This window comes from Hyaena hyaena, unplaced genomic scaffold (assembly GCF_003009895.1).
Source record: "Hyaena hyaena isolate Hyena2069 unplaced genomic scaffold, ASM300989v1 scaffold_157, whole genome shotgun sequence".
NCBI classification, from domain to species: Eukaryota; Metazoa; Chordata; class Mammalia; order Carnivora; family Hyaenidae; genus Hyaena; species Hyaena hyaena.
In genome coordinates, this window is record NW_024080789.1 from 11,078 (window position 1) to 145,114 (window position 134,037).

Genomic DNA, 134,037 nt, shown 5'->3' on the forward strand with positions numbered 1-134,037 from the left:
TGAGAGCATTATCACTCTCTCATGAAGTTCATAAGAGCACTGTCTGGGATTTAGGTCAGTGTTCATGTATAGAAGGATCAAATCCAGTATTCCTGAATGTCAGAGTGCAAAGAAACCTCAGCCATCACTCAGTCCAGTGCTTTTCAAACTGGATCTACAACGTCTAGAGCTGTGTGTGGATGTTGGCAGGCAAGAGTCTGAAAGTCTAATGAGAGAATCAGTTGCTTAGACTGAGTGAACTAACCTGTTTCCACCATTTAACTCATAGTAATATTGAGAGTACAAAAACAGTTCAGTGCTTTAAAAAAAAAAAATCACAAATCCAACCAACTCCCTTATTTTAAACATGGGCAAGTTAGACACGGGGAGAAGAAGTGCTCAGGGTCACTGACAGAGCTGGGTTAGGACTTGGTCTCCTAAAGTCCAGGTCAATACGTGCTGTAAACTTCTCTCTGCTCTTCTATATGCCTTTGAGTCTCCAATCTTCAAAGTTTCTTGAGGCCCCACTGCGATGACTCTACAAGGTCTGCGGACCTCAAACATCAAAGTCATCTGTAGCTTATTAAACATGCTAACTCCTGGGCTCTACCTCAGACCTACCAAAACCTACTGTCAGGTGTGAGATCCCAGGATGTGGTTTTTAACAAGCCAGCTCTAAGGTTTAGGCAGCACCACTCTAGACTCTCTCCAGAAATTGATCCCCTTGCTATTCTTATCTGGAAATCCTTAGAATCCCTACCAGCTCCCTGCCTGGATAACCCCTGCCCTCCTGGGGAGTAGTAATTGAATGTCACATGTTGAGCATAATCCTAGAAAGTCCTCTGTCATCATGCTCAAGTCCCAGTAGCTCGGAGTAATTAGATCTAGACTGCGAAGAGGCACAAAGGAATCATATATTAATGTAGTTTGAAGCTTCCAAGGTTCATGCAGTGAGGGAGACCAGGATCAGCAAAGGAAAACACAACCACACATTTCAAGAGAGTGGCAGCATGGGAGAGCCACAATACCTTTGGAACTTTCCCAATTCATGTTAGCTTCTCTTGCCCTTTCTGTTCACAATCTGGTATCCCATCAAATAAGGGCAAGCATACATGGTGGCAAACTTCATCCTTTGTAATGTTAAGTGGTGATGAATTTAAAGCTCCCCTTCCCTGGACTGTCTGCACTTTAACAACTTGGTTTAAAAACTAAGAACACTTCCTTACCTTTCTCCAGACCTTTTGAGTCAGAAACTACAATAGTGGAATGATGGCATCTGTATTTTTATAAATCCCCATTGATTTTTACATAGCCAGCCCAACTCCAACCTATGAACTAAATTTGGGAACCCCACCCCCATCCATGTCCACATTTGAAGGTTGCTAGATGCTCTTGCAAAGATTAGAGTAGGGAAAGGTTACAAAAGAGGGCCTAATAGGAATGAAAGAATTAGAAAGTCACCATTGGCAACCACTAATGAAAAGATGAAGCTAGACAAGATGATCAGTGGATGCTAAACCCACTAGGTGAAAAGTTGGTGGGAAAGGTCGTCATGGCGGGACCAGGCTGACATCATGGTAACCAGTACAGCCTGACATGACACACCCAAGATGTGGATGAAAAGGAAGAACGCTGTCACCATGTCTACAAGATCATCTAGCCTAAAAAACTGAGCTGAGTATAATTATATTATAGACTTAATATCATTTTACAGGAAATACTGGGGGTGAAAGAACAACTTGAACAACACCAAGAAGTAATCAACTGAATCCATAATGTGGGATAATCAACTAAACACCCAATTTCTCTAGTTAGTGATATTAAAAGTCAAGAAGAGAACCCTATTAGAAAAGAAAAGAAACATAAGAGATGTAATCACCAAATACAAAGTGTGAGCCTTATTTAAATCCTGATTTCAATGAATCAACTATTAAAGTTTTGAGACAATCTGGGAAATTTAAAAATGATTTGCTATAGGTAATATTAAGGGGCTATTATAAATGTTGCTAGGCACAATAACTAAGTCCTTATCAGTAAAAGCTAAATATGAAGTAATTTACAGCTAAAAAGACATGATTCTGGTGTTTACTTTAAAATATTCCAGGCTGAAAAAAAATGGAAGGATAGTTAAAACAAGATTAGCAAAATATCACTAACTTCAGAACTGGGTGAGGAGTTTATTATATAATTTTACTTTTTTCTACTTTTAAACATCTCCATTACAAAAAAAAAATTTTTTTAAATTCCTGGAATGTACTATTTGTCCCTGGTAGGAAAGGAGTCCATGTTGGGTCAGTGGGTGGGTAAGAGCAAAAAAGTGAACAAGCAAATAAAAATATAACCGATTAAAGCATAGAAGGCTAATGGCTAACTGAGCTCCTGCTGAGATTCCCCAATATAAATACAAAACCATCTCTTTAGACCTTCATTCATTTTTGCATCATACTGTATTTCAGGCCTGGTATTAGGTTCTGTGAGGTGAAAAGTTCCTTGAAGAGGTGAGAGTCTAGTAAGACAATCAAAATTAAAGCAAAATAGAAGGCACAGAATAAGAAGAAAAGCTAGCTTGTTTGAGCTCTTATTCTAGAAACTGTTCACTTAATATTACTTCACTGAATCCTCATAACCTTTAAAGGTAGCTGCTATTCTCCTCATTTATAAAGAAACTGAGTCTCCGTAAAGTCATTCAGATAGCCACTCGGGGGGCCATGCAGCCCAAGAGCCATCATGGGACACAGGGAGAATGTGCTTGGGAAGACGGAACCATATCTTGCCTGTTCCTCTACAGGAATAAGTTTAATGATGGAGAAGTTAATTCTCTTGCTTTGAACAAATGGGCAGCCTGGAAAGCCCAGGGGTCATGAGAAGATTATGTTGGTACCAGTTTGTTATCTTTGGAATAGGAAGGAAGCTTGAAACATTTAGGAAAGTACAAACCTCTGAAGATGCTTAACACATGAGAATCCTTCCTCGCTGGCCCTGCCTAGTCTTCAATTTTCAGAAAAGGCAAGCCTTTAAGGATTGAGGACTTCAAGTCAAGTAAATGTGGTGTTCAGTGTTAGCCCTGCCACTTACAAGGAGTGACCTGTGGGAAAGACCTGTGGGGGTTCTTAGACTCTCTTTGCCTTTGATCCACCTGTAAAATGGGATGATAGTTTTCCACACAGCGTGTTTAACACCATGCAGGTGATGAATTAATATTAGTTGCTATTAGATAATGAGACTTTGTACCCTGCTGAGATTTTTCCTTCTTCCAGATACCTTGAGCTCATTGACCAATGAATTTCAACCATAATATGCCAACACATGGCATATAGTAGGCAATCAATAAACATTTGCACTATGGATTAATATGCTACTTGGTGATGTGTCTCCCACAGGCTTATAACATTAACTTTTATACGTGCCTCTCAACCAGAATGTAAAGGAATGTTAGAAGTTGTCTTTCAATTCTGTATTCCCCATTTCATGCAGTATGAGATTACAGCCTCAACAATGCTTGCTGCAATAGCTAAATGAACAGCAAAGCGTTGGCTGTGTGTATGGGACAGACTGTCCAGGGCCCCAGGCATGTTCATAACGCAGCCTCCAGTTGAGTTCGTTCCTACAAGAAACGATGCAAAACTGGAGTCCTGTGGGGGTCATTCAAGCCCCAAGTGACCCAAAGCAATTTCTCCCGACTCTGAAGCACCCACCTCTTCTCTCTGCTCTGCCGGGCCAGAGAGTGGACACGTCCCTCTTGGTGATTTGCGACGCCTCCGTTGGGACAGAGGGAATGCGGCAGCAGTGACATTGTCTGCGCGGGGACACTTGCAGCAGGCTGGCCTGCTGGAGAGAGGCAGGCTGGCCACAGAGCCGAGGGCTGGCTCCCCTGGGCACAGCGCACTGCGTGGCTGACCACGGCAATTCATCATGTTTAAAAACCTGCCCAAGGGAGGGGCCCTGGAAGGAGGCAGGGGAGCCGAAGCCGCAGGTTCTCAGGGAAATTTGGGGCTTGTGATCATTTTTTTTTCTTTTTTCACCAAGCCTAAAAGGCTGGTGAGAAACCTCCAATCCGCAGGAATCTACAAGCATGATCCACAAGGAACACCCACTCTAGTCTGAACATCAAAATAATCTAGGGAAAATTGGCCTTACCTCCAAGACAACCTCCTCTTTTTCCTACAAACCATCTCCTACTACCAAGAGCTTTAGACACCATTCTCTGTGCAATGAGTGGAGCTCAGATTTAAGACCTGAGTGACCTTGGGCAAGTCCCTTCTGCCCTCTCAACATCAGTTTCCTCATCTCGAAAAAGAAAACTATGAGTAGATCAGGGTGCATGCATTGAAATAATTTGGCACAGGGGAGACAGTTTACACACACACACATACACACACACACACACAGGCTCCAAGAGCAAAAATACACTCAACAACTTAGCGTTTCAGAACTAATTTCCCTCGAGGCACCTGGGTGGCTTAGTCGGTTAAGCGTCCAACTTTCGCTTAGGTCATGATCTCGTGGTTCGTGGGTTCGAGCCCCGCGTCGGGCTCTGCGCTGACTGCCAGCTCAGAGCCTGGAGCCTGTTTCAGTCTGTGACTCCCTCTCTCTCTGACCCTCCCCTGCTCACGCTGTCTCTCTCTCTCCTAGAAATAAATAAAAAAAACATTAAAAAAAAAAAAGAACTAGATTTCCCTCTAGGGCTTTGTCCCCTCCCCCCCAATCAACATCTCCATTTTTTGGCATTTGGCTTCACCCTTGTCTTTGCCCAGAATCATCCTCTAGCCAGGCTCCAAGAACCAGTTACAGCCTCCCTTCTCCAGTCAGTCTTGCTAATTCATCCCTCTCTGCCCCCACTTGAAGTCCCCTCTGTACATAGTCTGTACCCCCCACTAACAATAGAACTATGAATACAGCCTCAGTAATAATGGGTTTTATGGAATTCTCACTCTATGCCAGGCTCAGTTCTTAATGTTTCACTGACGTGAAATATCATCCTTACAACAGCCCTGTGAGTCCCAGAAGCACCTCCCTACAACAGCAAGGTCAGGCAACTCTTCCTAGGTCACACGCTCAAGACACAGGGACAGGATCCAAACTCAGGGAGTCAGTGCCAGTCAGTGCTCCATCCCTCACGTCCCACTGCCCCACCTTATGCTTCTATGCTGCTTTACAAATGGCCTCCTCACTTTCCAGTTCATGTTCATACTCAGAACATGTAAAGAGGGAGAAATCTTAAAAGAGAGCAACAAAACTGTCAGGGGACTCATCAAAGCAATACACTCAAACTGTGATCACCGCAGGACGCATCTGATGTTGAGGTGTCTGGGTGGCCCAGTTGGCTAAGCATCTGACTTTGGCTCAGGTCATGATCTCATGGTTTGAGTTCGAGGCCCACATTGGGCTGTCTGCTGTCAGTGTGGAGCCTGCTTCAGATCCTCTGTCCCCCTTTCTCTCTGCCCCTCCCCTGCATGCTCTCTCTCTCTCAAAAATAAACAAACATTTTTGGGGCACCTGGGTGACTCAGTCAGTTGAGCATCCAACTTTGGCTCAGGTCATGATCTCGTGGTTCATGAGTTCAAGCCTTACATCAGGCTCACTGCTATTAGCTCAGAGCCCATTTCAGATCCTCTGTCCCCCTCTCTCTGCCCCTCCACTGCTTGCACTCTCTCTCTAAAATAAAAATAAACATGTTAAACAAACAAAAAAAATTAAAAAAAAAAGAAAGAAAGAAAGGACTTCAGTTTGACACCCCCCCCCCTAAAATCCGGGCTTGTAAGAGAGCCTTACAACCAATACCAGGACGTATCCCAGAGGTATGACTAGTACAAAGAACTATAGGACCATCACCAAGGGACCAGGCAGGAGACCAGAGTGTGCCCAGGAAACTGAAGCCCAAAGTCAGGATCCAGGGAAGGGCAGGTGGCCGGTTCCAGGACATGCCTGTTCACCCCAGAGGGAGGTATGAGGCTACTGTGCTTAGCTCAGAGCTGTACCTTCACAGTGTCCAATGAAAGACTCAGACTTAGTATGTGTGTTTCTCTTCTTCAGGGATGCTATGGTCCCAAAGAACCAGTACAGTCATCCCATCCTTACAGAAAATAAAATGAAGGTCCAGAAAATGGAAGGTGTTGACCAAGATAACAGGGTGAATTAGCACAAAAACAAACAAATAAACAAACAAATCCTGAGATCCTCCCTTTCTTCAGCAGAACCATCCTTTATAGCAGCCAGCAGCCCTGGACAGGGGACCATTGCTCACTGGACAGACAGCCTGGGGAATCCCAGCCATCTGGCCCCTGCCCTGGCTTGTCCCCAGCCTCTGCAGACAAACACACCATGTACCACCATCTGCATGGAGCCTTGATGAGAGTACTGTGATTTCCTGGTGTCTTGGCCAAGCTGTTTGCCCATCCCAGCAAGTGAGTACCTCTGGCCTAACCTAACATAGGTCTTTAGCCCCGGCATGGCCTAAATAAATCACCTTGGACTCCTCTCATCTGCTCTGTAATAAATAGCTTCCTTGGTCAGGGAAATACTTTTTAAAAATCCTGACAGCAAGAATGAAAGAAATTCTGAAAGGTTTATAGGTTTGAAAGGAAAACACTCATAGCTTGGTCTGTCTGTATACAAAATAAGATTCTAAAGTCCCCGGTCTCCTGGGAAACCTTTGCTATGAAAGTTATGGATGGTAACCCCACTCTCAAGGTCTCTGAGGAGATATCCATGAAGAATAAGGTGTTTGGGGAAAGTAGAGAAGGGAGGGGCTTCTGACTTCAGGGAAAGCCCACTAATAACTAATGTCCTTAGTCAGTAGAATGGTTTGACTCTACAGGTCAAGGAGACAAGGGGAGGCTGAATCTATAGGGGACCCTGTAGCAGATCTTATGTGAGTAGAACATTAAATAGAGGCCTTCAAATCCCTACCAAGTCGCAGGTTCCTTTCCCATGATTCTTGAAGAGCAGCAGTATAAACAGCATAGATTTTAGAATCAGGACAATGCAATTCAGTCCTGGCTTTTCTATTTAGAGGCGGGATGACCTTTGGTAAAGCGTTCCTGATTGGTCAAACATGGTTGACCTTTCCTCTACCTCTTTGGGTTATCACTGTGTGCCCCCGCCAGGCACATAGGCACTCAAGGAACATTAGTTCTCTCCCTTTCTCCCTCTTAGGGAATACGCAGAATTCCAAGATCCCAACATTTCTAAAATCATTAAAAGTATGTGATTCCAACAGAAATAGGGCAAACAAAACATGGATGTGCAAACCTCCTCTTCTGCCTTTCCAGAACTCGAGACGATCCTCTCTCCAACCTTTGAGAGAATGCCCACGTTGATGTTTATTTTCAAACTTGCAATTTGGCAACCTACTCTAGCCTTTTCCCACCTTTTTCTTCAAGTGACTTAGGCTGAGCTGTTGCTTGAGCCAAAAAGAAAAAAAAAAAGGGAAAAATTAAAAAACACCAAGCTGAAGTCTGCACCCTTCCCTCCAGAAGATAAATTATGTTGGTTTTTGCAGTGAGTGAATTGGGGCAGGAGAGAGATTTCACATTTACAAAATGTTTTTGGCTGAAGAGGTGACTTGAAGCAGATCTGCTTTATTTGCAGAGGCTCCCAGACCCCTCAATTTGCAGACTCCAGCCTTGGACTGTGACTGTCCCCCAGGCCCTCCCGTGTGGCCTGGGGTGATCTTCCAAAGACCTGGAGCATAGGTGGCCCTGGATGGAAGGGCCCTGAACACTGGCAGTCTTCCCTCTACCCTTTTCCCTGACTTTGTCAGAGCTGTGTGTGGAGCCAGGAAGAAATAAGCCATCCTGATTCTTTTCAGGAGGAAGAGCACTTTTAGCAGAATCATCTAAGATATCACACACGAGAAGAGAGAAGGCCTGCTTCTACTGACTCAGCATTTCCCAATCAGTGTAACACTGACTTTACACAGTGCAGGAGATGATTTTAGGTAAGATGCGGACACAACATTAAATCACACTGACTCATTTAGTACGCAGGTTATTTCCTTCCCAACTCTCTTTCAATTCTTCTTGTTATGAAGAAGAAAATCTCAGTGAGGCACCAGCATGTCTTCAACCCTTTTCTCTCTTAATCATCCTTTTCAACAAAAAGCAGGCCCTGGTTTGGGTCCTTTGGCCAGAAACAGTACCTGCTAGCACATCACTGCTTCTATTTCAGTTGTGTTTTATTTTCACATCACCCGCTTTTTAAAGCAAATGGTAATAGCTTCCCATTTATTGGAATATTATTTAAAACTCCCTTTTAAAATAAATGTATGTATGATTTCTAAAGAGGGTTGATGTGTTTAAATATTAAGTAAATAATATTATGGCTGGTACATAGGTATGGCAAAAATCACAAAGATGGCATAAAAAGATTAAAATTGGGGACCCTGGGTGTCTCAGTCAGTTGGGTGGCTGACTTCGGCTCAGGTCATAATCTCTCGGGATTTGTGGGTTTGAGCCCCATGTTGGGCTCTGTGCTGACAGCTCAGAGACTGGAGAATGCTTTGGATTCTGTCTCCATCTCTCTCTGCCTCTCCCCTGCTCTGTCACTCTCTCAAAAGATGGGGGTGGAGGAAAGGGGAAGGCAGGCAATGGGCATGGGGAAGGGCACTTGTTGGGATGAGCACTGGGTGTTATATGTAAACCAACTTGACAATAAGCTATTTAAGAAAAATAAGTAAATAAGTTTTTAGGGGCGCCTGGGTGGCTCAATCGGTTGGGTGTCTAGCTTCAGCTCAGGTCATGACCTTGCAGTTCGTGGGTGCGAGCCCTGCATCTAGCTATGTGCTGACAGCTAGCTCGGAGCCTGGAGCCTGCTTCGGATTCTGTGTCTCCCTCTCTCTCTGACCCTTCCCTGCTCATGCTCTCTCTCTCTCTCTCAGAAATAAATAAAACATTAAAAAAAGTTTTTAGGGGTGCCTAGGTGGCTAAGTTGGTTAAACGTCCGACTTTGGCTCAGGTCATGATCTCATGGTTTGTGGGTTCGAGCCCCATGTCGGGCTCTGTGCTGACAGCTAGCTCAGAGCCTGGAGCTTGCTTCAGATTCTGTATCTCCCTCTCTCTCTGACCCTCCCCTGCTCACGCTGTCTCTCTCTTTCTCTCTCTCTCAGAAATAAATGAAAAACATTAAACAAAATTTTTTTTAAAGTTTTTAAAAAAGATTAAAATTTAAAAACCTCTGGATTAACTGGAAAGAAATACATGACATGAAGATTTTTTTCTTCCTTTCTCAAATTAAATAATTAAATAATACATCTTGTTGCCTCATTTTTCCAGCTAAATGAGAACTTGGGCTCTCTCACTTCTTTTTTCCTTTTTTTTCCCCAAGGCTTCCTTAACAACTGCAGAATTTGTAGCTGGTGAGCCCTATGAGTATATCATTTTCCTTACCCTTCAGTTCCAAGTGAATGCTTCGAGCTATAGAAATGCTCCTTATACTCATGTATTCATTCATCCATTTAGTAACCATTTTGGGGCTCCCGCTCCATACCAGCCCTAGGCCGGTGCCATGATATAGGAACCAACAGGTCTTCTGCCTTCCTCAGGCTCACAGGCTAGATGGGCAGACAGTGCACCCCACAGTGACTGCAATGTAGTGTCACAAGGACTGGAGCTGAGGACCACGTGACCCTGGGAGCACCAACAGGGGCTCAGGGAGAGCTTGCCTGGCGTGGGCAGCAGCCCCAGTGTAGTTAGACATGGAGCACCCCAGCACCATTTCTTTCCTGCCGGGAGACTTGGGCAAATGACTTCAACCCTCAGCCTATCTTTCCCAGTCTTTTAAGTAGGGATAATAACTTTATCTCCCACTTCATATTATTGAAAGGATTGAGTGACACAATGTGTGTAAAATGCTTCACCACAGTGCGCAGCACATAGTAAATGTTCAATAAATGCCAAATAATTTCTTTTAGTATCTTTCATCCAAGTCCTATTTCATACACACACACACACACACACACACACACACACACACACTTGAAATTTCATTTAAATATCCCTACCTGACCAGAGAAAATTCTATTTGAAAAGTCAAAGAGAAGTCAGCATGCCCTTAGAGCATACAGCAGATCTAGGACAATACTGAATAGAAAACTATGTTCTTGCCTCTGATCTGATGGTATTTCCTTAAGTACAGTTTGTTCTGGAGGAAGAATCTGGGATTGGAGTAGAATCAATTATAGTCGTCAAGATGGGGAAGTTCAAAAGGAAAGGTGGGGAAGAAGGGGTGCCTGGGTGGCTCAGCAGGTTGAGCATCTGACTCTTGATTTTGGCTTAGGTCACGATCTTGCAGTTCATGAGCTAGAGCCCCACATCAGACTCTGCACTATAGCACAGAGCCCACCTGGAATTCTGTCTCCCTCTCTCTCTGTCCTTCCACTGCTCACGCTCTTTCACTCTCAAAATAAATAAATAAGGAAAGAAAGAAGGAAGGAAAGAAAGAAGGAAGGAAGGAAGGAAGGAAGGAAGGAAGGAAGGAAGGAAGGAAGAAAGAAAGAAAGAAAGAAAGAAAGAAAGAAAGAAAGAAAGAAAGAAAGAAAGAAAGAAAGAAAGAAAGAAAGAAAGAAAAAAGAAAAAAGAAAGATGGGGATGGAATGTTTCTTAGTAACCAGTGCGGGAGGGGTGGAGGGAAATGTGGAAAATAGCAAGATGATGAATGTCTGTTAGAAGCAGGAGAGAAAGGAGAGAATAGAAGCGGGGCAACTGGGTGGCTCAGTCAGTTGAGTATCTGACTCTTAATTTCTGCTCAGGTCATGAATCTCACAGTTTGGAAGTTTGAGCCCCACGTCAGGCTCTGTGCTAACAGTGCACAGCCTGCTTGAGATTCCCTCTCTCTGTCTCTCCTCCACTGCTCATGCTTGCATGCTCTCTCTCTTTCTCAAAATAAATAAATAAACTAAAAAAAAATAGAAGAGACCTTCAGATTCCATTAGAAAATATGAGGAACAGGGCTGGCATTTATGAGCACAGTTTCTCACAAAACAAAGGTTAGAACTATTAAGGAAAATAAAAATATCTTGGTTTTCTAATGCTTGCACTTTTATAAAGTAGATTCACACTCATCCAGTCCTCACATCAGCCCTATGAGGTAGGTACTATTATTAGCTCCATTTTATAAATGGAGACCTGAAGCTTGGAGAGAGAATTTGATTTGTCCAAGGTCACCCCATGACAGTCGAAAGTGCCAAGGGTCAAGCTCAGGCCTCCTGAGTCCAGGCCCAATGACCCTTCAGAACAGAGGTCAGCAAGATTTTTCTGCAAAGGGATAACAGTAGACACTTTACCTTTGTCTGTTTCTGTCACGACTGGCCCACTCCACCATTGTGATGTGAAAGCAGCCACAGATGGTATGTAAACAAATGGGCATGGTGGTGTTTACAGTAGAACTTTTTTGACAATGAAATTTGAATTTCATGTTCATGAAATATTATTCTTTTCATTTTTTCCCAACCCTTTAAAAATATAAGACCCAGGAGCGCCTGGGTGGCTCAGTCGGTTAAGTGTCCGACTTCGGTTCAGGTCATGATCTCATGCTTTGTGGCTTCGAGCCCCGCATCGAGCTCTGTGCTGACACCTAGCTCAGAGCCTGGAGCCTGCTTCAGATTCTGTGTCTCCTTCTCTCTCTGACCCTCCCCTGCTCACGCTCTCTCTCTCTCAGAAATAAATTTTTAAAAATTAAAAAAAATATATAAGACCCATTCCTGGGGCAGGGGGTGGCACATGGAAACAGGCAGCGGGCCAGATTTGGCTGTGGATGGGACTTTGCCAACTCCAGTTCTAGAACATCTCAAAGGGGAAGGCAGTGCAGCCCCTCCCCTCACATACCTGAGGGAAAGAGGCATATTCCTGGAGAATTCATTTCAGCTCAATTTCCATCACTACAGTACAACTTCAACAATATTGGCCATGTCTGTGGGGAAACTTCTATGATTTAATCCTTTTTTCCAACACCAACTCACTTTTTGACACAAATAATTTTCTTTTTTAATGTTAAAAACTTTTATTAACATAGGGCGCCTGGGTGGCTCAGTCAGTTAAGTATCTGGCTCTTGATTTCGGCTCAGGTCATGAGTTTGCTATTCATGAGTTCAAGCCGCACGTCCGGCTCTGTGTTGACAACACAGGATGGAGCCTGCTTGGTATTCTCTCTCTACCTCTCTATCTCTCTCTCTCTCTCCCTCTCTCTCTGCCCCTCCCCTGCTTGTGCTCTCTTTCTCTCTCTCTGTCTCTAAAAATTAAAACAAACATTAAAAAATACTTTTATTTATGGAAAACCCCTATTACTTACCAAAAATAGGAAGTTAACATAAATAAAAACAATATAATTAAATAAGCGCTATTAATTCTAGCTATCTACAACCACTGTCAAAGACTGCTGGCCTGAGGACTGCTTTGCCCTCTGCCTTTATTTGAAAAAAGAAACTGGAAAGGGGCAAGAAGGTGTGAAAGACATAGCGTCAGCAACATGAGATCCTCTTCTTGATGTAGTCAGAAATACCAAAGAGGGAATAACTTCTGTACCATGTGTTTCAACCTCAGGTCTCTGTCTGTGTGAGACATCCTTCTGGCCACTGGCTTCTGAAGCCCACATTCTGGGAACTGCTGTAACACAAGCAAAGTGCTACAGGTTTGTACAAGCAGGAGATAAACATGCAGATGGAACATGAGAAAAAATGTAGAGAGGACATGGCCTTTCAGCAGGACTTTGAATAATGCCTGGGACTTTATCAGATTCAAATGCAGGAAAAGCAGTCCAGACTCACTGAATGGAGTGAATGAATGGAAGAAGCATGTAGACAAAATGTGGCTGCTAAATTGTGAGTGATCAGGAGCTTTAAACCTCATGCTATGGGCTTTAGACACAACCTGCCTTGTTTCTTCAAGTGTTCCCCAAGTCAATGGTTGTATTTTTAGGCTCTTCTATGTGAGGGAGATAAAGAGGTATCAACCAAGCCCATGAGCATAGAGGGAATAAATTGGTACTGGTGGCTTTTGATTTTTGTACTATGGGGGTCCTGTTTCACATTCACCCTTATACATTCCTGGCTTCAAAATACTTCGATCTCTTAAACAGCATGATTTAAGTTCTCATTGTTCCTCTGTGTCCTTTACCAATTCTCCCTAGTTGTTATGAGACTTGTATTGACCACACTGAATTGCTCTAATTCCAGCCAAAGTTAAGGAGGTCCTCTGACAGCAGAATTAACTAGGATGTTCTCCCTTGGGTGATTGCAGTGAGGAATCTGGCTGGTTCCAAACCAAGTGCTTTCAACACTGAACATTACTGCCGTGCTCTGATGCTACATACAGAATATGAATTCAGGGCCACCAATTGTACTATATCACACAGAACTGGTATGGGAATGGGAATGATTGATGGCTATTTTTTAAAAGAAAGAATGCTAAGTATACATTGATAGACAAGAAGATAAAGATGTTTTATAAACACATACATAATAGAATATTACTCAGCCATAAAAAAGAGTGAATCTTGCCATTCACAACATGGATGGATCTAGAGGGTATCATGCTAAGTGAAATAAGTCAGAGAAAGACAAATACCATATGATTTCACTTATATGTGGAATCTAAAAAAACAAACGAACACACACACACACACAGAGTTTCGTAAATATATGATGGTCAGAGGGATGCAGGAATTGATGAAGTAGATGAAGGAAATTAAGAAGTACAACCTTCCAGTTATAAAATAAATACGTCATGGGGATGAAAAGTACAATAATGGGAATGCAGGCAATAATATTGTAATAACTTTGTATGGTGACAGAATGCCCATTGTGGTAAGCACTGTTTAATGTATAGAATTGTCAAATCACTAATTTATACACCTAAAACTAACATAACATCATTGTCAACCATACTTAAATTTTTAAAATATTTAATAAGTAGAAAGAGACAAAGAAATAAAATAGTGGATCATATGTTCAACTGCTTGCTTTTAGGTTCTTCTGGAAACCCATACATATATATGGGAACTGTCCTTCTTTACAGACTGCGGTGTAGTCACGAGGAAGCAAATGTAGTTTGTGGGAGCTGTCTCCCACCTGCAGTGCTCCCAGAGTGTTCGATAACTCGATAACCTCATGATTGGCCTGTGGAATAGCAGCATAAGGCAATGGGGATGCATTGCAGCTGCAGAAAATGCCCAGCAGGACTTCTCCAAGGAGCTCTGCGGAGGCAGCAGGACTGGCCCCTGGCAGAATCGGCAGAGAAGCAAGGCTGTCCTCACGCCTCCTTAGGGATTGTCCACCCCTCCCCCGTGAACTCAGGGCTTTGGGACTAGCAAAAAGCTCACCTTATTTCATTCCATGCTCACAATTTCCTGAAGGAGAAGTGGGCCAGCTGAGTCCCATTGCCTTATGTGAGATAATCCCCAAACTCCCATTGCCTACAATGATCTTTCTTCCCCGGTCCACCTATGACTTTAGGCATAGCTTTCAACTCTAGCGTGGAAGATCCATCTCATAAAAAACAAAAGTGCTACAAATTTATCATAGCCTTCCCATGTTCCGGCAAATGCTTTCTGAGTATGCAAGCTCCCATAGACCCAGGTCTGTGTTAATCTCTCTTTCTTTTTAAGTTTACTTACTTATTTTGAGAGAGACAGAGACAGCATGATCAAGGGAGGAGCAGAGAGAGAAAGAATCTCAAGCAGGCTTTGCAGGGTCCACAGAGACTGACATGGGGCTCAAATTCACAAAATTATGAGATCATGACATGACCCAAAATCAAGAGGCAAATGCTTAATTGACTATGCCATCCAGGTGCCCCAAGTCTGTGCTAATCTCTAACACAACTTTGCCTACCTTATCTTCACCATCTTTAAACTGTTCTTCAGTGCTTTCAATTTGGACTTCATGTTTCTCGTTAAGTTTTATTCCCCACTGGTCTCCTCCATCCCCTTGGCTGCACCCACAGACCACCTGCCAAGAGAGTTCCTCTCCCACCCTTGGTTCCCAATAAGCTTACTCTCTAGAATACTCTCTTCTCATTGATCTACCATTGGCCCATTCCCCAAGTTTGAAGTCCACCTCCTTAAGGAGGCAACAAGTCCGTCTGGAGTGCACCCACAACCCCTGCATGAATGCTCTCCCCATGACTTTGTCCTCCCCTCCCCATGTTAGAAGGTCTGTTTCCCAGATGACGAATTCCTTATGGGCAGGAACTATGCCATCCTCTCCACTGCATTCCCAGCACTAGATCCGGGACACCCCCCAGTGGAGATACTCAAAGAATGCTGCCTGAATGAATAAATCACTCATCAAATAAGCAAGTAAACACACGCTTGAGAGTCCAATACAACCGACCTCAAACTCTGACTCTACTAGTCTTTAGAATAACCCACATGACAGTGGGTGAGGCACTTAAACTCTCCAAGTCTCAACTTCATCATCTGTAACACCTGTAAGAGAGCTGGAATACCCTCCCCAGGGGTTGTTGGAAAGATTAAATGACATAATGCATGCTACATTCAGCACATGACTAGAGCAAGAAAAACATTCAATAGACAGCATCCACAGCTGTAGACCTAGAACCTCGACTTTATGTCAAGCCCTGAAATAGGCGCGCAGCTTCTGCCGTTGAAATACACTCCCTGCTTTGTATTTTAATTCTTTTATTTATATAAGTTTTATCTACCCATTTATTCAGCACTTACTATAATAATAAAAGATCACATGCTTTGTGCTAAATGGTTTATATTAATTATCTCCAGTGATCTTCACAATAACCTTATAAATTAGGCTAATTTAACAGATTAGGAAACAAGGCTGAAAAGAGTTAATTAACTTGCCTAAAGTCACATGGCTAATGAGGGACCAAACAGATGCTTGAACACACATTTTCAGACTGATCTCTCAATACCAAGCTCTCTTCTTATCTCTAAGTATTTCATTGACCTTTTCCTACCCTCACACTGACTCTGTTACACACAAGCCACACTCAAGATTACATAAACATCTATGAAACACAATTTGTTCATGAAGTCTGAGGTCCCTGGGGGTAAGGATAGGTACCAGTAAATGGGGTTGGGGAAGCAAGTGGTGACACAGGATGACTGGTTTTCAGGTAAACTCTCCCCTTGGCAACTACCAGATGTACAATGAGTGGACTGAATGCATGACTGGGAAGAGGAGACTCAAAGAAACACCATCTGGAGACCCTGAGTGGTCAAGAGAAACTTCACGACTCAAGGAATTGGGAAGGCAGGCAAGACCAAACAGGAAATGAAGGAAAACCAAAGCAGAGCTTGCTGTAAGTGTGAACAGTTCAAACCCATCTTGCTCCCTGGAGTCCTTGTTTGACATTAGGCAAACCTCCTGACCTCAAGCCCACCATCACTGAAACAGGGTACCTAAAGCCTACCTTCCCAAGCTTGCTAAATCACTGAGGGACTCCAAAAATATTCCTTAATATGCTTTGAAAAAAATGAAAGAAGGCATATTTTGAGCATGATTTTTTAAATGTATTCCTTGTAGGGTGACAACCGTGATATGATGAAAGATGCATCCCCCAGTTGCTCAAACCCTGTAACTTCCTGGCACCTGTTTTTCCTATCTATAAATCAAGAATAGGAACATCTAATTCTTGGGTTTGGTCTGACTGCTTAATGTGAAGAAGTACGCAGTGGCTCGTTGTACATGTTTGTTACCTTGTCTGAAAGTTCTACACTGTTTTGTTATTTTGTTAAATTTGTTATATAAATAATGAACCCATGCCTGTGGTCCTCCTAACCAAAGGCAGCACAAGTCACCATAAATGACCCAAACTTGGGGTCAAATAGATCTGCCTTGGTGTCTCAATTCTATCCCTTATTAGCTAGGTGGGAGGGAGTTAGCATGCTTCTGTTTATCTTTAAAGCAGAAGTGAAAACACTACCTCATTTCTCTTCCTTAAAATGGAGATGGTATTAAGTAGATGAAACATATTCAAGTACCTGCCATGTGTAATAATTTCTTATCAAGGAGCTTATATAAAAGAAGAATTTATGTAAGAGCCTTTGAATGCATTTTGTTCCACTTTTATTAAATCTCAAAACTCACAGGACAGAGAATTACTCTGGGAACAATTTTGCTCTCAAGCAAGGGGTGGGCTGAGGACTCAAGATCTCCTTTTGCCATTCTCTAACTGACCAAAGGACAAGAACAGATTTTCCATTCCCAGGACACATGTTTTGTTGATGCACTAATAACCCAGGCACTGGAAATTCAGGTCAGGGATTTGGGGGAAAACTAAAGAAACCGTCATCAATCATTTGGGAACCCAGTGTTAGACTCTAAGCTTTTAAAACAAAAAAGGACCCCTTGCTTCTGAAATTCAGGAGAAAACTGCCTTTAATGAGAGCCAGCAGCCAGGATCCCAGAAGAGTTTGGAGAGATGATACTGTGTTTTTAACTCGCATTGTTGGCTTTGGAAAGTGGCCGGAGGCCTCAAAGGCTCAGCTCTCCAGTCTCACAATCAACTGTCAACAGACTGCTCTGGGGCACAAGTTCTGGGATCTCTGGAGGAACTGCTCAGCCCTTTTCTGCCAGAGACCTGAGATAGCACCAGGAGGGAAGGACTGAGACAACCCCCAGCAAGTGCAAGTCACAGACCCAGAATGGGGATCACCATGGGAGACGGAAGTGGTGTTAAGTCACAACCAGGGGAAATGGGCACTTTGTGTGCGCCAAGCTAAATGTTCTTGATGCATTACTTCACAGCATCCCACTGAGGTAGGTCTATGCCATTACCACCATTTTATAAGTAAGGAAACTGAGGTTCAGAGATGTTAAGTAGCTTTTCCAAGGTCACACGGTAGTAAGTAGGGGAGCCAGCATTTGAATCCTGGAGCCTACACTCTTAGTCATTTCACTACTGCCTCTGTGTATAAAATAACTGAAGATCTATCTCTTGAGTATAAGCTGTGTTCCCAAGAGCATTCCATAGCCAACCACACTGAAGATCTCTTGAATACTACTGAGTGAATAGGAAGGGAGCCTAGAAGTCCAATCCCTCCTAAGATGCTTGCATCCACTCTGCACTACCCTTGCCAAGTGATCACCCAACACCTGCTTTCCTACCCTCAATGACACAGACTTTAACTTACAGAGTAGCCCCTTCACCTTTGAAGAGCATTGGCTACAGGAAACCCTACATTGAGCTGAAATACATCTCACTGAAATGCTGACCCAACTGGTCTTATTTCTGCCCGTTGAGATGTTGCAGAAAAAATTCAACCCTTTACCCCCCTAACAAGCCCTCTGGATACTTTGAAAACAATTCTGGTTCCTTCAGATATACCACCCTCATCAATTCATACCATGCAGAAAAAAAAAACTAAGGTATTTATTTACTTGTTCACATTCAATAAATACTGTCTGAATATTGACCACAGATCAAACACTCTTCTATTTATGTGCCAATGTAACTATGGAGCTTAAGTTCTAGGAGAGAAGATAAAAATACACACAAATGATTATATTACAAGGTAGAAAATTATGAAACTAAGAATACCTGAAGGATTCACAGATTCAGAAGGGAGATATTCTCCCACTGAGCATATGAAGATGGCACAAAGAAGCTGCTGCTTGAGTCTGGTCTTGAGGAATGAGAAGTGTCACTGACCATCTGCTGCTGCAAAGAACTGGGTGGTCTGAGGGTCCTGGGCTGGTGTGAGAATGAAAGCGTCAGGCTGGGAACAGATCTGCTACACGGTGTCTGTCTCTCTGCCTCTGCTCCTCATTCCAGCAAGAATCTATAAAATGGGAATAATAGCACCTGCCCTGACTATCCCCAAGTGGCCATGAGTATCAGGTGCAAGAGTTTTGAAACAAGACAATAATGAGAGGAAAGTGCCCTGAGTAGGCAAGGAATTAGTAAATCCTATTTTCTTATTTGAAGATTATTCTGACACTTTCACAGTTTGGTGAGAGCTGGAAGAATCAGAAGACACACACTTTGGTGAGAGCCCCATTGAGGGGCTTCGATTCCAGCACAAGCAGAAGGAGAAGAAAGAAAACTGAAATCCAGAGAGAAGCAACGCAGCCCAAGTGTGAGGCAAGGCAACCAAATAACAGCCTTGCCTCCTTGGCGCCATCTCATTACAGAATAATCCTATAAGGCGTGATCAAAGAAAGGATCAACAGCTCAAACATATTATCAGCCACCTAAGCCTTAAGAGGAGAAGGCCCACTGAGAGATTAAGACACTTAGGACATGTCTGAGAGGTTTTCCTGCAGTTAGAGCTTCACTAATTGATATCCAAGCCCCGGCACCACTCTGCCTGGCTTGTTGTTACCACCACCTGAGAAAGGAGAGCCTGCCCTCACAAAGAGTCAAAGGCCCAAAGCAGAGAGAGGTGCATGGTGAGATTTTCTGCAAGGACCCATTAGACACCATTTGCCTCTAATCAGGCTACACAGATACGCATTTGGGTTGGGTACAAGTTGCAAGTGTTGCAAGTGCACGTAGTCAATCAAACATCAAGAGGCATCTATTGAGCACTAAATAAATCAGGGATCTTTCGGGTGCAAAGGAAAAAGAAACCCAACTGTAACTAGATTAAGCACAAAATCAAGTAATTGGTCCATTTAACTAAAAAAGCCAGAGGAGATCACAATTTGAGGCTGGCTGGACGCAGGCGATCAAACAATATCACTGGGAAACTGGCTCTCTCCAACTCTTGATTCTGATTTCCTCGGTAATGGCTTCATCCTTCTTGTTTTGTTTTGGTGGGAGGAAGAGAGCATGGGCTCTCCTATTTACATCCTCAAAGCACTAAGTCTAAGTAGCTGTGATTGGATAGATTTGGGTCATATGTTTATCCCTGAGCAAGTCCACGCTCAGGGGCTGGAGCAAATTGATAAAACAGTCCTGCCAGGCCCTCCCACCCCTGATCTCTGGTGAACCCCAAATCACCTGGACTGACAGTGGGTGAGGTAAGGGGTATTGGTATTCCTCAAGGAAAATGTAGGTGCTGTTACCAGAACAATGACAAACAGATGCCAGTTGGGCAGAAGCAAAAGATGTCTATTCACAAAACTCTTCTGGTGGAAATTCAAAAAAGAAAATCCACAAAAAATGTCATATTTTTTCATCAAGGAAACCATTCTTCAGTTGAGAGAAAGTTGTCACATGTAAAATTCATAGAAAAGCCTAACTGATTATAACAAATAACCTAGAGGCGCCTGGGTGGCTTAGTTGGTTAAGCGTCTGACTTTCGCTTAGGTCATGATCTCGCGGTTCGTGGGTTTGAGCCCCGCGTCGGGCTCTGTGCTGACTGCCAGCTCAGAGACTGGACCCTGTATCAGTCTGTGACTCCCTCTCTCTCTGACCCTCCCCTGCTCATGCTCTCTCTCTCTCCTAGAAATAAATAAAAATATTAAAAAAAAACAAATAACCTAAAGTGTACACTATAGATCACAAGTCTGAAAAATGACATTAGCTGCTATACTGAGCAAGACACTTGATCTCTCTGTGCCTTAAACATCATTCTCTGTAAAATGGGGACAATAATAGACTCTACTTCATAGTTATTGTGATAATTTAATAAGAGAGTTCTTAGGAGCACGAAGCACAATGCATGTCACATAGTAAATAAATCTTGTAGAATTTGATTCATTCGTTAAATTTTACTATGTGCCAAGAGCTACAATAGGTACTGGCAATACAGTGAAGAAGAAAGTTCCTATGATTGTGCTGCTTTAAAATGATAAAGTAAATGTATAAATGAACAAAAAATTTTAGATAAAGATAATTGCTATGAAGAAAAAGAAAACAAAATGAATGAATCGTGGTGGGAAAGGGGTACCTCAGGGAGAATGGTCAGACAAGGCTTTGTTGAGGAGCAGCATGTGAACTGAAATGTGAATGACAAAAAAGATCTGGGCTCAAAAACAAGTGAAAAAAATTGGTAGCTTGGTGAGATAAGAAGGGTGTGGCACAAGGTATGGTCACAGAAGAGAGGTCAGGGCTGATCAAGTCTGTGGCAAGGAACCATATTGCCTTCTAAATACAAAGGGAATTCAATGCAAAGGTTTAATATTTATGTGTTTTTTATTTTTAATGGGTGGGGGAGATGAGCGGGGGAGATGATGGGGACAGAGAGAGGAAGACAGGATCTGAACAGGGCTCTGTGCTGACAGCAGAAAACTCAATGTGGGGCTTGAACTCACAAACTGTGAGATCATGATCTGAGCTGAAGTTGGACACCCAGCCAACTGAGCCACACAGGTGCCCCCAAAGGTTTAATATTTTAAAGATTACTCTGGCTACTATGTTAAGAATGGACTATGGGTTGGGTGTAAAAGTAGAAATGAGAGCTAGAGAAGAAAAAAATGCTTGATGGAAGAATAGAAATAAAAAAAGAACAACCGATCCTGGAGGAAAGAATAAGGTAAGACAGAGATAAAGAAGGTCCATAAGTGAGCCAGTTGAGGGAACCATGAGGGTGGTGCAGAGCAGTGGTGGGAACCCTTCAGTCATTCTCTACTATCTCCCTACTCCCTCCTTTACTTACCATGAAGAAGTACTTTGTGTCTGACAAAGTATCCTACTGAGAAAAACGATAAAAACTGGGTCAAAACTAAAATGGAGTGTTTGAAAGTTAAGTGGGAACAACCAAGGCAGCCATGACTTGAAGGGCAGAATCAGTGCTTTCTCCACTCAGGGCATTTTTTGATTTTCACTGCAGAACAAAAAGGCAAAACAAAAAACAGTGGCCTAGCAGTTTCAGTGGGGTACAAGGCCAAAAAAAAAAAAAAAAAGTTATAGGCAGCCAGAAATTGAAGAGCCCGAGAGACAAAGGAACCACAGAGAAGTGAGACCAACATCCCACATGCAATTTCTCATCAGTGCATTTGCCAAATTCTCAAAGGCAGGTATAGGTGGTGAGAGTGTAAGAAGCCAAGCAAACATAGCTGATAATCTCCTCCAAGAGGTGTAGCTAATTTCCCTCTCCTTCAGTAAAAGCAGGACTTAAAGACACATGGAAAGAACGGAGGGTGGGAATGGAAAAATAGTAACTCTGCGGAGGAGAAACCAGCCAGATGCCACCTGAACTAAATGATCCAGGTCAACATTAACAGTGGTAAGTCAGGGAATATCATGTACCCACTGACACCATGTGATAAGGAGGGTACCTCCCCACCATGATACTCTTTCAAAGACTCATAACCTCGATCCAATCATGAGAAAAAATCAGAAACACTAACATGGACTGGCATTCTATAAAATACCTGACCAGCATTCCTCAGACTGTTAAGGTCATGAAAAATAAGGAAAGGCTGAGGATCTGTCACAGTGCAGAGGAGACTAAGGAGACGTGATGACTAAATGTCATGTAGTGTTCTGGATTGGAGTCCAGAACAGTAAAAGGACAAAAAAGGAAAAACATAGAGAAATTCAAATAAAATTTACAGCTTAGCTCATAGTAATATGCTAATGTTTCTTCTTTACTTTTGGCAAATATATCATTTTATGTAAAATGTTAACATTAGGGGAAACTAGGTAAAGGGTATACGGGAACTTTTCTGTTAATTCTAAAATAGGACAAAATTAATGAGAGTGATGAGGGTGGTACTTTAGGGAGAGTGGTCAGGGAGGGCTTTGCTATAAAACAGAATTTTTAAAAACGGTTTTTGAAAAATAGCTGCTAAGAGGTGAAATTACTAAGTAAGGATTTTGGCAGCCCCCTAGAGTTGTGAAAACAGAAACTGGGGTTCAGGACCCACCATAGAGAATGTACTGGCCTTTCAGTTGAGACCTGATGGGCCAAGCCCAAGGAACAAGGCAAATCAGAAATATACACCCCTCCTGTGGTGACAAATAGTAACTAGCCCTTTGGTGGTGATTGCTTTGTAGTGTATTCTGATGTCAATTACAATGCTGTACACTGAAGTTTATACAATGTTACATACCAATTTTATGCCCCCCAAAAAAGTTACACCAAAAAAAAAGAAAAGGGAGGAAATAGAAACTCCTTACAAAGCCTGAAACAAAGCTTGAAATCATCTCAATGCATGGTTGAATCAAGGTGATCTGTTCACACTCTGCCAGCCAGAAGGAAATTTAATCCTTTCTAGAAGATAACATGATTCAGATCCAGTGTAACTTTTCATATACAATTTAACGTATTTACTGCAAAAGTACCAGGCATGATGGCAAACAGATACAAATAATCAAAATCCAATTTTAAAATATCAGGCAATAGAAAGATACCTATAGATAGCCCAGATTCTAGAATTATCAGAGAGGAATTTGTTCCAGAAAATAGACGAAAAGATTGATAATTTCTCCAGAGAATGACAATCTATATTTTTGAAGAAAAAAGGAGTGAAAATGCTAGCCTGGAAATTAAAACAATCGAAATTAATTCAGTATAGAAGTGTAAAATCAGATTAAACACAGCAGAAGAGATGATTACTGAAAAGAGTAGAAAAGATCCAGATGGATGTCGAGAAAGGGGGAAAAAGAATAGAAAATGCAGAAACAGGCAAAAGTGACATACAAACATCATGAAAAGGTGTTAGCATACAGGTAATTGAGATTCTAGGTGGAGAAGAGAAAATGAAGGAGCAATAATGGAAAAAATACTGACAACTGATGAAATACATCAAATAACAAATTTGAAGGAGAGAGGTACGGAGGACAGGAAGAGCTCTGAGAGTCTGAGCAGGATATTCACAAAGAAAACTGAACCTCACCAGCCACAATGGACTGCTGGGGTGGAGGCCACAGCAGGCAGGAGGCGCAATTCACAGTCCAGATGCTGCCAGGACCAGGCAGAGGGTGGCACAGGATGGGCCTTGAAGAGAACCTGGCAGTATGTCTGCTTCCATCCAAGTGTGTACTCTGGGAGGGAAAATCCCATCAGTAGTGTTCGAAGGAAGGACACTGTAAGCTTTGAAATATTCATTCTTTGGACGTAAAATATCAATGTTGAATGCCAGATCAAGATTCAGAGGAAGAAAAGGATATTGATACCATTGTGTTTAACCAAGTTGAAAACGACAGAGGATTTTCTCTGGTCATTAAAACAAAACCACAACGGAAAAGTTATTTCCTACTATCTCTCTTTAGTTGAACCAGTTTCTCCCTCCATGGAACACTGGAGAAAATGGATGAGTTCTGTTTTTTAATACATATAAAGTAAATGATTCTCTTACTCCAAGTTATTTTTAGAAGAAACACTTAATTGAACAGTTATGGGATGGGAGTGTAATAAATGTGTTTTGAGAATTGTTCTAAAAGCAAAAAGAATGGAAAGATTGTTATTCTCAAACTTGACTCTTCAACTGAATGACACAATTTGTACATCTTTTGTGAATGGTATGAAGGTGGCTAGTGGGACTGGTATATAATCCCTAACACAGAGCCCAGTGAGAAAATGTCTATCAGGAAAGTCCAGCATACAACTTTACTCAATCTTTCCTATTTAGTTCTAAAATAGTGTTGGACTGGGATGAAAGGCACAGCATAGGGAATATAGTCTGGCATTGTGACAGTGTTACAATGGTGACAGATGGTAGCTGCATTTGTGAGCACAGCATAACACATAGACTTGTTGAATCACTTGAAACTAATGTAACATTGTGTGTCAACTATACTTCAATAGAAACTGTATATACACACATACATGCAAAAAATAATTAATTAATTAACTAATTAATTAACTAAATTGTGTTTGACTCCTTGGGGAAGAAAGTAAGCAAACAAACATAGGCACATGATATAAAATTGATAAAACCAAAGTCAGTAAAATATTAAACACTACCAGGAAAAAAGATGCATTGCCTTTAAGGATAAAAAATAAGGCCTACAGCTGACTTTTCAAAGATATTATAGTAGGCAGAAAAGAATGGAATGATATAATTAATAGTAAACTCCCAAATACCTCTAAGGAAGTATTTGCTCTAAAGCAAGGAGGATATGAGAAAATATTTTGAACTGAATAATAATGAAAATATAAATTGTGGTATGCATCTCAAGCAAAGCTCAGGAGAAAACACAAAGGCTTAAATACATGTTTTAAAAAAGAAAGATTAAAAGTCAATGAAGCATCCATTTCAAGATGCCAGAAAAAAAATTAAGCAAACAAAAAATGTGTAAGTTTAAAACAAAAAGAAAAGAAGAGAAAAGAAAGAATAGAAAACAAATATATAATATAGAAGAGATTTTAAAGCTGGTTATTTGAAGTGACCAATAAATGGCTGATCGCCTAGAAAGAATAATAAAGAAAAAAGCACAAATTATCATATAACAAACAGAAAAGAAGACATCACTACAGATTCTAGAGACTAACAAAGTAAGAGGATTATGGCAATGTTATGTAAATAAATGTGAAAATTTATATTAAATGGACAAGTGCCTAGAAAAATTACAACTTACTAAAACCACTCCAAGAAGTATCAATCTTAACAGTCCTATATCTATTAAATAAATTGAATCTATAAATAAAAACATTCCACTAACAAACCTCCAGTCCCAAATGGCTTCACCAATGAACATTTCCAAACATTTAAAAAAGAAATACCAAATCTTATATAGATGTCTCTAAGGAATAGAAAAGAGAAAACATTTGCAACTTGTGAAGAAGCTACCACAGTCTTTATACCAAAACCTGAAAAAGACATTTTTAAAAAAGGAAAGTTATAGGTTAATGCCCTCTCATGAATGAAGATTACTTCATTTAGCCGAAAGCAAGCAAAATAAAAGTAATAGAAATTAGAATAGCAGATACCTTTGGCATATAATGACTAGGAGAGAATGGGAGGCAAGCTTCGAGGGTGCTGGTAATATTCTGTATCATTAAATGGATAGCATCCAGTTTATGAGTAACTTAACAAAACTTATGCACTAATATATGTGTGTTTCCATTTTAAATAGTTTTTAAATATGTAATACAAGAATTGCCTTCAACCAACACTGATTATGACCCATTTGCCATAATTCCTAGCACAGAGAAGGTAATAAATATTTGTTAAAAACCAAATGAACAACTCTTGTAATAGAGATGTGAAACCTCAGCACAGTGTCACACACACAGCTGGTGTTCAAAATATGTGTCCTTTTTAAACGAATGAACCACTGAGTAAAAGAAAGCTCAGGAAAGAAGCATATCCTCTGCCAAACCTTCTTCTTGCCAAAACTCCTTGTGGAGGCAGTGAGAGACCCAATGAGAGGAACTAACTGGATAAACATGAACTAGGAGTTAAGGACGGAAAGAGCAGAAGGTAGGAAAAGGAGACAGAGAATGGTTTGAGGGGAAAATAGGAAAGCAGCACAAGGAGATGCTGAAGTCTCACGTGGAAGTCAAGCTGCTGGAGCCCAGAGCACATGTGTCTACTTGGCTACAAAAATAAATTGGAGAGTCTCTGGGCAGAAAGCCAGGGGCTGATCAGTCTTGATAAGAGGCATTTCTTCATCACTGATCCTACCTCCTCTTCTTTTATGTTAGGTCTCCAAATGAAGGTGTTAGGAACCAGGACTTGAGACACAGGAGTCCTGAGTTCTAGATTCTGCTTTGTGGTGACACCTGAAGCCAGTCATTCCAATTTCCTGGCTTCTGTGTGACTAATCAGAAAAATGGAAAGAAAAATCTCAATATTTTATGCATCCACCCCTCATGACTAAAAATTCTCCTAGTGCCACTGAGATCTCCCAAGTAGTTCTGAGGTCTCTTCTTTAAAGTACAATTGCTTTGCAATTGAAAAAAAAAAAAAAAAAAGATAGCAAGTTCATTTGCTAGGTTGGGTTAGGAAAGGCTGGCAGTAAGCCTCCAGCTCCTTGGAGGAAAGGCTTTTCCATAGTACCATTTGAAGACACATATTCATCATAATACTTCAGCACAAATAGGCAAGCTGCTTAGTTGCTCCAAATATCCGTCTCTCTTTACAAAGTATCATTGAGGCCTGTCAAAGAAGTCTTGAGATGTCCAGCACTCTCTTTTGTGAATGTCATCATGATCAGAGGCTTGGCATTGTGTTAATTACATTAGCTGGTTCAGGCCTGCATAATCTCACCTGATTAACACTATTTCTTCCTCTTTCTCTCTTCAGGCCCTCTGCCTAAATCTTTTTGTTGTTCTTTCGTTTATTCACTCATTCATCCTTGCAAGAAATATCTACTGAGCTTCTCCTATGTGCCAGGCACTGCGCAGGTGCTAGACATGTATCAGCAATAAGCCAGGTAAAGTCCCTTCCTTTGTAGATTTCCTTTACCTTCTCTCCCCATGCCCTTCATCTTAGTTGGAGCAAAAAATGGTGGAAAGACCCTTCAGCTATAATTAGGTACCTGTATTCTTGTCCCAACTCTGCTACTAGTCTAGGGGGTGAGTCATTTAACTTCTCTGGATATAATTTTCCTCTTCTGTAAATAAAAGTGTTGAACAAGAACAGTCTCTAAGAATCTCTCATGTGGACTTTTTTTCAGTAGCTTCTAATTAGTATCCTTGTTTTCATTTTGCCCCCTCCTTCCCCACACATTTTATTCTAAACACAGTAGCCAGACTAATATTGTTAAAATGTTAAGTCAGATCTTGTTACTCCTCTGCTTGAAACTCTCCAGTGGGTCTCATTCAAAATGGAACCCAAAGTCCTTACTATGCCCTGGAGGTAGTGTATGCCCCAGTCCTCCAGACTTCTCTCACCTGTCCCTCTCACCTTCACTTACTCCACCCAGGCACACTGGCCTCCTTGCTGTTTTTGCACACTCTAAGCATATTTCCCTCTCAGACTCTTTACATTTGCTTTCGCACTGCCTGGAAAGCTGCCCTTCCCCTCCCCCCTCCCCAAAATTCACGTGTCTTCTTCCCTCACTTCTTTCAGTCACTGGTTCAAATGTCTTTCTTTTTTTCAGAAAGCACTCCCTGGGTTTGACCACCCTATATAAAATAGTATCTCTATATCACTCTCTGCCCTGAGACCACTTTCTTCTCTTTAATCCTTAGGATTGCCTAATACATCATAAATTGCCTTTTTTATCTTCTGCCCCTCTCCACTGGGAGATACACTCCATTAGAATGGGGATCTTTATCTGTTTTGTTCTCTGCTATATCCCCAGTCCCTAGAATAGTGACTAACACATAGTAAATTCTCAATAAATATTTGTGGAATTAATGAAAGAATGAATTGACTTGAGTAATAAAATAAGTCTCAGTGTAGGTCAACATGTACTCATACTTAGAAGGGTTCGAATCTGGCTACCTATAAGGGGCCACTCAAATATTGGAATTAGGCTACACAGAATACTTATTATTAGAAATGGACCATCTGCTGAAACAAATTCATCCCATTCCACTGAGATTTCTGTTTCATAGCATGGTAGTCATAGTAAGATTAGACCTGAATGCCATTTCTTCTATGTAGCTTCTTGTGGTGAGATGAAGGGATCTTACTCTCCCTGTTTGACTTAGGCCCAAAGAGATTTGGTCATTTATCCAATACCATCAACCCTTTTGAGGCAGAGATTAAAAAAAGAACATAAATCTCTGACCTCCAAGCCTGCAGGCAGTTTCAATATTAACCTACCTGAGACAAAAAGATCAAAGTATACCGCTTGTAGGCATAAGAAATATATGAGATATGGGGTAAAAAGTGTAGATTCACAACCATGAGGAGCTTTTTCCACTGAACCTCCAAAGTGATTCCATGTTCAGAAGTTCAAAGTACTGTTTCTCTTACATATTATCATATCCCCAATGCTTAGTACACTCTTACTTCATGTATGCTGATTAAATAAAAGTAAGAGGCTCTTAGTAAACAGAAGCCTACTAGAAAACAGGTGCCCCCAGGTAATAAGTACTCTCATCTCCTGTACAGCTCAAAGTCTTGGAGCCAGTTACACTCACAACAGCAGCAGCAGCAACAACAACAACAGCAACACACACACACACACACACACACACACACACACACACACAGCATCCCTTGAAGGAAAAGGAAAGGTAACTTCTACATGCTGCATCTACCTGCCCACACAAGGACAAAGTTGTGACATCACAGTTTGTTTCAGTATCTTCAGGGGTACAAAAATGACACAAATAGGTGCATACATATATGCCTTTGTGGAAAGGGACGATTTACAAACACAAATGTATAAATACACACATGTCCCACACATTTGCTTCAGAATTAGTGTGACTACAGATCACAAATCAATTTATATACAGAAATACACATGTTTGTCTTGCCCAAGCTACTTGCTAATGTACACATACATGTACACAAATGCATTCACAAAGATAATATTTACCTCAAGGTATTACTGTGAGAAATAAATGAGATTATGGGAAGGGTACCCTAGTACTGATACATAAAAAGTATGCTAATAAGGGTTAGCGTTAGATATGGATAGATAGATAGATAGATAGATAATATAAATTTTTATCAAACTCACATGAATAGCTACCTTTAAAGCAAAGTTTCCATTTCAGTCACTATTCAGACACTCATAGAAATTCTAAGCAGCCCATCACTGTTCCGGTGTATGGAAGCCAATAAAAGAGAGTAATGTGGGGTATGTAACAGTGGTGGTGGGGGGGGGGGTAGGGCTGGGGGAATCCCTGCTTTTCTGTAAATAAAAGTGTTGAACAAGAACACTCTTTAGAAGGCTAGAGAACAAAGCTTTCTAGGCTTCTTTGGGGAGAAATCCTGGGCTGGCGAGAACTGAACTGTTAAGAACTATTCTAGGGGAAATCAGCCTTCAAAAACTCAAAAGAAGGAGTTCCTAACACTTCTGAGAAAGAGGAAAGGGTTGTGTCCACTGGGTAGGCTAGGAGGGAGAGACCCCAGAGTCCCAGCCAGTTCAAATCAGCCAGAAAATCCTGCAAGGCTATTAATCCACTAAATTCTGGGAGCTTGGAGAAAATCTTATTAACTCCACCTCCCCAGCTGGGCTCTAGAGTGAAATGTAAAGCTAGCTGGTTTCTGAGACTCAAATAAGATGGGAAAGAGGGAAGCAGGAGGAAGAGAAAAAAAGGAAGCAGGAGTGGTTAAGCACTAGATACCTGTGTATATAGCTTGGCTCAATCATTATTTTGGAACAAGACACAACTCTCTTAGGCTCAGTTGCCCTAGCTTGTGAAATGTAAATAAAACTGTCTCCTGTCCAATTGGAAGAGAGCATATCTTCCTTATCTCCCCAAAGGAAGCCAGCAGTGAGGCCAAGACTGCTGCCTCTGGAGCTTGAAAGTGCTCAAGGAATTTCTCTTGTATTTTCCTATTGCAGTGGCCCAGGGAAAGAGATGGGGTCTTTTATGCACTAGATATCTTTTTGAAACTTCTCCTTTACTTCTATACCAAATATTAAAACTTCAGAGCTCTAAGGAAACTCAGGGATCTGGTTCAGTTCTTCCCTTTTAAGATGGTATGCTGAGCCCAGAGGCAGGTCCGGACTGGGACCTGAGGTGTTTGTTTTACTCACATACAACTACGTTCTTTAAATATCAGGCAATATTTTAAGAGACCTCGAGAGATTAACTCCATTATCTCCCCCACCCCACCGCCCGCTTGCAAAGGAAAGGGGAGTCGAGGATCTCGTCCAGCACTTTAAGCGTTAAACTCAACCCAGCGTCTAATACGCGATTGGTCAAACACTGAGAAAAGATCTGGTTTTCGCAGCCGCGGGCCAATGAGCACCTCGAGTGGGAGGGTTTGAAGATACTAAGGAGTTTTTCCCCCCTTTTTTCCTCCCCCCCCCCATCGGCCTTCACCCGCCCCCTCCTCCCAGCTCCCATGCCGCCAGTTTGTTAAATTAATGCAGTAAGAAAGTCTGAAGATCTGAGGGAGTCCTGGCCAAAGGAAGATGGGCGAGCTCAGAAAATCGAGATGCATCTGAAGCCTTGGGCTCCTGAGCCCTGCGGGGTCGCCATGGACCCTGGCAGCCCCTGAAACTTGCCCTGAGCTCTCTCATGCCTGCAGCCCTGAGCAATGGGACACCTTTCCTGCAGCGATCATAACTTATTCGGCGGGGACCAGAGAACAGGGATCGCAAGGCGACAACAGACTCGCACGCAGGCAGGGAAACGAGATTCCGGGAGTCGGTCGCGATGCGCCAGCCTGGCACATTCTCCGGGATTTAACTGAAGGCAGCACCGTCAATCGCTTCCCTTCGCCCCTAGCCCCCTCAGGCCAGCCCGGGGGCATAAAGCCCTTCTCTCTCTACCCAGGATGCTCGCCCAATCTAACGGTCGGAGGCCAGCGCTCTGATCGCCACAGAAGATTTTTTCCCCCTTGCATGGAGCTGGCCGTTTAAACAGAAAAACAGGAGTAAAAAAGAAAATATACCCACCCCCAAACGTGCCTCCCCAGCGCCGCAGGGAGCCAACAGACAAGCTGGAGTTTAACAAACAGCAATACTCTTCGCGCTCCTGAAAAGCAGGGGTGGGCGCTCTCCGTGGTGCTGAAACGTTTCACGGCTGCCTCTGTCCGTGGTACCTACAGCCCCCTCGTTCCAATTTCCCGTGGGGCTCTCCCTCCGCGCCCCTGTTCTCCACCTCCCCTTAGCATCTGGATTATTTTTTCAATAGCGCTCGCCGGTTTTGTAAGTGCCAATTTGAAACATTTTTACCCTCATAACTCGTGGACTACAAAGCACAAGGACCTGAAAAATGTACAGCTTCAATACTCTTCGACTCTACCTTTGGGAGACCATTGTATTCTTCAGGTATGCAATTTTCTACTGACCACATCGCTGTAATGGAAATAGGGGAAAAGAGCACTGAGGCTGACTCTGTCCGTTATCCCTTCATTTAGGGGGTGGGGGGAAGGGGCTGTTGTATACCGCTGCAATCAGGTCCTTCCATCCCCCGCTCCCCCACCCCACCCCGCCCGCAGGGTGTCTGGCTTGTGCGTGGAGGTCTGAGACAGTCGCTGCTCTGGCAGCTGTTTGCCTGTTTTTTGTGATTTGTATGTCCTTCTATCTGCTATACCCCAGCCTCATCACTGGCCCCCAGCCCCTCTGCATATTGGCTCTCACTGAGCTGAGGACTTTAAGAGGAAGCTTTAGGAGTTACTCAGTTTAATTAGGACTGCATTCTCTCTAACCGCAGTGCCGAAAACCTCAGCTCTCCCGTCTGGGAGCCAAGTGACAACTAGCGGTGACGGGGAAGGTTGCACTCGAACTCGCTGGACACAGAACATTTCATTTTCTCTCCTTTTATGTTGTTGTTGTTTTCTTTTTTGCGGCGGGGGTGTGTGTGCTGAGGCTTAGTGCTTGGAAACAATAATGTTATGACCTCAGGTTGTAAAGCCCTGAACTCCGGTGCAGAGTGGATCTACTTAGGAAAAAATTCTGGGAAGCATTTCCCTTTTAAAACTTTGAGTCCCTCCTCTCACCCATTCACCTTTTCCAAACTCTTACTTTGTTAGCTGCAGATCCTGAACTGATGGATAATTTTTGTTTGTTTTGTTTAATTTTTGTCTGTCCCTGAATCTGTAGCTGAGTTCTCTCACCCGTTATCTCTTCAGGTTAAAATTTTCTGCCTATAGGCTTAGCATTCTGTGTTAGTACAAGTGAAAAGTGAAAAATCACCCTCTTCAGGAAGGATTGAAATAGATAGTTCTTTTGTAAGTGGGTGAATCAGCCATCGTCAGAGATGGTTATGATAAATTCCATTTATATGAATTGAAAAAAATTATTCTTCTTCCATGACCCGCAGGGATCATTAATCTTCCTCATTTTAGATACCTGCCTCTCATGTTTTATCATGGCACTGTATTAACAGACATTTGAAAAGCCCACTCTCGGTTATTTTTAAAAATAAGTAACCACCAAATATTATTCTCTCCCATCATAAACCAGCAACTAATTCTCGTATTTCCTTTTATTATTGTGGAGAATTCTGCATATGAATTGTTGGTTTGACTAACCTGTCAGTTGGTTTATTAATTGAATGACACCTCCCCCAACCCCATATTATAAGGGTCTATATGTGAACCTCTCTTCATGTCTTTCTCTTGAAATGGAGAAAAGACCCCCTCATTCCTTGAGATACCCAAAGCTAAAGCTTTTAATCTCCAGTTCAAATAATTCTTTGATAGGCCATAGTCCTGCCCACAGCTTGGAATGCAAATAGTCAGGGAGTCAGATAGAATGAAAAAGTCCAACAATCCAGGGCCTTGTGAAATGTAGTGAAATGTAGCTACTTTATGGAAGGAGGGGCAGGAAGTATATCCTCTTAACAATATCAAATCCTTTCTCCTCTACATACATATAGAACTGTAAAATGCTGTGGAGGTGGGGTACTTGGTAACATTTGTATGCAAATTGATTCTCTGTTTGGCTTACTGAGACAGAACTGAACCAGAAAGATTAAAGAACAAATTAATAGGACCAAGCACACCCCCCCCCACGACTCCTTTTTTCCTGATGAACAATACGTTTGATTTTCTTCTCCCTGACATTGTCTTTCACAAAAGGGAGACACGGTTGAAAAGGTTTGCATTGTAATCATTTTGATAAGGTTATGAATCCACTGTGTTAATTCTTTAAGTAAACTGGTGGTGGCCATCAGGAAACATCACTCTACATCTCCTCCCCTACATGTGTCAAGGCATATCTGAGCTACAATGTGTATGGGATTCTGTGTTTATAAGGGAAGAAGAGTCATGACTCTGGAGAGCTTGGAAGGGATTGGTACCATTGCACTTTCAAAAGAGAGGAATGACTACATCATCTGAGGAGTAAATGTTGTTTCAGAAATGTTCTGAAACATAAAATAATGAAACTAGGAATTGAACTAGGGAAATAACCTCGGCAATTTTTTTTTCAGAGAAATTGGAAAAAAAGGTCAAAAGGAGGGAAAGTATTGTCTTTGTGTCATTGGCACTTTCATTTCTAACTCTCTCACTTTTTAAAATTTTAGGTGAAAATACAGAAGCATTAAAATCTGGGGACTCAATAGAATTGTATGTGAGGGTAAATGGAGACTGGCAGCTCCCTAGCAGGTTCCATGTGAATAACCCTTTCTCCCCCAAGGGACAGGAACCATGTTGGAATGAGCCAGTCCAATCATCTCAGGCACCCAGGTACTACTTAGATTAAATGATGCCAGCTGCTCACCTTGTTGGGGAAATCTTGGGGCTAGAAAATGAAAGGCCATTAATAACAGAGGTGTTGCTGCATTAGTACATCACCAGCAAAATGGCCATAATGACAGTAAACAGTAAAACAAAACAGCAATTGAAGTGAGGCAGAAATCTCATATGGTGGCAACACAGAGAACACATCGAGGCCTTCTAAAGAGCTGAAGGGGAGAGAGACATAGGGGACTAGGAGACAAACAGCATTGCAGTGCTCATCAACTGTGACCCCAGAAGTAAAATGAGGTGATTTGGCTGAACTTCCTGCTCTGGTAATTTAAAAGCCTATGGTTCTAAAAACCATGAGTGACATTCAAGAGTTCAATAACCTACATTTTGTCTCTTTAGTTTCAGTTGGAGATGGGGCTTTATATCCAGACCGGTCAAAAATAATAGGCAAAGATATGTTTTTTAATGGTAGAAGCATGTTCCTTTCAAACCTCCTTTGCAAGCCAAAGGGAACTTGCTTTGATTTCCAGAACCCTTACCTTCTAGCTTATGGCTGGAAGGGCTCAGGAATACCCCAACATTTTTTATCCTCTGAGTAATTCAAATAGACTCATAGCATATAACTGTGTTTATCAGTCTCGGCACCGTTGACATTTTGAACTGGGTAATCTTTATTAGGAGGGCTGTCCTGTGCATTGTAAGATGTTTGTAGTAATACTGTGGCCCCCATGACACCCCCTCCCCCAGTCATGACTATCAACAATGTCTCCAGAACCTGCTAAAAATCCCAGGATGGGGAGTGCAAAAATTGTCTGCAGTTGAGAACCACTGGTATAGAATGACCAACTATTTAATCTGCTGTTCTGATGTACTAATTATAATGAGGAGAAAAGTCTAGTTTCCTTAAGAAAATGCCCGCCATGAATCCCACAAATCACCCCAATGAAACAAAAAGGGACCTAGGTCATGTTTGCAAAGGGAAAAAAGGTAGAGGAGATAAACCAAATCTAATCCATTGGGTGGTTTTCCCAAAAGATTATCAGCTTTTCTTTATGTGCCACTTTTATCTGCCATCCCAGTAGATGCTTCCTTGCACAGGGCTTTGTGCTGAATATGGCACTCATTTGTTAAGAAAGGTCACTAAAACCTTGAAGGAAAGATGCTTCTATTCACACTAGGGTCAAGAGGAACATGACAAATAGATTGTTTCATATCTTGGTCTTGGAAAACCACCCAGTTGAAAGGTAAATGACTTTTCTTTTGAGGTGCCTACTCTGGCTTCCAGTCTTCAAGCTGGCCAGGAGGGACAGATGACCACATGGATCTTTTCCTCCCGGTACCATAGCTGTATTTTCCCTCAAATCTTACCCACTGTGTTCTGGGCACTGCAGAAAGCATTTAAGAGCTTCTGAAATGGGCCAAGGACTTCTTTCCTTTGGAAAGAAGTTCCTTGGGCAAGCTTGCACCAGGGCCAATTGAACTGTCAGTCTACCCTCTTCCGGGGGCTTAGGAACCTTGAGTAAGAGAAAACATTACATCTTATATTCCTGAAGGATAGCTTAGATAAGGCCCCTAGGCTGGTAAACAGAGTTATAAATTGGCACATAACTTCTGCGAATTTGCAAAACTGGTAATGACCTATCAGGGGATATCTAGGGAATTTGTTCTTGAGACCAACTTACTATGAAAGAGGTTGCAAACATAGTGCAGTGGAGAAAGTAGTGAGGCTAGGATTTGAAAACCCCCCGTTTTAAAGTGAGCTCTGCTGCCATCCTGCAGCATAGCTTTGACAAGACTCTTTGCATCATGGGGACTACGTTTGCTTACCAATCAACCCAAATGACTGATCCCCAAACCCCTATGTTGTCTCCAGCCTGGGATAAGGTCTTTATGAAAGACAGAGGCCCAAACCCACAAAGGCTCAGAATGAATTTGCTTCAGCACTGACACTGCCTTCATTTCTTCGCTAAGCATTTATTTATCATGTATTTATGTGTTTTTTCTGAAACTCTGCACTCTATGGGGGACACAGAGGTAACAGATGCCATGGTCCCTGTCCTTGCAGAAAAGGGAGACACTGCTCTCTTTAAAGCTACATTAAAAACCTCTTTCCTTCAGAGGGCCCGGAGAGCTCCTCTACCGACAGCCTGTGTATGCGTCCTGAGACAGCATCCCATTTATGTGGGCGTCATTAACTTTATTTCCTTCATCAGCTGGCAGAAGCCAGAATGATTTTTAAGATGGATGGCACTGTCTCCCACCTGGCCATCTTGATGCTATTCTGCAGGTTTTCTGCTGCTTTAGGCAAAGCGGCCTTGGCCCAAAGGGCAGGAGGCTTGGGATCCAGAATTTAGCTAGTGGCCTGACCTTGACAGGGTTCCATGACCTTACTGTCCCTCAGTTTCCCCAGCTGTAAGATGAAGGGAATCAACAAATCACTGTCTCTAAAATCATTTTTAACTGTGCCAGTTAAGGATTGTCTTCCTCCAATCTCCATGATAGAATGGTCTTGGTTAAAAACATTGCCTCATATTTCAATGGTTATAAGAAGTAGCAACATTGCATTATATGCAGACAAAAAAAGTCTGAAAGAATTGAGGACCCCATTAAGCAACTTTACTCTGGAGGATTATCCCATTCTAGATACAGTTATTAACAATCGCATAAATATGTCTGTCTCCCTCAGGAAGCACTTTGGAAGATGAGAAAGCATGGTGCTTGATTTCTGTCCCCATAGATCTGAAGAGGGGCATGAAAAAAAGACCAAAAGTTTCTATACTTTTATCAGGGATTCTATTTGGGTTTTTTCCTCACCCATAAAGTCTGTGTTTTTAAAAATTTGTAACCAAATCCTATTCACCATTAACTTATTTTCCCCATCTTTATTAATCAAAGGCATACATAACTGCCTTTGATAATGTTTAGAACTATTGAACATTATGGGATAGGCAATGTCACCACACTGAGTTGACCTGAGAAAAAACAGAAGTAAAGACACATGATGCTTTTTAGTTAGTCCACAGAGCTTTGTCAGAAGTAAATATGCAATTTGTTAGAGTCTTTGAAATGTTTAAAATGGATTCTGAATCCTCATTACTATTTCATGAACCCCATAGGTATCCAGGGACCCCATTTGGGAAATATGAAATTTGATTTATTCTATATAGCTCCAAGAGAAGAACTGGAGCAAACTGATGGGTAATTATTTTAATGTACACACACAAATTCTAGTTCAATGTAATATGGAACTTTCTGGCAGATACGTCAAATGGTGCAATGGGCTGCCTCAGTAGTAGTAAGGGGTCCCTGTCACTGGAGGTATGAAAGGAGAGAAATCCACCCCCAGGATGTAGAAGACATTCAAACTGCTTTTGAGGATTGAGATTTGTAATTTACTACAAAAAAGTAAGTGAATGCAGGTCAGAGGCAAATCTTCACGATACTTATATTCCCTCCTTTCCTGATCCCCAAATTACCATCTGATCTTTGTAAGCTCTCTGGATCATGCCATAAACACACATTCACTCATACCTTTTCCTTTTTTAAAATGGATTGGTGATGAATAAATTGAGCAATGAATACACACACACGATGCAACAAAGGATTATTGAAAGAGATCACCTGGTTACATAAGAGGCTGGTTTTAAGAAATGAGAAGGACCTCAGAATAAGAAAATGTCAGAGCCAAAAAAGACCACTAGAAAATGCACTGGTCCACAGACAAGTCAAGAGGCATGGATCGTTTTCACAGGACCGAGGGCTTGTATGGCTGGAGGCCTCTCAGCCCTGAACTCTAGCTGTCCCTCCTGAACCAATCTTCTGTTAAGCCCAACACACAACTGACCCCCATAGGGTCAGCAAGCAAATGCATTCAGAAAGCACGTTAGAAGGGGACAATGCTCTGTGATGCTGAGGAGAAAGGCCTTATCCACACAGTGCCTCTGCTTTGTAATGCAAGCCCTTACGAGGGGTGCTGAGGCCCAAAGCTTTTGAAACTCCTTATAAAGGATCCCTTTGTGGTTTTCTGAAGTTGATATTGTCTGAGTCTCCTGAGGCTAATTCAATGCAATTAGATTACCACTCTCTGCCTTTGGATTCGGCTGTTTTGCAGTGTCCGTTGCTAAATGAGTTTACCATCTTAACACAGAGCTGCTGACAGTCATTAATCCCAGCCGTGAAATGGGCAGTGTTTTCTCGTGCTTTGTATACTGGGCAACACATGGGCACCTAGCGTATAAGCCTCTACTCCCTTCCTGGCAAGGTCCATCCTCAAGTTCCCTCCCATTCACCCCCAGAAAAATCACCCTTTCCCTTCAGAGTGTCTTAGGTACCAACAGAATCTTGGAGACTTAAGGCAATTCTATAACTCAACAGCTCTCCAATCTAGCTGTGAGGGGCTTGTCAAACATAGAGTTTCCCAACATCACACTGGACTCCTGAAACAGGATCTCTTGGGAGGGGGACCCAGAAACCTGTGATGTTAGCAAGAGTCTTGACAACAGTGCTTTTCAAATTTTAGCGTGTGTAAATCACCTGAGAATCTCAGATGCTGATTCAGGCTCAGACGGTGTGGGCTGGGGCCTGAGAGCCTGCATTTCTAAGAGCCCCCAGGTGATGCTGTTGTTTCCCTGAACCTTCAGTTTGAATAGTAAGGTTCTAAATGATCCTGGCTAGGGACCCCTGACATAAATCAGCCCTTTTATTTTGCAGATGAAGAGAGGATAAATGACTTCCTTAAGGTTGTGGAGTGAATGGCAGAACTCCCAAGGTCCTACATAATTATATTTGTTCCCCAAACTTACTCTCCTGTGTGTCATCTTTCAGCACTCTGTGCCCTCAACTCTGCCACTGCACTTACCTTCCTTTGGCACTCTCACACGCTGTCCTCCCTCATCAACACAAACCTCAGAGAGCTATCCCTGGTCCCAAACTGGTGGCCTGGGCCCTGAAGTCCTAGCGCACCAAAGGCCCTCATTTACACAGCTGGGAACTCCAACCAGGTGATGCTGGATAAAGAGAAGGGGCACCTGAGTGATGGACTTTAAATCTGGGCACTGGGGGTGGGGGTCAGGCGGCCTAGGACATAGCCCTGAGAGTCTCTCGGACTGATGGAGGAAGTAGATCAAGGTGATCAGGAGGAGGAAATCTGTGGTTTCTTTCTCCAATGATGACCCGTCTCCCAACATATCCAGAGTATTGTTTAGGACTTCCAGATGTTCAGAGACTGTTGCTCCATTCTACCTTCTGTCTGACCTCAGGACCACGTCCTTCCTTCTTCTCCACCCTTCTTCTCTACTCCCTTTGACCTCTTATCCTTTCCACAGAGCACATTGTGATCTTATACATCAAATAAAGTAACTGCTACGATCTTTGGCCTTTGAGAGCTGCGTGTTTATTGCTGTGTGCTGTTCTGCAACACTGCCCAGCTCCCGAGGAATGCGGCAGGTCCGCTGCAGCCCTGGCTGCCGGGCGGACATGCAGTCCTCTCTTACAGGAGCACTTTGCAGCTTATTGAGTGTTTCACATTCAGGATCCCATGGGAGCTTCCTGATCACCTTAACAAACAGATACAAGACAGTGGTTACTATCCCCATTTTAGAGTTAAGGAAACTGAGGTTGGAGAAGTGACTTGCCAGAGACCATGCTGTTAATCTCAGGGTAAATCCAGGATTCAAATATAGATCTCCTTTCTCCTAGCTCACCTCACCATCATATATATATATATATATATATATATATATATATATATATATATACATATGCAATATATATATATATTTTTCCCCCCTAAGCCACAGCCCTGGGGAGCCGGTGTCGTTATCAGGCTAACAGGCCTCACCCTCCACCAGTGGGCAGCAGTGGGATTGTGGCCGGAAGCCCACGACAGGAGAGCAGGGAATTTCCCATCAGGCCTTTAATTTGATAGTCCTATTCCTCTGATTCTGAGCCAGACAGGGGTTTCTTTCTATATATTCTTTTAAAAAAAAAATCTAATACTAGACTTAAGCCTAAAAATCCCCTTTGATACGATCTCCAGGTCCCTCCCAGCTTTATGTTTCTCTAAGGGTATTGTACTTGATCATTTTTATTCATATATGTATGTGCATGCATATATATATACAGACATGCGTATATATAACTATTGAAATATATGTATATATGTATAAACTATCATTTCATGGAATTATATTGCCCATATAATTCTGCAACTCATTTTGTTCACTTATCAACACGTCTTGGGACACTTTAAATCCGGACACTTTCCCAAGTAGTCAAGTGGTGAGGCCTACAGCTCACCTCATTCTTTTAACTACTGCTAACCACTTCATGTTATGTATAACCCATTGTTTTCCAGCCATCCCCCTACTGATGGGCATCCGTACTTTTTTCTAAGTTTTCCACTACCATCAGTGCTGCAATACTCACGGTGTACCTACATCTTTGTGAACACATGTTGCATTTTCCAGGCAGATAACAAGAACAAGAAATGGAATTGCTGGGGCACAGAACACGTGCATCTTTTATGCTAATAGATCCTGCAGGCTGCCATTCCTTTCTTCCCGAGTCTTCTCTTTGGCCCTCTCTTGTGCTGCTCCCTCTCAGCCTGGGCTGTAACAACGCACTAATAATAGTTGTTACTGTTTATTGAACATTTATTGAATGCCAGGTACTGTGCTAGCAACATCATGTGCCTCGTCTCATAACCCCACAAAAACCCTTAGACACAAGTGCTAGTATATTCCCATTTATAGTGACAAAACTGAGGCATAAAAAAGTTATGTAATTTGCCCAAGGTAAGACAACTAGTAAGAGGCAAAATCAAAATTCAAAACCAGGCTGACTCCCGAAAACACTCTTTTAACCCCTGTACTGACACTGTTACTCCAGAATGAACCACGGAGTGGGGGGAGAGGGGACTGCACTGGATGAGAGAGACAAAGGTAGAAAAGAGATTAATTTCCCTCTCTAGATGATCAGGGGCTAATCTCTTTCAGAGGCTTCTAGATAATAATAAAGTTAACATACATCTATAAATACATGAGTTTTCAATCTCCACTCTTCACATGGGAGGGGATGGCACTAACTCCCAACCGTGGCGTCCCAGAGGGACATGGTTGGGGCCTTAAGGACAGACAGGTTGCTGCAGCCCCTTTCTCCTTTATGTACCTGCACCTGCCTCATGACAAAAAGTGCTCAGATGAAAAAGTTGTCAAGGGTTCTGCGAGAGAATTTCTGACCAGGTGGGGAGGAAAGGGAAAACGCAGCACTAATCTTGGCCCTTTTTGTTTAAAATTGTTAATTGCTGGCCCTTGGTACTCAGAGTGAAGCCTCACATTCTAACCCCCACACACCAAGAATATCAAGTTTGGGAAGCCCAAAGACTGCTGCCTCTTACACCAGTTTCCAACAGCTCTCTGAGGGACACCAGAGACTTCTCCAAATGTATCCCTAGCAGGCCTGCTGATAACAGAAGAAAAAATACAATAAAAACAAAGTCTCCAAATATCAACCTTGAAATAAACTTGCTGGTTTGTTTACATTATAAGCATTACATGTTTACTATAAAATATTTAAACCACATAAGGAGATATGTTTAAAACTAAAATACACAGAAATCTTACCCCCGAGGGTAAATTACTTAACAGTTTGATATTCATCCTTCCAGATGATTTTAATAACATAATGACAAATCCGTTAGTGCTGACTCTATGCCTGACATCTTTCTAAAAGCTGAATATGTGTTAACCGATGGAAACTTTAGAACAATCCTGTAAAGCATTTTTCATCCGATCGTATGATAAGGTTACAGAGGAGGAAACAGAGAGGTTAAATAATTTTCCTAGGGTTTCCCAGCTTGGAAATAGCAGTGCAAGATTGAAATCCAAGCAGTCTGGCTTCAGAGAGGTTTTAACTGCCGTGTTCCCCTGAGTGTTTCTATTTTCCAAAAATGGGATTATACTAAACACCATGTTCTGCAACTTCCTTTTTTTCACTCAGCAATGAGTTGTCAGTGTGCATACAGATGTGTCTCATTCCGTTTTGCATTTGTGCTGCCCTTTGCTGAGATTATGCCAGGTTTGGGCATGGCTCTCAGCTTCCCACAACACAGCCCCCACTTCCATTTCCAGCTCCTTGCCTTTCCACAGACCAAATTCCAGCCCAAACTGAACATCTCATCGGTCTTTGTAACATGCCCACTCTTCTTATCCCTGTACTATTCTCACACTCTTCCCTATCCCTCCATAGATCTAGAAAAAGACTCTCCCCACATTTCAGCCCTGAAAGACACACCAACTAGCTCCAGATTCAAGCTAATTTGATTTTGAATCCTGCCTCTGTCACTTCCTTGCTGTATGATCTTGGCAGTTGACTCAATCTTTCTCATATTAAAACTGTTCCTCATCTTAAAAACTGAAGAGGGGTGCCTAGGTGGCTCAGTCAGTTGATATCTCACTCTTGGTTTCAGCTCAGGTCCACGATTACATGGTTTGTGGGTTTGAGCCCCGCATCAGGTTCTGTGCTGACAGTACAGAGCCTGCTTGGGATTCTCTCTCTCTCTCTCTCTTTCTGTCCTTCCCCTGCTCATGCTCTCTCTCTCTCTATCTCTCTCTCAGCCTCTCTCAAAATAAATAAATAAACTAAAAAAACCTGAAGAGAACAATTTCACCAATAAATAAATGAAGTTACCTTTCAAGCACTTTTTCCATGCAGAGCATAAGTCCTTAACAAAGGGCAATTCCTTCTCCACTTCCCTGAGATCCTGTCCATGCCTCAGGATCCACCTCTAGCCTCACTTCCTCTGTGAGACAGCCCCTGGACTGCCACCAGCCTCCCAATGGGCACCCTCCTTCCTAAATCCTCTTGGAGAAGCAGGCATTACCCTTGGCACTCAGTTTACTCAAAGTGCCCTTACATACATTTGGGTGCCCTTCTAACTTCCTTACTGGACAGTGAGCCCTTCAAAGGCTAGGAACTGAATGAATTTTGTGGTACATGTGGAAAGGGCAACAAGAAGAAAAAGAACACATCCCCTGGTGCTTCCCAGAAGTTTCACCTTGATCTCCCTCTTCCTCATAGAGAGCACCATCCCAGCAGTTCATATATATTAGGTGTTCAGTGCTTGTTGAGTTGAATTACTTTGTCCCCACATGCCTGTTCCCATCATCTTCCTATTGGCTCCACAGAAGCCCAGGACCAGAAGGCTTCCAACCAGCCAACCCCGAATCACTGCTATGTCTCACCATGACCCCTTTTTCCTCCAAGAAATGAGTCACAGTGAGAGGGAGCTACCAGCCCAGCCTTGGCTCAGAAGCCATTGCACTGAGTTGCTCCACTTCATCCACACTGTCTAGGTGAGCATGTTCAGGCTCCAGGACCTGCAAAACATCTTAGCCATCACAGCTGATGCTACTTTCCCCCATGACCAAGGTCTACAGAGAGTCCCCTTCCACAGGAAAAGGCAAACTCTCTAAAACAATTTTTAGTTGTGCAGAAAGCATGAACGTCAGTAGAGATGGTTTTCTTGATGTGACCTAAAACACTTAGTAGAAAAGAACAACTCTTGACAGGAGCCAAGAAAAGACTGCGTGGTATCCAGAAAGAAGGGGCTTGGAGGAATTCGTTGAATAGGCCTTGGAAAAGAAAAGGCTACACTTCCTGAAGAGGAGGGTGACAAGTTTCAATAAAAGGGGCAACCCCGTGCTGCCTCAAAATTGAACATCCTAGAGATGAGAACAAGATTTTCCTACCCTTGGCATCCTTGCTCTGACCTTGCAATGGAGTCTCAGATTTTCCAACCCTATAAGGCTGGACTAGGTAAAGACTATGGGTCTTTCCAGCTGTCACTGCATAATTCTTTTTTCTTATTATAGTTTATTGTCAAGTTTGTTTCTATAAAACACCAGGGCTCATCACAAGTGCCCTCCTCCATGCCCATCACCCATTATCCCCTCTCCCCCACCTCTCATCAACCCTCAGATTGCTCTCAGTTTTTAAGAGTCTTTTATGGTTTGCCTTCCTCCCTCTCATTAACTATTTTTTCCCCTTTCCCTCCCCTATGGTCCTCTGTTAAGTTTCTCCTGTTCCACATATGAGTGAAAACATATATGGTATCTGTCTTTCTCTGCCTGACTTATTTCACTCAGCATAATACCCTTGAGTTCCACCCATGTTGCTACAAATGGTCAGATTTCATTCTTTCTCACTGCCATGTAGTATTCCATTATATATATAAACCACATCTTCTTGATCCATTTGTCAGTTGATGGACATTTAGGCTCTTTCCATGATTTGGCTATGGTTGAAAGTGCTGCTATGAACATTGGGGTACATGCACCCCTATGCATCAGCACTCCTTTATCTCTTGGGTAAATTCCTAGCATGTCACTGCATAATTCTTAAACTAAGTTGGTTCATAGAAGACCCAGCACTTAAAAACTCTTGGGAATCAGTCAGATATATTCTGGAGTCCTAGTTATACTACTTGATACCTGTATGCCCTGGAAAAAGATTTTTTTAGGACTTCTAAGCCTCAGTTTTCATCATCTGTAAAATGGCAATGATTAGTATCCACTCCCACACTGAAAAACCACCCTACAGATTAAATGGGAGAAAGCATGGAGAGTGTTGGCATGTGACACATGGAAATCGTGCAAAGCAGGAGACTATGATTACTATATTACAAGGGGATAGGTGCAAAGCATTGTGGGAACATAAAGAAGAGTCTGACTAACTCTGCCTGGAGGTGGGGAGAGGGCACAAAGTTGAAGGAGCCAGGACACTTAAACTGGGCCACAAAGAATGACTAATTCACCAGGTGGCAATGAGTGCCAAGAGAGAATGTTGGAGGCAGAGAGGAGAGGCTTGCAGAACAGACAGGCTGGAAGATGTGGAGATCAATGGCACTGGATGGACTGGCTGTCTACTGTTACCCAGGCTCAGTCCAGTCCTGCTCTACCCTGTTCTCTCCCAATGGGCCTTCTATTAACTGGAAGCCCAGCTAAGAGTGGATAATTTGTTCACTATCTAAAAAATGTTTCTTGACTTCCTACTATAAGTCAGTGATTGCTCTAAGTACTGGGCATAGACACAGTGATGAACAGAACAGACATAGTCCCTGCTCTCATGCAGCTTAACTTCTAGAGTGTTTTACAAACAGACAGCTTGGAAAACTACAGATTTTTGGATCATGGGAAGTGCTGCAAACCCAGTAAGTCAGATGATAAGACAGAGAATAGTCCACTGGAGTCCACCCCAGGCTGCCTACACTTGCACACATCACCTCCCTCAAGACTTATGTCCTAGGGAGATGGGCAGGTGGGAAATGTCCATTTCCTTTTACTGATGAGGAAACTGAAGCCTTGAGAGGAGAAGTGATTCATCATCCAAAGTCTCAGCCAATAAGTGCCAAAGGTAGGTGACCTTATTCCATGCGGGAAAGTCAAAAATATCCAGGACAAAAGATTAAATGGGGGTGGGGGTGGGGGTGGGAAGAGGGGAAGTGCAGAGAGTGAGGAGTAGAATGGTATGTACAATAAGATCCCATTTTTATTTTTTTAATGTTTTATTATTCTCACATGGGAAAAAAGAAGTCTAGAGAAATGGACCCAAAACTGTTTATAGTTATTATCTCTTGAGAATGAGACTATGGGGGACTTTTCTTTCCTACATTACATATTTTGGTAATGCTTGAATGTTTTACAACAATATAATACTTTTAAAGGCTGAAAAAATAGATTTTCTATAAAGAGGATATCAAAGAGCATGGGAACACAATCAAACTTAGAGCCCATCGAAACAAAAGACACATGTACCAGGTAGGGGAAAAAGACTTTGGGAGTGGTCTGAGTCAGTGCCCAGCTGATTGGTTTTCTCTGAATCAAAATAAACCTAGGGGTTGAGTCTGTTTGGTATGTTTGGAGGAATTTTCTGAGCAAAGAGAAGTTGGCTTTCCCACTGAAATCACTGTTCTATAAGTAAGATGTCATTGGAAAATGGAAGGCCAGGGTTATATTACAGACTTGGGTGTTTAGAACAAGTGATAGATTGGGGCTCCTGGATGGCTTAGTCGGTTAAGCATCCGACTTTCGCTTAGGTCATGATCTCGCGGTTCGTGGGTTCAAGCCCCGCGTCGGGCTCTGTGCTGACTGCCAGCTCAGAGCCTGGAGCCTGTTTCAGAGTCTGTGTCTCCCTCTCTCTCTGACCCTCCCCTGCTCATGCTATCTCTCTCTCTCTCTCCTAGAAATAAATAAAAATATTAAAAAAAAAAAAGAACAAGTGATAGATGGAATATATTTTCATCCAGGTGATTGAAGCCCTAACCAATTCTTTTTGTAATTTCATAAAATCCTCATGGTCATTAAAAAAAAGTTAGAGATGGAAAGAATGATCTGACCCAATCCCTTCAATTCCCAGGGAGGAACAGAGGCCACAGAGAAAGCAATTTGTCTAAAGTCAACAGTGAATTGAAGCTCAGATGAGACAAGGACTGAGGACTCTAAGTCTCTTATCACTATGACAATTTTCCCTAAAACCTAAAGACTGTTCCACTGATAGTGTGCAAGACAAATTTCAATGGTACAGGACAATTTTCTTTCATTTCACTAACAGTGAATTTTATTTTACTAGGTACTAGAATTTACCAATTTCATTATAATACTAGTAGTTTATATTAAGCTAAAAAATCAAATTAAAAGTAAATTAGGGACACTTGGATGGCTCAGTTGGTTAAGTGTCCAACTCTTGATTTCGGCTCATGTCATGATCTCACAGTTTGTGAGTTCGAGCCCCACATTGGGCTGTCAGCGCAGAGCCTGCTTGGGACTCTCTCCATTTTTCTCTGCCCCTCTCCACTCATTCTCTCTCTCCCTCTCAAAATAAATAAATAAACTTTTTAAAAAATGTTTGTTTAAGAGGGGAGCAAAGGGCAGAGAGAGAGGGAAACACAGAATCCAAAGCAGGCTTCAGGCTCTGAGATGTTGGCACAGAGCCCATCGCAGGGCTTGAGTCCACAAACTGGGAGATCATGAGCTAAGCTGAAGTTGGACATTTAACCGACTGAGCCACCCAGGCAGCCCTTCACATGCTTTTATGTAATTTACCTTTTTAGAATAAGCTTATTTATTTATTTTGATGGGGCACCTGAGTTATTTTGTTGTGGTGCCTGGGTGGCTCAGTTGGTTAAGCATCTGACTTCAGCTCAGGTCATGATCTTGCAGCTTGTGGGTTCAAGCCCCAAATCAGGCTCTGTGCCAAGAGCTTGGAGCATGGAGCCTGCTTCAAATTGTGTGTCTCCCTCTCTCTCTCTGCTCTTCCCTGTTCATGCTCTCTCTGTCTCTCTCCTTGAAAAATAAATAAACATTAAAAAATAAAAGCATGTGAATTGGGCAAAATTTGTCCTATGCCATGCAAGCAATTTGGGTTTGAAGAATACTGTACTCCACCATTCCATCTTAGACATTGTCCTTGGATTGAATGGAAAATACCAGAAGGACCTGTGAAACCCAGTCAGTTCTGAGCAAAGCCTAACTACCGTTAAGTCTCAAATGGCTTCTCAGTGTGAGTCATGGATATGGGCTGCTATTTGAATTTAAATACTTGGAGGAAAGATGGCACATTTGGGTAACAAGTAGGCATATTCAGCAGACAGGGCATAGCAGGGATGAGGTCACCAACAAAGACCTATTAAACTATAGTTTTCCATTCTCTTCTCATGTTAAAGCAACATCTGTGACTCCCAAACCTTTGCTTATGAACAGAAATTCCTCTAAGTAATATTTATAATATTATCGAAAAACATGTATTTATAATCTACTATATGCCAGGAACTTTTCTAAAAGCTTCAGATGCATCAATCATTTAATCTTTAAAGCAACTCTACGAAGTAGGTACTATTACCATCCCCATTTTGTGTACGAGTACCCCAAAGCAGTGATTTTTACCAATCTGGGACACCTTGAAGCCAATCCATTTCAAAGTCTTCAGAGGCAGAAAGACATTGTACAAACCTCTCCAGAGAGGTGCAGGGGCAGGGTGGAGAGAGGAGAGGAATAAAACTGAGAGGCTCACCCCAAATCATAGCCCTTCCCATGAGGAAAGGGGATGGGGAGAACTTGACAACACACTTCCCCTCAGTTCTGCTGCTGAAAGTCCTGATTTCCTTTCCATCCATCACCATTTGTCTCATGAAGAGACAAAAGAGAACAAAAAATAATATGGCACAAGACATAAAAAGTAGGGGGATGTCAAAATAAGGGGGTGAAGAAAAGGGAAGACAAGCAGAGTAATCAAGAGGGAAGAGTGCTAATTCAGGTCTCTCGGTTCTGCCAAGAACTCCCTGTGTTAGTCTCCCGCCCTCTCTGGACCACAGTAGTCTTATTTGTAAAATGGATGAGTGGACTGGGCTAGCTGACTTTAAAGATCTCTCTCAGTGCCACCATTCTAGGATTCAGAAACAAATGAAAGAAAAGGAAGAAGGTAGAGGCCATAAGGGGAGAGAAATGTAGGTGGGAAAAAGCAAATGCTAAGGAGGAATGATGAAAAGGGAAGGGAACAGGAGAAAGAAGAGAAGGTACTTCCCAAAGCAGTTGGAGTCTGCTTTCTTGTTGAAAGAGAAGAAAGACTCTCGTATCAAGAATTATAGCAATAAAATCTTTATCCTCAGGCAGTCAGCTCCATGCCTCCCCCTGCTGGGAGCCATGGATAATGGTGGTGGGGGTCTGAGGCAGCTCTGGGAGGAAGGAGGGGGCTGCTTGTTTCTCCACGTCTAGTAAGGAGGGCAGCCTCTCCTTCTCTGGGCCTGACAATGGACAATGATGATTAGCATATTTCCAAGCTCTGGGGCATGTCCTGGAGAAAAGACTAGAGGAAGTGCCCAAGGGAGCTACAGCTGCAACATTATCACATTGTGCCTGCAAGGATGCAATCCTGGGAACCTCCAAACAGAGGAAATCCCAGGCCAGCAAGAAATCTTCCAAGGTCATCTCCAACCGCCTGCCTCTAAGCATCTCTTCTCTAATAGCCCTGTGCCAAAGGACTTAGCAGAGAATGACACTTGGTGCTATTCTCTAGTTTTCATACTTGTCTGAACCATCCCAGGCCTTGAGGCTCTTGAAGACAAAGACAGTGCCCCTGATTGATTAAATATACCCTTAATTCACAGGGCACACAGTGGGCTCTCCAAACCCTTTTGATAATTGGTCAGTAGGTGAAATGGTTCTAACCTCTCTCTCAACAATTATCTAGCCTGCTGACTTAACATTTCAGTCTAAGCATTCTTTCTTTTGTTTATTAAAAAAAAAAAGAAGAAGAAGAATGCTTCAAAGTCCAACCTGAGAGAAGTTGTCAGATACCTGCCTCTGTAGAAATGAGGTAGAATACCCACTCTTCCGGTGACATCTCCAAATCTGGAATTGACCCCAGAGAAGAAGTGAATGGACAGTGTCACTATATAAATGAGAAACACAGGTGCAAAGAAAAAGACCATAGATAGTTGTTTGCTTAGCATATAATAAGCAACTTCTGTATACCAGGTATTTGGCTAAGCAACTTATCTGATTTTTTAATTCTTCACAACAATCATAAAATTAGCATTGAGTATTCCTAGTTTACAGAAGAAGAAACTAAGGCTCCCAAATGTTACACAGCTTTCAAGGTCATAAAGTAAGTAGTGAAGTCACTCCTCAGCTGGTTCGTCTCACACGTTGCTCAGAGTTCAGCCTACCCCTGAACACTTCCGCAACAAGGAACCACCTCCTTATGCTGCATCTTCCATTCTTGGGCATTGTTTGACCAACTGGTCAAAATAGTCTTTCCTCACATGTATCAGGCAGTCCCCTCCCTCTCTGAAAGTCCCATCCACCTTCTCTGGCCACTTGGAACAAGTCAGTGGGCTGTAGAAGGTACCTCAGCTACGGAATCAGAAAGATCTGCTTCTGTTCCCAACTACCACCTACCAGCCATGTAACTTTCAACCAAGTCACTTCTGCCATCTGTGCCTCAGTCTCCTCATCTGTGTAATAGGAACACAAATACTTACTTTGCCTAGAGTTTGGGAGAAGAAAAAATAAATAATACTTGCAAAGGGCTTACCGCAGTGCCAGGCAAAGAGTAAATATTCAAGAACATTATTTTATTGGGGCGCCTGGGTGGCTTAGTCGGTCAAGCGTCCGACTTTCGCTTGGGTTGTGATCTCGCGGTTCGTGGGTTCGAGCCCCGCGTCAGGCTCTGTGCTGACTGCCAGCTCAGAGCCTGGAGCCTGTTTCAGGGTCTGTCACTCCCTCTCTCTCTGACCCTCCCCTGCTCACGCTGTCTCTCTCTCTCTCCTAGAAATAGATAAAAGATTAAAAAAAAAATTAAAAAAAAAAGAACATTATTTTATTGAGTCCCTCTTCCCCATGATAACCCAACAGAGATTTGTAAAAAATGATCTCTCTGCCTAAACCTTCTCTGAGCGGAATACCCACAGAGTCTTTAATTATTCCTAACAGGTCAATTTCAAGTTTGTTTACCAGCCCAGCTCTCCCTTTCTGGACTTGCTCCAACCTGTCAATGTCCCTCTTAAAATGCAGGGCCTATAATGGAATATAATAAATTAGCCAAGATTTGAAGCACACCCCACATCCCATATTTCCTGCCATACCTGCCTCTTTTAGTCTTTACATTTTTATGTAGTTCTTCAGAATGATTAGGTATAACCTAGAGTGGCATAAAATTTTAGTGAAGAATGTTTGAATCTTACAAACAAAAGCTTCAATTTTTATTTGTAACAATGGCTAACACACTAAGCTGTTTCTATGTGTCTGGTGCTGTGTCAGCATTTGACACACATTTTCTCCTTTATTTTTTTTATTTTTTATTTTTTTAAAGTTAACCTCAGGATTTATTATAATGCTACAGTAAAGAAAAGAGAATGGTACTGGCATAAAGTTAAACATACATATCAAAGTAACAGAATTAAAATTTCACAAATAGACCTCCATATATATAGTCAATTGATTTTCAACAAATGTTCCAAGGCAATTCAGCGAGGGAAAGGAAATCTTTTTAACAAATGATGCTGAGATAACTGAATATCCATATGCAAAAAATAAAACTCTTTACATTCTCCAACATACAAAAATGAACTTGAAGTGGATTATAGAACCAAACATAGTTTTTTTTTACAAAATTAAATAAAGAAAAAATTAATTTTTTTTTATTTTTTTTTGACAAATAGTTTATTGTCAAATTAGTTTCCACATAACACTCAGTGCTCATGGCCAAAGTGCCCTCCTCCATGCCCATCCCCCCCTCCCCCCCACATCCATCAGTCCTCAGTTTTTGTCAGCATTCAAGAGTCTCTCATGGTTTGCCTCTCTCCCTTTCCCCCACCATTTCCGCCCTTCTTCTCCCCCTTGTTCCTCCGTCAAGTTCCTCCTAATCCTCCTATACGTGCAAACATATGATATTTGTCCTTCTCTGCCTGACTTATTTCGCTCAGCATAACACCCTCAAGGTCCATCCATGTTGCTACACATGGCCAGATTTCATTATTTCTCATTGCCATGTAGTATCAAAACCACACTGAGATACCACCTCACACCAGTCAGAGTGGCTAAAATGAACAAATCAGAGGACTTTAGATGCTGGTGAGGATGTGGAGAAACAGGCACCCTCCTACACTGTTGGTGAGAATGTAAACTGGTACAGCCCCTCTGGAAAACAGTGTGGAGGTTCCTCAGGAAACTAACACTAGAACTCCCCTAGGACCCAGCAATAGCACTGCTAGGAATTTACCCAAGGGATACAGAAATGCTGAGGCATAGGAGCACATGTACCCCAATGTTCATAGCAGCACTCTCCACAATAGCTAAAACATGGAAAGAGCCTAAGTGTCCATCAACAGATGAATGGATCAAGAAGATGTGGTTTATCTATACCATGGAACACATTTTCTCCTTTAACCCCCACAATCCTAGGAACACATTATTACCCTCTTTTTTCTGATAAAGAAATAGTTTTGGGGGCCCCTGGGTGGCTCAGTCAATTAAGTATCTGACTTCAGCTCAGGTCATGATCTCACCGTTCATGGGTTCAAGCCTGGCATCAGGCTCTTTTGCTGACAGCTCAGAGCCTGGAGCCTACTTCTGATTCTGTCTCCCTCTCTCTGCTTATATTTCTCTCTCTCTCTCTCTGTCTCTCAAAAATAATAAATAAATATTTAAAAAGTGCTTTAAAAATAAAAAGAAATAGTTTTGAAGAGGTTAAGTAACTTGCCCAAGATCACATAGCTATGTGGCACATTTGAGTCCACTATGCTATCCTATCTCTCATATTAAGCATTTAAGAGATGCTTATTATATGTAAGTAGTTCCAGGGATAAAACATTGGATATGATACAGACAGAAGAACAGGCAGGGGCAACTTAAATAAATTTTTTTAAAAAGACATATTGCACCTTAACATTGGATTTCTTTTTTTTTTTTTTAATTTTTTTTTTTTTTTTGAGAGAGAGAGAGACAGCGTGAGCAGGGGAGGGTCAGAGGGAGAGGGAGACACAGAATCTGAAACAGGCTCCAGGCTCTGAGCTAGCTGTCAGCACAGAGCCCGATGCGGGGCTCGAACCCACGAACTGCGAGATCATGACCTGAGTTGAAGCTGGAGGCTTAACCAACTGAGCCACCCAGGTGCCCATGGCCTTCTGAACTATACTATCACCATGGTCTCTCTCCTCTCCTCTAGTACACTCCAATGTCTGTCTGCTTGGGCAGCATGAGTTAATGGAGAAAAAAGAAAAAGGTAGAAGCAGCCATCTCTCCTCTTTTAATTTTCACTGTCCCACCAACTCCTTCCGCCCTTGACCCTTTACCAGACTCCACCTTGTGAAGAGCTTTCAATGAGGAATCTGTTTGTCCTGGGGCTGGAGGAGAAGGGAAGCCTCTTTACACTGGTATACTCTCTCTGCCTTAGAAATAGTCATACTCTTTGACTCAGCGATTTTGCTCCTAGGACATGAACAGAGGTTTGTGATCAAGGGAGGGTTTCACAGCATAATTTATAATAACTAAAAAGTGAAAATAATACGAATTGCCCATCAATAGAGGGACAGCTAAGTGAATGCTAACACAACCACACACTGGCATAGGCAGTCATTAATAACTGTATTTCTAGCAGTTTAAATACAAGAGAAAATATTCATTTAGAGTCTTCAGTTAAAAAAAGAAAGAAAGAAAAAGTGATTATAATCTGTAGAGGAAGAAAGAAAACTCAGAAGAAATTTACTAATAAGCTAATGGTAGGTATCTAGATAATGGAATTTCCAGGTGGGATTTATTTTTTTTCTTTGAACCTCATTGTATTTTTTCAATGAGCATTTATTGTTTTAATCGTCAGAGGAAAATGTTATTTATTTTAAAGGGTTGAAAGAATCTGGCCTGAGGTTAGCCAGCCAGCTCATGAAGAACAATTTTTGCCACTGGACAGTTTCCATCTGAGCAGCACCAATTACTACTCTGTTACCATCAGATCATCTTAATCCTATTAATTGAAATGCCAAAGTAATTTTATTAATTTACTACTTAACAGATAAATTACTAAGAGAATAGTAGAAGAATCCCCCGAGAGTGTTCCTTTAGGTGTGACGGCGGGTAGTCCTTGAATATTCAAGCGCAAAGCACAAAGAAGCCTCTAGACCTTCATCTATTTATCCCTCATGATAGAGCCTACACCAACCAATTCTCTCTGAATCAATAAAAACTGTACTGGACATTCACAGTGTGCCAGGCACCAAAACAAGCATTACTAAAGAATTACTTATTCTTCCCAACACTCCATGAGCAACGACTACTATTACCCCCATTTTACAGATGCAGCAACCAAGAAGGATAAGTTAGTCATCCAAGGCCGCTCAGCCAGTAAATGGCAGGGCCCGAATTTGATGGCAGAGTCCATGGAGTCTGCCCCTGTTTCAGTCTGGAAGTCAGTTCTTATTTATGTAGTACCTTATGCTTTCTTCAATGTGATTTCAAATAGTAAATACAAGTTAGCACAGAAGATGACTATACTCTATGGATGAGTAAACTGATGCTTAAATATGATGCATAAATATGATAGAGGGCTTGCTCAAGATCACACGGAAAGGAACAGGCACAAGTCAAACCCAGGATTTCTGACTCGACATCCACAGCTTGCCCCATTCCCCTGAACTGTTTCTCTTTGCCTCTGAGACACGCAGCAAGAAGCAGGAAGCAATGGAATTCGGCCCCCTGTATGGTCCCCCAATGAGCTACAAAGAGGTGACCCTGATGGAGTATCTCCCAGGGTAGAAAAGAAAGAAACCCCAGAAGGAAAAGAAAGGTTCAGCAATGACTCTTAGGTTCCTTCTGCCATTAACCCTCCTTCATCTTAAAACCAGAAAGGACACCTTGTCTTTCCCTCATCAGCCATCTACCTTCCTTACATCTCATCAAGCACCACACGTTTCATGGGCACATCTCGTCCTGACTTTTCAGTAAATATTTCTTACAGAAGTTTATACTAAATGGAATGGGAACTTAACACAATGCATATTCCCGTGAAATGAGCTGTTTTAACACATATGAACAGCTGCTTCAAAACTTAGGCCCAAATTCCACCTTAGTCAAATTCATGCATCAATTCTGTCATCAAAGCACTTTATTAGGTTACTTAGTCTCTCCAAACCTCTGTTTTCTCATCTGAAAAATGGAGGAGAAACTAGTACCCACTTCATAGAGTTGCTGGATGGATTAGAGAGCAATTATGGAAAAGTTCTTGGCTCTGTGCGTGGCACCTAGAAAGTGTTCAAGCTTTGGTAGCAACTGTTATTATAATTAGCTAACCTCTGAGTCCATTTCCTCTTCTATAAGATGGAGATGATCATCCCTACTGACTTTGCAGAGCCATAATATGCAGTCATTCGTTAATTTATAGCAAGTGCTCAATAAATGTCTTTTTTAATGCCCAAGATGACCAGATTGCATAATTCTACGACTCTTCTACCTTCTTCTTCCCCAAGACTTTGGAATCTGCTGAGTGAGACAAAGATGTTCCACCCCACTGAGCATAGATGCAGCTGTCTGTCTTAGAGGATTCCCGGGTAATGAACAAGGGCTATTTAGAGCAGTTTCAGAGCCCTGGAGCTTCCTGTAAAACTCTGTATTTACATACAAATACCCACTTCAACTAAACCCTCTCAACTCACAATTAAGTATTCTCTTTCTGCAGACCAGTCAGTTTATTAAAGGCTGCTTCAGATTTGAATCTGAGTTGTTCTTTCTAAAATTTAAGGTCATTCTTCCTGAGAGCCCAGTGAGGGTTGTTTATTTTCTCAACATACTTCTTTGAAATCGGTCTCCTGGATGCTTGAGGGCCACACACATCCAAGCTCCACTTACACGAAGACCTCTGCTTAGTCTGAGATAAATAGCTCTCTTTTTGTGGATGCATTTCCTGTGGCTTCATAACAACATGGCTTACTTTCCACTATAGGTTTGAACTAGTATATACTTGGGAGAGACAAGTGATAAGCTTTTTCTAATAGGCCCAGATATTCAAGCACTTCTTCATGTAGGCTTTCTTCTTTTAGTTTGGGTGTTCAAGGGCTATGGCATATTCACTATCGATACAGTTAAGAGACAAGTATGTCAGCTTAGGTGTACCTGTAAAAGTTATTTAACCTCTGTGAACTTCAGTTTCCTCACCAATAAAATGGGAGTTATGACCCCCTACCCATAAGATTATATTAAGGACTAAATATCAAAAGTAAAGCTTTTAGTGAAATGCCTGGCACTTTATAACTATTCAACACAGGCCAGCTGTTGTTATCATATTATTTCTATTTTGCTCCATCACTCAGTACAATCTCTGACTTACAGTAGGCACTACATAATTCGTTTGGGATAAAGAAGTAAATAAATGAGTTAATAAATTAATGCTATCTCAAATAAGATGATTACCTCAAAATGCCTGCTGACCTGAGAAGAGAAAGAACAGATTTTCACAGCTTCTGTATAAGCACTGGGACCTTTGGCCATTTAAAAGCCGCCTGCAGTTGGTAAAGTCTGGTTGTATTTTTTTTAATGTTTATATATTTTTGAGAGAGAGACAAAGCATGAGCAGAGGAGGGGCAGAGAGAGAGGGAGACACAGAATCTGAAGCAGGCCTCAGGCTCTGAGCTGTCAGCACAGAACCCAATGCAGGGCTCAAACTCATAAGTCGTGAGCCAAAGTCAGATGCTTAACCAACTGAGCCACCCAGGTACCCCAAGGCAGGTTGTATTTTAAAAATGAATGAACTAGGGAGACTGGGTGTCTCAGCCGGTTGAGCATCCAACTTGGGCTCAGGTCATGATCTCACGGCTCATGGGTTCAAGCTCCACATTGGGCTCTGTGCTGATAGCTCAGAGCCTGGGACCTGCTTCGAATTCTGTTGTTCTCTCTCTCTCTCTCTCTCTCTCTCTCTCCCCTTCCCCCACTGGTGCTCTGTCTCTCTCTCTCTTTCTCTCAAAAATAAATAAACAATGGGGCACCTGGGTGGCTCAGTTGGTTAAGTGTCCGACTTCAGCTCAGGTCATGATCTCACGGTTCATGGGTTCAAGCCCCACATCGGGCTCTGTGCTGACAGCTAGCTCAGAGCCTGGAGCCTGTTTCAGATTCTGTGTCTCCCTCTCTCTCTGACTCTCCCCTGCTCATATTTTCTCTCTCTCAGAAATAAATAAAACATTAAAAATAAATAAATAAACATTAAACATTTTTTTAAAGAAAAGAAGTTTAAAAACAAGTGAACTGAGCTGAAAAAATAAATAAATAAAATGAAAATCAAATTAATATCTGCAACATTACAAGAGAGAGATTTTAATGAACATTTGGGAAGGGTTTGCCCATCCTCTTCCTGTCTTTTGAAAATGGCCACATAGTCAAGATGCCCAGACCACATCTGGAGATCCTAGTCATGTGGGGGCTCTGCCCTCTGAACCCTGAAAGTCTCTGAATCTTTCAGTGGAACCTCAATGTCCCCCACCTGTACACAGAGATGCTGTCAAGGGAATGGTGCCGGAAGCCAATACAGTGATGGATTTGGAAGTGCTGTGTAAATAGAAAGCATTATTTGTATAACAGTGATCATCATGTTGTTCTCAACCCATACTCTCCGATTCTCAGAGTTCCCAAAATTCTCACTGGTAGTTCCGAGAGTCATGCAAACATTTCTTCACAAAACCATGAGCCAGAGCAGCAGCTCCTCCGAGGGACTGTGCAATCACTATCACTGGGAAGAGTCAACAGAGTGTAGTGGTTAATAGCATGGGCTTTAGAGGCCAGATGACTGGTGGCCTTACCCCTTATAAGCTATACAACCTTGGCTAAGTTTCTGAAAATGCAAGTGTCAGCTTCCTCATCTGTAATGATGTCATCTTCCTAGGATTGTTGAGAAGAGTAGCTGCAGTAACACGTGTAAAGTACCCAGCACATAATATGTATGAAGTGAGCAGGATCTCTTATGGTTCTGTGCTAATATCATGCCTTTATCTGTGTTCAACCTGTTATTATTTTTCCTCAATATTTACACTCCCAGGTCTTTGCAACCTCAAATGAGCAATCCCTGCTGATCAGCGCGATTTCTCTTCCTAAAACTTTTTGTCCAGAAACCCTGAGCTCCATTCCCTACAAAGACATACTTTTCCAGTGAGATTTATCTGATTAAAAAGAAAGCTGCATCGAAGGTAATGAGAGCCATTTGCTCTCCTGTCCAGCTCGTGGGATGCATGCTGATTATGCAGGGCCTGCTAACAGCTTTGGCTCTGGCAAAGCAACCCCCATAGGGCTGTTCTTCAGGATTCAAGTCTCTGAAGAATCCCCCTGGATTCTTCACACTGTAACTGAACTCAGGGGGCAGGGAGGTGTACTTGATGCCCACAGACTTAAGCCAAGTATTCTTTCACCATAAAACCAGACTGCAGAATGGCACTGATGGTCAGACGCATAGGAAAATTTCCCCCAGTGAGACATATAGGAACAGTCAGGGCAAAGTGAGATGGTTCTTGTAGAATTGTAATTAGGGACCTAAGCGGGGAGAACTGTGAGGTTTATGCATAGACATAGGTTTGATCTAGGTCCCTGGCCCGAGTCAACCTCTAAGAAGGTTGTGGATGCTCCCCCCCCGGCCCAAAAAAAAAAAAAGATGGCTTCTTCTCCTATTTTCCTGCCTTGGGTTTTCCCAGAGGACATGTATTTTCCCTAGGGACTGACTAGATGTATCAGGGCCAAAATATGGGACTTTTTCACTCCACTCAAATCACATCATTGAGGCCCAGGACCGGCACAGCTAAATTCTGCTTCCCCTGGAATGTCAGGTGCTTATCACCCACTTAACAAACATCTACTGAGCCCTGACCATGTGCCAGGCTCTGTGCTCATGGAAGTCATACTTATTAAGAGTCTGGATAGAAGCTTGGGGGAAAAATCATTCTTTCAAGGTCCTGCCTACATAATACCTTGATTGCCCCATTCCAAGGATGAGGAAGGCTAGAGAGTGGAAGGTTGAGGTTGAACCAAAAAGCACCAAGGGCTGCTGTGATTCCCAACTTGAAACTGACACAGGGAGTGAAGAGAAGAGATGCAAGAGGAAGGAAGACATTGACATTGATGTAAGTTAGGCACAACAGTGTGGTGCACCACAGCTAGATCGCCACATGTTTAAGCCTTAATTATCTCTTCTATAAAATGGGGCAGACATCTTACCTCTCAGGCTATTGGCAGGATAAAATGAGATAAAATATGTAATACTGTTTCTTGCAACCAAACAAGAAAAATAAAAATGAAGCTTTTTAGAGATAAAATGAGAGGCTGTCATAAGTACAGATTCCCTCTTCAAGTAAATACGTTTGGCTACCTATAGGAAACCCTACTCTAGATGGACTGGGTTTGACACTCTTTGATGCTGTAGCAGGACCAGGAAGGACTAGGGTGAGGTGAGCGAGACTCCCAGGACACAAAAGTTAAAGAGGTGCTCACTCTTGGACCCCTACAAGGGCATGGTTGGCACAGCCCTGACAGTGAGTGCCTCTTCAATTTCACTAGGTGCCTCCTTTCCTCACCCTGCTGCCGCCTGCATTATGGAGATACATAAAACAAAGCAAAAAGAATTAGTGGATGGAAGGTTATGCAGAGGAACACACCAGAAGCAATGATAAGGAGTATGAAAGATCCCTAGAGATTCCAACTTCCTTAGGGGCAGGGGAAGAACGAGATGGAATCTCAAAGTTCCTTCTAGTTCCAAAGATCCAAGATTTTATGTTATGGAACAAGAGAATCATATTCAAAGACAAGTGCTTTTTCACCCAGATGAAGGTTGTGTGTGTGTGTGTGTGTGTGTGTGTGTGTGTGTGTGTGTGTTTAGAGAAAGCAGGTATAGCTGCAGGAGGTGGGACAGGAAGGGAGAAGGATGTCATGTGCACTAGACCCTGGGGAAAACTGCGCTCGGAGCGTGCCAACTCTGACATTCTGTTCTCAGGGGTGCTTAGCAGATCATGAAGTGAGAGTAATAAAATGTCAGGCACTCCTTGGCCAGCCTAAGCCCCTTACTGCAATCAGATAAAATTGGAATTGCACAGCTGGCCATGAGAAGCCAGATGTTGACCTAAAGGTGAAAGCCAGGAAAGCTGAGGGTGACCAACAGGCCCCACGCTGTGCAACGACCCCTCCCCCCCCCCCAAGTTCCCTTATGTCAGAGGCAGGGACATGAAACTGGACCAGTCCATAAGGACAGAAAAGTGTCAGCCCATTTTTTCCCAGGAGCCTCAGACACAGAGCCATCCCCTCTCCCCATTCCTTTCCCAAGGACAACCCACCGGTGGAAGGAAGCTTTCTCCCCCACAAGCACAACATGGGCAATGGCAAATGTTGGTTCTTTCTAAAGGTGCAGTGGCTAAAATTAATAAAACTCAGAAAAATGCTTTGATTCATGTCCCCACCTCCCCCTAAATACTGCCTTCCTCCTCTGAACCACCACCGCAGTCCAATTATGCCACCTAAGCTGAGTGACAACCTTCGAAAATTATTTATGTACCTAATCTATTCTATCTGCTCAACAATAAACAGCAAGAGGGCAAAGGCCATTCATCAGCAAACGATTATTGATTGCTACCACATGTCAAGCACTGAATGAGACAGTCGCAGACTTTGCCTACATGGCGTGCTTTTTCTGTGGGGAGTGACATGTTCACCTGCACCCCCGCCCCATTGTACCTTATGCATATGGGAGCTGCTTAACTAATCAGAAGGATCAGAGGATTTCAGAGCAAGAGGGCCTGTGAAACTAAGACAACCTAGCACCCCAGTTTAGTCCCTTGGCAGATTGGTGATCCATCCTGCCAACTTCCCTACTGGGAAGCTGTTCTCTGGGCAGCCACCACCAGTTGAATGGACTGGTAGTCAACATACAACTGTTCATTGTGCCTGATATAATGCAAAACTGTCATTTCACAGATGAAGAAACTGAGGGCCACCTAAGAAAAAGAATTAGCCCAAGACCACACAGTTAGAGCTACGAATATACCCATGCTCCCCAACGCCCACCTTACTGTTTTCCTCTATTCCACAGTGACTTTCAAAACCCTGAAGTAAGTAGGGACACCTGGTGGCTCAGTCAGTTAAGCATCTGACTTCGGTTCAGATCATCATTTCACGGTGCATGAGTTTGAGCCCCGCATTGGACTCTGTGCTGACAACTGGAGCCAGCTTCAGATTCTGTGTCTCCCTCTCTCTCTACCCCTTCCCTGCTCTCACTCTGTCTCTCTCTCAAAAATAAAAAAATAAACATTAAAAATAAAAAAAAAAAAACCTGTAGTAAGTAAATGCCCATGGAAACACAGAGTAGACTTTCCAACAACTTTTGACTAGTTGACCAGGTGCTGTCTGCACAGAATAAATACCAGCTCATTGGATAACCTCCCCGCCAAGGCAAAGGGAATAGATATTCTGACCCAAGCCAGAGGACAAGTTGCCTGTAAGCCAAATTGGATACCCCCCATTTGAAGATGTTTTTGAAGGTCCCATTTCCCAAGCGTGGCCAGGCCACAATTCAGCATAACCAGCTGAGAAATCAGATGGATTATTTTTACTATAAAGGGATTAAGGGATGGTAATCTTCTGTTAAGTTTTAGATACACCTGTAAGGGCACAGACCAGGGAGTCCTATCCCTACTACTCCCAACCTCCTCACAGACTCGAAGTTTAATCCTCGTCTCTTATCATTGTTCTCTCTCTCTCTCTCTCCCTCCCTCTCCTTCTTTCCTTCCCTTACTCTCTCCCTCCCCCTCATTTCCTCCTTCACACACACAATACTTCTTTTAGTTCTCCAAGTCCTCTCTCACTTCTAGACTGCATACACGCTGTTCCTTCTACTCAAAACACACTTCCTCCATATTTCTTCTAGGCCAATTCTACACCCACCCTTCAACTTCTACTGTAAAAACTGGTTTCCTAGCAAAGCCTCTTGAAAAGCCCTCACCTTGCACTAAGTGCGGTTGCATGCCTGTGCCCTGTGTTCACTGAACCCCTCGCTGATAGCACTGGCCACATCTCAGACACCTTTACTTGCACATTCTCCTCTCTCCATTCCACTTCCCTCCCCTCCCCGTCTGCACCTGCAACTTCTCCCCCAGCCCTGGGCACCTCTCCCTTGGTTATCCTCTGCCCATTGGTCTCTCTTCTGCCCCTCAGCTTGCCCTCCCCTTTTCCTACCCTTGACTTCCTGACTCCTCTACGCACGTGGAACCAAAGAGATGGAATCTGTCGAGGAGTCTCCCTCTGCTCACCCAGAATGGCTCTTGGTGGTGTGACACCTCACAGGGTATAATTGAAGTTGTTTCTTCCCAGTATTGCTCCCAACCCCAGCTCATTTGAAATTCAGATTGACAGCTCCCTATTGATTCCCTATTTCCAACTGATGTTTGCCGCAGGAGAATGAGAACCTGAACATTGATCTGGCCTTTTTCCAAAAGATCCCTGAAAAATATGTTGTTCCATCAGAGAGAAATCTCGAGACTGGATTGGGAAGAACAAAGACACAAACACACTCACATTCCCCCAAAAGATTGCAGACAAATGCAGATCCCAAGACCAGTTGTGTAAAAAAGAGGGGGATATAAAGAAGGAATATTACAGACTAATAAAATGATGCATTAGGGCCAAAAGGACTCTTAGAGATTATTCTAAACCCCTTATTTTATAATTTGGGAAACTGAAGGCCACAAAGGGAAGTGACTCACTGAAGGTCACAGGGCCCCCACTTTACTGTGTCAGTCTGCCTCCATTCCCCTCACTCCCAGCTTGAGATCCTACTCTTGGATTTTTCCATGGTCGGTTTCGTTAGGAGTCAAAACTGAGGTCCTTTAGGTACCAAAGCCTCCCAGTGTGACAAATCTCCTAAAAGGTGATAGCTTAACACTCTTTCCAGCCAGTTTGCCTTTTGCCATAAAGCCTTCTCAGAGAGGGGCAGAACCCTTGGTCCCAGAAGACCTCACTGTCTTTCTGAAATTACTATTAATCAAATCTGTCTAAACCGAGTCTGATTCACTACATTACATTGCAGTAATCCCTTGGAACAATTTGCATCATTTCCAAATACTCTTACAGGGTCAGCAAATCCTAACAATCAAATGTTTCATTTCTCGGATTCATTCCCAGCTTCTCTGTTCTGTAGCCCACAGTCAGTAAGCAAACATTCAAGTTCACCAGCGGTAGTGGTTCTAATTGTGCACCAAGGGCTGCTGGATGCGTATTAACTCTGCACAAAAGCACAGAGCACAGATTTACTATAGGGGCCCTTGAACTAGTTCTGTGCAAAATGTGCTTTCTACATTTAGACAGAAATGTACAGTGATTATTAAGTGGAGGGCCATGGCTATTTTGACACTCAACAGAGGCTTTGTATTTGAAAAAGAATTAGGGAGATTTTGATCGAGGGCAATAAGAAATGGGAGATGCTTGGAGGTGGTTCACCTGCAATACCAGTGAATATTATTGAGAAAACTTTCTTTCTGTTCTTCTCATTGTCTCGAGAAGAAAGTCTCAGTCAGGTGTTAATACTTGGGACTTGGGGCAGGCTCGGGCTCTGAATGTCAGTAAGCTACAGCATGTAACTAGAATTTTAGACTTCTCTTTTTGTTTTGTTTTCACAACTGTGGTTGTGTCTACTATCGTAAACAAAGGTGCTTTTTTATTTATAAATAGTGCATATATAAAGTTCTGTTTTTAAAAAGAGTTAAGTTTGAAAGAAGTGAGGCAATTTAAGGAAACATTGTAACTGACTAGAAGAAGCGGTACAGAAACAGGGCAAAAAATGGGGAAATGACACCCAAAAAACCCACTGGTACGTGAGACGTGGGAAAGCTGGGACTAGTGAATCTCAAAATGTCAAAGAATTCTGCTGTAACTCACTTGACAAACAGATCATGTGGTAATCCACTACTGTTTCTCCATTTTTTAGTGCGGCAAATCTGCTTGTGCGTATCAGAATTGCTGGAAGTCAGGCTCGTGTTTTGATGTTCCTACATGTAACAGAATATAACAAGCTTCAAAAACAAATAGGAATAATAGCAGCCATCGTCCTTGGCACTCTTCATAATTTAGAAGTCTTTCCCGGACACTGTAGCCTTTGGATGAAGCACCACTTAAAAATCTGAGTTCTAAACCCTTGTCTCATTAAAGTGCTGTGTGACCCAGGGCCAGTTACTTAACCTCTCAGAGTCTCCATACCCTTGAGTTCAGCTCCACATGCCAGGGCATCTAGTGAGTCAGTGGCCAGGTAGCCAGACTGAAATGCTGTGCTGCGGACGTGGGAGCTAAGAGGACTCTTCAACTGGAGGAGGATTAAATGGCGCATTTTGCTAGTAGCAAATGGTAGGGGATAATTTGGGGCGAATTCATTCTCTCACTATCAGGCATAATAGGATTCAGGCTTATGAAAGAGGCCTAAGGGCCAAGAGATGGCTGGTGCTCTAGTAGCTGCTGGGAGGGACTACTAATGTTCCCAAATCTTATTATCTGAGAGGAGGGGCAGGAGAGAGAACAGGAGCTTATGAAAGCTTCATAACTGCCACTCCTTGAGAGGTTCTAGAAGTGAATTATAGCAGCAGAAAAGTCGTAAATCACCAGGAGCATGACTGTGGTCCCCTTTGCTCACACCAGAGCCACAGAGCAGCCATGAGTCTGGTGTTGAATGGAGAAAAGGCTGGGACTGTGGTACCTTCCCAGCCAGGTGAGGCCCATGGTGCAGCTGAAAAGTAGCACTGAGACCAGAAGAAGCCCCCAGACTGGCTCTGAGCTGCTTCAACACACACACAAACACACACACACACACACACACACACACACACACACACACACACAGAGCAAGGCAAGAGCAAGACACTATATTGAGTGCCCACTATGTTCCAGGAACTATCTTAGGTGTTTTTTCGCTGTGCTGTCTCAGTTACTCCTTGTGTAAAACTAACGTGACCTATGAAGCAACTAACTAAAGTTCCGAGAGGTAAAGTAACTTCCCCAACGTCACACAACTGTCTCACAGCTTATAAGTGAGACAGAATAAATTCCAGTCATCTGCTCTTCCCTCTCTTTTTGTACTATTCTAGATGACATCTCACATTTCAGAAACATATCCGTGCAATACAAATACCACGTCCACACATCCACTAAAGCATTCACACATCCACACCTTATACCCCACATATACCCACACCCCACATATACACACAAAAATGCTGTACTTAATACACTTTCACATGAACATGGGTGTCCACATGATTGCACATACATGTCCATGTAACACAATCCACTGTGCATCCACAAACACCCCCATCACACCCAAGCCCCCACACACATCCATACACATCTACCCACTTGTACACATCACATTTAGAAACCTGCCCACATCACACCAACTCACAAGCATCTAGAGTCACACCATAAAAACAGTAAAATGCACTGGTCCCTCATCTTGTGAATCAAAACTAATTCTTCAGTATATGGAGAAGGGGGTCCTCAGGTTACCAAACATGGGTATCTAAATAATTCTGAAATACCTTCTGAGCCTGCGAAGGAATACCAGATTGCTTTCAGTATTCTTCATTACTGGAGATAGCAGTCTAATTATTTTAAAATTGTTAATCCATATATGAATATTTATGGATACCCTATTAACCAGAATATTTGATTAATTAAAGTAGCATATTATTCATTCATTCATTCACTGTACAACTACTAGGTATCAATTATGTTGGAGACACCATGGTAGACACAGTAGGGGATTAAAACAAAGAAACAATAAATAAAAACACCACGATTCCTGGTCTTCAAAGACAAACACAAGTAACTATATCACAAGGTAACATGGTCTGGGACCTGGTGAGTGAAGAGATGTGAGAGGGAAAGGGCACAAGGGGATAAGATGGCTCTGAAGCTTCTGGACCTGGAGAATGGGGAAATGCTGGTGCTGTCTGGGTGGCCGTGGTCTGGAGGAGCAAGTTCAGACAGGAAGCAGTGGCATTGAGTTTGGGAGGTGTATTTGAGGCATAGGCAGGATATCTAGATAGACATGCCCTATGGGTGTTTGTAAATGAGGAAAGGGGGCTTCCGGGAGCAGCCAGACAGAGACACAGATGTGAGAATTATCCATTAAAAGTGATCACTTGAACCGTTACAACTGTGAGATCAGAAATGAGCCAAGGCGAAGAACAAGAGAGGTTGAGTGCAGATCCTTGGGGAACACAATGTCCTACTTGGCTGGGTGACAAGAGCTCCCCTCTTATGCAACACACACACACACACACACACGTGCACGCTTATCTCCCTGTGCATGCACCCTTTTCAACGCACCGGATCCTCAGCACCACAGGACAGGGCTGCGCTTGCTTCCAGCTCTCTCCTGGTATAATTTTTTTTTTTTTTTTTTTTTTTACAAATAGTTTATTGTCAAATTAGTTTCTACATAACACTCAGTGCTCATCCCCAAAGTGCCCTCCTCCATGCCCATCCCCCCCTCCCCCCCACACCCATCAGTCCTCAGTTTTTGTCAGCATTCAAGAGTCTCTCATGGTTTGCCTCTCTCCCTTTCCCCCACCATTTCCGCCCTTCTTCTCCCCCTCGTTCCTCCGTCAAGTTCCTCCTAATCCTCCTATACGTGCAAACATATGATATTTGTCCTTCTCTGCCTGACTTATTTCGCTCAGCATAACCCCCTCAAGGTCCATCCATGTTGCTACACATGGCCAGATTTCATTGTTTCTCATTGCCATGTAGTATTCCATGGTATAGATAAACCACATCTTCTTGATCCATTCATCTGTTGATGGACACTTAGGCTCTTTCCATGTTTTAGCTATTGTGGAGAGTGCTGCTATGAACATTGGGGTACATGTGCTCCTATGCCTCAGCATTTCTGTATCCCTTGGGTAAATTCCTAGCAGTGCTATTGCTGGGTCATAAGGGAGTTCTATTGTTAGTTTCCTGAGGAACCTCCACACTGTTTTCCAGAGGGGCTGTACCAGTTTACATTCCCACCAACAGTGTAGGAGGGTGCCCGTTTCTCCACATCCTCGCCAGCATCTAGAGTTCTCTGATTTGCTCATTTTAGCCACTCTGACTGGCGTGAGGTGGTATCTCAGTGTGGTTTTGATTTGTATTTCCCTGATGAGGAGGGATGCTGAGCATCGTTTCATGTGTCTGTTGGCCATCTGGATGTCCTCTTTGGAGAAGTGTCTGTTCATGTCTTCTGCCCATTTCTTCACTGGGTTGTTTGTTTTTCGGGCGTGTAGTTTGGTGAGTTCCTTATAGATTCTGGATATTAACCCTTTATCTGATATGTCATTTGCAACTATCTTTTCCCATTCCGTTGGTTGCCTATTAATTTTCTGGGTTGTTTCCTTGGCTGTGCAGAAGCTTTTAATCTTGATGAGGTCCCAACAGTTTATTTTTGCTCTTGATTCCCTTGCTTTTGGGGATGTGTCAAGTAAGAAGTTGCTGCGGTGGAGGTCAAGGAGGTTGTTTCCTGCTTTCTCCTCTAGGGTGTTGATAGTTTCCTGTCTCACGTTCAGGTCCTTTATCCATTTTGAGTTGATTTTTGTGCATGGTGTGAGAAAATGATCTAGTTTCATTCTTCTGCATGTTGCTGTCCAGTTCTCCCAACACCATCTGTTAAAAAGGCTGTCTTTTTTCCATTGGATATTCTTTCCTGCTTTGTCAAAGATCAGTTGGCTGTATACTTTTGGGTCCACTTCTGAGTTCTCAATTCTGTTCCATTGGTCTATGTGTCTGTTTTTGTGCCAATACCATACTGTCTTGAGGATGACAGCTTTGTAGTAGAGGCTGAAGTCTGGGATGGTGATACCTCCCGTTTTGGTTTTATTTTTCAGTATTACTTTGGCTATTCGGGGTCTTTTGTGGTTCCATACAAATTTTTGGATAGTTTGTTCTAGTTTTGAGAAGTATGCTGGTGCAATTTTGATTGGAATTGCATTGAATGTGTAGAGTGCTTTAGGTAGTAATGACATCTTAACTATATTTATTCTTCCTATCCATGAGCATGGAATGTTTTTCCATTTCTTTGTGTCTTCTTCAATTTCCTTCATAAGTTTTCTATAGTTTTCATCATACAGATCTCTTGTATCCTTGGTTAGGTTTATTCCGAGGTATTTTATGGTTTTTTGTGCAATTGTGAATGGGATCAGTTTCTTGATTTCTCTTTCTGTTGCTTCATTATTGGTGTATAAAAATGCAACCGATTTCTGTACGTTGATTTTGTACCCTGCAACTTGGCTGAATTCTTGGATCAGTTCTAGTAGGCTTCTGGTGGAGTCTGTCGGGTTTTCTATGTAGAGTATCATGTCATCTGCGAAGAGTGAAAGTTTGACTTCCTCTTTGCCAATTCTGATGCCTTTGATTTCCTTTTGTTGTCTGATGGCTGATGCTAGGACTTCCAGCACTATGTTAAACAACAGTGGTGAGAGTGGACATCCCTGTCGTGTTCCTGATCTCAGGGGGAAAGCTCTCAGTTTTTCCCCGTTGAGGATGATGTTAGCTGAAGGCTTCTCATAGATGGCTTTGATGATGTTTAAGTAGGTTCCTTCTATCCCAACTTTCTCGAGAGTCTTTATTAAGAAGGGATGCTGTATTTTGTCAAATGCTTTTTCTGCATCTATTGACAGGATCATATGGTTTTTATCTTTTCTTTTATTGATATGATGGATCACATTGATTGATTTGCGAATGTTGAACCAGCCCTGTAACCCAGGAATGAATCCCACTTGATCTTGGTGGATGATTCTTTTGATATGCTGCTGGATTCGATTTGCAAGGATCTTGTTGAGAATTTTTGCATCCGTATTCATCAAGGATATTGGCCTATAGTTCTCTTTTTTTGTTGGATCTCTGTCTGGCTTGGGAATCAGAGTGATGCTGGCTTCATAAAATGAGTCCGGGAGTTTTCCTTCGACTTCTATTTTTTGGAATAGCTTGAGAAGAATTGGGATTAATTCTGTTTTAAATGTCTGGTAGAATTTTAAGACTAGGAAAGCTCAGGTGCCCAAAGCAACCCAAGTGATTATTCTTTAACCCTTCAGCTTCCAATCTCGACTCCTCTAGAAATCTGCACACCTTTGAACGTGTGGCAGGGGGACAACAGCCACTGTCCTAAGACTTCAGTAGTTCATGCTATGGCTTGAATGAGGACCTGAAACCACTTTGTCGCAAAGGAGTGGGGGATAGGGACAGAAACACTGTGAAGCATCCCAGCAGTCTGATCTCAGATCCCCCAATCTTGATACACCAAGGCAGACTGATTTACTCTGGGATCTATATTGGTCTTTTGCACTAACTGTGCCTCAATTTTCCCAACTGAGCATTTTCTAAGGTGTATGTTTCATGAGATGGCAGTCCCATAAGGATAGGGATCTAAGCTTGTTAAAGCTTCTGAGAAGACTCGAGGTAAAGACGCCTGATTAAATTTTGGTTCCCAAATGCATTTGACTTGGGCAACATTTTTTTTTAATTAGTGACTCTGATTCTGAAGAGAAACTTTGGGGAAAGGCTGGACTATTAGATCGCTGAGATTATGCCTGGAGGTGCTGTTCCCTGTGGGCACCTAAAGAACACTGTGGGCACCTAAAATACAGAGCTGGACCTGCTGGGAAGTTAACCCTTCAATCTCCTCCCCAGGGAGGCCCAGCGGCCATGTGTGACTGCTCAAAACCCCAGCCTGAAGAGGCAGCCACTTCTCAGCAGCAATCAGACACTCCGCTGCCTGCCAGGATCCTGCATTGGCAGATATCTGGCCGAGTGAACCACATAACGTGGCCTTTCCTCATTAGGGACCCATACTGCCCATTTCCCAGGCTGAGAACACTCTGGCGGTTCTTGGGTCTGGGCAAGGCTGGCATAGGATCACAGGGCCATCATTAACCCACTGCTTTCCTCTCTCCCTTCTTAGCCTTGCTGCTTCTAAGGAGGCTGACGCTGCCCGCTCCGCGCCCAAGCCTATGTCACCCTCGGATTTCCTGGATAAGCTAATGGGGAGAACCTCTGGATACGATGCCAGGATCAGACCCAACTTCAAAGGTAGAGAAAACTTTCCATCCAGATCCTCCGGCATCTGCTTTCCTAGATTACAGAAGCAAGCAGCGTGGTATTGTATGCAGGTGGTAAACACGTGGCATGAATCCCATGACTCTTTCCTCTCCCAGAGGCAGACAGCATTAGTCAGTTCTGTCTTCTCCCCACCAAGCCTGAACAGAGCCACAGAGAATCCAGCTCCACAGACCTCTGGTTGCCAGGAGTCAGTATGTGAGTGAAAACCTATCTGCTCCCTCTGGTATAATGGACAGATCGACAAATGTGGAATGTGGAGAAATGGGTTCAACAGTTTTGTTTCAGGCACAAACTTACACTCTGAACTTGCATAAGCCTTTTCCTGTCTCTGGGCCTCAGTTACCTCATCTCTGGGGTGATAGAGTTGGCTGGATCTGTGGTTTTTATAAACTATGTTCCACGGAGCCCTCAGGCTTTTCAATCTTTTCCCCCAAGAAGGAGTGGACATACGGAGCGAAGCCCACCCTTGCTTTGCCCCCAGACAAAGATAAAATTCTAGTTGTATTTGTTTCAAAGAAGAAATTCCCAGCTAAAATTCATCTGCTGAATGTTCCCAGGAATGACTATATAATTTTGAAACGTTCTAGTCTAACTCAGAGTCATGATTTCAAATGGCCACAGGGACTGGGCAGATTACTTACAGGAGTGGGATAAGCCATGAGGAAGGCCAAAGGGAGCTGCAGCTATTCTGGAGAAATAGAGGTGCAGGTGAAGAGGGCAGCCTCTCCCCAGCCCCAGCCCATAGTTACCCTATAGGAATGAGGGAGGGCCCCATGTTGCCAGATCATCCAGGAGTCTAAGAAGAGCAAGAGATCAAGATTTATGCAAAATTTCCTGATTCCTAAAACATATAAATTCAAACAAAACATGTTTGCAAGCCAGATATGCTGGGCAGGGGTCTGCCAATTTACAAACCCTCACCAAATGATCTAAGAAACTTCTTTTAGCTCCAGAGTCCTATGAGAGCTTAATGTCTGTTACAAGAGGAGACCAGCTCCCTCTGTCCATCAATGCCCAGGAAGTTGCGGCCACGTCACACTGCTGAATGGAGTTCCGCTGGTGTGGTTCTTCTGGGGGCTCCCTGCACACTCCCGACTTCCTCCCAGTACCCCTGCTAAACTCTTATTCCAAGGACCAACTGCCAGCCTCCTAATCAATTCATGATTACAAATGCCCTTCCTCACTGTTCCTTTTGGCTCACGTCCAAGCTCAAACAAGGGATGTGACAGCTGGTAACAGCCTCCTAATATTTGCTTACTTCACTCCCCTTTCTCCAGGTACTCTTCTCAGAGTGCTCTGCAAGTGGAAAGTGTCTGTGGCATGCACTGGGGTTGGTTGCTTGGGGCCCACCTCCCACTCCTGTTTATCTGAAGGCCCCTCTGCCACCTTCTCCTGACGCCGTATCTTTCAGCATCATTAGCGTGACCTTGCCTCCCTCAGGGACACGTAAGTCAGGACCAAGGTTGCGGCCACAGGGTCTGGGCCCAGGCCCTTCAGCAGGGTCACAATTTCAAACATCCAGGGGGATCAGGTACAGCACCTGAGTGAAGCAGGATGGGGATAAGGAAAGAAAACCAGCGAGCACAGGCTCATCTAAGAGCAGCCATTTCTCAGGTCCTAACAGTAGCTGCCAGGTAGGAATGCTGGCCCTGGCCAGCAGGCCTTCCAAGAGAAGACTTGAGTCTGGGGTTTGCTGTGAAATCACAAGTCCAAGTTGGCAGGTAAATCACATCTTTTAGAAACACCATTGGCCAAATCAAATGCATTGGCGACCTAACCACCAGGCTGCATTGGGCGTCTCTGATGGTTTTCCAGAATTCCAGCCCGCCACGCCCCCTGGTGTGCTTTCCTGGAACTCCATCCTGAGTGCCCTGGGCTAGCTCTCTTAAGGAGGAAAGGGTGTGTTGAATGTGCATGCATCCAAGGTTCATGTGTTAGCTTGCCTCTATGCATAACACTGTACGTGACACATAGATGGCCCTCAATAAACCTTTCAAGAATGAATGAACCAAAATATATGCTAAGGCTTAGAGCATCCCAAGGATGCTGTCAAGACTTCAACTCGGCTACAGTTACTCAATTCTTTGTCTAATGCTAGCAATTTGTTTACTCATTCATTTATTTACTTACCTATTTGCCTATCAATGGGCATTTTTAAGAAGTAAAATTTCACCCAGACTATAAAACTATTGAATCAGGCAGGGCCCTTCTCCCCAGTCTGAGAACATCACTTTGAATATCTAGGCCCCAAATCTACAGACCTAGAAAATGTCTTAGATTTTTTCCAAACCTGCCCCCTTCAGTCTCTTCCAAGTTGGTCTCTGAGCAAGGTACCTCTTCCTGGAACACCTCCCACCCTACTCCCCTGCCCAGGGACTGGGAAGCAAGGTTTCTCTGCTCTCCCTTGGGTGAGAGCTGAAATATTGGCATGAGGTGTCTCCTGCCCCTGAGCCCCATGGTCCCTTCACACTTCCATTCAAGCACAAGTAAGATTCCCAAAAGCCACATACAAACCACAGAGCTCCTGAAATGGCCATGTAGATAAGGCCCTATGACCCTAACACAATAGGCAGAGACCTGCATTGTTTGAAAACTGCACAGAGTGATTAATCACCCAGCAGTTTCCTTCAAGCATGAGAAATTTTGCCTGCTCCTGAATTGCCTGAAGATAGGGGTGGCTGGGAACAGCAGGCTCAGCCTGCAGAACACAGTGGCAATGCAAGTCCTAATGCAGAAGTAAAGAGCACTAAGATTGGAGTCCAGTCCTCCCACTACTGACCTGACAGTGTGACCCAGAGACAATCACTTGACATATCTGGCCTCTGTTTCTGCATCTGTAAAAATGATCCAGTAGGACCCAGGCCCTTCCAGCTCTGATGTTCTGTATCTTCTCTAAGACTTTGTGTAGGATAATGGCTCCCAGGATCAGGGGCACAGCCTAATACAAACACATACACAAAAGCAAAATTAAACTTTAATATTTAATGAAATATATACTTTATCCTGCTGCCAAAAGCAGCCAGATTGTAATTTTCTCGAGGATAATTTAATTTCAGATTTATATCAATGAACTACACCTCCCTATGGGGTCCCTTTGGCTGGCGTCCTCTCACACACATAAATCAGGATCTAATTTATATGGGAGTCACAGTGCCACACACTTGCAGGGCCTGGGGGAGAACTCTGGACACGTCATTTGAAGGCATGGGCAGTAACTCTTTGGGGCATCTTAATGGTATGAGACTGAATGAAAAGAAAAGCCCGGGTGTGAGTCTCAACAAAGACCAAAAAAAAAGGAATGGGTCTTTGTGTTGGTAGAAGTAACAAGGGGGCAGACTTCCACTCAGCATCAGGGAAGTTTTTTTAGCAGACAGAAGTATCCAGCTATGGAAAAAGCTGCTCAAGACAAAATGAGTTCCCCAGCACTGGAGGTGTTCAAGGGCTCAGCCTCGAATGGGTAGCTGGTGCCACCATAGTAATGGTTCCTAAATTTGGCCATACATGGGAATCACCCAAGTTAGCTTGTTAGACAATAGATTCTGAGCTAATCTGCAGGGATTTGGATTCACTGGGGCTGGAGCTAGGCCGAGGAATCTGCAGTTTAACTAGTTCCCCAGGTGATTCTACTGCAGACAGCAGGTTGGGAAGGAATTGATCAGGTGACCTTTAAGAAACCCTCTAGCCCCAAAATCCTGTAACCTTGTAGTTCAAATGGACAGCTCCCATAAAGGAATTCCAAACCAAAAGAGCTCAGAGTGTCTACCCAGATCAAGAGCTACTGTCCCAGGCTGATGGGGAAATTGTTACCCAGAAACAGGAAGAGGCATGCCTAAATAAAATAGCCAGTGAGTATTGGAGCTTTATCGAAAACCCAGGAAGACTGGCACTCCCTTGGAGGGAAAACCTGGATTCCCACCACAAGACTGAGTACTTTCCTACACACCAAGATTTCTGAAAAGAAGGAAACTTTGTCTGAGTTTGGGCAAAATGTTTGGGCTCTTTTTTAAAGAGGGACAAAGGGGAATAGGTAACAGAGGACACAAGGATTATTTGCTTCCTTCTTTCCACAATCAGAAAACTTGGGTTTGACTCCTGGCTTGCTGGCTACATAAGCCCAAGGAAGTTATTAAAACTCTCTGCTCCACAGCAGGGATAGTAATTTTTTCCCAGCTCCCACAGGATCTCATGGGGATCAAAAAGAAAGCAGACCTGAAAAAATTCACAGACTGCATATTGCAATCTTCATGTGGAGGATTATGAGCTATTCCCAAGTATTACCATTTTCAAGGTCAGCTTAAGGTTTATCACCTTCATGAGGTCTTTCCTAATGACTTGCTCCCCAGCACCTCTCTTGTATCTAGACTAGTGCTTATGGCAATCTTACCCATGGTCTTACATTCCTCACTGGTTAGTTTATACTGGCCCCCTAGTCAACTCATGTGGAAGCCCGGTGCTTAAAATCCTGGATTCTGCCACTGTGTGACCTCGAGCTTAGCCCCTTTCTTTCCTTAAACCTCTTTCCTCCAAGTATAGCCAGCCACCAGCTTTAGAATTAGAGAAATCTGAACTCAAACTCTGGCTCCACCATTTACTAGCTGTGTGGCCATGAACAAATAACCTCTCTGAGCCTCTGTTTCCTCATCTGCAAAATGGAGGTACATATCTTCTGATGAAGTTGTTGAGAGGATATAATGAGATAATATCGGTAACACTCTTAACACAGCAGCAAACCCTGTAATGCTCAGTAAATGGTTACTGCTACAATACTGTAAAATGAAGAAATTGGGCTTCAACTGGACAGAGGTCCCTAACGATGAGATCCTAAAGAGCAAATATTTCTCCATTTCTTTTCTATCCTTTGCAGTAGAATTCAAGCTTGTCTGGAAAGTATTTTAACAAAGACTTATAGACTTCCCTTGAGGTTCCCTCTGGATTCCTCAGCTGGTAATTCCCATCAACACCCTTTCAGGCAATCATTCTTGGTTCATAAGTTCAAGGCAAGGAACTTGCTGTTCCTGGCGATTCCCAAGATGGCCTCCAAATGTTGTAGCCGTAAATACATTTCAGCCACAAATTAGAAGACAGCCGATGGGGTTTGGGGCAGGGATTTCAGCCATATGGCAGGATGATGAATCATCCTGTGTTAATGAAAGTACATCTCAGCTCAGCCTCTGGTGTTCTGTACCTGGTGCTCACTTGGGGACCAGGGAATCTGGCATAGTGATGTAGCTGGGAGTCCCAGCTGCTCCACGGTCGGGTGAGGGCAAGCAAGGGTCTCCACCACCAAGAGGGATCCATCCCTGGAATCAGTGTCCCAAGAATGGGTCCTATCTTGTGGATTTCTTCCTGACCATGGAGCTGAGCGGGAATCTCTCTTTATTGGCAGGTCCCCCGGTGAATGTGAGCTGCAACATTTTCATCAACAGCTTCGGCTCCATTGCTGAGACAACCATGGTGAGTGAGACAAAATACAGGCGGCTATTTCCCCCTGGGGGCTTATCTCTTCCAGAAATATGAACCCTCTACATTGTGCTTCCCCAAGGAGGTGGAGAATCTGGTGTTTTTTCAGATCTCTGGTGTATACCAGACTTGGACATCTTTACTGTCCTATTCAATGTTTGGGGTGAAGACATGCATCTGAAAATGGCCAAAGATCCAGCAAGGCTAGCACACGCCAAACACCCAGGATTTCAGAAACAAAATTATAGCAATAGGCTGAAGTTTTAGATGACAAGAAAATATAAAAAGCTGCTTGTAGGTTTACAATTCAACTGTACAATAGCAGAAGACCTCTTATAGAAGCTGCAGTGCATATATTGGGTTGATTCTACTCCTCTCTCTGCTTTTATGTGTATTTCAAAATTCTCATGGTAAAAAGTTTAGAATAAATCAACTATAATGGGGGTGCCCAGGTAATTCAGTCTGTTAAGTGTACAGCTCTTGATTTCTGCTCAGGTCATAATCTCACAGTTACAGGTTTAAGCCCTGCATCAGGCTCCACACTGACAGCACAGAGCCTGCTTGGGGTTCTCTCTCTTTCTCTTTCTCTCTCTCTCTCCCTCTTTCTCTCTCTGCCCCTCCTCCTTATGCATACTCTCACACAGGTGTGCTTGCTCTCTCACAAAATAAATAAAATAAAATAAAATAAAATGAAATGAAATAAAATGAAATAAATCAACTATACTGGAAAAAAAGACTAGAGGGAAAAATACCAAAATGTTAATAACAATTATCCCTGGATTGCAGACTTATGGATAATTTTGAATTTTCTTCTTTCAATATGTCCTTATTTTCTAACTTTCTACAAGTAGCAAATATTACATTTGTAATTATAAATAAATGCAGTGATACTTTAAAATATTTTCTCAATCCTTGAAAACAAACAAAAAATTGTACTTGTTTTGAAAGGAGTGATCTAACTTATGAGAAAATAATTAAAGCAGCCTGAAGTCATCTCTTTATGAGCAGAGGGACAGTAGCCAGCCAATCACCAAGTCCTAAAGACAGATGTTACTGCCAGGAAATCCTCTCCATCACCCATTTCTGGACATCCCCTCCCCCTAGTCTCATTCAGGCTTGCATGGCCCATGCTCACTTTACTGCAAAAGAGTCTTAACTCTCATCTTGCCCCACTCCCAGCCTTCTTTCTCACACACGGTCCTTCTAAGACCACAGATCTGACCACACCACTGCCCTGCTTCAACACCTCCCCTGGGGCTCCCCCCAGCTTCAGCATTAAGCCCCCATCCCTTTGCTAAGCTTAGAAGGCCTTTGGGGATTCTGCCCAGCTTTATCTCTTCTCTCTTTCACTTCCTATTCTGGATAACGGAAATGCCTAGAGTTGTCCAGACAAGTATATCTCTGTGTAGATGCCATTGAGGCCTCTGTCTAGAGCACACACACCAGCCCCCCTTCCCTTGCTGACTGCTCTTTTCCTTTAAGTCTATACTTGAATTACCTACAGAGGCAGACTTAACATGTGTGTGCACATGCGAGTTCATATGCAAGCTTGACCCAAGGCTACAGAGAGTTCTTCCTGCCCAGTCTCATGACACATTTGACAGTTCCCATACTAGCACTTACCACTCACACGTAACACCATTAGTAGTCTGCTTATTCGTCCATGTTCCTGCTGTAACATAAGTTATCCTGGGCTGGAGCTTGTCTCATTTCCTGTGGAAAACTCAGCAGCTGGCACAGTGATTTAATAATGGGTACTCAATAACTTTTCAAAGTAAATAAACCAAATCAAATATATTGTCTGTTGATTCACACAATGATTCGGTCCTAAACATTCATAGAGATTAGATCTAATCTTTTGATCCCAGACTGGCAAAAATCACTGAACTCTATAGGTCATGGGACAAATGGTCCAAAATCTGTCCTTTTGCAAAGAGGCCTGTCTTGATAGGATTGCGTAGACCCTGCCTACATCCAAAAGATGAATGATCAAACTCCCTAAAATTAATAGGCCTCTTAATCTCCAAATGGAGATGATCCCACCTGATGACTAGGAACAAATACAGCTGCTTTCCACTGGGTTGCCAGGTCAAAAAGTCAAGTTTTTCCACACTTTGAATGGACATCTTAAGAGCTCCTAATGAAACTCTCTGCTTTTCTTCTTGTTCCTCGCAAATCTGAAGCACATTGACACTTGCATTATTCATAGTCTTTGTGTAGTATGTGTTGACACTTCCCCTTTTCTTCTGGACTGGTAAATAGTTATCCAATCGAGTCAGGGACCACCTAGCTATGGAAAGAACTTGGTTATTTGAGGACAGGTATACATATCTGCTTTCCACCGCCCCCCAACTTGTTCCTCTGTAATGGCCACAAAGAGATCTATTTTCTTGACACACATTCTTAATAGAATAGCAGTTTGCCTTTATTTTGTGTGGTGGTTAGAAGCCAGGCTCTGGTGTCACATAGACCCAGGCTCACTCACGATATGTGAGGAGCTGATTTGTTTCATGTCTTTAAGCTTCAGTTTCCCTGTCTGTAAAATCCCAGCGGTGACAAACAAACTGACTTCTTGAAGTATCATGAGTAGAAATGATATGCAAGAGTGTTTATCACAGTAAACAGTTTTTGTAAGTCCTCCCCATGATTCCCATAATAATGCTGATGGTGATGATGATGACGATAATGGAGAACCCAAAGCTATCATGATCTTGAGCCTCATTTCCCCCTCCCCCATGTCTCCTGTCCACCTTTCCAGACCTCACTCCTGTTGCATTTTGCTCCCTACAGTGTTGCAATTAGGACACAGTCCTCTGTGGCCAGACAAAACCTGAGGTTCGCTGTGACCTTGGGCAGAGTAGTCTGAGTCAGCCTCCTTGTATGTAGAGTGGGGTACCAGTAGCATTCACCTTGTGATGTGTTGTGAGGATTGAGAGATAAAGCATAGAAAATGCTAAGCACAGTGCTTGACACAAGGCACACACGATGAATGTCAGCTATTACTCTTAAACACTACCCATAATTTTCAACACATTTCACATCACTGTCTCATCTGAGTCCTTCATTAAATTCTTGGTCTTGCAACCAATCTACTTGCAACCAGTACTGTAGACATGGTAGATAATTTACAGCTGAGAAAACAGATTTGGAGACATCACATCACAAAACCAGTTAGCTCTCACACAGGGATTAAGATCCAGTTCTCATAAGCCATAGAAGGGGTCTGTTGTGTATCACACCACCATAATGTCAAAGGGCAAAGACTTGGGAAATGCAGGGGCCACAGACCCACACAGCATGCTGGTGCAACCACCTAAGTATTGTCAAAAGTAGAAATCCAACCTCTTATGGTGCCAGGCTCAGCATGCCTCAGGAGGAAACAGTCAATAATGAAAATCGAGATAACCAACAAGGGAGGCCCAGGGGGCCCAGGGGGCCATGGCCCCCTGGGGTGGAGATGCATAACCTCTAGACAAAGAATGAGGAACTGGCAATGATGTGCCTCTTTGGGAGTGGTCCACATTGGGAGTGGTCCACAGGGGACATAGTTTTCTCCTTAGTAACTAAAGTTAATCCAAAAGAGGAGGTACCATCTTTAGTTTGTACATTCCACAATACTGTGATTTCCCCCCTCCCACTGGGTCCTTAATTATCTGCATGTGTTTAATTTACTTTGCAGATGATTTAGGAAAAACAGAACATAATATCTCAAAACTAGAAAAAGCCTTAAGAAATTATCTAAGTCCTTCATTTTACAGAGAGGGGATCTGATGGCTAGAGTGAGGATGTCACTTGAGCAAGGTCACACAGCATGGACCAGGTATAATGCTGTTTGCGATAGCCAAGGCCTCCCCTCCCCCTCAGCTTCTTTCTAATGTAGACCCTACCAACCAAACCCTCTGGACCACTTTCCCATTCAAGCCTCTTTCCTTGTCACTCAACATATGTTTGGAGAGCAAGATGGGACTCATATTAATACAATAACAAGAGCAACAACCATGCCTTAAATGCTACTATGTGCCAGGCATGTGGAGAGCACTTTTGCCAATATCATCTCATTCAGACCTCACAAAAGCCTCTGTGAGGCAGGAAATGTAATTCCCATTTTACAGATAAGTAAGCTGATACTCAGAAACATAAAGTCACACAGCCTGATCAGTGTCAGAGGTGGAATTTGAACTGAGATCTATCTCACCCCCAAGTCTGTCTTCTCCTGAGCCAAATATAAACATTTAATTCCTGGATGTTTGGAATTACCCAGCCCTTGCTTGTTTCCTTGCATCATAAGGAAATCAGAGATGAAAGGGAACTTCACTGAATAGACATGCCCAAGCCGCCAGACTTCCAGCCCAGGACTCTGCCTCACCGAAAACACACAGAGCTGACTGTGCTTCCTGGGCCCATGGTAATATGGGTATAGTCCCTGTGCCAGAAACTTTCCAGCCTGTGTTTGTTCTCCAAGAGCAGCGGGAATGCATAGCAGCTCTATAAACAGCTGCAGTCCCCAGGCCTGACTGTCTGCCTCCCAGGGCCTGGCTTTATTCACTGGAGCTAACAGACCTGAGAGCAGAGAGAGGCAGCCAGGAAAGCAACAGGGGTCTCTATCCATTCCCAATGAGAGGAAGGCTGAAGCTGCCAGCCCTTCATCTGACCTTTCCAGGGGCTTTCATTGGGTCTCTGCAGAAAAGGAAGGTAGAGATTGGAACACGAATGGGAAAGAGAGAAGAGGAAAAGGGGTCCTGAACTAAGCAGCCCCTTTGACAGGCCATGAGATAAAGATTTGGAACCAGAACCTAGAGGGATCCATCCAGCTTGTCTGGATACATGTAAGTCCCTATACTGCAGCATCTATGTGTCTGTGTATACACAGACATGTGTATACATGTGTATACACACATGTGTATATTGTGGGATTGTGCATTTGTGCAAATGTACACAGAGGCATGTGCATATGTGTATGCTAGCTTACAGATATTGAAACGGGTAACTTCAAAGAGAAATGTGTGTGACCAAGTGCAGATATGAACATAAGTATGTCTGGTTCTGTGGTTATAAATGTACATGTAAATAAGTGTGGTGTGCATGCATCTGTGTGTATATATATATATGTAACAGGATGTAAAAGTACTTAAGAGCAAATGTACATGAAGTATATTATCCTCAGTTATGCAATTATATAGGGATATTTGTGAATGTATGAGCACATATTTAAGTACAAGTCAGCATTTGAGTAAGCACATTTATATGTATGTATGTACATGTGAATATGTGTATGTACAATTACATGTGAATAGGTGAGAAAGAATTTAAATGTGTATAGGTATGTATGTCCATGCACATGTGCAGGTACACATGTGAAGGTATATATGTGGGGACACACTGATAGCTGGAATTCATGTGGAATATATGTAAACAAATGTGAGAGAGAGAAGAGTGTATGCGTGTGTGTGTGTATGTGTGTCTGCGTGCATATGTATTGACATCCTTTAGGCATGAATCCCAGTGTTTACATTATTAGGACATGTGCTCCAGGCTCCCTTGCCAAGTCTTGGGCTAGCCTGGCATAGAGACAGGCACACTGTGTCCAGGACCCCCAGTGACTGGTGAAAGCCTATCCAACTATAGTCTACAAGTTTGGCCTCATTTGTAGATATTAAGGAGCAATGGACAGAGTTCTGAACAGAAATCAAGAGACCAGGAATGGAGTTTTAGCTCTGCCACTATTTAATGCCACTGAGACTCAGTCCTCTCTAGGTCCGTGCCTCTAAGAATGTTGTGTAGGAACTCATGAGTAATAGGTATGAAAGTCTTCTATGAGTGCTACAGAAATGTAAAGGATTACTTTTTTTTAAGTTTATTTATTTTGAGAGAGAGCGAGAGCAGGTGAAGAGCAGAGAAAGAGGAAGCGAGCGAATCCCACACAGGCTCAAAGCTATCAGTGCAGAGCCGGTCGCAGGGCTCAATCCCACAAACCATGAGATCATGACCTGAGCTGAGACCGAGTCAGACGTTTAACTGACTGAGCCAGCCAGGCACCCCTAAAGGATTGTTAACTATTGAACCAATCAGCCAAGGACTCCAATACATAAGCCTAAGGAAACACCTTCTTGGTTTTTTTCTTCTGTTCCCTATTTTATTCATTTATTCCTTCCAACCCTGTTATCAACCACATCCTATACATGCTGAATAGGGCATTAAGCTCTAGGAATAGAGTTCTGTTTTACTCATATTAGGCTAGGCTTTCCTGCAACAACAAATAACCCCTCAAATCTCAAAGCCTTAAAATAACAAAGATTGATTTATCACTCATCTAAAGTCTGCTATGGATATTTATGAATACATGAGCACATATTTAAGTACAAATCAGTGTAAATCAGGTCTGGGGCACTGTCCAAGACCACTGTCCTCCATGTGGTGGCTGAGCATTGCATTTCCACATCAACATGTGATTTCACATTTGCCACGCAAGAGAAGAAAGCACTGAAGGCTTGAACAGGGACAAATCAATGGTATCCTCCCCAAAGTGACATAGACCACTTCTGCTTGTATCTCATTATCCAAAGGAAGTCCACCCCCCCACCCCCTGCCATGTCCCCAGAGGTCTCTGCTTCTTCTATGGAGACAGTGAACAACAAAACCAAAGATAACAACACAGTGTAATAAGTGAGATCACAGAGGTTTGCACAGGATGCTATGGGACACAGAGAATAATGACCACCAGTAGCAATATTAGCCCACACTTACTCACATGTCTTATGTGCCAGGTGCTGTGAAAACGCTGTTGTGTGATTTTGAGCCATTTTTCTAAAGTGGAAATCTGATCATGGTGCTGTCCATGTTAAAACCTTCCAGCAGAGAATGATGTCACAGAATGACCCAAAGGTTGGGTGGGGAGGGGTTAAAAAACTAGTGTGTGTCCAACAGCACTAAAAGAGGAGGAATGTCAAGTAAGAAAAGACAACAGTGTCCAATGGGTTTGGTGGTGGTGAATGGGGAAGGGGAGTGTGTATGAAATCTGGGAATGTAATATCAGGGGCATGAAGAAAGCAGAAGACAAACTTTACTGGAGCAAAGACAATAGGAAGATAATTCTTCCAATGAAGAGGTGAAGTGGCAGTGACTCTCATGTATTGACCACTTTACTGAAAATCAGGCATTTTTGGTTGGTAAATTATGGGGATTATTTCATGTAATCCAACAATCCCATTTTATAGATGAGGAAACTGAAGCTCAGAGGGACTTAATTCACCCAAGCTTTTCCAACCAATAAATGCCCTCATCAGTTACTATCCGTAGGCTGCCTGACTTCTGGAGCCCTGCTCTTGGCTGTGTCCACTTGCTCGGCAAAAGGAAAGGTGGTAGAGCCAAAGAGCTGATGGGCCATGGGTCTCCTGCACTGTGGTCTGGTTAATCAGTAGGATTTGTGCGATTCTACCAGAACTTATATCACAGCAAGACCTTGGCCATCCATCCCTTTGGATATTTGCAAATGAGGCCTCAAGACACATGAAAATAGCTACCACTTCAGGAGATGAAATGCCCCTTAGCCCAACCCTAAATGCTACTACATTGTTTGGGAAGTAGTACTTCACAATGTCAACCTACTTCTGGGGTCAGCTGTTTGAATGATGCAGATACTTTGATATGATGTTTGAATGATGCAGATACTTTGAATCATAGAAGATAAAACTAAACCCATATACTTTTCTCCAACTCTGCTGCTCTCAACTCTAGTTAAACTTGGCAACATCTCTCTCCTACTTGGCTAAAACCACGTCCTAACTGGTGTCTATGCCTCCCCACTTCACACCCTCCACCACTTCCCACAGTGGCTAGAGGAATCTTTTTAAGCCCTAAATCAGATCACAGCATTCTTCTGCTTCAGGCTTCTGTTACTCTGCTCTGTTCCCTCTGACCCTAGAGACCTCTGTATGAATGGCTCCATCTCCATCTGCAGGTCTCGGGTCAGATATCTCTTCAGAGAGCTCTTCCCTGACTCCCTATCTAAAAATGTTCCCCTCTCCAGTCACTATCACATCACTAGGTTCCAGTAACCCTGAAGCAATGTCTCAGATGTGAAAATTCACTTGTTTGTTGTCTTGTTTACTTTTTTATTGGAAGGGGGTCCTTATCTCTCTCAATCGTCCCCATATTTCCAGTGCCCAACACATTGCCTGAACCATAGGAGCTCGATCAATATTGGTAGGAGGAATTAACCTTGGAGGTTCTCTGGTTGAACTGCCATCTGTTGTAAGAATCTCAGCCACAAACATTGTGGCCAAGCAGTTTCTGCTTGGATCCCTCTAAAGAAAGGGAGCTCCCTATCTCCCAAGATATCCAAGCCAATTCCACCCTTCGGACAATTCTAAAAATCTCCATTTACCCATTCTTTTCATTCTGATCCTAGGGCCACAGAGAACCAATCTGTTCATTTGATAGCCCCTCAAATAACTGAGGTCAGTCTTCTTGCCCCTTGCCCACACCTGGTTTCTTCAACCATTCCCCAGTCCCTTTACCATCCACGGTGCTCTCAGAGTACATCCAGTGCCATAGTTTCCCATCTTGAGATGAAAGAAATTAACCCCAGCCCCCAGGACTGCTCAGAGTGGAGCAAAGTGGGGCCATAGCTATCCCAGCTCTGGGGTAGTAGGCTTCAAAGCATTGTTTTTAATAGCAGCCCTACCATCACAGATCATTTTAAGCTAAATCTTATGTAGCACTTTGACAAACTGATAAAATAAAAAGAAATGGGCTGTTCTGGATGAAGTGGAGCAGAAGCCAGGAATCTTACTCCTTTGGTTTTTCCCTCAATCCCTGCCTCCCCAAGGTAGCCTCAGGCAACCTCCTCAGAACCCTAAATTTTTCCCTCAATCCCTGCCTCCCCAAGGTAGCCTCAGGCAACCTCCTCAGAACCCTAAAATAATTTCTATGCATGCCACTTCAAAGACATTTCAGTTTAGGGGCACTTGGGTGGCTCAGTCAATTGAGCGTCTGACTATGATTTCAGCTCAGGTCATGATCCCAGGTTTGGGGGTCAAGCGCTGCATTGGACTCCATGCTGAGCATGGAGCCTTCTTCAGATTCTCTCTCTCTCTCTCTCTCTCTGTCCCTCCCCCACCCACATGAGCGCATGCTCTCTCTCTCCTTCTCTCTCAAAAAAAAAAAAAAGAGAGAGAGAGACATTTCAGTGTAGGCAACTATGTCACAGTGTTCATTCACACTATGCTACAGACAAGAAAACACTAGAACATACATCCATTTAAGTACATGAGTAACAGATGAAAACAAGCTTTTGTAGTAAGTCCAATAAAAAAGAAAAGACAGAGCAAGAAAACAGGAATGCCCCTGTGTCCCACTGTCCTATCCTATGTAAACCACTACAGAGGAGCAAGTTAGTGTACATCCTACTACTTTCTTTGACTGCACATAGATGTATGTACACCTATGCGACCTTCATATAAATGCAACTGTGATCTTGTCATTTTCCACCATGTCTTGGAATCTCTCCCCATCACTACATATGGGTCTAACTCATTCTTAACTCTCTGCACACCACCAACTTGGAATATAAGAAGTGGTTTATTATTACTACATTCAAGATATGACAAATATGGGTGCCTGTATGGCTCAGTTGGTTGAGCATCCGATTTCGGCTGTGGTCATGATTGCAGAGTCTGTGAGTTGTAGCCCCACATTGGGCTGGCTGCTGTGAGCATGGAGCCTGTTTTGGATCTTCTGTTCTCCTCTCTCTCTGCCCTTCCCCTGCTTGGGCTCTCTTTCTCAAAAATAAACAAACATTTAAAAAAAGATATGACAAATAATTGTAATCTGTTTCCAAGCTTTATGGCTTGCCTGTACAGTCCCATGCCATCATTTCATGGTATTGACCCACTCTTTTCCTGATGGACCCTTTGCATTTATGTAGCTCTTCACTATTACAAACAACACCACGAAGGATAGTCGTGTCCACAACTCTGTGTGTTTCCTCAGGATATATTCCAGAGGCGGAATGCCTTTATCAAAGGGCATGTGACTTTTTTGTTATTTTGACAGACTTTATTGCCCAGCTCACTTCCAAAACAGCTTCTAATTTACTGTCCCCATAACAGTGTTCATTTCCCTTTATCCTTGCCAACCCATGATATTATCGAGCCTTTTCATTTTACCAAATGGTATTTTAAAATTGGTACCTCATTGTCATTTTTAATTTTCATTCCAGATTCCTAGTGAATTTGAGTATCTTTGCATATTTTTTTTTTGCATACTGGGCATTTTCAATAATATTCTAGGTTTCTCTTTCTATATATACCTCTTTAATACAGTTAGAGTTTAGTTTTCTGTATAGTATTTGGTGGTGGTTTAACTCTATTTTTCTCTGATTAGATAGTAATTTTTCTATCTTTATACCTAGATCTGTTTCCAGTCTCAGTTTATTATTCCATTGCTCCCTTTGTCTGTTTCTCCACCGACACCATACTATTTTAATTACTAAGGCTTAACATTTTATTTCTATGTCCGCTAGAAAAGTTCTCTTGTTGTTCTTCTACATTAGGTTTTCCTTATGTTTCCAGTTCATTTTCTCTTCCATATAAACTTTAGAATCCACTTGTTGAGGCTGATAAAAATGGCCTCAGGTTTTTATTGGGATTCGATTGAGTTTATAGATTAATTTGGTAAGAATGACATCTTTATTATATAAACACGGTACATCTCTCCATTTATCTAGGTATTCCTTTATGCCTTTCAGTAAAGTTTTAAAGTCGTTGCTGTTTTTGTTTGTTTGTTGCTTTTTTTATTATCTACAAGTCACACACTTCTTGTTAGGTTTATTCCTAGATATTTTGTGAGGTTGGTTTCTATTTTGGATGAGATCTTTTCTGTGGTTGCTTTTTTCCATTACAGTTTCAGTCTTTCTACAAAGCTAATGCTAGGTCTTTTTTTTTATACTCTTGGGTTTGGGGGATCCAAGAGAAAGTCTATTAAATGTCATCCAATTAGATACAGCTCAACACTCCACAAAGCCTTGGTAAACTGAATACTTAAAGAAGGCCAAGGATAGAACGCTCAGAAATGCCATGAGAGTCTGTTACAGGCAGAAAACGGGGCTGCAGGCAGCTTTGGTATCATTTGCTGAGTGCTTCTCTCCCAGCACCCCACTGAGGGAAGCATCTCGATCGTGAATTTATGACAGCTCAGAGTTGGCTCTCCATCAGATTAGATGCAGAAAGGCTGACTCATGACAGTCAAACCCACAAAAGACTAAAGTGGGTAAATAAGACTCCCAAGTTATTTAATTTACAATGGGGCTCTCCATTTGAATAATGGGACTGCTCGAGTCCTCTTGGAAAGCACTCCCTTGCTACTCTCTGAATGCCAAGGAGGCCAATCAAAAGTTGCATCTGACATACCTGGAACTGAACAAAGAAGAAGGAAGAAGACTGATAGTCTTGAGGGAAATTTTGTCCATGCCACAGCAAGGTCTGAGAAAACCATCCCTGCCTCACCCTATAGAAATCTTCTTTCCAGGAATGAAAATATTGGTGTTCCCCCATCCAGATGATGCTCGATTACCAATTGCCAGATTCCTATTCCTCAAATACCCTATCTCATAGTACTGAATGAATGTCTCCTGTATGTTTATAAAATAGTTCTCTAAATGAGATACAGTACAGTAAATTAGGGTTCCAGTTATTAAAATAGAAGCACAGCCTTGTTCTAAATCATTGGGATTACACGTGGGACTTTGTGATTGATGCTGGTCCTTGCCAAGCTTCCTCTACTGCATACTCTTTTTCTGCTGTAGTTTAACCCCACAAAGAGCAACCTGTTTTCCATTTTTCCAAATGTACTAGTGGCATGTCTCACTACTGTGCGCTGTGCTGCCAGCACTGACCCCTTTTCTTTTTCCAGGGCAACATCCACTCTTCAATTTGCATCCTTTGGCACCAGTTCTGAGTCAACCTCACTGTTTAACATCCCAAGCCAAAGTTCTCCACCTGATGCTAACTATAAAGACATGTATGAGCCAACCAGTCACTTGGGCTTAGTGAGGTCCCAGTATACTCTATCTACCATATTTCTTTCACCTACCCATGTAGGAACTTGGTTTAAAAAAAAAAAAAAGGAAATAGAGAGGCAACATATAATTGTCCAAAGAACATGAAATTGAGAGCCAGATAGTCCTGGGTTCATGTCCATGTTCTAGCACCTCTATTTAACCTCTCTGAATTTCAGTCCCCTCCCCCATAAAATGAGTATAATAATACCCAATGTGCTGGGTTGATGAAAGGCTTAGAGATACAATGCATATAATGTTCTGGCCAATGCCAGAATCCCAGTAAACATAGCTACTATTAGCATTTTTATGTAATTATTAAACTCATACTGTGTTTTAGTGATCCCCTTAAGAAAAACAAAGATGCTCAGTTCCACTGGTCCAAACCATCTACAGTTCTTTACAACAAATGCATCTCTGATTATGTGAGATCAAAATGAGAATGCACCAAGCAGGGTGGTGACTTGGGAGAGGTTCAAGGCACAGAGCAGGCATCTGGAACCGAGAAGACAATGGGTCAGGATCTGGGGAGCCTGCCAGCACTGGACTTGAGCGTAGAGCTGACAATGGGTCAGATTCAAGGGTCAGATCAGGAATGAGGTAGGAGCACTGGTGGACTGCTGGTCCTGGGGCAGAAGCTTTTTGTCCTTTGCCCTTTTAATACTTCCTGATAATTGTGGGTACCCACAAACCCACAGCCACATAACCACAGCCAGACACAGTATCAGATGGCATTAAGGTGTCATGAAACTGTCGCTTGGGGCAATTCTAGGAGATCCTGGGCAGTGTAGTCTAGGAGTTAAATGCTTGGACTCCAGGATAAACATCTTGGGTGCAAATGTCAGCTTTGGCACTTACTAGCTGTGTGATGTCAGGAACAGTACTTTAACCTCTGTGTGCCTTGATGTATCTAACCATAAAATGGGAACGATAATAGAACCTACATCGCAGAATTACCATGAAGATAAAGTACCACACATCATGCTCTTGCATCATTCCTTACATATGGTAAACTTGCAAGCTTTCATATCAGTATTATCAATCTTGGATCTACCAGGAGCTAGTGGAGGGAACTCAAGATTTTAGGGCTTTACTTTCCACATCTGTCCAAGGGGGGGAAGAACCTTCTCTTCATGCTAAACTTCACAGAACAAAAGTAACACAAGGGTGACTTGAAAACTAAAAAGCAGCGACTACATATAATGCATCATTAATAAAAGAAGCCAATGCAGTGTACTCCTTAAAAGCAGACTTTGGAGTCCGCCAGTCATGGATTCAAGCCTCAGTTCTGTCGCTAACTTCAGATGAAGCACTAGATAGCCCCCGGCCTCAGTTTATCTGTAAAATGGCATCTCTTTGAGAATCTGGAGACAGGATTCACTGAAGCTCTTAACACAGTACCTGACACTCAGTTGGGATTTAATAAACTCTGTGTGCCAGTGAGCCAAATCCTTACTGAGCCGGGGCTGACTTGTCTCACATTTGGAGGCCTCGTCTATGACTCTGGTTCCACAGTGCTTCTTAGAGGTCTGGGGAAGTGCTTGGAGGGGAGGGCAGCTGGTGGGAGAGGAAGAGGAAGCTCATATAGCAAGCCTGAGCACCCTCTACTCAGATGCCTCTGGTCCCTGGCTTTCAGCAGACCATCCCAACTCTCATGCTAATCCCAAATCCTGTCAAAGCCAAGGTCACGTTAGAGCTTTTTCAAGGACAGCAGAACCTGCTCAATGGCACATTCAACTTGCTTCTTCTCCTGCCCTCAAAGGTGTACAAGTGGATAGGAAAAGAAGAGGCATGGGGTCAGGATGTCTGTATGCAAGTCCCACCTTAGTCACTGAATTGCTGTGTGGCCCAGGGAAAGTCTCTTTCCCTCTCTGGGCCATGAGTAAAATGAAAAAGTTGAGACAGAATTCTCCAAAGGTTCTTTCTAGCTGTAATATCTGATGAGGAAAATGATGAAGATGATAACGTTGGTGACAGAAGTAGGGTTCTCTCATCCACCCCATCCTGCATTCCTACTCTCTTAGTTTAGCTGGCCCTTACTGATTGCCACAACAGCCTCAAAGCAGGTCTCCCTCTGACCGTTGTCTCTCACTTCCAATCCTTTCTGATAATGCCCAGCATACTGCTTCTCCTGAAGTCAAACGGTGATGTTGTTCTGCTGCTTAAGCCTCCAGCAGCACCCAGTTGGTTGCAGAATAAAATCCAAACACTTTGGTTTGGTAGTTCAGGCTATTCGCAGTCTCAGATCCCTCCATTTTACAGACTTGCCACAGCAGGGTGGTTGAGAGCATGAACCTACATAACCACACACACCAGATTCGAATTCCAAACCTCCTGATTACTATTTAAGTTTGAACAAATTACTTAACCTCTCTGACTCTTCTTCACCTATAACTTGAATATATCTATGCTATAGGATTGTTTTAAAGATAAAATGAGCTGAGGGGCATCTCGGTGGCTTAGTTGACTAAGCGTCCAACTCTTGATTTTGGTTCAGGTCATGATCTCACAGTTCATGGGATCGAGCCCCGTACTGGGCTCTGCACTGACAGCACAGATCCTGCTTGGGATTCTCTCTCCCTCTCTCTCCCTCTCTCTGCCCCTCTCCTGATCATGCGTTCTCTCTCTCTCAAAACATAATAAATATTTTTTTTAATTTTAATGTTTATTTTTGGCAGAGAGAGAGAGAGATAGAGTGTGAGCAGAGGAGGGACAGAGGGCGAGAGAGAGAGACATAGACTCCTAACCAGGCTCCAGACTCCAAGCTATCAGTACAGAGCCCAACGCGGAGGTCAAACTCACAAACCACAAGATCGTGACGTGAGCCAAGTCACAGATCATGACCTGAGCCAATTCAGACACTTAACTGACTGAACCACCCAGGCACCCCTAAGTAAACATTTAAAAAAAAGATAAAATGAGCTGAAATGTGTGGCATGCTTAGCATTAACCTGGAACATAGTAGGTCCTATGTAAGGGGGACCTTTTATTACTTATATGGCTGGTGGTTGAGCTAAGCTGAAGGGTTTAAATGCCCCTATCTACACACCTCTGCTTTGTTATTCCTTCTACATGAGATTCCTTTGACCTGCAACTAAGTCTATATCCTAATCTAAATACACCGAGGCCACACCCTAGTCCCCAAGTCCTGTCCTGATCTAAGCCTGACTCCTCACCCCTGGACTGCCTCCTCACACATCACTGGCCTCCTTTCCAGCTGGAACTAGATACTGTTCCCATCTCAGAACAACCCCAGACCTGGAGGTTGGGGGGCTGGAACAGACTGAAAGGGGCTACCTCCAAAGTCACCTTCCCTGTGAAAGCGTTTCCTGACTCACCCAAGCTGGCTGGAAGTTATCTCAGTGACTTGAGAGCAATATCTAACAGCAATTTTTAGAACCTCTTTGACCTATGTCACTGCCAGTTTTGTGTGGTAGATATTTGTGTCCACATCTTGCCTCACCTGCTAGATAATTTGAACTCTCTGAGGGTAGAAACCAAGACCTTATGCCTCCACCCTCACTGTTCTTCTGCTAAGCCTAGCAAATATTTATAGAGTAGAATTGAGTCTAGAGAAGAGACACCCGTTTGAGAGCTGGAATACAAAGACCTAGGGAAGGTATGAGAATCTGGCCCTTTGTCCACGTCTTGGGTGCTATCTCTTGGCTCTGATAGCAACAGGCACACATCCTGTCTACCACATTCCCTTCTCACCACCCCATTCACCCAGGCCCCTTCCTACTAAGACACTTCATGCTTCCTAATTTCCCACGGGACTGAGTTTAGAGGAGTTCCAACTGGGAAAAGTTGGAATGTGAAGTTAGGCACAGCGGGGGGTGGCAGTGGTGGGCAGATCCCGTGGCAGGTGGCACACAGGAAGCCCTCAAATGTTTGTTAAATGGCAGAATGAGTGAATGAAGGAATGAATGCTCTACCTTGGTCTTATAAGCAAGGCAGTTGCCCTGTTACCTGAAAACAGACCATCAGTGTCTCTCGGGGACAGGATGGGTGAGTTGATGCTGGAGACTATGGAGTGAGAGCTCAGGAAATCCTTCCCACCCCAGCCGTAGCCGGGCCAGCCTTGAGAGCTTGAGACCTGGAAGCCAACTACCGGAGGTGGAACCTGAGGGTCCAGGGTGGAGAAGTCAAATATTGCTCCTCTGGCCTCCGAACCTGAACAGAGACCCCAAGCATGTCAAACACTGACCAGTGTGATTGCCGGGCTAAGTAAGCAAAACAGCATCTAGCTTTCAGCCTATTACACCAATTACATTGATCTCTTCTGAACTGCATTTCCCACTGCTGTTTACCAACTAAGGAGGAGAAAATCGATGGCAACAGCTTGTTTGGGTAGCAGCTGCTGAGGGGAGGAGCGGGGGCTGCTGGCTGGAGTAAAGCTGCCCGCAGACGCCAGAAACATTCTCCAGGTCTCCAGCGTTTCCTTTCCATTGGTCATTTTATCATGAGATCCCACAGCTCTTGTTTTGTTTTCCTTCTTTTAAGTGATGTACCTTTATCTTTTTTTTTTTACAATCAACATGCATTTACTTTTGTTATGAGAAAAACTAACATATGTTTTAAAATATCAGTAATAATGGGGTGCCTGGGTGGCTCAGTCGGTTAAGTGTCCGGCTTCAGCTCAGGTCATGATCTCACAGTTTGTGGGTTCGAGCCCCGCGTCGGGCTCTGTGCTGACTACCAGCTCAGAGCCTGGAGCCTGTTTCAGAGTCTGTGTGTCCCTCTCTCTCTGACCCTCCCCTGCTCATGCTGTCTCTCTCTCTCTCAGAAATAAATATTTTTTAAAAAATTTTAAATAAAATAAAATATCAGTAATAAAATGCATATGTCATAATGTCCTCCCCTGCTTAAAATTCTTCAAAGACTCCACATGACTGTCAGGATGAAGTCCATACCCCTCAGGAGAGTTTGTTCTTCCTCTTGACCCATCTACTGGCTGTTCTTTCCAAAGTGCCACTCCCATCCTTTGCCTCAAGGCCTCTCAGTAAGCAGTTCCTACTGCCCAGGATGCTTTCCCTGTTTGGCTTAACCTTATTTGGCCTCACCTTAAATATCGCTTCTTCTGGAGCCTTCCCTGATCACCAGCCCTAAGTCTGGCTGGAGGGCCTGTCTTCTACATCTCCCTGGCGCCCTGTACTTCACCCCCATCAGAGCCCTTGTCTGGGTGCAGTGTAAACATTACACTTAGACTCTGTGACTGCAAGAATGTCTTTCTTGTTCTCGGTACATTCTCCAGGGCCTAGAACTGGGCCTAGTACTTAATAGATGCTCACTTAAATGTTACTGGAAAAATAAAACTAATAACTATTAGTATTTGATTTGGAAGAGTTTTTAAAGACTATCTATCCTACTTTTTTTTTTCAGAGAGAGAGACAGTGCAAGTGGGGGAGGGGCAGAGAGAGAAGGGGAGAGAATCCTAAGCAGGCTACATGCTGTCAGCACACAGCCCGACAGGGGCCCGAACCCACAAAACCATGAGACAAATGACCTGAACCAAAATCATGAGTCAGATGCTTAACTGACTGAGCCACCCAGGCTCCCCTATCCTAACTCTTCTTAACACTGAGGTCTAGAGAAGCAAATTCAAGTTCCAATCACAGGTGCTTTACTGAATCCAACGTGACCTTAGAAAAATGCCTTCCCTGTCTGAGTCTCGGTCTCTCCACTATAAAATGAGGAAAGTTTTTCCTACTCTAACTGTTTCTGGCTTTGCCTCCTCCTCTTGGGTATTGGGTAGCTTGTGGGTGCATTGATCTGGTGGGTAGGTGGGATGGTGCAGGAGAAATGTAAGATCAGGTTCATCCTTTCAAATTCCTGCTGGTCAAGTTGAGAAGATAAGACACACACAGTGCTAAGTGAGATGTTTCTGGTGATTCCGATTTGCTAAGGAGATCAGAAAAGGAAGAAATTGCGAAAGCCTGGAGGCATCAAGACTCCTGCAGGAGAGAGTGCTGAAGCGGAGCAGGCAGAATTTACTGAGGCAGTGAGGATGACAGAGGAGTGTCTCTGGCATGAGCTGGCAACCTCGCCTGTGGGACGCAACAAAGAGTTGGGCTGACGTGAATTCAGAGCCCATCTGTCACTTACTAGCTCTGAGCCTTGGACAAGTTTCACAAACCTCAGTTTCCTTCCCCTTACTAGAGGAACTTGAATGTCTGGTACGCAGGGGTTTCCTGAGGATTAAGTCTACGTGACAGTATCTAGAACAGCTTGCCTGGTGCCTAACAGACCATTTTAAGAAACGCCACTTTGCTTTCTTCCTTCCAGCCACGTAAACAGGCGTGATGTGTCACTGGCAAGCACATCGAAAGTGCAGCTGAGGTTTGGGGACTGAAGGCTTTTGCCACCCAACCACTCATAGTCTTGTTTACTCTGACGTCACTTGTCCAGTGCCCCCTTGCACACAAACACACATGCACACAAACACACACGCGTACATACTTCACATAAAATCCAAGAGAGAAAGAGAGGCTAGTTCTAATTCCCTGACCAGATCGGGCCAGGTTGAGTGCCGTCCGTTACTGTCAGCAGGAAAAACAAAGTATCAACATCCACGTCTGGCCTAGAGTTCTCCCTCCACCATGGGACTTATAAGACATGAGATTATAAGACCAAATGTCATTTTCTTTTTTTTTTTTATTAATGTTTTTTTTATTTATTTCTAGGAGAGAGAGAGAGAGAGAGAGAGAGAGAGACAGCGTGAGCAGGGGAGGGTCAGAGAGAGAGGGAGACACAGACTCTGAAACAGGCTCCAGGCTCTGAGCTGGCAGTCAGCACAGAGCCCGACGCGGGGCTCGAACCCACGAACCGCGAGATCATGACCTAAGCGAAAGTCGGACGCTCAACCGACTAAGCCACCCAGGCGCCCCCCAAATGTCATTTTCTATAGGGCTGGAGGGAGAGGCTTTAATTAAATTATAGAACAATCCTATAAAATACCTTGGCACATTTTATGAAGCTATTGATATTTTTGAAGGAGAACAGAATGAGGCATGTGCTGTGAGGGGTTGCTGGCAGGGGTGAGGGTGAGGGTGGGGAGGAGGGTTGATTGCTTTAGTCCACACCTGCTGATGACAGATCCAGAGTGATTAGGAAAAGAAAACGTAGCACGATTCATTTATCCAGCCCCTTCAGGGAAAGCAGCAGCAGGTGCTCCTGCGTGGAGACTATTCCTTGAAGGAGAGCATTCAGAGTTGGACTTGAACTGAAGTCATTAATCTTTTAGGGAACTATAGGCCTTTTTGAGAATCCAACATAGAGGGCCATGTTCTTCTTCCTGGAAAGCACAAACACACCCCACATTCTACTTGCGGTGTCATAAATTCATAGATCCCAGCTTTACAATGCCTCCCTAACAAAACTGAAAGCGTCTTCTTCGTTAAACTATTTCTTAATTTCATTACCCACTTCCCTGGCACGGAGACCTACATCCCACTAACTGCTCCTCAGGCTGTGAAGGCGAGCTGAATGGACTCTTTCAGCTCCTCGAGAACCAATTGAACAAATCCTCGGCTAGGAGTCAGGACTCTTGCGCTCCGGAATCAGCTCTGACCTGCCTTTTCAGAGCGATACCGGGTCCGTCTTAACTCTCTGGACTTCATTTTCTCCATCTGGAGAACAACCACCACCACAAAGGTGGGGGGGGGGAGGGAGTTTTGACTAGGAGGGCATTTCTTCACATAGGTTTGTAGGAGACAAGCATCATGCACATACCAGAGTTCTGTGGCCAAAACAAATCAGGGAAATATTGTATATTCTATTCCCCTCTGGGAGGCACATACAAATAGTTAGCATATTAAGGTCTCTGAGAAGTCTTACAATAAAAAATTAGTTGCATTTGGTCTAGTCCAACATTTCTTTCATTGGTTTGATCGTGACTTTTTTTTTCCAGCTAAGTAACTACACTGCAGTCCCATCAGAGAAGCATTTAACTAAGCACTGAGTTTAGAACCCAGTAAGATATAACTCCACAACATCTATTAACTCTCCCCAGGGGTGGCTGGGTCAGTCAGAGCAGGCAACTCTTGATCTCAGGGTTGTGAGTTCAAGCCTCACGTTGGGTGTAGAGCTTAAGCTAAAAAAAATTTTTTTAAAGAAAACTCTCCTCAAAGAAATAAATCAACATATATGATAGAAGGTTGCAGAAGGCTGGTATTGAAACAGAGCAATGTGAAGCCTATGACCAGCAGGAACACCACTGAATTCACCCATCCTTCCTTTGCAGCTTGGGAATTAATTGTTCTCTTTAGGAAGAATAGTATGAATGCTCAGGCTCAGCTTTTATCCTTTCCTTTTGCTGCTTCAATCTATCTAGAGCAGGGACTCTCAAACCTCAGTGTGCCTGGGAATTACTGCCCTGATGATGTCAATAATAAAAGGGAGACTTCAACTTTATCAGTAATGTACTATTTCACTTGTCTAAAAAAAAAATGAAACAAACATGACAAAATGTCAACAGGATGAAAACAGGTGTTTATTACATCAGTTGGAACTTTATTTTTATTTATTTTTATTTTTTAAGTAGGCTCCACACCGAGCATGGAGCCCAACATGGGGTCTGAATTCATGACTCTGAGATCAAGACCTGAATGGAGATCATGAGTCAGATGCATAACCTACTGAGCCACCCAGGTGCCCCAGTTGGAACTTCATTTTTTTTTTAATTTTTCAAAATAAAACATTTAAATAATCTCAGTTCAGAGCTAAATGTACTTACTTTAAGAGGATTTTTAGGGATGACTCCCCTGACTTTTTCCTGACGCACGGACTTTATGTCTCACCCCACATTAGATGCAACCACACTCATAACTCTCCAGAAGGAGCTTTGGGGAGTGCTGAACGAAAGTAACGGGGGGCCTCCAAGATTTGACACCCCAGGGCCTGACCCTAACTCTGCCTCCTCGTCTCCTGGCTATAGGACTATAGGGTCAACATCTTCCTGCGACAGCAGTGGAACGACCCCCGGCTGGCCTACAATGAGTACCCGGATGACTCTCTGGACCTGGACCCATCCATGTTGGATTCCATCTGGAAACCTGACCTGTTCTTCGCCAACGAGAAGGGGGCCCACTTCCATGAGATCACCACAGACAACAAACTGCTGAGGATCTCCCGGAATGGAAATGTCCTCTACAGCATCAGGTGAGTTCCACACAGGTCTGCCCCCACCATCTTCCTCAGAACATACCTTGCCCCATTGCTTCTGGGAGCAGATACTAAGAAGTGGGCCAACCAAGCATTAACAGGCCCTGGCAACCCAGCACTTCAGCCAGCTTTTTGTAAATGACACTCAGCGAGTGAGAATACAATACCTTGGGAAATCCTAGGAGTGAGTGGTTCCTTAACCAAGGGAACCAAGGAAGCATCTTAAGGAGAGGGAGGAGGGTTAAGGTTAGGCCCCCTAAGTTCACTCACCATTTCAATAAAACAAAAAGGGAAAAGAGTATTCAAAGACAGTGCCCAGCAGCAGGGCGGTTCAGTTACTCAAGGTGAAGACGTTCTAGAAAGCTGCTGTTCTACGTTATGCCTAGAGTTAACAATACTGCATTGTACACATAAACATTTGTTAAAAGGTTAGATCTCATGTTAAATGTTCTTATCACAATTAAAAAAAATACAGGAGCAAAGGCACAAAGCCTGAAAAGTCATAGCAACTTCAATATTCAACAAAATAGGTGAGTGGTGCTACTCACAGATATAAGCCAGGGCTGCTCCATCCCTTCTATGAATACTTCCTATCCTCCATACCTTGCACTGAGTCTAGGAAACTAGGCCTCCCTTCCCAGCTGAGAGGTACCCTGCAGACACTGGCTAGGGGCAAGCTTTCAGAGTCTCCTGCCAACTCTCCCCACCTCATTCCCAATTTCTTCCCCTGATCCATGGAGAAAATGACCAATGTCCATGTTAGATTCTAACATACATGGCATCCACTAGGAATTTATTCATTAAGTTGGGTATTTTACATAAATTACTTGCAACCCTCCTAACAACCCCATGAAATAGTTTCTATTATGCCCACTTTGAAGATTGGACAAATAACGATCTGAAAGTTTAGGTCATTTGCCAAAGTTCCCACAGCCACCTAGTAGCACAGCCTAGATTCTAATCTGTTAGCATGGATCTGATGCATGCTCAGAGCCTAGAACAGTGCAGGGTATTCTATAGGTACTCATTTGATGAATGAATGAATATGTTTTTACTTCAAAGAGCTTAAAAGGGACCCTGGCCCTAAATGACTCCTCCTCCCCTTTAGCCTAGATTCTAATCTGTTAGCATGGATCTGATGCATGCTCAGAGCCTAGAACAGTGCAGGGTATTCTACAGGTACTCATTTGATGAATGAATGAATATGTTTTTACTTCAAAGAGCTTAAAAGGGACCCTGGCCCTAAATGACTCCTCCTCCCCTTCCAGTTCTTTGGGGAAAGAAATTTTCCTGTTTCCATTAGCAGATGAGCTTTAAATGTCCAGGACTCTAGGGGAGTCTGCATACATCCTAATCCTCAGATGTGACTGGACTTGGGGCATCTCCTGAGAGCAGGCCAGGTAGGAGGGGGGACTTAAGAACCTCAGCAGGGAAAGGAGGCACCAAGGAGGGGATGGCTGGGCAGAGCCAGAAGCTAATGTGGCCTTCCTCGCCCCAGAGCCCAACCTGCCAGTGCACATCCAGATGGAAGGGTGATGGGCTCACAATGGCCACCAGTGTCCTGCCTGGCTGGGGCAGGAGAGGTTACCCTGCTTGGATTCTGCTGCTGCCAGGCTAGTTTTGTATCTCTACAAAGCGAAGCCCCACGTAGCATGACAGAAGGACAAATCAGCAGAAACTGATGTTCCCAAGGTCATTCAACTTCAGGAAATTAACCTAGTGTGACAGCTGCCCCACTTTGGAGCTTTTATCTGCAGAAATTCAACTGTGTTCACTTTCTCTTCACCTTCCCCCTCCCTCCCCCACCCTCTACTTCCCCTTCATCTCCCCTCCCTTTCTCCCCTCTTGCTTCTTACCTTGTGCTTAAATGGGACCCAAATCCAGAGCAGTTGGGAGTGAGCTGGAGGGAGGAAGCGAACACAGGGCCCTGTGCTCACCATCTGCAGCTAAGGCGCCAGCAGCTAAGTGTCACTAGACCATGCCAGTGAGGTGCCTTTCGGGCTAGCAGTGTTGAGAAGCAAACACATGAGCTCAGAATCCAATGGCCAGGAGACATAGTTTTGAATCCTGCCTTTGAGCCAATGCTTGCTGTGTGACCTTGCTCATATGAATGCCTACCAATTCTTCTCTGTACCTCAGTTTTCTCACCTGTCAAATGAGGGAGTTGGCCTGAAGATCTAAGGCTCTTTGGGCTCTGAGAGCCTTTCTTCTCTGTTCTCTGCAGCAGGTGCTCAGATGTTGGCACAGCCTTTTAAGCTGAAGCCTTGCATCCTAGCCTGAGCAGCAGACTTCAGCTCTGTTAGGGGGACTCCCTCTGGTTCTAAGGCTGAGCCTCTGCAAGGGTCCAACAACCCAAAATAAACAGCTATCCCAGGAGCCTGGGGGCACCCACCACTTCCCAACTGATCCCAGCAAGAGCCCACAGGTGTGAGAGCCAGCTCTGTTTGGACACCCAGAAAGACCTCTTTGAAATGACTTTGAGGGGCGCCTGAGTGGCTCAGTCGGTTAAGTGTCTGACTTCGGCTCAGGTCATGATCTCACAGTTCGTGGGTTCGAGCCCCGTGTCCAGCTCTATGCTGACAGCTAGCTCAGAGCCTGGAGCCTGGTTCAGATTCTGTACCTCCCTCTCTCTCTGACCCTCCCCTGCTCATGCTGTCTCTTTCTCTCTCTCAGAAATGAATAAAACATTTAAAAAAATGAAATGACTTTTGATAAGTCCAGTGTATGAAGGGAGGCAGCAAAGAACCACTTGAAGCACCTGCCAGATGCACCTGGGAAACCTGAGGCCTGAGGCTACTCAACTTAAAATCCAGACTCTACAGAAGAGTAGGGATCAGGGACAGCCCCTGGCCCCCAGGTCTTCAGGCAACTTGCTAAAAGCAGATATCTAGAAGCCAGACAGTCTCCAAAGAAACCCAGGAATTCTACTGACTGTGTGACTTTAGGCCACCTACTGTCTCTTTCTGAGCCTCCACTCCAAAGCTGGAAAGTAGAAATATACATGTATTATTTCAATACACACTAGTTCCCTGACCTCCTTGAGTTGTCCGAGATAACTGATTTTCTGGTAATAACTAGCACAAAGGCACAGCTTCCCTGGTCTGTGGCTCTACTATCATCCAACTCTTTTCTCTTCCCAGAATCACCCTGACACTGGCCTGCCCCATGGACTTAAAGAATTTCCCCATGGATGTCCAGACGTGTATCATGCAACTGGAAAGCTGTGAGTCCCTTGCCTGAGGGCTTTAGAAAGAACCAGACTCCTCTTTACCCATGGGACCAGCAGAAATTCCCATACAGCTGCTCCTAACTGCTGGGCCCCAGGGGATTACTGCACTAGCCCAAAATACCAGATGAGGGGCTTTGCTTTAGAAAATGCATTAAAAATATAACCCCCCCTTCCATTGTCTGGCTGAGGCCCAGCTTTGAAGCCAGCAATATTTTCCCAAGAGGCACTGTTTCGTGTCCCTTGTGAGCATGCTCTCCAGGAACGTAGCAGGAAGAGCTTGAATAAGCCACGGCCCCTGAACTCATAGAGAAGATAGACAACTAGCTGCACAAACAACTCTAACACAGGGCGGCAAGCAGTAAGCGTGTTGCGAGAAGTACAAGTGCTGTGGCCTCATGGCAGAAAGAGCGCTTCCTCCTGGTTGGGAAAGAGGAAGGGTACTGGAGAAGGCTTTATGTGTGTGGGGGGGGGGGGGGGGGGGAGCACAGAGAACCTCCCAGAGGAGATAGCTGCCTTCTTTGACTGCAGTCAGAAACAAATCTAATTTAAATGATGAAGTGAAATGAAAGGACATAGGGGTTCCTCGTGGATTTGAAAGAGAAGCTGAAAACACAGGAAGCGGGGCAGAGGATTTAGGAGCGGGAACTAACACGGCAGCCCCTTGGAGCACCACCTCTGAGGGGAATTGGCACCTGCTGCCTCCGAACCTTTTGTCACTTGACTCAAGCATCAAAGTCCTGGCACAGAGCATCTGATTGATCTAGTTGAGTCATTAACTCACACCTTGGGCCTCAGCTGATCGTCCTACCACAGTATTCTATACAGTAATTCCCCAGAGGAAAAGAGGGAGCTTGTAAGGACAGTGTGTGGGTGAAATAGCAGATGTGAGCTGAATATGACCATGGGGGTAAGTGTTGGGTGCAAAAGGAGAAGCCAGTCTCGGATGGCGGGAGGGGTAGGAAGTGAGGTGGAAGGGCAGTGGGCTAGAAATAATTAAACCAGTTTTAACCTCTTTTGTTGCAAGCAGGCTGGGAGCGAGTGGTAGCCAGACAATACGGTCTCATGAGTTCCATCTAGTGCCCGATGCCTCTTAGTCTCCAACCCAAACCAACTCTGACGTGCTTCAAATAAGTGCTTCTGGGTGGTGACTGCTCCTTCTTCTGATCCCCCGCTCCAGTTGGCTACACCATGAATGACCTGATCTTCGAGTGGCAGGAACAAGGAGCTGTGCAGGTGGCAGATGGACTAACACTACCCCAGTTTATCCTGAAAGAGGAGAAGGACTTGAGGTACTGCACGAAGCATTACAACACAGGTAGGTGCGAGGACATCCCTCCTCAGGTCCCACCCCCCAACCAGGGCCAGAGGTCATTTCAAACATCCATTCAATGAAGAGGCATTCCTGATGGACACAGCTCTGTGTTTATTACCTCGTGGTTAAGAGAAGTCTTTGAAACCAAAAAAGTGCCTCTGACCCTTTCTTGCTGGAGGTCCTGGGGCAAGTCACTGAAGCTTGTGACTTCATTGCAAGTGAGTCAGGGAGATACAGTCTCCATCCCAGGTAGCAGCATGCCTGGACAAAGTGAATCCTATCCCTAAGGCAGAAGGAAGGAGCTGATATTAGGAGGACATAGCAGAGTCTGTCACAGGGGAACCGTTATTTCTGACAGAGCACAAGTACACAGACCTCAGCAGGAGGGAACTGAGAGGTGGCACTGAGGTTAGTCAACAAGTACAGTTGGAAAGGGCACCCTAGACTGTGAGCTGCAAGAGGGCGAAGAAACCGCCACTGTTTTGCTGAGCTCTCTGTCTCCCAGGCGTAGCACAGCCTTTGTTGGAAGATCAGACACAAGAATGAACTGAAGTCAAACCAAGACTGGCCTTACCTGCCCTGCCTCAGGCTGGGAAGGAGCTCATGGAGGCACAGTGGAATACAGTCAGTTAGTATGCCAGCTGGAGGGCTGGGTGGGAGGCTGCTGGGTGAGCCCAGCTGAGGAGACTGGAGGCATGAAATAGGCTGATGACAGACACAGGGAGAGGAGGAGGTGAAGCAGGGGTGTTGAGAGAAATCACTGTGTGCTCTGGTACAAGTAGAAGGCCCACAGCAAGGGCAGGCAGCATGAGCTCTGGTCTATCTAGGACAGCTGCCGCCCTTCCTGTGTAACCTCCAAGATGTCTCAGAACTCCAGAGATACTCTCTTGATCCCTGGGCACACTGAGCCTCAGAGAGGCAATAGTACTCCCATTAGCAGCCATGAGAGTAGTGACTTCTCATGAATCACATAATCACACTGACTCTCACATACCACAGCCCATCACCATTTACACAGCATTTTCTCATTCACTAACTGATTTGCTCTTCACTGTTCCTATTGAAGTGAGAGCAGAGTTCTGTGTTTATGCTAGGCCCTGTGGATACAAGTGGGAAAGGCTGATAAGGTCCTGCCCACATGGAGCAGACAGTGCAGGGAGCCCCATGGAATCACCTAATAACCGTGCTGCAATAGACTGGAGCTGAGAACCCCACCATGGGACTGGCTCTGTCTCAGTTCCAGAGATGCACAGATGGGGAGGAGACCAGCTGCCCACACCCCAGTGCAGAGAACAGAGACCGACGTGCCTATACACTCACCATATTATGCCCTGAAGGCCCTGATAACCATGTGAACAGAACTGAACTGAAGGAACTTGGGTTGGGTGGGGGTGAGGGGCATTGAGCCTAAGGCAGACCACATTCAAAGCATCACTGAGGAGCAGGGTGCTTGCTTTGGCTGCTTGTGGGAAGGAGTCTGGGCACTCCAGGCAGAGGGATGAGCAGGAGCCAAAGCTCAAAAGGGTCAAAGTGCAGGACATGCTCAAGGCAAGGGATAGAATGGAGAGAGTCATGATTAGTGTGAAGAAAGACAAGAAGGATGGAAAAACAGGCCAGGGCGTGTCTGTGAAGAATAGACTAAAAAGGTTGAACTTTTCCCTGTAGGTTAAGGAGAATTTCTGGTCTGAGAGAGAAGGAAGGAAAGAAAGGTTTTATAAGAGGAAGTCAGAGGGGGCACCTGGGTGACTCAGTCGGTTGAGCATCCAACTCTTGATTTTGGTTCAGGTCATGATCTCACAGTTAGTGAGATGGAGCCCCATTTTCAGCTGCACTGTTTACGTAGAGCCTGCTTGGGATTCTCTCTCCCTCTCCCTCTGCTCCCCCTCCCCCCTCTCTCTCTCTCAAAATAAATAAAAATTAACATAAAAAAAAAAAGAATGGTCCACTTAGGCCCACTCTTAGCGGCACAATAGGGCTGATGAGGATGATGGCAACTGACATTCCTTAGCATTAATGATGTGAGAACTGTGCTAAGTTCTTTATAGGCATCATCTCATTTTGTCATCACAGTAACCATATGAGGTAAGTACCATCATCACCATTACCTCCACCACCACCACCATCATCATCATTATCATCATCCCTAATTTACCACAGATGAGGAAACTGAGACACAGAGAGATTCAGTCACTTGCCTGAAAACACGATTAGTGTGAGGCTGCCCCAGGACTCCAGCTGAGGTTGTTTTGACCTCAAAATCTTGTTCCTGCCCACCAGGCTACCTTGCCTTCTCACTATAATTTCTCACAGGGAAATTCACCTGCATTGAGGCCCGGTTCCACCTGGAGCGACAGATGGGCTACTACCTGATCCAGATGTACATTCCCAGCCTGCTCATTGTCATCCTTTCATGGATTTCCTTCTGGATCAACATGGATGCCGCGCCAGCCCGTGTGGGCCTGGGCATCACCACTGTGCTCACCATGACCACCCAGAGCTCTGGCTCCCGAGCATCCCTGCCCAAGGTAAGTCCTACTGCCCAAGAGCACAGAACACCTGGACAAAGAAGGACACTCATCTCCCTACCTTGCTGGAGATAAAAGAGAGCACAAGGAATTAGTCACTACTTATCTACTACACTTGGCAGGATCCAGCATTCTGGGTTTGCTTTTGTTTTGGAGTTGTTGCACAGAGTAAACTTTATTTGCAGCAAATAAGGAAATCATGGGGAATAACTTCCCAAAGCCATGAATCCCTGAGCAAGGGTGAATGGGTTCCTTTTAATTAGGGTTGGAATGTGTATAGAAATGGGAGCCTCATCATTCTATGTAGAGGCAGGCCTTAAGGTTGCGCATGTGCCTTAAGGAAACACGCCAATACGTCTATTATATTATGTGAATGAGGCTTGCGCTACCCCTGGGGTGGAGATTTTAGTATTATAAAGGAGTAAAGGTAATGGTATGTCACTCCATGGTCCATCTCCACAGGAATGAGTTGGGGTTTGAACTCAAACTAGGATCCAGCATTCGGATCCAGCAAAACCCTCTTCCAGATGAACATTATGTTGTATACAGTTGCCAGACACCATGCTTTGCTCCATTCCCTACCAACATTGCACACACATCCTGCTTCATTTATACTATTAACACTCAACTCCACCTCCTCCTCCATTCGCTTTTAGCGCTATATACAACATCCCGCTTCTCTCACCATTAACAGTAGATACTTTGTGTCGGGTGTCTCCAAGACCACCTGTATGTTCAGAGATTTAATACGACTCCCAGGACTCCACATATCACTGTACTCACAACTAAGATTTCTTACAGAGCTGTATTAAGGACACAAGCTAGGTGATAAAAGGAAAAGATACAGGCAGAGTCTGGAGGAATCCATGTGCAAGCTTCCTTGTTTTCTCCCTCCCAAGAGAGGGACCACACGAAGTACACTCTTACCCCAACAATACAAAAGCAGTCATGCGTGTGAGATGTTTCTCTCCAGAGAGGTAGAGAAATTGTCTTGAGATTCTTTTAAGATTCTGTATCATTGGTTTTTATTGGGTGCTGGTCCCATGCTCTGTCTAGCACATACCAAAATTCCAAACTCCCAGGAGGAAAGAAAATGTTCAGCATAAACCATATTGTCTGTACAGACATTCTACACACAGCAGGGTCCCCTTATCAGTTAAAGGAAGTGGGAACATCCCCCAAATCCAAGTTCCCAGATATCAACCAAGGGCCAACCTTGCAAGCAGGTCCTTTAAAGGATAGCACCCTCATCTTAAAAATTATACATTAACACTTTTCTGCACATATGTCAATCTTTTCTTACATTACTAATGTTCAACGTCACATTCTGTCACTTTCACTGTTCATACTTGAACCATAGTCTGCTCCGTTCACTATTAACACTAGACACAGCATTTCACTCCATTCTCTGTTAAAGCCAGATACACATTCTGCTCCATTCTTCTAACACCAGACACGGCATTCCACTTCATTCATTACTGACACCAGACACTAATTCTTCTCCAGTCACCCTTACAATAAATGCAACATTCTGTTCCTTTCACTGTTAACACCAGACCTCACATTCTGCTTAATTCACTTTTAACACTAGACATAATGTTCTGCTTCATTTACTATTAATGCCAGGCACCACATACTCCTCCATTCACCCATACGTGAGGTACAACATTCTGCTGCCTTCACTACGAATGCTTGATGCCTCATTCTGCTTTCCTCTCTTTTAATGCCTAGGTACTGCATTCTACTATGTTCACTACTGTCATTTGCACCACAACCTGCCTTAATCACTCAACAGCAGACACAACATTCAGCTCTACCGTTAATGCCAGACTCCATATTTGGCTCCCTTAAGCCTTATGCTAAGTGCAACATTCTGCACCATTTCCAATTAAGGGCTCACTTAGCATTCTGTTTTGATATAGAAAAGTTGGAAGAATATGCAATGATCACTTGAATACCCTTCACCTGGATTCCAGGTGTTATCATCTTGCCACATTTACTTTAGCTCTCTTTATATACAGATAGGTAGGTAGGTAGGTAGATGGGTAGGCAGGTAGGTAGGTAAGTAGGTAGGTACACACACAATCTTCGCCGAATCATATGATGATTACAGACATCATGACAATCTATCTCTAAATAAGGAATAAGGATCACAATATTTGTCACATCTAAAAAAATTAACATTAATTCAATAATAATTGTATTTATATCAATTATATTATATATACTTATCAATTTTCTATCAATAATTATTGAATTGAAAATAATTCCACCGTGTCATCGAATACAAAAACTTTATTTAAATTTTTCCGGTTATCAAAAAACATCATCAGTATATATTGTGAAGGATCCAATCAAGGATCCAATAAAGATTCATTTTCTTTATGGTTTCTCTTTTAATCTAGAACATTGTCCCTACTGTTTTTTTTGTTTGTTTTTTATCACATTTACTGCTCCACTAATTTTTAATGTGAGAAAGGACATTCTGCTTTGTTTGCCATTCACACTAGACACCACTCTCTCCTCTATTGACTCTTACACAAAGCTCCATAATCTGCCCTTTGCACTATTAACACTAGACTTTGCATTCTGCTGGATTCACCATAAATGCTTGAAACCAAACTCCATTTACTATTACCACCTGACAACACACTGTGCTCTGTGCAACTGTAACAGCAGATAAACTTGTTTTCTTTTCCTTATGTCAGACTCAATATTCTGTTCCACTGTCTATTAATAGTTGATGCCACATTGTCCTTCAGTTATAATTTACACTAGATTCAACATGCTGTTCCACTCATTGTTAACAGCAGGCTCAGTATCTGACTCCTTTTGCTATTATAGTTACATTCAACTTCACATTATACCCCCATTCACTTTTTTTAAAGCATAAAATACAGTGGCAATTCATATATTCACAAAGTTGTATACCCTCCCCACTATCTAATTCTAGAATATTTTCAACACCCCAGAAAGAAACCCCCATACTCATCAATAGTATTCTTTATTCTCCCCTGTGACCAGCCTCTGACAAATACTACTATACTTTATACTTCTATGAACTTGCTTCTTCTAGACATTTCATATAAGTGGAATAAGTAAAATGTGCACTTTCACTTAGCATAATATTTTCAAGATCCATCTGTGTTGTACATTATATCAGTATTTCATTCCCTTTAGTGGCTGAATAATATTTCCTTTGTATGGGTCTATCACATGTTGCTTATCTATTTTTCGGTTGAGGGATGTTTGGGTTATTTCCATTTTTTGGCTATTATAAATAATGCTACTATGAACATCTGTGTACAAGTTTTGTGGGGACAAATGTTTTCAACTCTCACAGGCTGAATACCTATTAGTAGGATTGGTGGATCATATGGTAGCTATATGCTTAACTTTTTTAGGAACTGCCAAGCTATTTTCCTAAGTGGCTACACCATTTGATAATCTCTCCAGGGTTCCAATTTCTCCACTTCCTCACCAATGCTTGTTATCATCTGTCTTTTGACTATAGACATCTTAGTGGATATGAAGTAGTATCTCACTGTAGTATTGGTTTGCATTTTCCTAATGACTAATAATGTTCAGCATCTTTTCATGTGCTTATTGGCCTTTTCTAGATCTTAGGAGAAATGTCTATTCAAATGTTTTGCCCACTTTATAATCGAGGTATTTCTTTTTGTTGTTGAGTTGTAGTAGTTCTTTGTGCATTGTGGATTTTAATCCCTTATCAAATATGTGATTTGCAAATATTTTCTCCTAGTTTTGGGGTTATCTGTTCACTTACTGATATGGTCCATTATACACAAAAGTTTTTAATTTTGATGAAGTAAAATTTATCTATTTTTTCTTTTGTTGTTTGGCCTTTGCAATCACATTTAAGAAACTAATGCCTAATCTAAAGTCACAAAGATTTGTATCTATGGTTTTTTTCTAAGAGCTTTTAGTTTAACCCTAAATTTATGTTTTAATCCATTTTGATTTTTGCATATGGTATGAGGGAGGGCTATCCCTCTTTTTCATGCAGATACCCAGTTTTTGCAGCACCATGTGTTGAGAAGACTATCTTTCTCCCTCCACTGAATTTACATCCTTGTCAAAAATCAATTGACCATAAATACATGGGTTTATTTCTGGACTCTCAGTTGTGTTCCATTGATCTGTATATATTTATCCTTATGCCAGTACCACACAGTTGATTACCATTGCTTTGTAGTAAGTTTTAAAACTGGGAAGTGTAGGGGCACCTGAGAGGTTCAGTTGGTTAAGAGTCCGACTTGACTCAGGTCATAATCTTGCAGTTCACGAGTTCTACTCCCACATGGGGCTCTGTGTTGACAGCCTGGAGCCTGCTTTGGATTCTGTGTCTCCCTCTTTCTCTGCCTCCCCCCTCAAAAAATAAACATTAAAGAATTTTTTTAAAAATTGGGAAGTATGAGTCCTTCAACTTTATCCTTTTTAAAGATTGGTTTGGCTATTCTGGATCTCTTGCATTTCCATTTGAACCTGAATATGAATTTTAAGTTCAGTCGGTCAATTTCTGCAACAGCAATAAAAAAGGAACTGAGAATGAAAGTGCACTGAGTCTGTAGATAATTTGGAGAGTATTGCCATCTTAACGATGTCAAGTCTTCCAGTCTATAAACACAGATGTCCCCTCACTTACTTAGGTCCTTCCACTGCCTCCTAGGCTGCTTGGTTTTTTATGAGAAATCTCACTCAGAACCACAGTGCAGCTCTTTCTGCCCACAGGTCTTGTCCCTGTGCTTTAACGGTCTCTAGCTGCGACACCCCCCCACCAACTTAGAAGTATATAATCAATCTAATGAGAAATCAGTTGTTATTCTTATTTAGGATCTCTTGTATGTGATGAGTTGCGTCTCTCTTGTGGCTTTCAAGATTCTTTGTCTTCTAACGGTTTGATTGCAAAGTGTGTAGCCATGGATCCCGTTGAGTTTATTTTGCTTGGAGTTCATGAACTTCTTAAATGTATATGTCAGTGTTTTTCTTCAAATTTGGTAATATTTTAACTATTAATTCAAATATTCTTTCTGCTTCTTTCTCTCCTCTCCTTCAGGCACAACTTATTAGACATATGTTAGTGTACTTAATGGTTCCCCACAGGTCTCTGAGTCTCTTTTCATTCTTCTTCATTCTGTCCCTCAGACAAGATAACCTCAAGTTCATGGATTCTTTCTTTTGTCTGCTCAGATATGCTGTTTATTCTCTCTAGTGAACTCCTCATTTGAGCTATTTAATTTTCAACTTCAGAATTTCTATTTTGTTCTTTTTATTATTTCTATCTCATCCTCTATATGGTGAGATTTTGTTCTCATGCTTTTCTTTAGTTGTTTATACAGGTTTCCTTTAGCTCTTAGAACATGCTTAAAATAACTTAAGCTTTGATTAAGCCCAACATTTGGGCTTCCCCAGGGGCAGCTTCTTTTAACTGCCTTTTTTTCTATGGATGGACCCGTTTTAGTCCATTCAAGCTGCTGTAACAAAGTGCCAGAGACTGGGTGGCTTATAAGTAACAGAAATGTATTTCTCTCAGTTCTGAAAACTGGAAGTCAGGTGCCAGCATGGTAGGGTTCTGGTGAGAACCTTCTTCTAGTTGCAAACTGCCAACTTATTATTATATCCTCACGTGGTGGAAAGAGAGCTAGCTATCTGGCCTCTTCTTGTAAAGGCACTAATCCCATCATGAGGGCTCCACTCTTATGATCTAATCACTTCCCAAAGGCCCCACCACCAAATACCATCACATTGGAATCAGGATTTCAACCTATGAAGGGAAGATGGGATACAAATATCTAGTCCATTGCAAGGCCATCCTTTATTTCTTTGCATATCTTATAATTTAGGGTTGAAAATTACACACTTAACATAATGTGATGTGGCATCTCTGGAAATCAGATTCTCCTCCTTCCTCAGGATTTGTTGTTGCTGTTTGTTTGTGAACTTTTGTGAACTAATTCTGTAACATCTGTATTCCTTGTTGTGTGGGGCCACTGAAGTCTCTGCTCAGTTAGCTTGACCATTAGCTAAAATTGGATAGAAAATTCCTTAATTGCCTGGAACCTGTAAATCTCCGGGCCTTTTCCTAGGGGCTCTACATATGTATTAGAACACACCCTCATCACTCAGCCAGGCAGTTTACAGTTTTGCCTTACCCTTCACTTGCAGCTTGCTCAGTGTGTCAAGGTTAGCCAGAGTTGAGCTAAGGGGCCTCCCCAGGTCTTCCCTGAGTACCCACACAGGCCTGAGCATACACATAGATTCCCATATATATGTCAGAGCTTTCTAAAGCCCCTGTGGACATCTCATTCCCAGATTTTTCCTTTTAAGTTTTTGATCAACCTATTATTTGCCTCAACTGTTACCTGCTACCTGAGGCTGATGTGATGTTCAACAATTGCCACTGACTCTTTTCAACAAATGCCCCCAGGGAAAAGGCTGTTCACACTGGGCCAGTTCCAAGGCAGCTCAAATAAAAGACAGCCTAGTGAGTGAGGTCTTTCAGTGAACCACAGGACAGGTCAAATAATGACAGTTCTCTGGGAATGGGACTTTAAAGAAGCTCTAACTCTGTTCTGCCCCATCGACTGATTGCCTGAATACGGATTTTCACTGGCTGTTGGTTTTCAAGGCTAGCACAGAACTGGGAGTAGGAAGATGGGAATATGGCAAGTTAAAACCACAAGACCCAAGAGAAATAAACACATAAGTCCACACAAAAACTTGTACATAGATGTTTATAGCAGCACTATTCATAATGGCCAAAAGGTAGAGACAATCCAAATGTCCATCAACTGATGACTGGATCAACAAAACATGGTATATCCATACAAGGAAATATTACTTGGCCATAAAAAAAAAAAAAAGATTGAAATATACTACAACATGGATGAATCTTGAAAACATTATGCTAAGTAAAAGGAGCTAGTCATAAAAGACCACATGGTGTATGATTCCATTCATGTGAAATGCCCAGGATTGGGAAATCTATAGAAACAGAAAGTAGATTAATGGTTGCTTAGGACAGGGGAAGAGGGTTTTGGGGGAATAGGGAAAAGAATGATGGCTAAGAGTTACTAGGTTTCTTTTGGAGGTGCTGAAAACATTCCCAAATTGACTAGGATGATGGTTGCACATATCTTGAATGTAGTAAAAACTATTGAAATATACACTCTAAGTGTGTGAATTGTATGGTATATGACTTATATCTCAATGGAGCTGCTTTCTTTTTTTAATGCCATGAAGTTTATGCTCTTGGCTGGTATTCAGCTGACTTTTTAAGTAAATGCTTTCAAGATTGCCGTTAGCCTTTGGTTAATAGAGCTTCTGAGAAAGTTGATTCTGGCCATTGTTGCTGTTGTCCTTGTTGCTTTTATAGCGGAGAGTGTTTTTGAAGATCTTACCCTGTCACTTTTGCCAACATCCTCTGTTTACTTTTAATGTTAGGTACACCATTCTGTTCCTATCACCCCTAGCTAAACACAACATTCGGTTTCACTCGATGATGATGCTCAACACACCATCCTCCTCTCTCTAGTACTCTCCTAGGTACCATATTCCATTTTCTCCAATGTTCCATGCAGTCTTCCTGATGCATTTTTCTTCTGTTTGCCTCTGCACCTTCCTGATATCCCAGCTTAGGAAGGGGATAGCCGTGGGTAATGATGGAGTTATTGAGGAGCAGAAATGCAGAGATATTTCATTCTCCTCTGCCCTCACTCCCCTGTGTTCATCCCCACCCCCACTCCAGGTGTCCTATGTGAAAGCCATTGACATTTGGATGGCAGTGTGCCTGCTCTTCGTGTTCTCAGCCCTGCTTGAGTATGCCGCTGTCAACTTTGTGTCTCGTCAGCACAAAGAGCTGCTCCGATTCAGGAGGAAGCGAAGACATCACAAGGTAGGCCTTTGGATCGCTAGCTAAGAAGGGACAGCTGGTGGTAAACACAAGAGTTTCAGGCAGCCTTGTCTCATGATAGTTGTTTCGCTGGACCAACCTTCTCAGGGGGTAAGGCAGACATAGAACAGGGATTAAACTCCTGGAGGTCATAACTTCCCCTCCCATAATAATGCCTTGACTGAGTCTGTGGGCAGTTATTCTTCTATTCGTAATAACACCATAGAATTATCAGGTTATACCTGAAGACAGGACTGATGGAACAAACCCTGATGGGGCTAAGATAATAAACAGCTGTGACCTTGAAGCTTGGCAGGCTAAAAGACAATTACAGGTGTCTTCTGCAAGACCACATTGTTTCCAAGGGTTTGGTTTCAGAAGGGAATTGCACCACAAAAGGTAAGATCTTTGAGTAGAGCGTCCAGGTACCAGCCCTTTGCTTCCTACTTCCAAGAAAGGGGCATCGAGCAAGATCCTCCCCCAAAGTGGATTCTCTCGCTCTATGAGGGCCTGAATAAAGAACTACCTGGCAGGCCATCTCTGCAAAGTCACCAGCCTCCGCCAACTCAGAGACTGTGTTCCAACCAGCAAAGGCCACTGTGGAGTGTGCAGTCTCTGGGAGCAAACTGGCTCCACATCTTGGTCTATGACTACTTCCCCAAAAGACTTTTCCCACGGAGATCAGAGAACCTACTTTTCTCTCCAGCTTCATCTTTACACCACTTTTTCCTTTTTTCTCTGAGCACCAACCACCCTAGTTTTTCCCTAGTTGCTCGAGCACATACATGGGACTTTAAATGTTTTGTTCTCTCTGGGAATGCCCTCCCAGTGCACTTTTCTTAATATTAACCAAGGGCTCTTTTTCCAGTTCTCAGCTGAGACATCGTCCCTGAAACCTGAGTCAAAGTCTAGGGCCTGTATTGAAGTTCTCATGCAATACTGTCAAGTATGGCCGTGCAGACTGTATCCTACACGGGCCCCTAGCCAACAAGACACTTTTAAGTCCTGCCTCAGTATAGACTGTATCAGTCACAGGAAGGGATTCTAATTTATATGTCTAAAAAGAGGGGTGCCATTTTTCTAATCTGCACAAGGATGCTGTGGGAGCTAGCAAAGGTCATGCTCTAATTGAACTAGTTTCTTTCCTTCTGAACTTTTATCTTTACAGTTATGCATTCAGTGATGTGATTGTTTTGTGCGTATTTCTTCCACTGAATTATAAGCTCCATAAGGGTGGAGACCATGTCTATTTTTGCTTAGTGCTAGGTCTCTGGGGCCTAACACAATGCCTGACGTACAGTGAACATGCAATAGGCATTTATTGAACAAATGGACAAATGGATAAACTAAAGAACAAAGAGGAGTCCTTCCACTCAGAGAGCCAACCAAGAAGTTTTTCCAGCAACAAATTAGGGCAAACATGAACCCACACACAATGAGCTGTCAGGTCATACCACACACCAAGGCCCTCCAAGCTTTAGACTGACTTACTTCAAATAGCTGTCTACCCAGCTACAATGGTCTGTGGCAAAGGGCTCTGTTTCTTTGTCACTGTTTGGTATGTGACTTCAAGCTAGCCTTTTTCTGGGCCCATTTCTTCCATCTGTAAAATGGACTAAATTGGCACAATTGGGGACTGTGGTGAGGATTAAATCAGACTAAATCAGACTACAAAGTAGCTTTAAGTTTTTGTTCCTGCCACACAAATACCAGGGAATAAAATGATTACGCATGCACAGATTTCCATCAGTATGTTTCTTAAACATAAGCAATCTGATTCAATTAACTTCTAGCAGTTTACCATAGGCAGGAGGTAGACATTTCAAGACAGAAGATGTCTGTGAGAGTTAAAGTATAACCACCCTTTAACTCTGCATTAGAAGAGAAAACTATCTTAGGTACAGTAAGTCAGACAGAATTTTTTTTCTTTTTAAGTTTATTTATTTTGAGAAAGAGAGTGAGCATGAGCAGAGGAGGCGCAGAGAGGGAAACAAAATCCCAAGCAGGCTCCACACAGTCAGTGTAGAGCCCAATGTGGGGCTCAAACCCACAGACTGTGTGATCAGGACCTGAGCCAAAATCAAGAGTCAGACACTTAACCGGCTGAGCCACCCAGGCGCCCCAGACAGGATTTCTTGAAAGACCTCTAGCCTTAGTCCTTACTGCCCATTGGATACTGAGCCCCTGGCTATTACACTAATCTAAGCAAGAACTGACCAAACACAACTATCTTTGGAATTTATTATTTTTCCTTTTTTTCCCCACTGGCTGCTTTTTGCATTTTCCTCTGCTAAAAGAGGGTTAATACATTTGTTGAAGAGACACTTATTTGGGGAGACTATGTCTGAAATATTTGACCAGCACCAGGCCACTAAACTGTGCATGGCACAACCCCAGGGGGCACTATTTGCATAGACTAAAATGTAAATGGAGTCCCCTGCAAATGTGTAACATGGTGGGCCTATAGTACCTCCCAAGACTGTCACCACTCTCTCCAAATCCTTACCAGCTGTGAACACTAGAGGAAAACAAAACTTTCTCTTGGGCCAGGTGAAGTGTAAATAAAGCCACTATTGGATTTGATCAGATAACCCTGCTCAGTTCCCTCCTTGCTCTCACAGTTTGTTAGTGCTAGAAGAGCCTTAGAGGGCATTTTGTCCACTTTTCCCATGCAAATGACAAAAGTGAGGAAGAGCAAGTCACTAGGATCACAGAGGCTCTGGTGGCAAAAGCAGGGTAGATGCTGGAGGTCCGATGGCTTTTCTCAAAACACTGACCATACACCATCAGCTGCTTATCCGTCAGTGGGTTCCATCCCAAAGCAGATAAAATAGCCCTGTATTATTAGATGACAAATAAGAACTAAGACTTATCCAAAGGCAGAGGTCAAAAACCAGTAGCCAGAGATCAAATTCAACATGCAACTGTCCTCAATTTCATGAGCAGTGTCTTAGAAGTCTGGAATAAGGTGCCAGCATTTAAAAATCACACTTCTACCTTCAGTCAAAACATCACAGCCTCTGATGCCACTGCAATCACATCCAACCTCACACTGAGGCCCTGGAAATGCCGTTAGGGAGGGAACACATTCTCCACTTTGCCATAGTCCCTTCTGACCGGAGATTTTTTTCAGTGCTGGCTCAGTTCTTCACTTACATTTCTCCTGCGAGGCCCCTCTGTGTGGTTGAATCAGTGTGACCTTGTTCCTAAGCACTTTGTAATTGACTCAAATGTCAGAAACTACAAGGATGCAGAAATGGGCTCACCATAGAGCAGTGCTTCCTCTGGAGTAAAGCCCTCTGGATGTGGCTTGTACATTGGCAGTGTACAAGCCTGAGCTGCAGAAACCTCCCTTCAGCCGGATGTTTGCAGAGGGGTTTTTCAGCCCTAGATGGTGAGTGAAAAGGAACTAGCCCCATGCCTGAGTTTCTCAGAGCCTGTGAGCTTGGCCGGGCTCCTCAACTCCCACCATCCTCCCATGTTACTTCGTTTGTTTGGCACAAAGCATCTGGTCCTCAAATTCCCTGGCCACCCTCATTAGTCATATTATTAGGAACCCGGCAGGGCAGGCACACTCCCAACCTCCCTGAGTTCTAGATTTCCCCCACTCCATCCCCAAGCTTTCATTTCCTGCCATCTGCTGGGGAGAACACGAATAGCAAGCCTGTCTCCAGTCATTTCCAGGGAATTTCCTTTCTCCTGGCTACAATGTGAAATTGATGATCATCTAACTAGATGGGGCCTCCGGCCACACCTCCACTCCTATGTTTAATTGATGAGGAAGGCAGAGAATAATGTGCCCAAAGCTGTATATAAAATTAATTTGGTGCTTCCCCTGCATAACTAGAGCCCAGTGAGAAAACATTTTCAAGCACCCCATCCTGCAGCAAGGGCAGATTTAAGCTGATAAGCAATAGAACTGGGTATCCCTTCTAGACACAAGGTCCAGTAATTTGGCCAGCTTCCCCTATCCTTTCCTTGGCCCTGGCACAAACCCCCTGAAGTTGTCCTACTCATAGACAAAGATTTATTGAGATCTATTTGCTAGGCACTACTCATGTCCTTTCCCCATTTCTGCAGTGAGGGCGTTGGACCAGCATCCATTTGCCAAAGATTTCTTTAGCATTTTTCATATCTCAAATCCTCCCAGTGCTAGGAATATAACCCCATTGTTTTAAAAAGGGGAGGTGGCGCCTGGGTGGCTCAATTGGTTATGAGCTCAGGTCATGATCTCATAGTTTGTGGGTTTGAGTCTCGCGTCAGGCTCTGCTGACAGCTCAGAGCCTGGAGTCTGCTTCAGATTCTGTGTCTCCCTCTCTCTCTGCCCCTCCCCTGCTTGTACTCTCTCTCTCAAAAATAAATAAATGTTTAAAAATTTTTAATAAAAGTTCTTTAAAAAGGGAAGCTAGGAGTAGTGAAGATATACTGGTAAACATTTACTTCCTCAAATATTTGCTGAGTTTTTGAGCTTATGGCCAGGAACTCTGTTCCTATGTTCAATGTTGAAGGTGCAATGAATGTGAATAAGGCTCTGCCTTCATGGAGCTTAGAGTCTGATGGAAGAGACAGACATTAATCAAGAGCTTTTAAAAAAAGAGAGGAATGTACAGGGAGCTCATGGAGCACAGGGCAGGGGCCCCTAGCCTATCCTTGCCCTCAAGGAAGGCTCTGGGTAAGACATTAGTTCAGTGAAGAAGGAATTAGAAGCAGGGGTGGGATTAGAAGTATGTTCCAGGAAGAGAGAACAACTTGAGCAGAGACCCAGAGTTAAAAAGAAGGAGCATGACACTTTTGAATATATGTAAGTATCTCAGGGTCACTGGTGTGCAGAATGCCAGATAGAGAATGGTGCAAGATGAGATGAGACGGGAGAGGCAGGCAAGGGTTCGGGTCATCGAAAGCCTTGTTTACCATGCAAGGATTTTAATTATCCTGAAGCCAGTGGCGGCCTATTAAAAAGTTCAAGCAAAAGATACCAATCAGATCTGTGTTATGACAACCCAGGTGGCTTGGGAGGGCCAGAATGGAGGCGGTGGGAAGACTGGGCTGGAAGTCGTCACAACAAGCCCATACGGTGGCCCAACCAAGGTGGCAAGAGCAGAGCTAGACGGGGCTCCTGTGCTGTGTCCCCTGCTTTCTGCCAGCCCTGTCCTGCATGGGAACAAACAAAAGATAGGCTTTCTTCTCTAAAAGCCCTCACTACCTAGGAGGGCAATGCGAGCTGATAAAAATTCCCCAGAGCCACACACCCAATCAACAGCTCCTATGAGACTCTCAGTGCCACCACAGAGCTCACACAGGAAGATAACAAAGCTAGACATGATGAAAGTGGACAACAGTGTCTCCCTGGGTCAGATCTGGAAAAGATCACCATGAGATGGGAAAGGGAGAAATTGGAAGAATAAGGGCAGCAGGCACGTTGGTGGTGAGCGGAAGACTGAGAGAGGGCAATGCATGAGGGATGACTGGCAGAGTGCCAGCAAACTGACAGGTGTGCAAAGCAGAAGGTAAGGGGAGTCAAAAGCCTGTAAGGTAAGTTGGAGCCAACTGATGAAGTTATTGCTCAAAATTACTTAATCCAGAGGTATGTCTGAGGTGACGACTGCCAGGAATATGGGAACATGGAGGTAGAAAGGAGCTGTGGCTTCCCCGGTTTGTGAAAAGGAAGTGAGGCTCTTGCTCTCTCCTGGGCCATTCACCCCCTCCACCCAACCCACTCTGGAGCAAACATCACCTGGGGAATGGGGTGGGTCAAGAGGGCAAGGAGGCAACAGAGGCAAAGCAGGGGATCGCTCCAAATTATCTCCTCGATTTCTAACCTAAGAGCATTCAGGATACCTGCTCATCTCCAATCTCTGAAGGCCAAAAGAACCTTTTGATGTAGCGGGGTGACTCTTCCCCCACTTATAGGAAAATATGAAATAAAGAACCCTGAGAACTCATATAAAGAAGTAACTTGCCTCAGGTCACACAACCGGCAAGTGACAGAGCCAAGACATAGGTGTCCGGACGCTATGCCACGTTCCTATCCCCTGGTTTGTATCTGTTTCAGCAAGCAAGTGGCGCCCCTCTATAAGGCATAACTCCCCAACCAGCCTCAAAGCCTTCAGAAAGCTGGAATGGCAGAGTCCAAGAGGCAGGGAGAACCAGATGGGCGAGGCCTGGCCCTCAGGGGAGTGCCTTGCAGGGAGGGTGCCCAGCCCCTGTCTTATTTTAAGTAGAGCCCCATGCTGAATCTGTTCCAGGAGGATGAGGCCGGGGAGGGCCGCTTCAACTTCTCTGCCTATGGGATGGGCCCAGCCTGTCTGCAGGCCAAGGATGGCATCTCAGTCAAAGGCGCCAATAACAACAACACCACCAACCCCCCTCCCGCGCCGTCCAAGTCCCCGGAGGAGATGCGAAAACTCTTCATCCAGAGGGCCAAGAAGATTGACAAAATATCCCGCATTGGCTTCCCCATGGCCTTCCTCATCTTCAACATGTTCTACTGGATCATCTACAAGATTGTCCGCAGGGAGGATGTCCACAACCAGTGACGGGTCTGGGATGGGGCTGGCGGGGGGAGGCTGGGAGAGGGCAGAATGGAAATAGCACAGGAATCTGAGAGCCTAAGGAAGAGGAGGGGAAGAGCGGGAGGGGGCACACATACACAACTCCCTCTTTCTCTGCAAAATGTGCAATAGCAAAATGCAGTGATGCATGAATCTTAGAATGTGGCACTATCTATTTAACCTTGGGTGGGCTGGTGGGCTGGGGTGGGGGGTGGGAGGGGCTTTTCTAATACAGGAGTGGAGGGGTTGGGAGGAAGGAGAGGGGTGGGGGTGGGGGTTAGGGAGTGGGGGAATAACAGCTTTCAAAAACTTGAGTCCATGGGCTGTGCAGTTTTCCTATTTGGGAGGAGAGTGCAGTCTGCTGCAGAGCAGGAGGAAAGCAATGTAATATATGATATATATTCATGCTTAATATTAATGCAAAACCACAAGAACAAAAGATTTGTTTCTTAACCTATCAGCCTAGTAACTGCTTAAATTTTTCAAGTCACAGGAGTGATGGACAATTTTTCCCAGAGTGGAAACAGTCACAAATAAGCTTTTGCTCCGGTGTGTGTCCCATATCATGGCCCTCCAAACGCCAAGCCTGTCTTCAAACTGGCCTGGGTGGACACATGCCAAAAAAGCCATTCCACCTCTGCTTCAAGAGGGTTATGCGACCTGGGCATGGGCAGTGGAAACGGGGCAAAGTGGAGAGAAGAGGGAGTGACTAAGGAGATGGGCCATTTCAGAGGCCCAAGGATTGAGAATCAAGACAACTCCACCTCAATCCTCTCGTCTCAAGGCTAAGGACCACACCTGCCCCTCCTTGAGCCCCCTCGCTTCTATGCTTCAACACCCACCCCGCATCCCCTCCACTGCCACCCAGAAATGGCCGCCATGGTTTTCTTATCATATAGCCAATATGCAATCTTTTTTATGGTTAAAAGAAAAAAAGTAATCTCAAGAAATAATATGCAGATAGACTGAGTATAAACATGCACTTTTTTCAAATGTCTATTTTTTTGGAGAGTCTCTTTGGAATTGCAAGTGGGTACATGTTTGGGAAGGTGGGGGTCAGTGGGATGAAACAGACTTCTTATATAAGTGGTTCTACAGAGTGAAGTTTTACGAGGTGAAAGGGTAGTAATGAGGCTGCCGCAGCTCAGATATATATGGGTGGAAAGAGATGGTGATGTTTAGAGAGTCTGTTCATTATATTTTGACATTTCATATGCCACAAAGAATGTGGGAAGCATGGGGAGATGACCCCATTATATTTTTATAAGTCTTTTTTTGTTTTCCTCTTTGGTGCTTTGCTTAGCTTTAACATTTAGGCAAGTTAGACAAATATTTCTTTCCCTCTAAGTCTAAAGTGCCAGAACTATCCCAGGCTAGCTAGGGCACTCCAGGAAAAAGAAAAAAAAAAAAAAGGAGAAGGAGTAGGAAATGAACTGTGAAGGGTGGGGGACCCTGGTAAAGGACACAGAGGCTCACGGGTGGGATGTCTGCAACATGGACCGTAGAATTAAAGACGGGAGTTGCTTCCAGTAACCTCTGTCCTCTCTGCCAACAGCATCATGCCTGAAATAATGGCACTGCTGTCTGGGGCACTCTCCCTGCTGCAGTCTGTGACCAGTAACCTGGGTTACATTTCTTCCTTTGCACTTTAGTGTTTTAGCTTTGAATCAAAGTGATAGATGGTGGTAGATGGTGGGGTATAGCGGTGAATTGGGGTCTTCCATGTGTCTTTCAAATATCAATGGGGCAGGAGAGAAGGGAGACATTGGGAGTCTAACTCTCTCTAAAGCCCCTTCCTCTGGAGAAACTTTTCCCATTTCCTGTGGCACAATTGCTAATACCTCTAGAGCCCCCCACCCCCACCCCCCAAAAGCAAATCAAGACAGGGATCTAGAGTGTTTAGGTAAAGAAAATGCACTATGCAGCCAGAAAAGGATCTGGTTTGAGGCTTGAATGATCAGACTGTTGACATCCAGGTTCAAGGTCTATAAGCCACTGCCTTCCTTTCTTGGGCCTGTGTAGACCAGAAAGTTAAATTGTATTCTAGCCTTGGATGATGTGGGATGGAACCTGGCTCCTGAGGAAGGGGAGCCATGTGGGTAGGGATCTCTCTTCTAAGACTCTCCTGTTATCCTTTTCCCCACCACAAACTGTCTAAAGGGGGAAAAGGGAGACAGAGGGACTTGAACAAGTACCACCAGTTCAAGACTGGAATATCAGTGCTTGAACTGCTATCCGCACGACGTTCACTTTATTAAGGGAGGGAATCCTCAGTCCTGCAGTGGTGCACGAGTCACTGGAGAGGCTATTTGCCCCTTTTACTAGTGCTTTACTCACTTTACTTAAGGGGAAGATCTTTTTTTTTTTTTTAATTAAAAAATATTAAGAAGCCCTTTCCCCTAGTTTGCTCATGACAGGACTAAATTCAGAGTGTCTGACACATAGGTGATCAGGCAGCAACGGCGTCAGGCCTCTATCAGGGACTAAAGACAGTACCAACTGTTCCAAGACTTTGTCTCCACGTGAACAGCAATATCTGCAGATTTCAAACTGGGCTCCTTGTAGGAGGTGTCTGGAATCTCTCCGAAACAAAGACATCACTGGGCCGTTTGCCCAACCTCTGCTGGGTCCTTGAACTTCTGCCACCACATTCAACCAGTGGCCCCACTGGGAGCCGCCAGGTCTAGTTGACAGCATCTAGCAGACAATAGAGTCATCTTTTTGAGACACGGAGATGGGATGTCACTGAAATCTTTGCTCAAACTGCTTCAAATTTGGTATTCCTCGTGGAGAATAAATGTGAGTGAATGCCTCATAGCAGGGAAAAGAGGAACCTGAATCAGGCCTAGCACTGACATGCTGGGGAAACTTGGATAGTTCCCTACACACACAATGGGGTGAGGGATATAAACTTTTTTTTAAAATTTTTTAAATGTTTTTATTTATTTCTGAGAGAGAGAGAGAGAGACAGTGTGAGCAGGACAGGGTCAGAGAGAGAGGGAGACACAGAACCTGAAACAAGGGGGGGTATAAACTTCTAACCCCTTCTAGCCCTAAGTGTTCTTTGTGCTTGAACTGATCTATGGGAGGTTGACACAATGAAATGTTTAATGTCACTTTGATTCCTGAACCCTCTAGACAGATGTGCACATATACATATGCACACGAACGTGGATCCACACGATCCTCGTGGCCTTTCTTCTCTGGAAAATTTATGGAATTGTATTTCCTTTTGCTCCACTTTATCAAAGATGAGCAGTGGCGGGAAAAGAACACCAATCATTGTAAAGCGAAACATACCATCATGAATTAGAATGTGGCATGCCCAAAGAGAAGGAGGCATTATCATTCATGTATAACACAGTGAGGATTTTGCAATAAATTGTGTTGATTTTATCATTATAAAAAAATCAAATCAGATCATTTAGGCCACAAAAAAATTTTTAGGTGGCTCCAAGAAATAGGACAATATTTTCTTAATTTCCTCTTCAGTCTGTACACAAAGGATATCATACCTTGGAACTACACACGCCAAATGCTATGGTCGGGGGAAAACTGGTTAAGGTGTAATGAGTGGCTTACTGGTTTTCAAGCCTCTACATGGTTAGACCAGTATTTATGCATGGAACTAGAACTAGATAGGGCATAGAGCACATGGGGATTTCACCCACCTCCAAAACTGTAGCTATTCCTAGGAATCCAATTCGAGAAATATCAATGAAGCAGATAGATAATAATACCAATAACTTCTCACCTTAGTTTACAACTTACCTTGATTAGTTTTAAGAGCAGCCAAAGGAAATGGCTCACCTCTGCCACCCTCTGGTCCTTTCAAACGTTCAAGAGTCCATTCTGGGCTAAGGCTATAGAGAGTAACCCAAAGACAGGAGTGAATATAAAAATGTGTTGGTGTGTGTGTGTGTGTGTGTGTGTGTGTGTGTGTGTGGTATGTGTGTGAGAGACAGAGAAAGAAAGATAAAAGAAGGTCATTTAATCCAAATTATTTCTTCTAAACCGTCAGCAAATAAGAAACGTATCCCTCTAAGAAGCCTATCAATATTTTTCATAGAATATTTTTTCATCCTAGGGAGAAAACAAATAAATCTGACAGGAGTTGGTTACTTTCTTCAAAGTACACATTAAAAAAAACAACAAAGTACACATTTTTATGGGCATCATTAAAAAGAGATTATGTTTTCTGAGGCTCCATGATATTAGACTGCAGAGTAGATTAGTGCCCCAGCTAAGCTGTTCCCATCACTGAATCACTGATAAATCAGTCTTTTGTGAAAATTAGATTCCTTAGTTAATTGCAACACACTGAAATTGAAGGAAGCTCTCCTTGGGTCTGCAGTAACTCCTTCCTTTGTAGAAGAAGCTGGCAAGCAAAGGGCTTGGGGGTAGTATAGCTTGTATCAGCTGGAGGACTGGGGATCGAGAGCTGAGATGTACTTGTCCCCAGTCAGGCTGGACTCCCAGCCCAGGGACAATGAATACCACTCTGGAAGCTATGGGGTTTATTCAACAAGCACCTTCTGCACATTCTGCCTACCCTCTACTCCAACTCTCAAGAGGTGGGCAAGCCTGGGTTTTCTCTACAGGCTATGTCTCCCAGATTGACTAGAAAGCTTGTATTCTGAGGGGCTGGTAAGGTTGGCTGAGGAAGGCTGAATGGCCCTCTACCCTCTAATATAAAGCATCTTTAATTCAGGAACCTATCAGACCAGAACAAGCTTACTCTAAACAAGCAAGCAGAAGCCATATTCTTAAATTTTATCTTTTTTTCCTCCACTAAGCCCTTTCTCTGAGAGACCAATTTGAGAAATTTGAATTAAGAACCCCCCTGTTTTCCTGCAGCCCTACAAAGCCAGAAATAGGATCTCATCCTGACCCAAGGAGGGAGTACAAGAAATACGCCTTGTTTTGTTCGAGCTGGCTTGCCTAACTCCTTGTATCTGTGTAAGGAAAAGTACATGGTGGAAAGGCTTTGCTTTCACAGTACCCTGAAACCCCAATGAACAAGGACTATCCTTAGATAGGTTGAAATTTGGGCAGAAATAAAGAACTTTGAAAAATCCTGAAATATTGCCCTCCCCACCTAAGCAATCTAGGGTCTTGGGGGCCCAGGCTAGATGATGCCACTACCAAATTATCATCCCGTTGCTTCCTTCGGGATTTCTCAAGCTGTAAAGACAGCCATGGCAGGAGATAGGTTTGTTCATACGTGAGTGCTATTCCATGCTGTTTTGATGGAGCTGTGTGGTTATTTAAAGCAATAATTAAGGTGCTTTATCATTCTTTAGAAAAGCAAAGTGGGTTCCGAAGTAGAAATTATTGCCCAATAATTTCTAGGATCATTAAGGCTTCTTCAGCTAGCATCCAGGCCATTACTTCTCCCTCTCGTGCACTCTCCTTGCCTCCTCCCACAGCCTCCCTGTCAGCATCTCCTCTGCTTCATAGTCTGTGCCTCTCATCTGGTGAAACCAAACTCTTCTAGAAGATGCTGGTTTATTTCTGAGGGGGTGGGGGTGGGGAGGACTAGAATGGACGCAGCAGCTTCTGTCTCATTTGTTTTAAGGAAACCAGAAAGACGTTTCTGTTATTCCTCTTTCCCATGCGTTTCGAAGTTTCAGTGCTCTGGAAAATTTCCATTGGAACACTGGGTCGAGAAGTCAGAGTCTAGAGAATGGCAAGCCAAAAATATACCCTTCAAGAGCCCAGTGATGAAATGACGTTCTACATAAGGCCATTAACCAGCTACAGAGCAGCACCAGGTAACTAATGTGGGGACAAAAGACATCTGCTGGCTGCACACGGATTCAAGCACAGAGGGTCTCCTATTCCCACCCGTGCCCTGCGCCAGTTCCCGGCATTGCCTTGTGTCTGGCCTGCCTTTCTTCAGATTCCACTATTTCCTTAAGTAACTTCAGAAACCCAGTATCCTCTTTAAATACACCCACCTTCTGAGGTGGACAGAGGGCAGTAGGAAGTGGGTCCTTGCTCTGGCATTACCTCAGGCTCACAATGGGAATGCAGGGAAGCTACTTTGCCTTCCTACGCCTGCTCACTACCCTGTAAAAAGAGGGAGTAGGAGGAGATGTTCAAAGGCAAACCCCACATAGTCTGATGGGTTAAAGAAAAGAAGAAAGGGTATACCATGTGTTAGAGAGGATTTCATGATTTCTCCCTTTTCAATCAGGCTTCGAGTCCCATCCTAGGCCTTTTGGTGGGCAAGTAGGGAGAGGTTAGCAAAGAGGAGAGTCTTGGCCCTCAAGGAAGTTACAATCTTAGTTTTCTGGTGGTTGGTTGTGGTGGTGGTTGTTGTTTGCCATGAAAGTGAAGGTATTTCACGGCACTGATGGACTTGCCTCTGAGACTGGCTTCTCATGGGAGAATCCCATCAAACGCCAGGATGACATTCCACTCTGGCATTTTAGCAGTTATGTCCTGTGAAGGCTGTAACCCTTTTCCCATGGCGGTTGACTTCTATCCGCCAGAGCCTCTGGAAGAATCCAAGAGAAACACATCAGAGCAGGACTCGTGAAACACCTCAAAGGAAATACTGCAATGACTCCAAGTCCCCTCTCAGCCTGTTCCCTGCACACACAATTTAATTGTAACGAGAAACTTCCAGCAAGATTCAAGAATATTTTCCCATTTCTACATTATGCTAGCTACAGTTACAGGCAGAAGAAGTGGGATTGTTCCAGGCCACTAGAGAGATTCATCTAAATTCATACCATTAGCCAGGCTATCCACTCCACCCCCAAACAAAACCTCACCCTGGCAATGATGTTTCTGAAATTGTTCCCACACTCCTGTACCTCCAGCTAACACTCCTTATAGTCAGAAAACACTCCCCTATCTTTCCCAGAAAGGACATAGTTATGCTTTTATCAGTGGAATCACTTCAAAACATGTATAGGTTGACATTATGACAAATGATCTCCACTCTCTTAATTGATGGGAGTATTGCAGGCTGAAACTTTTTCCTTGTTCCCAAAGTTAAGAATGAATAGACTTTTTTTGAAAAGACAATTTTAGGTTTCTCATAATAAAATAGAAACCAGTGGGGTGTCTGGGTGGCTCAGTCGGTCAAGCGTCCGACTTCAGCTCGGGTCATGATCTCACGGTTCGTGGGTTCAAGCCCCATGTCGGGCTCTGTGCTGACAGCTAGCTCAGAGCCTGGAGCCTGTTTCAGATTCTGTGTCTCCCTCTCTTTCTGACCCTCTGCTGCTCATGCTGTCTCGCTCTCTCAGAAATAAATAAAACATTAAAAAAATTTGTTTTAAATAGAAACCAGTTTGTAACCCAATCACTTCCTACCCTTGGCCCCTATCACCATATAGCCACTTCCTTCTTTGACCCTGAAAGATCCAAATCAGGGATTTTAAAAGACCTCTTGAAGGGATGTGTGATAACACAAATACAATGAAATGGTAATTGTAGAATCTAGGTGGTTAATATATAGTCCCTATAAAATTCCTACATGTTTTCCCCTCTGACCCTTTTCCTATCTGTACAATAGGAGTACTGAATTAATTGAACTTGAAGGGTTTTCCCAATAGTAAAGTTTTGTTGTTGTTTTTAAATGGAGAAGCCACTTCTCCAGTTGTCTTAGCTGCAGGAAAAACAACAACAACAACAAAAAAAAACCCCAAAAAAAACCCGACTTCCTCCAGATTCTAACGTGGTCCCACTCTTCATCTTACCCTCTCAGTTTTCCTCTCTATACCCATTTGTGGTTTTCTCCTGCAGGGGAAAGGGTACTAGCTTCCAAGAAGGCTGAGATGTAACTACCACAGGCACGTGATCTTGAGCAAGACCATTATCTCTCTGCCGCTCAGCTCCATTGTATATTTGGAGACAATAATACCCACCTCACGTGTCTGTCTTCTAGATAAAATGACATAGTACCCATTAACTCCACCCCCACTGTAGACAATGTAAAGCATTGTAACTATCTCAGCCTCTCCCAAATTCTTACTTCTTCCTGTTTGCCAGAAGAGGGCAGCCAAGAGCTTCTTTCAGAATTGAGGCTAGCTCCCAAAAGGCCAAATCCACCTGTCCTACAGAGCAGACTATGACCTTGCAGGACTAGCTCCTCGGTGCTTCCCCAAGGTGCTTATACACCCACCGAAGAGACCTAAACTCTAGTCCTGGTTCCACTCATCAAGTATCTGTATCCCTTTTGCCCAAGTATCACTTGAATATTACCTAAATAGAAAGCACACCATAGCTCTGCAAATAGCTCTCACATGTAGACTAGTAGAGATTGTGAATGAACCCTGAAAATCCCAGAACTGCTACTGAACACCTACTCTCTGCTAATCTCTTTAAATTACATGATTTAATTTCAACAATGGCCCTGATCTTCTCGATTTGTACATGAGGAAACCAAAGCTCAGAAAGTTTATTAGCCCAAGTCAAAGTCTTGCCCAAAGTTTGGACATGATTCTATAGACAACAGGAAGCTAAGTCTTAGAAACAGGCATGATGTGCTTACCTTCCACTTACCTGTTTTTGACCTTCAACAAATTATTTGGCCTTATTGGTGACCTTCCTCACCACATCCCCATAAAATGCTCTATCTTCCCAAATTATTGAATATAAAATCAAGTCATTGATGTGGTGATTTACTTTGTCATTAAAAAAAGTATATAGGTGTTTATTAGTTCATTTTAACTTAAATAAATCTTATAACTGCTGCTAAAGCAGTTTTTGGACCTTTTTGCCTTGGTAACATTCTACTACACAAAACTTTAAGCTCCTGTAATATGTTAAATGTAAAGGAATACTCTCTTTACTAGACTAGAAATCAAACACCTTAAGAACCAAACAAGACAATCTTTGGCCTCTTCTCAGAACTTGGATAGAAGTATATAAATCTATCAGCCAATCTTAAAAGGTTAAGAGTCTACTAATCAATCCAGTTGATTTAGAGGGATTTAGACTCGATATGGGACCATTTTCTGGGTATAGAATTGTGGAATAGAATAAAATGAGTAAGCAACAAGACAGGGTGGAACTGTATGACATTTGGAGGATAGTGAAAACACACTCGTTTGTAGTCCTGCATGAGATCACTGTGTGCCTGGAATGGCCTGGATTTAGCCAGCATTGAGAGTTAAGGACTAGACTTATTCTGGAAGTCTTTCCCAAGTCTAGAACCCCTCTAAAATAGTCACTCAACTAAGAATCTACTACAAACATTGCCAAGGCACAGGAACGAAAGAGAAGCACTGTCCCTAAGCACAGAACTTACAATTCAGAGCTGTGAGATGTGATATGAATATGAATAACCTAATTCAAGGGAAGATAATGGTGATGGAGGCAGAGACAGAATTCAGAGAAATGGTATCTCACAGGGACAATCCAAGGTCTCCTGAAGAACAGAACATTTGAGCTCAGACTCTAAACCAAGAGTATTTTCCACAGCAGTTTACTATCTGGATTTATATAACTGTGGTCTCACCCACCTTTCAAAGTGTTAACACAGTAAACCACTTCCTCCAGGCAGGAATTCAGGTAAAGCAGGAGCACCTCTTCATACCAGATACCATTACAACAAAAGTACTAAAAATGGCAGGCTGAGCAACGTTCCAGTAAGGGAGGGCCTTCTAATGGTTCTTTACACCCATCCAGACTCTGGAAATACAGCGGGGACAAGGGAATTACAGGGAAATGTATGAACATACCCTCCCCCCACCCAAAAAAAAATATCCTTAGAAGCTGCAGCTGGTCTCCAAGTCCTTTTGTTCCTGACTTAACAACTCCCTGGGCAAGCTGACGTGTACGAATTAGCCAGACCAGTTCATGGGACAAGGCCTCTGCTTACTACATTTCCTAGGTTGCACTTGGCCTCGTCCACATCTCTCCAGGTGTATCCTGAAGCTTGGCTTGTGGCGTGACAGAATCGTGAGCTACAGCCGTGATGCCAGCAATGGAATAGTGACTGCCCTGAGGGCTAGGACAGCCGACCCTGGGCAGCTCTGAATGCCGGTGAGGAGAGCAGCACTCTGAACGGACCCTAGAGTCCTCAAGTCAGATTCAGTGGGTGTCCAGGTTAAGTGCGCCTTGGGATGATTTTCTGAAATGTCCCAGCCGGGAGAAAGCAGTTCAGCCTTTCAAGCTTTGAGTTTGACTCAAAATTCCAGTCAGGACTAGAAAATGTATACTCTTTCCACTTCTTCATCAGCTTTGTTTTTAACCTCCCTTACACTCGCCTGTCATCCATCCACCTGTTTATTAAATCTATGGTGGCAAGGCAGTGTGCCTTGAAAGCAGGGCGTCAGAAGGAAATACAGCCTCTTTCCTTACAGTACAGGAGGGGTTGCTACAAGTCCCAAGATAAGCACTACTGTGGAGTACAGGAAACATGTTAACAGGGAAAGGAAGGTGCCACAGAGCAGGCAGATAATAAACCATAAAACATCTCGAGGCTTATAGGCCATTTGAGCAGTGGTACCTTAAAGATGAGGTTTTGATGGATGGGGAGAGTATTCCAGCAAAAGGAACCATAGGAGTAAATATGGAGGTAAAAAAACCAAGGGACATATACAAGGTATAGTGATGATCTGTTTGGCTAAAGTGTCATGAATGGAGACATGTTTGGAAAGATGGATTTGGAGTATATCATAATCACCTTAAATATAGAATAAGGAATCAGAACTCTTGAGTATGGCAATTTTCAAAGACCAATCAATGAGGTAGTCCTTCATGGGTACAACAGCTGGTTCTATCTCTTTTCCACTAGCTGACATTTCCAGCCTAATTCGGATTTTCCTGTACCTATTTCGGGAGAACTTACCTTTTCCTTCATCTCAGATGCAGCTGTTGTACCCACTAGAAATTCACATCTTCAAGGGCATCAATTCTACCCAATAAGTATTATGCATTTAGTTGTGCTAGGTAGGCACTGGAAGGGGGATAACAAAGCTATGGTAAAGTCATGGTTCTACAGAGAGCTCACTATTCTACAGTTATTCTGAAAGTTAATACAGTGCAGGTATTTCTAAAGCAGCACTTATGGTCCAAAAACTATAACCTTCTGTTGGTCTGACATATTAAAAAGAGCTGACCTAGAAGGAAAACATAGTCTAGCATATCCTTCTTATTCTCAGCTGTACCTGAAAGGACTTCTCCTTACCTGGAGAGCACTTCTCTACTCAAACCATGAAATCACATCCATAAAAGAAAAAAAGGTACAGAGGCGGGGAGAGCCAATTATGAATAGAAAGAAAAAAAAAAAAACGTAACTGGCTTTTAATCAAGTCATTGTTACTGAAGTACATAAAAAGGGTATTTTGTTTGTTTGTTGTTTTTCAGAACAATTTCTCTTAGGAAAATTCTTTAGAAAAAATATTGTGGGAAAATAGGTTAGTATAACCTACCTAGTAAATGAAAGACTACTCTAAAACTTCAAAAATATTACTTATCAAGGAAGTAGTTTGCTAAACTCAAATTTTTCCACATTAGGCGTATTTCTACCTCATTTAAAAGTGAACGATGCTCAACATGCCTGAATGGTATGTAAAAAGCTGAAACACTGATGTTCCCACATTTCAGAACATTTAAAATTCATATTTCATACTTTCATGGTTCAGTCTTCCAATACTTAATCCATTATAGTGTTTTAACACTAATGGCAGTTAAAGTGAGATGAGCAAATTAAACCCCAAAGAAAGTATCTTGCTTAGTATATTGGGCACAGATAAAATGCCTACCTAAAGAAAAAAATATAAAATGAAAAAATAAAAAAAGCTAAACAGCCAAGTTCTACTTTCAAGACAAATATTAACTTCTACTTTCAAGACAAATATTAACTTCTACTTTCAAGACAAATACACCAGGTACTCAGTGGCCTCCAAAATAAGTTTAAAAAACTGGACACAATATATGTCTTCAACTGCTATAATTAGACTTGAAATGTACAAAGAGAACAAAAGTAACCAAGACAAAATGCTTAATACTTTTAAGCCCTCTAGGTAAGACTGCCAAAGGATGTCCATGCCTCAGTGTGTAGGTAAGCATTGTAACTGACCCGTTGGCTAAAACCACTTTAGAACCGATGTAAAGTATCACAATGTAAAGAGCTAGCATTTTTGGTTAGGAGCGGTTGAGGCATGACTGGGAAGGACAGTGAGTGCTTACTTTCTAAATGTTCAAACACGCTACAGTACTTCCAAATCACAATTTGGTCCTCTCCCAAGACAAGCCATTTCCAGAGACCTCAAACTTGACTGGCCCAGGGAACCCACGGGAGGAGACCGAATTACCTTGCAGCCATAATTGTTGTAAACATGCTGGAGCCATAGCTGGAAAATGGTCTACAGAGAAGTAGGGACAAACAGGACTACTAGTGATTTCCAATTCACAGCTACAACATTAATGAAAAAGCAGCATTAGACTGATTTAAAACATTCCAAAGGAGATAACATTATCAAATAAAGGCTCAGTCACTGGGTAATAGGATATTTTATTGACATAATGTTATCTTAGACTTAGTAACTTTTAACTCAAGATTCATCCACTAAGATGGGCCAGTTTCTGCCGACAGAACAAGTTGTGCACTCTCGGGAGTCTCACCCCAAGCTTGCCAAAGCAGGTGACTTCTTGCCTATCTGGAAGTCATCTCCAAAGGACTTGCCCTTAGATTTTCGCCATTTCACGCACTTAGATATTTGCACAACAGATGTACCCTTTGTCTTAAAAGTTGCCTCATTTCATGTTTAGACAGAAGAACAAACCCCATGTTGTTATTCTTCTGCAAGCGATTTTACATTTCCTTTTTCTCAAAAAGGTAGCTACCGACTTAAGTATGTCATGACATACAGGGGGTAAAAGTGTTTTCACCAGTTCCAGGATATGTTACCTTGAAACCTCACAAGTTGGTTCGTTACACTTTAACTACTCAAAGTTATTTTAACCCCAAAGAATAGACAGGCACAGTGTATTTCTTCAGGTCACAATGCCAACACTGGCTGTGGAGTCTGATACAGGTAAGACAACTACAATTCCGACTGTGATTCCAATACTTTTGGGGAGGAGATGTAAAATATGCTGGGCTGGGCAGTGTGAGTTAGTTAAGCTACAAAGTGCTTCATCACCCATAATGGAAAAAGTTCAAATGATTCATACTTCTGCATTAAGAGAATACAAAATTCACAAGCCCACATAAAAGCAACTGACAGCTAGCCAAAGTAGAAGAGATTTCAGGAGCCTGAGGACATCTTAAACAATTGGACTGGAAAACTGGGTCAGAATTACTCACAAAGCTCCTCATCCTTTCCCAGAAGAAAATGTGATAGTATGTCTTTTATATGGAAATTTCTTTGTATATATGTATAAACTTGGTATGGCCTTAATGCTGCAGTTAAGGATTTGTCTGGCTACCACCTTAAGCAGCGTGTTAAGCAATCGCTTCCTTAATGTAACATTTTTACTTCTTACTGGACTCTTAACCTGAAACAATCAATTCCCTCTTGCCCCTTATTCTTTCCCCTTTTTTGCATGAAATCATAAAAGTTATGGCAGTTATTTTTTGGCTTATAAAAAAATCTATTTCTGCAGTTTGAAGACGTAATGTAAAATTTCTGTGATACATGTATATAAAAATATATTTATTGAACCATCCATATACACATATCCATGCTGATTCCAATGGAAAAAAATTAAAATTTTCTGAAATTTTCTCTGTGGTCAACTCATTGTTACTATTTAACCAACTTTATCTGTGAAAAAACTTTTGAAGTACTGTGATTACCCCAGAGAGGAACCTACATATAATCTAGAGAACATCATTTCACTTAAGACAAGGCTTTATGTGGTTCATTCAAGAAATATTTATTGATAGGTACTATGGGAGATACAAAGATGACTCTGACAGACCCTGCCCGTAAGGAGCTTACAGTCTAGTAGGGGAGACAGAACACATACACGGGATACATGGTCAGAGCTATGTTTCAGGAAGATGAATCTAATATCGTGTATAAGGCAGGCTGGGGTAAGAACAGGTAAAGGAAGCTGAGAGGCCACTGAAATCATCTAAGTGGGGAGGAACGAGGTGTGAAAGACTTGAGGTAGCACTGACAGGACTTGGCTGGAGTAAGAAAAAAAGCAGAGGACGTAGACTTTGGGCATAGGAGAGGACATGAACTGGGAGAATAACGGACTAGGTTTGGGAAAAAAAAATGAAAGTTGGCACATAAAATTCTTCTTCTGCACAGGAACAAGGTGTCTGGGATATACTGGGCACCATCCAAAATGGCTAATCACCCAGACCAAGGATGGAAGTCCCTCGCGTGATCCTCAGTGACTTCCTTCCTCCTCTGTCCACCCCTCAAATTTTCCCAACAACCCCCTCCAATATGAATTGTCCTAGAGCCTAAAAGTTATTAGGTCCTATCTCTAGGCACGTCTTCGTTGTGAGAATAAAAAACAATAAATACATTAATTGATTCAACTCAATGAGTGCTCTTTTAAGGACGCCTCATGGGGGTCACTGTACCTTCTGGTGAAATACAGGGAAAATTAAGCCGTCCTTGTCCTCGAGGGGCCTATGGTCTATTATGGTAGTAGTACAACAGATGCAGGTCATTCTAACTGTAGGTTAAAGGGGTAAGTTATGAGCAAGGAGAAAGGTTAAAAGTGCTCTAGGAACACGTATTTTTTTTTAAGTGAAGGTTGGGACAGAATCTCAAACAGGAAGGACAATGTAGAAGGGAAGTAGATGAGAATGACTTTGCTCCCCACTTCAAATTCTGGCCAAATTAACCCCCCAAAAAAGGGGTTCCCCACACCTGTTGCAAATCTTTTCTCTTAGGGAAAAGGAAAATGGTCTTGAATTGGGTCTTGAAAAAAGCAATTTCGATGGCAAGATTTGGGGAAGGGGAGATGCAGATACAAGTCTATCTGTAGGGAAGAAAAGGCACTTGAAGCCACGAATATCAGCAATGCCGGGCTTACTAGAAAAACAAGAAGTACTTTAGCGCAGCTGGCGCATCACCTCCATGAAGAACGGGAGAAATCACTGGAAAGGAAGATTAGGACCCTGACAGGTAGGTGGTGCTGCCAGGCACTGAACAGAGTACATGCCTAAGACCAAATTGCTGCCCCTTAGGAGCTTACAGTTATAACAATACAAGGTGGGAAAGCACCACAATGTACAGAATGCAAAATGCTGAAGGATTTAGGAGAAAATTACAGCTGAGTTTCAGCTATTAACATTAGGATACCCAATAGCTTTCTGACAGCTAGTAGTAAACCCATCCCTGAGGGGAGCACAAGATAATAATGTCCTTAGACAACAGGCCCTGGTAGAGCTGGGCATTAAGACAGCTCTAAGAAAATTGAGAAAAACTGGGTATGAAAACTGAGCTACAGAAGCAACTGAGTAAGCATATAAAATGTGGCTCCTTCCCTTTTCTCCCCACATCCTGACCTGGCTTCCTACAGTGAACCTCGGGCAGAGTGGTGACCCTGAAGGTGACCCGTGTTACTTCTACAAGCCAATGTGGGACTCTTGTGCTAATAATCTATTCTCTGAGCCATTTAGCTTTTGAAAAATAAAGGAGTTGTACAACCTTTAGTCCTTTCCAGCACTAACATTCTAGGATTTAAAGAGTTCTAGGAGTCTCTCCTGTCTCTTACGGTAGTAATCAAAATGGGAACAAAAACTTTAAATATTCTGATGTTTCTCACTCAAAATTATTTTTTACATATTAATCACAAATGATTCTTATCCCACCAGCTAACTCCACCTCCACCCCTTCTCCAAAATCTAACATCTACCTATATGAATTCATTTTCAACATGTGTTCTACATAATCTATTTAAGCATACATGGAATCTTTAAAGAAAGGAAGACTTGTTCTTCTCCCCTATTTCCTGATGCCAGCTTTTTGGTATAATGACTTCATTTAAAAGGGCCAAATTAGTGTATATACTCTTCATAAAAACATTTAAGAATTTAAACCAAATCCAAAGGCAAACAGGTGACATCAAACCTTGGGGAGAAAATCAGTAACCAAAGTAGTTAATCACATCAAATAGTTAAAAGTGTTTATATCCAGATTAAGCAAGATATAATCATCTCTAGTTACTACCAAAAAATGTATGCAAACTTCCCATAAGCAGGTTTCTAAAAAATAAATACTTGTTAAAGTAACTTAATAGCGTATTTTTG

General features: G+C 43.2%; 1 protein-coding gene across 2 annotated transcripts; it reads left to right on the forward strand.

Annotated features, from left to right (window-relative positions):
• The first annotated feature begins 31,584 nt into the window (after nt 1-31,584).
• GLRA1 (glycine receptor alpha 1) lies at nt 31,585-117,836 on the forward strand. 2 transcript variants are annotated; one of them, XM_039239496.1, is made up of 9 exons: nt 31,585-31,640; nt 69,488-69,615; nt 75,032-75,099; nt 96,096-96,319; nt 99,463-99,545; nt 100,729-100,866; nt 103,174-103,388; nt 111,157-111,303; nt 117,522-117,836. In XM_039239496.1, the coding sequence occupies exons 1-9, from the start codon at nt 31,585-31,587 to the stop codon at nt 117,834-117,836; spliced, it is 1,374 nt and encodes a 457-aa protein (XP_039095427.1). The 2 variants fall into 2 exon arrangements, with proteins under 2 accessions (XP_039095427.1, XP_039095428.1); XM_039239497.1 differs by having other exon boundaries at nt 117,546-117,836.
• Nucleotides 117,837-134,037: the final 16,201 nt, after the last annotated feature.

What these genes read in the sequence shown, in the direction of transcription:
- GLRA1 (XM_039239496.1), top strand. Translation starts at nt 31,585, where the DNA reads ATGTACAGCTTCAATACTCTTCGACTCTACCTTTGGGAGACCATTGTA. An exon ending in CCCGAGCATCCCTGCCCAAG is followed by an intron (nt 103,389 to 111,156) that starts GTAAGTCCTACT and finishes CCCCCACTCCAG; the next exon opens with GTGTCCTATGTGAAAGCCAT. An exon ending in GGAAGCGAAGACATCACAAG is followed by an intron (nt 111,304 to 117,521) that starts GTAGGCCTTTGG and finishes TATTTTAAGTAG; the next exon opens with AGCCCCATGCTGAATCTGTT.